The sequence below is a fragment of the Budorcas taxicolor genome, chromosome 7 (assembly GCF_023091745.1).
Source record: "Budorcas taxicolor isolate Tak-1 chromosome 7, Takin1.1, whole genome shotgun sequence".
Lineage (NCBI taxonomy): Eukaryota > Metazoa > Chordata > Mammalia > Artiodactyla > Bovidae > Budorcas > Budorcas taxicolor.
Window position 1 is genome coordinate 12228980 of NC_068916.1, and position 137163 is coordinate 12366142.

The 137163-nt window shown below is 53.8% G+C and overlaps 5 protein-coding genes and 1 long non-coding RNA gene across 7 annotated transcripts; 2 read left to right on the plus strand and 4 right to left on the minus strand.

The window, feature by feature from the left end:
* The first annotated feature begins 26524 nt into the window (after positions 1-26524).
* On the plus strand, positions 26525-31811 carry PODNL1 (podocan like 1). The gene is made up of 10 exons (XM_052644097.1): positions 26525-26582; positions 26721-26948; positions 27687-27780; positions 28067-28131; positions 28284-28393; positions 28979-29135; positions 29383-29498; positions 30156-30813; positions 31400-31548; positions 31661-31811. Exons 1-10 carry the CDS (start codon positions 26580-26582, stop codon positions 31809-31811), a joined length of 1731 nt encoding a protein of 576 aa, XP_052500057.1. The 5' UTR covers positions 26525-26579.
* An 873-nt stretch (positions 31812-32684) lies between these two features.
* On the minus strand, positions 32685-50491 carry CC2D1A (coiled-coil and C2 domain containing 1A). 2 transcript variants are annotated; one of them, XM_052642489.1, is made up of 29 exons: positions 50199-50491; positions 48709-48844; positions 47079-47194; positions 46921-46986; positions 46525-46659; positions 46194-46428; positions 41890-42014; positions 41367-41439; positions 41113-41184; positions 40890-41020; positions 40738-40810; positions 39354-39487; positions 38874-38985; positions 38619-38791; positions 37779-37901; positions 37640-37698; positions 37432-37548; positions 36064-36137; positions 35929-35987; positions 35756-35807; positions 35553-35652; positions 35374-35464; positions 34550-34687; positions 34394-34455; positions 33770-33833; positions 33554-33680; positions 33397-33473; positions 33276-33323; positions 32685-33194 (listed from the first exon to the last, which is right to left on the minus strand). In XM_052642489.1, the coding sequence occupies exons 1-29, from the start codon at positions 50256-50258 to the stop codon at positions 33174-33176; spliced, it is 2853 nt and encodes a 950-aa protein (XP_052498449.1). In that variant the 5' UTR covers positions 50259-50491; the 3' UTR covers positions 32685-33173. The 2 variants fall into 2 exon arrangements, with proteins under 2 accessions (XP_052498449.1, XP_052498447.1); XM_052642487.1 differs by having other exon boundaries at positions 34394-34458.
* Positions 50492-51516: 1025 nt separating this feature from the next.
* On the plus strand, positions 51517-70924 carry BRME1 (break repair meiotic recombinase recruitment factor 1). The gene is made up of 8 exons (XM_052644137.1): positions 51517-51554; positions 56696-56873; positions 60618-60699; positions 60914-61018; positions 62369-63649; positions 67597-67685; positions 70257-70349; positions 70696-70924. The coding sequence occupies exons 1-8, from the start codon at positions 51524-51526 to the stop codon at positions 70847-70849; spliced, it is 2013 nt and encodes a 670-aa protein (XP_052500097.1). The 5' UTR covers positions 51517-51523; the 3' UTR covers positions 70850-70924.
* Positions 70925-73527: 2603 nt separating this feature from the next.
* On the minus strand, positions 73528-75905 carry NANOS3 (nanos C2HC-type zinc finger 3). Its single transcript, XM_052644286.1, has 2 exons — positions 75431-75905; positions 73528-73595 (listed from the first exon to the last, which is right to left on the minus strand). Exons 1-2 carry the CDS (start codon positions 75903-75905, stop codon positions 73528-73530), a joined length of 543 nt encoding a protein of 180 aa, XP_052500246.1.
* Positions 75906-88575: 12670 nt separating this feature from the next.
* On the minus strand, positions 88576-91412 carry LOC128050254 (uncharacterized). Its single transcript, XR_008199669.1, has 3 exons — positions 91310-91412; positions 90504-90597; positions 88576-88869 (listed from the first exon to the last, which is right to left on the minus strand). It is a non-coding gene; the product is annotated as an uncharacterized LOC128050254 (long non-coding RNA).
* A 16660-nt stretch (positions 91413-108072) lies between these two features.
* ZSWIM4 (zinc finger SWIM-type containing 4) lies at positions 108073-130099 on the minus strand. The gene is made up of 14 exons (XM_052643352.1): positions 129947-130099; positions 127527-127728; positions 125519-125875; positions 124044-124192; positions 123811-123961; positions 122463-122630; positions 121307-121663; positions 119882-120019; positions 119294-119548; positions 118475-118610; positions 114405-114559; positions 112367-112530; positions 110648-110729; positions 108073-110091 (listed from the first exon to the last, which is right to left on the minus strand). Exons 1-14 carry the CDS (start codon positions 130097-130099, stop codon positions 109232-109234), a joined length of 3327 nt encoding a protein of 1108 aa, XP_052499312.1. The 3' UTR covers positions 108073-109231.
* Between the last annotated feature and the right edge of the window lie 7064 nt (positions 130100-137163).

The following is a 137163-nucleotide window of genomic DNA, read 5'->3' on the forward strand; positions in this document are numbered from 1 at the left end:
CACCAGGGAAGTCCCTAGGGACTCATTTTTAGAAAAAAGAATGGAAAGGGAAAATGTAGTCTGGCAGTGAAGAAACTTGGCAGATAACACCTCAACCAAGTGATCAAGTTTATCATTATAATGATAAGTTGTGTGCATGTCATGGGCACTTGATGTAACGTGAGGACACTTGCACTTGTATTCTCTCCAAAACCCATAACCTCCATCTAATGAGGAAACATCAGGTGATTGTCCGAAATGGAGGGACAGGACTTTCTACAAAAGTCCTAACCAGTATATTTCAAAAGTGACAAGGTCATGAGAAAGCATGACCAAGAAACTGGCACGGTTTAAAGGAGTCTAAGAAGATGACCTTTATCGAGCCCATCTTTGCATGAAATGTTCCCTTGGTATCTCTAATTTTCTTGAAGAGATCTCTAGTCTTTCTCATTCTTTTGTTTTCCTCTATTTCTTTGCATTGATCGCTGAGGAAGGCTTTCTTATCTCTTCTTGCTATTCTTTGGAACTCTGCATTCAGATACTTATATCTTTCCTTTTCTCCTTTGCTTTTCACTTCTCTTCTTTTCACAGCTATTTGTAAGGCCTCCCCAGACAGCCACTTTGATTTTTTGCATTTCTTTTCCATGGGGATGGTATTGATCCCTGTCTCCTGTACAATGTCACGAACCTCAGTCCATAGTTCATCAGGCACTCTATTTATCAGATCTAGTCCCTTAAATCTATTTCTCACTTCCACTGTATAATCATAAGGGATTTGATTTAGGTCATACCTGAATGGTCTAGTGGTTTTCCCTACTTTCTTCAATTTAAGTCTGAATTTGGCAATAAGGAGTTCATGATCTGAGCCACAGTCAGCTCCCGGTCTTGTTTTTGCTGACTGTATACAGCTTCTCCATCTTTGGCTGCAAAGAATATAATCAATCTGATTTTGGTGTTGACCATCTGCTGATGTCCGTGTGTAGAGTCTTCTCTTGTGTTGTTGGAAGAGGGTGTTTGCTATGACCAGTGCATTGTATTGGCAAAACTCTATTAGTCTTTGCCCTGCTTCATTCCGTATTCCAAGGCCAAATTTCTCTGTTACCCCAGGTGTTTCTTGACTTCCTACTTTTGCATTCCAGTCCCCTATAATGAGAAGGACATCTTTTTTGGGTGTTAGTTCTAAAAGGTCTTGTAGGTCTTCATAGAACTGTTCAACTTCAGCTTCTTCAGCATTACTGGTTGGGGCATAGACTTGGATTACTGTGATATTGAATGGTTTGCCTTGGAAATCATTCTGTCGTTTTTGAGACTGCATCCAAGTACTGCATTGCGGACTCTTGTTGACCATGATGGCTACTCCATTTCTTCTAAGGGATTCCTGCCCGCAGTATATTAGAGATACCGAGGGAACATTTCATGGAAAGATGGGCTCGATAGAGAACAGAAATGGTAGGGACCTAACAGAAGCAGAAGATATTAAGAAGAGGTGGCAAGAATACACAGAACTGTACAAAAAAGATCTTCATGATCCAGATAATCACAATGGTGTGATCAGTCACCCAGAGCCAGACATCCTGGAGTGTGAAGTCAAGTGGGCCTTAGAAAGCATCACTACGAACAAAGCTAGTGGAGGTGATGGAATTCCAGTTCATCTATTTCAAATCCTGAAAGATGATGCTGTGAAAGTGCTGCACTCAATATGCCAGCAAATTTGGAAAACTCAGCAGTGGACACAGGACTGGAAAAGGTCAGTTTTCATTCCAATTCCAAAGAAAGGCAATGCCAAAGAATGCTCAAACTATCACACAACTGCACTCATCTCACATGCTAGTAAAGGAATGCTCAAAATTCTCCAAGCCAGCCTTCAGCAGTACATGAACTGTGAAGTTCCTGATGTTCAAGCTGGTTTTAGAAAAGGCAGAGGAACCAGAGATCAAATTACCAACATCCGCTGGATCATGGAAAAAGCAAGAGAGTTCCAGAAAAACATCTATTTCTGCTTTATTGACTATGCCAAAGCCTTTGACTGTGTGGATCACAATAAACTGTGGAAAATTCTGAGAGAGATGGGAATACCAGACCACCTGACCTGCTTCTTGAGAAACCTGTATGCAGGTCAGGAAGCAACAGTTAGAATTGGACATGGAACAACAGACTGGTTCCAAATAGGAAAAGGAGTACGTCAAGGCTGTATATTGTTACCCTGCTTATTTAACTTCTATGCAGACTACATCATGAGAAACACTGGGCTGGAAGAAGCACAAGCTGGAATCAAGATTGCCGGGAGAAATATCAATCACCTCAGATATGCAGATGACACCACCCTTATGGCAGAAAGTGAAGAGGAGCTAAAAAGCCTCTTGATGAAAGTGAAAGTGGAGAGTGAAAAAGTTGGCTTAAAGCTCAACATTCAGAAAACGAAGATGATGGCATCTGGTCCCATCGCTTCATGGGAAATAGACGGGGAAAGAGTGGAAACAGTGTCAGACTTTATTTGGGGGGGCTCCAAAATCACTGCAGATGGTGACTGCAGCCATGAAATTTAAAAGTTACTTACTCCTTGGAAGTAAAGTTATGAACAACCTAGATAGCATATTCAAAAGCAGAGACGTTACTTTGCCAACAAAGGTCTGTCTAGTGAAGGCTATGGTTTTCTCAGTAGTCATGTATGGATGTGAGAGTTGGACTGTGAAAAAAGCCGAGCGCCGAAGAATTGATGCTTTTGAGTTGTGGTGTTGGAGAAGACTCTTGAGAGTCCCTTGGACTGCAGAGAGATCCAACCAGTCCATTCTAAAGGAGATCAGTCCTGGGTTTTCCTTGGAAGGAATAATGCTAGAGCTGAAACTCCAATACTTTAGCCACCTCATGCAAAGAATTGACTCATTGGAAAAGACTCTGATGCTGGGAGGGATTGGGGTCAGGAGGAGAAGGGGACGGCAGAGGATGAGATGGCTGGATGGCATCACCAACTCAATGGACGTGAGTTTGAGTGGACTCCGGGAGTTGGTGATGGACAGGGAGGCCTGGCGTGCTGCGATTCATGGGGTTGCAAAGAGTCGGACACGACTGAGCGATTGAACTGAACTGAACTGAACTGAAGAAGAAGAAGTGATAACCAAATGAAATGTTAGGTGTGATCCTGAACAGAAAAGGACATCAGAGTAAAACCTGGGGAAACTGACATTATGTCTGTAGTTTAGTAAGTAGTATTATATCAGTTCAGTTCAGTTCAGTTGCTCAGTCGTGTCTGACTCTTGGCAACCCCATGAATCGCAGCACGCCAGGCCTCCCTGTCCATCACCAACTCCCAGAGTTCACTCAGACTCACGTCCATCGAGTTGGTGATGCCATCCAGCCATCTCATCGTCTGTCGTCCCCTTCTCCTCCTGCCCCCAATCCTTCCCAGCATCAGAGTCTTTTCCAATGAGTCAACCCTTCGCATGAAGTGGCCAATGTACTGGAGTTTCAGCTTCAGCATCATTCCTTCCAAAGAAATCCCAGGGCTGATCTCCTTTAGGATGGACTGGTTGGATCTCCTTGCAGTCCAGGGGACTCTCAAGAGTCTTCTCCAACATCACAGTTCAAAAGCATCAATTCTTCGGCGCTCAGCTTTCTTCACAGTCCAACTCTCACATCCATACATGACCACAGGGAAAACCATAGCCTTGACTAGACGGACCTTAGTCGGCAAAGTAACGTCTCTGCTTTTGATATACTATCTAGGTTGGTCATAACTTTTCTTCCAAGGAGTAAGCGTCTTTTAATTTCATGGCTGCAGTCACCATCTGCAGTGATTTTGGAGCCCCCCCAAAAATAAAGTCTGACACTGTTTCCACTCTTTCCCCATCTATTTCCTATGAAGTGATGGGACCAGATGCCATCATCTTCGTTTTTCTGAATGTTGAGCTTTAGGCCAACTTTTTCACTCTCCTCTTTCACTTTCATCAAGAGGCTTTTTAGTAGTTCCTCTTCACTTTCTGCCATAAGGGTGGTATCATCTGCATATCTGAGGTTATTGATGTTTCTCCCGGCAATCTTGATTCCAGCTTGTGCTTCTTCCAGCCCAGTGTTTCTCATGATGTACTCTGCATAGAAGTTAAATAAGCAGGGTGACAATATACATCCTTGACGTACTCCTTTTCCTATTTGGAGCCAGTCTGTTGTTCCATGTCCAGTTCTAACTGCTGCTTCCTGACCTGCATACAGATTTCTCAAGAGGCAGGTCAGGTGGTCTGGTATTCCCATCTCTTTCAGAATTTTCCACAGTTTATTGTGATCCACACAGTCAAAGGCTTTGGCATAGTCAATAAAGCAGAAATAGATGTTTTTCTGGAACTCTCTTGCTTTTTCCATGATCCAGCGGATGTTGGTAATTTGATCTCTGGTTCCTCTGCCTTTTCTAAAACCAGCTTGAACATCAGGAAGTTCACAGTTCATGTATTGCTGAAGGCTGGCTTGGAGAATTTTGAGCATTACTTTACTAGCATGTGAGATGAATGCAGTTGTGTGATAGTTTGAGCATTCTTTGGCATTGCCTTTCTTTGGAATTGGAATGAAAACTGACCTTTTCCAGTCCTGTGGCCACTGCTGAGTTTTCCAAATTTGCTTAACATTAGTTAATCTCTTAGTTGTGACAAATATGCCTGGTTAGGCAGCATATTAACATTCAGGGCAGTTGGGCAGAGGGTAGACAAGAATTCTTTGTACCAACCACCTTTGCAAATTATAGTCTGGTCAAGCTGCTATAGCAAAAATACTACAGACTGGGTGGGTTTGCAACACTTATTTCTCACAGTCCTGGAGTCTGGGAAATCCAAGATCTAGGTTCTGGCAGATCTGGTATTTGGTGAGGGCCCACTTCCTTTATTGTGGACAGCATCTCCTTGCTGTACCCTCATATGGCAGAGAGAGAGACATAGAGATAGAAACAGAGATAGGAAGGAGGGAGGAAGAGAGAGAGGCAGAGAGCTCGAAAGTTCCCTTATAAGGGCACTATGTGCTGTGCAGTACTAAGTAGCTTCACTTGTGTGCGACTCTTTGCTACCCTATGAACTCTAGTCCGCCAGGCCCCTCTGTCCATGGGATTCTCCAGGGTAGAATACTGGAGGTGGTTGCCATGCCCTCCTCCAGAAAATTTTCCTGAACCAGGGATCAAACCTACATCTCTTAGGTCTCCTGTATTGTCAAGCAGGTTCTTTACCTATAAGGGCACTAATCCCATTCATAAAGGCTCCACCTGCCTGACCTAATTATTTCCCAAAGACCCCCATCTCCTAATACCATCAAACTGGGGTTTAGGGCTTCAACCTTTGAATTTCAGGGGGACCCAAGCACAGCCTATAGGACAAGTTGTCTGCAAATCAAAAAGGATTCCAAAATAAAATGTTTTTTAAGAGTTGGGGGGCAAGTCATTGCTGTGTGGAGGACAGTTTAGGGGATTAAGTGCAAGAATGGCCTCAGAGAGGCTAGAGAGGGAGGTGATAGTGCCTGGAATTCAGATAAGAGCAGTAGAAAGTGAAAAGTGATCATATACAAAGGTCATATTGGGATGGAGGCAAGAAAGGAAGACAGTGACCTCCTTCAGCAGGATGAAGGAAACCAGACAGGAGTCCCCCTCATCCCCTTTCCAGAGCCCCACTTACCCCAGTGGAAGAGATCTTGTATCAGTTATCCATTGTTGTATAATAAACACCACCAAACCCAGTGGTGTAAAATTACAATAATTGTTTAACCATTTTTTAAAATATATTTATGTATTTATTTGACTGGGTCAGGTCTTGGTTGTGGCACGCAGCCTCTTCATTGCTACATCATGCAGGGTCTTTCTTTGCAGCACACGGACTGTCTAGCTGTGGCATGTGAGCTCCAGAGCACGTGGGCTTCAGTAGTTGTGGCACGCAGCCTTAGTCGCTCCACAGCATGTGGGATCTTAGTTCCCTAACCAGGCATTGAAGTCGCGTCCCTTGCATTGCAAGGTGGACTCATATATACATATCTCTGTTCATGTGCAGGCTGTTCTCTAGTTGTGGCAAGTAGGAGCTGCTTTCTAGTTGCAATGCACGGGCTTCTCATCACGGTGGCTCCTCTTGTTGTTGAGCACAGGTTCTAAGGGGAGAGGGCTTCAGTAGTTGCGGCGCGAGAGCTTAGTAGTTGCAGTTCTTGGGATCGAGAGCACTGACTCAACAATAGTTGTGGTTGCACAAGCTTGGTTGCTCCAAGGCCCATGGAATCCTCCCAGGCCAGGGATGGAAGCCGTGTCTCCTGCATTACATGGCAGGTTCTTAACTACTAGACCACCAGGGAAGTCCCAGTCATTTAGCATTACTATCTCTTACAATCCTAAGAGCTGGCCTGATTCAGCTGGGCAGTTCTTACTTGAATTCTTTCGTGCTTTCCATTCAGATGATGTGCTGAGGTTGGCGTCAACTTAGCACATACATATGCCCTGTACAAAAATAAAAATATTGTCAATATCACTGACAATCCCATTCTGTTTATTCCCTGTCAAGGTAACAACATCCTAGAATTTTGTCCTACCATTCTCATTATGTTTTGTCCCTAAAGAACACAGTGTTTATTTTGCCTGCTTTGTACTTTTATACAAATGAATTCATAATGGTGGGCCTCTCTTATGATTTGCTTTTTTCACTCAGCGATATGCTCCTGTGATTCATCCATATTGTCTGTAGTTGGAGGTGTGTTTGTTTTCACTGTGCTAAGTTGCTTCTGTCATGTCTAACTCTTTGTGACCCTATAGACTATAGCCCACCAGGCTCTCTGTCTATGGGAGTATCCAGGCAAGAATACTGGAGTGGGGTGCCGTTTCCTTCTCCAGAGGATCTTCCCAACCCAGGGATTAAACTTGTGTCTCTTATGTGTCCTGCGTCGGCAGGCGGGTTCTTCACCATTAGCACCAGCCACTTGGGAAGCCCTTGTTTTCACTACCATGTAGCGAATGCACCATAGTTCTCCATTGTCCTGTCAGTAGAAAGTGCGGCTGTTTCCAGTTTGAGGAAACATGATCAATGATCAATGCTTGATCATCAAAGCATGATCAGTGCTTCCTTGAGCCCTCTTGTACATATCTCCCAGAGAACCTGTGCAAGAGTTTATCTGAGGTCATACATTGGAGTGGAATTGCTGGTATGTGTCAAATTGTTATTCCAAAGTGGTTGTATCCATCTACACCCGTAACAACAGTGTGTGAGCATTCCAGTTGCTCCACATCCTTACCAACACTTGACATTGTCAGACTGCTTCACATGTGTCCTTTACCAGGTAAGAAACACAGCAGTCTGGTGTCATTGATCCATGCTGGGAGCACCCCAGCCAAGAAAGGTATCCATATTCTAGTTGAAAAAAAAGATGTAACCTCCCCTGGGAAGCCTCCTGCCCAAAGCTTGGTACCCTCTCTGTGTCTCCTTCTCCCAACACGGCAGTGTTACAGCTTCCAGGGACTTGTGGTTGACACGTGCTTAAGATATGCAGATTCTACTGTATATGTAGACCCACAGAAAGATGTGGTAGGTTCTAAGTAGGGTCCATCTGTTGGGGCCGAGACAAGCATGGGATCGAAAGGATACAAGATGACCTTAGGAAGCCACTGTTGGGAATTCCCTGGAGGTCCAGTGGTTAAGAACCACCTTCTAATGCAGGGGACTCGGGTTCAACTCCTGATCAAGGAACTAACAGTCCACATGCCGCTGAGCAGCTAAGCCCTCATGCTACAACTGCTGAGCGTGCTCACTCTAGAGCCCGTGCTGCACAGTTAGAGAAGCCCCCTCACACTGCAACTAGAGAAAGCCTGTGTGCCACAATGAAGACCCAGTGCAGCCTCCCACCTTAAAAGAAGTCACTATAATTTACTGTGACCAAACCCGTATATGAACTGTTTATTTTTAATAAATATGAACAATTCATGTGCATATTGCATACAGTTCAGTTCAGTCACTCAGTCGTGTCCAGCTCTTCACGACACCATGGACCACAGCACGCCAGGCCTCCCTGCCCATCACCAACTCCCGGAGTTCACTCAAACTCAGTTCCATTGAGTCAGTGATCCCATCCAACCATCTCATCCTCTGTCGTCCCCTTCTCCTCCTGCCCTCAATCTTGCCCAGCATCAGGGTCTTTTCAAATGAGTCAGCTCTTTGCATCAGGTGGCCAAAGTACTGGAGTTTCAGCTTCAGCATCAGTCCTTCCAATGAACACTCAGGGTTGATCTCCTTTAGGATGGACTGGTTGGATCTCCTTACAGTCCAAGGAACTCTCAAGAGTCTTCTCCAACACCACCGTTCAAAGTATCAGTTCTTCAGTGCTCAGCTTTCTTTATGGTTCTACTCTCACATCCATACATGACCACTGGAAAAACCATAGCCTTGATGAGACAGACCTTTGTTGGCAAAGTAATGTCTCTGCTTTTTAATATTTTGTCCAGGTTGGTCATAACTTTCCTTCCAAGGAGTAAGCGTCTTTTAATTTCATGGCTGCAATCACCATCTGCAGTGGTTTTGGACCCCAGAAAAATAAAGTCTGACACTGTTTCCACTGTTTCCCCGTCTATTTGCCATGAAGTGATGGGACTGGATTCCATGATCTTAGTTTTTTGTATGTTGAGCTTTAAGCCAACTTTTTCACTCTCCTCTTTCAGTTTCATCAAGAGGCTTTTTAGTTCCTCTTCACTTTCTGCCATAAGGGTGGTGTCATCTGCATATCTGAGGTGATTGATATTTCTTCTGGCAATCTTGATTCCAGCTTGTGCTTCTTCCAGCCCAGCATTTTTCATGATGTACTCTGCATATAAATTGAATAAGCAGGGTGATGATATACATTCTTGACATACTCTTTTTCCTATTTGGAACCAGTCTGTTGTTCCATGTCCAGTTCTAACTGTTGCTTCCTGACCTGCATATAGGTTTCTCAAGAGACAGGTCAGGTGGTCTTGTATTCCCATCTCTTTCAGAATTTTCCACAGTTTATTGTGATCCACACAGTCAAAGGCTTTGGCATAGTCAATAAAGCAGAAATAGATGTTTTTCTGAAACTCTCTTGCTTTTTCCATGATCCAGCGGATGTTGGTAATTTGATCTCTGGTTCCTCTGCCTTTTCTAAAACCAGCTTGAACATCTGGAAGTTCATGGTTCATGTACTGCTGAAGGCTGGCTTGGAGAATTTTGAGCATTACTTTACTAGCGTGTGAGATGAGTGCAATTGTGCGGTAGTTTGAGGATTCTTTGGCATTGCCTTTCCTGGGGATTGGAATGAAAACTGACCTTTTCCAGTCCTGTGTCCACTGCTGAGTTTTCCAAATTTGCTGGCATATTGAGTGCAGCACTTTCACAGCATCATCTTTTAGGATTTGAAATAGCTTAACTGGAATTCCATCACCTCCACTAGCTTTGTTCGTAGTGATGCTTCCTAAGGCTTGCTTCTGTTAGGTCCATACATTTCCATCCTTTATTGTGCCCATCTTTGCATGAAGTGTTCCCTTGGTATTTCTAATTTTCTTGAAGAGATCTCTAGTGTTTTCCATTCTATTGTTTTCCTCTATTTCTTTGCACTGATCACTGAGGAAGGCTTTCTTATCTCTCATTGCTATTCTTTGGAACTCTGCATTCATATATGTATATCTTTCCTTTTTCTCCTTTGCCTTTAGCTTCTCTTCTTTCTCAGCTATTTGTAAGACATCCTCAGACAACCATTTTGCCTTTTTGCATTTCTTTTATCTTGGGGATAATCTTGATCCCTGTCTCCTCTAGAGTGTCATGACCCTCCGTCTAGTTCTTCAGGCACTCTCTCAGGTCTAACCCCTTGAATCTATTTGTCACTTCCGCTGTATAATCGTAAGGGATTTGATTTAGGTTACACCTGAATGATCTAGTGGTTTTCCCTACTTTCTTCAATTTAAGTCTGACTTTGACAATAAGGAGTTCATGATCTGAGCCACAGTCAGCTCCTGGTCTTGTTTTTGCTGACTGTATAGAGCTTCTCCATCTTTGGCTGCAAAGATAATCAGTCTGATTTCTGTATTGACCATCTGGTGATGTCCATGTGTAGAGTTTTGTGTTGTGGGAAGAGGGTGTTTGCTATGAGCAGGGTGTCCTATTGGCAAAACTCTGTTAGCCTTTGCCCTGCTTCATTTTGTACTCCAAGGCCAAATTTGTTACTCCAGGTGTCTCTTGACTTCCTACGTTTGCATTCCAGTCCCCTATCGTGAGAAGGACATCTTTTTGGGGTGTTAGTTCTAGAAGGTCTTATAGGTCTTCATAGAACCGTTCACTTAAAGCTTTTCCAGTCTCTTCTCCAGCATTCCTGATTGGGGGCATAGACTCGGATTACTGTGATATTGAATGGTCACATAGACCATTCTGTTTCATAGATATGTTTATTTGCATCATATTTTAGACTCCACATTTAAGTGATATCATATGCTATTTGTCTTTCTCTTTCTGGCATATTTCACTTAGTGTAATAATCTCCAGTTTCAGAAATGAGTTCTGATTCATATATGTTTGCCATATTTTCATTTTTATTATATGCGATACATACCTCAATCAAACTTTTAAGATGCACTGACTTTATTTGGAGAAGAAAATACTCCAGTATTCTTGCCTGAAGAATCCTATGGTCAGAGCAGCCTGGTGGACTACAGCCCATGGGTTCGCAAGGCGTCGGACATGACTAAAGCGACTCAGCATGACTTTATTATTTACTTTGGGCTGCGCTGGGTCTTCAGGCTGCACGGGCTTTTCTCCGGCTGTGGCAAGCAGAGCTGCTCTCTCGGTGCCGTGCAGGGGCTTCTCACTGCTGTGGCTTCTCTTGTGGAGCACAGGCTCTAGGCGCTTGGGCTTCAACAGTTGCAGCTCCCGGGCTCTAGAGCACAGGCCCAGTAGCTGTGTCACAGGGCTTAGTTGCTTAGCAGCCTGCGGGATCTTCCTGGACCAGGGACTGAACCCATGTCTCCTTCATTGGAAGGCAGATTCTTTATCACCGAGCCACCAGGGAAGCCTTCAGTCACATTTTTTATTCAACAGATATACGAGTATGTAACGTGGCAAGGCCCAGCTCTCCTCTCAGCCCCAGCCACCCAGTTCTCCCCTCTGAGACAACCAGCTCATGAAAATATTTCATTTATGAAAATGACTGTGATTGTTAGCCTCACTCGGCAACTTTTTTGTCTTCATGTTAGCTCTCCTCACTCTAATCCATGTAGTGGTTCGAATGGTGATCCACAGACAGATGTGCTGACATCCTAACCCCGGAACATGTGACCATGACTTTATTGTGGAAAAAAAAAAAAAGGAGAGAGAGAGATGTAATTAAATTAAGGATCTTGAGGTTATCCTGGATTAGCCCTAAATCCAGTGACCAGTGTCCTTAAAAGAGACAGAAGAGGAGACGCATAGACAGACACACACAAATAGAGAGGAAAAGGCCACGTGGAAACCAAGGCAGGGACTTGGGAGACAGAGCTAGAAACACTGGGAGTGGCAAAGATTGCCAGAAACCACTGGAGACTGGAAGAGAGACAAACAAATAGTTTCCAAAACGAACCAAGCCTGCCAACACCTTGACTTCGGACTTCTAGCCTCCCCAAGTCCAAATAAATAATTCGGACTTCTGAAATGAATCCATTGCTGCTGTTTAAAGCCATCCAGTTTGTGATCCTTGGTTACAACAGCCCCAGGGGGAAATGAATAACGTGTGTGTAGATAAAGCCTGCGGGAGATCCAAGATCTGTTTGCCTAGTATTTCAGTAGGAGACTTTTTATCTATTCCCCTCTCTTTTTCTATTTATGCATCTATGGCTGTGCTAGGTCTCTGATGCTATGAGTGGGCTTTCTCTGAGTGCGGCAAGTAGGGGGACCTCTCTCTAGTTGCGGGGCTCGGGCTTCACATGGTGCTGCGGTAAAGAATCTACCTACTAGTACAGGAGTCACTGGAGACACAGGTTTGATTCCTGGGTCAGGAAGACCCCCGGAGAAGGAAATGGCAACCCACTCCAGTATTCTTGCCTGGGAAATCTCATGCACAAAAGAGCCTGACAGGCTACAGTCCATGGGGTCGCAAAGAGCCGGACAAGACTGAGTGACTAAGCACACACATGCTCTTGTGGAGCGCAGGCTCTCGAGCTGGGCCTCCGTATTTGTGGCTCACCGACTTAGCTGCCCCTAGGCGTGTGAAGTCCTCCGGAACTTATATACCCTGCATTGGCAGGCAGACTCTCAACTACTGGACCGCAAGAAAGTCCTACTCTTCCCCTCTTCAGTTCAGTTCAGTTCAGTTCAGTCGCTCAGTCGTGTCCTACTCTTTGCGACCCCATGAATCGCAGCACGCCAGGCCTCCCTGTCCATCACCATCTCCCGGAGTTCACTCAGACTCACGTCCATCGAGTCCGTGATGCCATCCAGCCATCTCATCCCCAGTCGTCCCCTTCTCCTCCTGCCCCCAATCCCTCCCAGCATCACAGTCTTTTCCAATGAGTCAACTCTTTCCATGAGGTGGCCACAGTACTGGAGTTTCAGCTTTAGCATCATTCCTTCCAAAGAAATCCCAGGGTTGATCTCCTTCAGAATGGACTGGTTGGATCTCCTTGCAGTCCAAGGGACTCTCAAGAGTCTTCTCCAACACCACAACTCAAAAGCATCAATTCTTCGGCGCTCTGCCTTCTTCACAGTCAAACTCTCACAACCGTACATGACCACTGGAAAAACCATAGCCTTGACTAGACGGACCTTAGTCGGCAAAGTAATGTCTCTGCTTTTGAATATACTATCTAGGTTGGTCATAACTTTTCTTCCAAGGAGTAAGTGTCTTTTAATTTCATGGCTGCAGTCACCATCTGCAGTGATTTTGGAGCCCCCCAAAATAAAGTCTGACACTGTTTCCACTGTTTCCCCATCTATTTTCCATGAAGTGATGGGACCAGATGCCATGATCTTTGTTTTCTGAATGTTGAGCTTTAAGCCAACTTTTTCACTCTCCTCTTTCACTTTCATCAAGAGGCATTTTAGCTCCTCTTCACTTTCTGCCATAAGGGTGGTGTTATCTGCATATCTGAGGTTACTGATATTTCTCCTTTTTTCACTGACCACCTGATATGTAAGAGGCCCTGTTCTCGGTCTGGGGACACAGCAGTGACTATGGCCAAGTGCCCACCTCTGTAGAGCTGATACTCAGGTGGGGGAGATGGACAGTGGGCAAATATATAAATCAGGATGTGAGAAATGCCAGGAAGAAGAAACAGTGGAAGAAAAAAAAAAAAAAACCTGCTTCTGATCAGGGGATTTGGTGAGGGGGTTCCCTGAGGAAGTGATGTGAAATTGCTAGCTTTGTGGGATGGAGGGCGACAGAGAGTTTTTGCTGTTTAATGACTCTGCAGGGAACATATTTTGCGTGGACATGTCGAGGGCTATGTAAGAAGAGATGGCTGGTCCTCATGTATCACAGAGGGGATAATACTGCAAATATTCTACTTTTTCCTCTCCCTCCCCCCGATTACCCACCCACCCCCACCTCCTCACCCCATTCCTCCCTTCCTTGCATTCAGGCAGGACCAGGTGATGAATCCTCACCAGTGAGACGGGAGCGGGAGGGTAGATGGTCCCTCTGAGTGGAGGCGCTGAAAAAGTGACAGGGAGTCTCTTCAACTGCTCCAGCCGTGCACAGACTGCTGTTCGGGTCCGTGCAGCCTCTGTTGGACTGGATCCCAGAGTGACTCTGGCTCCGACACCCTGCTGCTGACCTGTTGAGACTGTGTTGTTCAGTCATCGATCTTTGCAGCCATTTGTGATGTAGCATGGTCTTGCCTGCCCCCACCTCTCTCTCTGTTTCTCTCTCTCTCTATATATGACCCTTGAATACTGTGGGGGTTGGAGGCCATACCTCTGCAGAGTCAAAAATCCGTGTGTAAGTTTACAGTTGACCCTTCAGATTTGAGGTTCTGGATCTGCAGATTTGGCCCATCGTGGTGTGACACTTGAAGAAATTCAGTGCAAAAAGATCCATATAAGTGGACCCATGTAGTTCAAGGAAATACATATATATGTATATACACACACAATATTTTATATAAACACACATAATATATATAGCGTGTGTGTGTGTATATATGTAAAGAAACCTGTATGCAGGTCAAGAAGCAACAGTTTAGAGTCTGTTCCAAATTGGGAAAGGAGTACATCAAGGCTGTATGCCATCACCCAGTTTATTTAACTTATATGCAGCGTACATCATGCAAAATGCTGGACTGGAGGAAGCACAAGCTGGAATCAAGATTGCCTGGAGAAATATCCATAACTTCAGATATTCAGATGACACCACCCTTATGGCAGAAACCGAAGAGGAACTAAAGAGTCTCTTGATGAAAGTGAAAGAGGAGAGTGAAAAAAACTGGCTTAAAACTCAATATTAACATAAACAAAGATCATGGCATCCAGTCCCATCACTTCATGGCAAATAGATGGGGAAACAATGGAAACAATGACAGACTATTTTCTTGGGCTCCCAAATCACTACTGATGGTGACTGCAGCCATGAAATTAAAAGATGCTTGCTCTTGGGAAGAAAAGCTATGACAAACCTAGACAGTGTATTAAAAAGCAAAGACATTACTTTGCTGACAAAGGTCTGTGAAAGCTAGTAGTCATGTGGATGTGAGAGTCGGACCATAAAGAAGGCTGAGTGCCAAAGAACTAATGCTTTCAAACTGTGGTGTTGGAGAAGACTGAGAGTCTCTTGGACTGCAAGGAGATCCAACCAGTCAATACTAAAGGAAATCAGTCCTGAATATTCATTGGGTTTCCCTGATAGCTCAGTTAGTAAAGAACCTGCTTGCAATGGAGATCCCGGTTCAATTCCTGAGTTGGGAAGATCTGCTGGAGAAGGGATAGGCTACCCACTCCAGTATTCTGGCCTGAAGAATTCCATGGACTGTATAGTCCATGGGGTTGCAAAGAGTTGGACACGATTCATTGGAAGGACTGATGCTGAAGCTGAATCTCAAATATTTTGGCCACCTGATGTGAACAGTGGACTCATTGGAAAAGACCCTGATGCTGGGAAAGATTGAAGGCAGGGGGAGAAGGGGTTGACAGAGGATGAGATGGTTGGATGGCATCACTGACTCAGTGGACATTGATTCTGAGCAAGCTCCGGGAGATGGTGAAGGACAGGGAAGCCTGGCGTGCTGCAGTCCATGGGGTCACAAAGAGTCGGACATGCCTGAGGGACGAAGCACAGCACGCGCGCGCGCGCACACACACAAACACACACACACACACGTATTGTGCATTGTGCTCAGTCGCTCAGTTGTGTCCAACCCTTTGTGACCTCCTAGACTGCAGCCCGCCAGGCTCCTTGGTCCATGGGGATTGTCCAGGCAAGAGTACTGGAGTGGGTTGGCATGCCCTTCTCCAGGGGATCTTCCCAACCCAGGGATTGAACCCAGGTCTCCCGCACAGCAGATGGATTCTTTACCAACTGAGCTACCAGGGAAGCCCAAGAATACTGGAGTGGGTAGCCTCTCCCTTCTCCAGGGGATCTTCCCAACCCAGGAACTGAACTGGGGTCTCCTGTATTGCAGGTAGATTCTTTACCAGCTGAGCTACCAGGGAAGCCCACATATATGTATATGTTTGTGTATATATATATATTATATATAATGTGTATGTATAATATTTTATGTATATAAAATATTGTATGTGTTCATATAATGTGTATATATAGTGCTTGTGTATATATAATACAGTTACTATATATATTTTTTCAAATATACATATCATTTTATGTATGTAAAATCTATATGAATAAGAGGAGATTTAGCATGCTGCTGCTGCTGCTAAGTCGCTTCAGTCGTGTCTGACTGTGTGACCCCAGAGATGGTAGCCCACCAGACTCCCCCATCCCTGGGATTCTCCAGGCAAGAACACTGGAGTGGGTTGCCATTTCCTTGAAGAGTTGACTTATGTGATTATGGAGGATGAGAAGCCCCCAAGCTGTGGTCTGGAGGCTGAGGACCCAGGAAAGCTGGTGGCGTTATTCCAGCTCCAGTCCTGAGGACTAGGGAAGCTGATGGCGCACCTCCCAGTCCTGGGGCAAGAGAAGACCAATGTCCTAGCTCAATCAGGCAGGATGAGAGAAAACCCATGGTTGTCTCCTTCCTCCATCTTTTGTTCTGCTCCGGGATGATGTAGAATGAATGATGCCCAGGCACAGTGGGGAGGGTCATCAGGTTTACTGAGTCCACTGATTCCAACACTAAGCTCCTCTGGAAACACCCTCACAGATGTGCACAGCAAGAATATTTAATCTGGGTGTCCCATGACCCAATAAAATGTTATCATGTGATTTTATATTTGACACCTACAATGAACCATCACCAACCAGTACATGGCAGGCACATCTTCAGGTGTTTTTTTTAAATTAATTAATTACATTATTTATCTTTATCTGTGCTGGGTCTTCATTGGTACACTCAGGCTTTCTCTAGTTACATTTCATGGGCTTCTCACTGTGGGGGCTTCTCTTGTTGGAGAGCATGGGCTAGGGTGCACAGGCTTCAGTAGTTGTGGCACGTGGGTGCAATAACTGTGGCTCTCAGGCTCTAGAGCACAGGCTTAGCAGTCGTGGCGGCACAGGCTTAATTACCCCACAGCAAGTGGGATCTTCCTGGACCAGGGATTGAACCCATGTCCCCTGCATTGGCAGGCAGATTCTTTTATCACTGGACCATCAGGGAAGTCCAATATCTTCCGTTTTACCAGATACTTTCAGGTTCCTTTCTGACCCTCCTTCTCCATGGCCGTCGAGGGCTTCTCTTTCACCCACACCTCAGACCTAAGCATCCTTCAAGGTCCTCCCTTTGACTCCCTTCTCTTCTCCTTCTACGTGTTTTTCTTGACGAACAGCATCCATGCTATGTCTCCAATTGTCACCTCTGTGGATATCTCCTGTGTCCACTAGGATTCGGTTCAGTTATTAAAAGTGTGTGTGTGTGTGGGGGGGGACTTCCCTGGCAGTCCAGCGGTTAGGATGCTATACTTCCAATGCAGGGGTGCAAGTTCAAGCCCCGGTCAGGAATTAAGATTCCACATGCTGTGCAGCCAAATAAATAAATAATTTTTTTTAAAAAAAGGATGGGTGGGTGGGTAGGGGACACAATTCTAAGTCATCTGTGAAACCAAATATATATATATATATATATATATATATATACACACACACACATATATATGGAATTTCAAGAACACAAAACTAAATGATAATAAAAACATTACATATAAAAACTTGTGAAATGCAACCAACATAGAACCTCGGAGGAAATGTTAGACCCTGGTGGTCCAGTGGTTAGGACTCTGCCCTTCCACTGCAGGTAGTACAGACTCCATCCCTGGTCGGAGACCTAAGATGCCGCGAAAATGCAGCCTGTATCCCTTCCTCCCTGCCAAAAGGGGTGAGGGGTTGAGAGGGAGAAAAAATAAAAATAAGAAATATAAAGAAAGTTTAAAATCCAAAATAAAAATGGCTAACCAAGAGAGAGATCTATTTTTCTCTCCTGGTCAAGGTAACTGGTGTTGCTTATGTGTAAAGGCCTGAAATTCCATGGGCTGTTTTGACCTTCTTGACCCTCACAGGGCCCCCCTCTAAGACTTCAGTGTAAATTTCTCCACTTTTGTCAGATATGCACCCCCACCCCAACCACCTGACTCATTTCTCTATCAGCCAGAGCAGCCGTCCCCCATCTGGTCCTTGCCCTAATGCGTTTTACCTCTCCGGCAGTCAGGAATTATTCAAACAAGCCAATCACATCCTCGGAAGGGAACCAGAGGTTAGCCCACTCTTTTGTCACTACCAAGGTCGTCTCCTTGCAGCCCCTGCTTCTTGACTCTGCTCCTGAGTGCACCCCCACCTGGTGGCTCAGTGTCTTCCTCCACTTCCGGCCTGTGAGTATGTGTGACCAATTAACTGAGGATGATCTCATCTATCCTGTTGGGTACCATGTGTTGGGCTCTCATTTAGGGCATGTGATCCCTCTTTCTCCAACAGGGCCAACAGGAGGGGATTAAAACATTGGTCAGCTCATGGACAGCACAGTCTTCCATGGTATGTGAGATCCAGTCTCCTTCTATGACATCTTGTTGCTCCACCATTTGAGGCTTCTAGTCCCAAGGCAGTGTCATGGCCCAAGACAGCTGATGGCACATTTATGTTCCATCAGAAAATAAGAAGGCACCCTCCTTTCCTCAAAGTTGTACCTATCACTTCTGCTTACACAGCCATATGGCCATGTCTAGGCTTCCCAGGTGGTGGCAGTGGTAAATAATCCACCTGCCAATGCAGGAGACGCAAGAGACTCGGGTTCAGTCCCTGGTTGGGAAGATCCTGTGGAGGAGGAAATGGCAACCCACTCCAGTATTCTTGCCTGGAAACTCCCATGGGCAGAGGAGCCTGGCTGACTGCAGTCCACGGGGTCGCAAAGTCAGACACGACTGAGCACAGTACAGCAGCAAGGCCTTGTCTACCTGCAAGGGAACCTGGGAAATGTAGTATTTTATTCCAGGCAGCCATAAGGCCTGGCTAAGTACCAGTTAGTTTTATGGATTGGGTGCAGATCCTGAGGGGCTTATCAATCAGATGAAGGCTGATTGAGGAGTTTGGCCTTAGCCTGTGAGTCAAGACTGGATGCCATTCGAGGATGAGGAGGGGCAGGCGCAAGGTATGCCTTGGGATCATTAACTGGTACTGAGTTAAGACCCCTCCTTTCCTCTTCTCATTGGGAAACTACATTTTCCATCAGTTTCTTGCTCCCTCCCATATCAACCCTGCCCTTTCTTCCCCCCAACCCAAAATGACACCAGATCAAGACTTTCCTGGCGGTCCAGTGCCTAAGATTCTATGCTCCCAGGGCAGGGGGGCCAGGGTTCAATCCCTGGCTGGGGAACTTGATCCCACATGCCAAGACTAAAGGATCCTGTATGCTGCAACTAGAGATCTCGAGTACTGCCCCTGAGACCCGGCACAGCCAGATAATAAATAAATAATGTTTTAATTTTAAAAAAGTGTTGAAAAACAAAATGAGATCAGATTGCTGCCCTAACTCCCTCGGTGTTCCTGCAACTATCTTTTGTCCCCCTGATCCCACAGTCCTTCTTACTCTGAGATCACAGCCCCAGGAAAACCAAGAGACACCAACACCCCCTCCTCATGCAAACATCCCCACACATACAGACACAATCCTACATGCATTTTGATTCTGCCAGGCTCCACGTTGGTAGACCATACTCCTTTATCACCCCTGTAGAACTCCCTCTTGGGCAGGGCAGAGCTGGGATGGGCTGAACCGGGCTGGGCACAGCACAGTACAGAGAAGGGGGTTTGTTGCAGGAAGATAAGGCCTGTGGGTCATTTACAAGAGTGGTGGTTATATTCCCCACCAATCATCACATTCCATCTGTCTAGCCACAGGGACTGATTCCAGATGGACATGTGACCAATGCTAGGCCAATGACGTGTAACCTTGGGGCTTTCAGCTGGTCTAAAGCTGGGGATATCTTGGCACCACACAGAGGAGCCTGCTGGTAGAGCTGAGAGGTACAGAGAGTTTCCATACTGAAGATGTCATTTGAGCCCCTGTGTTGTAGGAAGGGGGAGGCCCCCTACAGGGCCCCAAGAGCGGGCTCTTGTCTAACACTCGGAAAATAATTGTCCGAGGAGACACGTGCTGACAAAGCAAGAGACTTTATTGGAAAGGGCACCTGGGTGGAGAGCAGTAGGGTAAGGGAACCCAGGAGAACAGCTCTTAGATCCTGGACAAATTGATAAGATCCATCTGGTTTTTTAACAGGCAAGATTGGAGTATTGCAGGGAGACTCACAGGTGATTAGAATTCCAGGATCTCAGTATTTGTTAACTAATGGTCTAAGACCCTCAAGAGCTTTTGGGTTTAAGGGATATTGTCTTTTCCAGGGGTAGGAGCATTTGGCCTCAGAAGAATCTTTACGGGTGGAACGTTTATGGCTAGACCAGGGCTGGAGACATCCCACACCTGGGGATTGACCTCATCTAAGAAAGGGACAGACTCCTTTTCTACATCTGACTGTAAATGTTCAGACACTACGCAAAGGAAATTATCGGCTTCTAGCTTTCCCCAAGTCACTCTGGTCTGGAGGCGGCAAAGAAGTTCTCTCCACAGTAGGGGAGCAGGGCAACTAGGGATGTATAAGAAGGGGTGGGTTCCTTGCCAATTGCCCACCTTACAATGGAGGGGCTTAGTAAAATTTTGGCCTTGGGGTTCTCTATCTACCCCTATCACCATTTTAGTCTGGGAGTCTAAAGGTCCTAATCGGACAGGAAGAACAGAGAAGGCAGCCCCCATGTCTAAAAGAAAGCTCACATCCTTACCTTCTGTTTGTAGTCACCCGGCGGGGCGGTCGAGAGGAGTGATCTGGACCTCACCATCTGCGGGAGTTTCTCAAGCCACTGGGCACCGTCAGTCCGGTAGCCCAGGACGAACACGGACAGTGAAAGTGAAGTCGCTCAGTCGTGTCCGACTCTTTGGGACCCCGTGGACTGTAGCCCACCAGGCTCCTCTGTCCATGAGATTCTCCAGGCAAGAGTACTAAGGGAGCAGCGATATGGGCGCTCCTTTCCCAATGCCCATCCTCTTTGCAACAGGCACACTAGGTGCGTCTCAGCCGCAGTGGATTGTTAAGATCCCTTTTTCTTCTTTGCTTTCCCCTGGACTCTCGCATAGTGGCAGGATGAATCAAGGCCAGGATTGTAGCCTGTTGTTGGGCCAAGGCCTGGGTCTGCCTATTCTCCTATTTTTTCGGGCTTCCTTTGGCTCCCTTTTTGCTTCCTCCTCCCGGTCCCTGTTCAAAAACACCCTATTTGCCTCCTCCACCAAACCGGAAATTGGGGTCTCTGGTCCTTTTCCTAATTTTTGTAATTTTCTCCTTATGTCTGCGGCTGCCTGGGTTATGAAGGAATGGGCCAACGAAACTCTTCCTTCCATACTCTTTAGATCTGTCTCGGTAACGTTTTTAGAGGCTTCTGTGAGTCTGCCCCAAAAAAGAGCTGGATTTTCATTTTCTTCCTGTGTAACCTCTTTTATTATAATTAACAACCTTTCGGACACCCTGGGTCATTTCCTGTAGTAGGCAAGTGATGAGGTGTCTTAAGGATTCCTTTCCTGCCCTTGTATTAGGATCCCAGTCTGGCTCTGGAATTGCCTCTTCGGCAGGGGCCAGACTGACATCTACCCGCTGTCTCTCATCAGCCACTTTTGTAGCCTGATCTAGGTTTCGAGCTTTTTCCTCATCATTACAACACCAGGTGAGGATGACCATTATATCCCTCCAGGTGAGGAAGAAGTTAAGGCTAAGACGCTCAAATTTATCCTTAAATTTTGGGGGGGTTCTCAGAATATGAGCCCAGTTGTTCCCTGCATTGGGTAATGTCTTGCATAGAGAATGGAACATGAACGTGCGTAGCTCCCCCCTCCCTGTCTGGTACCTCTCTTAGGGGGCAGATTTTTGTCTGAGGATGACCTTTCCTTCTGTGGAGGACAACGCTTACTTCCTGATGGTAACCCCATGGGGGAGGGGACATATGGAGGAGGAGCGGAGGCGATTGTGAGTGACTTCCCTTCAGATCTCATAACTTCCGGGCCCAGCCTCGTGACTTCTGGGCCTAGCCTCCTGACTTCCGGGTCCAGGCTCGTGACCTCCGGGCGTGTCTGACCCTCCTTTCCCCTTGACCTCGAGGTCAAGACAGTCAAGGGGATCTGTTTCAGACCTTGCTAAAAGGATTTTGGAAGAGCATTTATCAAAGTCCTCAAGCTTATATTTTCCCTTTTTTCGGAATCCTGGTAGAGGGCCATAAAGGCCTGGGCATAGGGAACCTCCTTGTATTTACCCTTGCGATTGCAATATAGACTGGGCTGTAAAATGGTGTTGTATCCAAGTGATCCCGACTGGGGCCATTTTTCCCCTCCTCCCAGGGAGTAAGTAGGCCAGTATTGAGTACAGTATTTGATAAGTTTTTTCTTTTTTAGCCCTACCAGTTGGTATCCCTCACAGTGGCCCAAAAGACAACCCAGCGGGGTGTCTAAAAGGAAGCTAGGCTTATTTCCCATTTTAGCGATGGTATAGTTTATATCTGGTTCCCAGGAGACCAGTATTGGGGTGGATGCCCCTATATCTGACTCTAGAGAGATTGTAAGCTCTTTCCTGGTCCCAAATTGCCTGATTGTATATGCACCAAAGGAAATGTTCAGTAGTAAGCACAATCAATGGGGCTGTAGGGCTGGTCCCGAAAGGTGAATTAACCCCTAAGGATGTGTCCTAGGGTGTTGATTTTCACCCAAGACCAGAGGCGACTATACTGAACCCCGTCAATCACTTCCACGTGGAAGCACTCAGCCAAATGCTCAATTAAACAGCTGAATTTATAGAAACAGGGCACCTGATGGAGGGCTTCTAATGCCCGATTGTCTCCCCAAGAACAAAAACACAGTTAATGGGAAGCAGAGAGCATAGCCTCTCAGAAAATCTCTTGCAAAGACCCAGCACTTCAGGTCCCAGTATTGACAGACTGAGTAAATGGAAATAACTTGGATCTTCAAAGAGAGGAAAGGAGGCCAGGCTGAGAGAGGAGTGGGAAGAGACAAAGGTCTAAGAGTGGGGGAGAGAAAGAAGAAAAAACGTCTCCTGCCGCCTGCAGATACCCAGGCATTATGGGACTTTTCCCTTGGCCTCCAGAGAAGGGAGGAATGGAACTCAGCCCTACCAGAACCGAAATTCGAGTTCTCTGCCAAGAGGAGGTGATCAGTCTCCAATCCTCAGCTCAGGCTGAGGCCCTTCGACCAGATTCCTGCATCCAGGACGGGGAGACAGGAAAAATAGGATAGGCTAGGATAGGTTAAAGGAGCGGTGAGATAAAAGGGGTCAACAAAATCTGTTGTTCCTTACCCATTTGGGGTACCCTGGCCAGTTGTCTGTGTCAAGAGACCAGGGACAAACGAGTCCAATTTGCGGCCGCTGGGTCAGATCCATTGGCAGGCGAGCTGGTCCTGGAGTACCCCGAGCAGTCTGGATGTCAGCCCCAGTAAAACTGGGGGTGTCCCTTCATAGTCGCCAGTTGTTGTAGGAAGGGGAAGGCCCCCCCTACAGGGCCCCAAGAGCAGGCTCTTGTCTAACACTCGGAAAAGAATTGTCCGAGGAGACACGTGCTGACAAAGCAAGAGATTTTATTGGGAAGGGCACCTGGGTGGAGAGCAGTAGGGTAAGGAAACCCAGGAGAACTGCTCTGCCGCGTGGCTCACAGTCTCGGGTTTTATGGTGATGGGATTAGTTTCCGGGTGGTCTTTGGCCAATCATTCTAATTCAGGGTCTTTCCTGGTGGCGCATGCATTGCTCAGCCAAGATGGATGCTAGTGAGAGGGATTCTGGGAAGTGGACAGACACACGGTGTCTCCTTTCGACCTTTCCCGAACTCTTCCAGTTGGTGGTGGCTTATTAGTTCCGTATTCCTTATCAGGATCTCCTGTTATAAAACAACTCATGCAAATGGTTACTATGATGCCTGGCCAGGGTGGGCGGTTTCAATCAGTGTGCTTCCCCTAACACCTGGACCCAGCTATGCCTGAAGGACACTCCTTCAACATTTCTATTCATGAGTTAATAAATACCTTGGTTTGTATTCGTTAGTTTGGCTTGATTCTCTATTCCTGTGCCTCTTAAAGAGTTTCCTGCCAGAAGCTCACATATTAATAGTCTGGTCCTCATTGTTACGTCCCTGTGGCTAGGATCAGTTCAGTAGTTCTGGCCAGTTGCGTTCAGTAGCGTTTTATTTACGCTATTCCCCTCTAATTACTCTGTTACGGAGACTAAGAAGCTGCTACACAAGGTCCAAGCTAGTGCTTGTCAGTCCCACATGGAGAACTCGGAGCCCTGTGTTCTCTTCTGGTTGAAGCTAAACCTTGTCTTCTAGCCCTGAGCGTCCCATTTCCGGAGGCCACGCAGTTCTAGCAAACATGGTAAATGACTACCTCTTTGGGTCCAAGTTTCTTCTGTAAAAGAGGGATTAATAATACAGACACCCTCTCTGTGTCCATCATTCTTCCACATCATGGTCCTTTCTTCCCACTGACCTGATGCACTTCACTTCCATCACCCCATGACCTGACGAAAATCCTCTGTAGCTGGTTCTGTCTGGGGCTTACCATGCCCTCCTCGGGCCACACCAGCAAACATCTCATATCTCTTTATTAAAAAAAATATTTATTTGTATTTGGCTGCTCTGGATCTTGTTGCCCCACAAGGGAGTTTCAGTGTCATGTGGGATCTCTCCTCATGGCCCTAGAGTGCTGGTGCTCAGTAGTTCTGGCTCATTGGCTTTGCTGCCCTGTGGCATGTGGGATCTTAGTACCCTGACCAGGGATTGAACCTGTGTCCCCTGCATTGCAAGGCGGATTCTTAACCACCAGATCACCAGGGAAGTCCCTAATATCTCTTTAGGGGTGGAACCTGCTCTACCCAAACCGCCAGGGAATTCAGGTCCCTTGGGGGTAGCCCTCAACCAGCGACCAATGGAGGGAGTTGGAGGATCAATACCTCAGCTCTCTCACCTCTGCTGTGGGGTGACTCTGATCTCCCAGGGCTCCCTTGCAGGACTGAGCTCCAGCTGCCTGTAGTGAGAATTTGTTTGATTATGAGAATGACCAACCATCCCAGTGTGCCCAGGACTGAATGTTCCTGGGATGCAGGATTTTGAGAGCTGAAGTTGACAAGTTCCAGGGCAAGTTGCTTACTCCAGTGATATCTCATCAATTACTGACTGCTTCCTTCCTTCCCTCTGCCACACCCCTGCTCCCTTACAGCTGCTGTTTCTGAGGTGATGGCACTAAATCTTTATCTCCGTCTGTTTTGGAGAGACCCCAACCTCCATCAGGCCCTTTAAGCAGCCCATCAGCCACTCCCACCCAAGCTGAGCATTTTTGGGTCAGTTGCTTAGTTTTTTCCTTCCCACTATCTGGTTTTCGTCTTGTGACAGCCTCTTTTCTTAAAAATAAATAAATAAATAAATACATTTTATTTATTTGGCTGCTCTAGGTCTTAGTTGTGGCATGTGAACTCTCAGTTGCGGCACATGGGACCCAGTTTCCCTATCAGAAAGCAAATGAGGGCCCGGCACATTGGGAGCTCAGAGTCTCAGACACTGGACCGCTAGGGAAGTCCCTGTCTGGTGACAGTCTTTTGAAAAAGGATCTTCTGTCATCTTCATGTTATGTGTGGGAAAGCAGAGGTTTGGGCAGGGAGATGCCTTGTCTGAAGTCTTGCCGTTAAGTGGCACGTCTCGGAGGATGGGACCTGGGGCAGAGTTGGGCTTCCTCACCCCTCGGCACACACTGCCACTCTGCTGTTGAGGGCCTGGTATGTGCTAGGTGCTATCTTACCTTTGTCTTTTTTTTTTAAATTCATGCATTTGGATTTCCCTGGTGGCTCAGTGGCAAAGAACCCGCCTGCCAATGCAGGAGATGCAGGTTCGATCCCTGGGTTGGGAAGATCCCCAGTATTCTTGCCTGGAGAATCCCATGGACAGAGGAGCCTGGCAGGCTCCAGTTCGTAGAGTCACAAAGAGTCGGACATGCCCGAGCGACCAAGCACGTGAACACATTCAAGCATTTGTTTGGCTGCGCTGGGTCTCAGTTGCGGCACATGGGATCTAGCTCCTTGACTGGTAATCGAGCCCGGCCCCTGCGTTGACAGCACAGAGTCTTAGCCACTGGACCACCAGGGAAGTCACCTCTCTCATCTCCTTCTTATGCATTATCTTATTGAATGCTTACCCCACTCAGGAGGGCTAGACAACCACTCTCCCACTTTACAGAGTGGGAAACCAAGGCCCGGAGAGGCGGCAGAGCCCAGGTTCAAGCCCAGGCAGGCTGCCACTGAACACACATCCTTAACCACACGGCTGGTGCCTCAATACTTGTAATTTCCTCTTGGCCGCAGCAGCTGTGGCCATTTGGGTACAGGGGGAGTCTAGCTGCCAGTGAGTCCAGCTGGCAGAGGGGAGGAGGGGCCCAGATAGCAGGCCTGACTGGGAGCACCCCAGGCTGGTGTCTGGACCGGCAGGCTGAGCCCGGGCCTGCCCTGGCCCTTGCTCCTTGGGGACCCTCCTGTGCCCTGAAGTGTCCTCCACTCCTCTGCCCCCACCCCTACTCCTGCGGTCGGCCCAAATACCAGACAGGGCGAATCTCAGCTTTCCCCCAAGCATTCCTCGCTCCTGTGGCCCGGCCCAGGCTGGCCGAGGTTACGCAAGCAGAGCTGGGGTGGTTGGGGGAGGCGGGTGGGACCAAGGGGATGGGCTGGCCGGTCCTCACCACCCCATCCGGTGCCTGCCCGCCCTCCGCAGGGCGGGGAAAGGGTGGGCCAGCTCCCCCGAGCCCCTGAGGGAACAGGCTGGGGGGGAGGAGGGGGGTTTGTGTGAGATGGGGGGCGGTGGCGGCCACAGCACAACCTCCAGAGGTGACCGCCTGGTTCCCATTAAGGAACCCTGGTCAGCAGTTGGGGCGAGACGGCAGAGCGGGGCTGGCTATGGTAAGGTGGGGCGGGGGTGGGGCGGAGGGTGGGGCCTGCCTGTCTGCTGCACACCCCCCACCAGGCGGGGATGCTTCCGTTGCCATGGTGACCCGGTGCCCAGTCTGGGGACACCCTGACCTGTCCCTCAACTCCCAGCGACTGAGCCTATTGCTGCTGCTCCTGCTGCTGCCTGGCCCCCCACCCGCCCTTGGCATAGAGGATGACGCCTCCTTCCCCCACCTGGGGGAGAGCTCCCAGCCCCCACCCCGGGCCTGCCCCCCACGCTGCTCCTGCCCCCGGCCCGACACGGTGGACTGCGACGGCCTGGACCTCCAGGTGTTCCCGGACAACATCACCAGGGCTGCTCAGCACCTCTCCCTGCAGGTGGGGCCGGCGTGTGGGTGCAGGGCGGCTCCCAGGGTGGACGGGGAGTCTGCGGAGTGCCGGGGTTGGGGGTGTGGGGTCCCTGTGCAGGGGTGAGGAGCTGAGCCTGTGGGTCGTGACACAGATGGGAGTTGATCTTGATGAGCACATAGGGGTCTGTGCAGGATTCAGGTGAGAGGAGGTGGGGGGCACAGATGCCATAAGTGGGAGGGGCTAAGGGGTGTCTGAGGGGTCAATGTCTGCTGATTAAGGGGCTGCTTGAGGTCAAGTGTAATGAGGCATCCCGGGTCACTTGTAGGGGTGGATGGGGCGTTGGGGGTCAGTGTCTTTTTGTTACGGGGTTGTTACAAAGTAATGCCTTTGGGATCAAGTACAGGGTGAAGGTTCAGTGGTAAAGAACCCTCCTGCCAAGCAGGTGATGGGAGACAGGAGTTCAATCCCTGGGTCAGGAAGATCCCCTAGAGGAGGGCATGGCAACCCACTCCAGTATTCTTGCCTGGAGAAACCCATGGACAGAGGGACAGAGGGACTTGGTGGGGTAGTCCACGGGGTCAGAAAAAAGTCGGATATGACTGAGCGACTCAACAACAACAAACAACAGGGTGAAAGGGTGTGGAGGCTTCCTGCTTAGGCTGACGGGAAGCTGAGAAGCAGGGCTTGCAAGGGCCATCTGTTGAGGGCTCAGAGTCACAGGGGTCAGGGTGTGAATGTCGCCCCCCACCCCGGCCTGCCCTGCAGAACAATCAGCTCCAGGAGCTCCCCTACAACGAGCTGTCACGTCTCAGCAGGCTGCGGACCCTCAACCTCCACAACAACCTCATCTCCTCTGAGGGTGAGTTGGGGGGACAATGGGAGGAGGCCCCTCTACAGCCTGGTCCCCGCTGCCCTCTCCCTCCCCAGCTAGGTCTGTGGGCAGCTCTGTGGCAGTTCCCAGAACTGCCCTTTGCTGAGCAGGATGGAAACTCAGAGAATAGGGGGCGGGGGCTGTGGCTTTTGAGGACACAGCGTGGGCGGGGCCTGGAGGAGCCTCTGCCAGCCTCCAGGCTGGATGGGAACACAGGCTGCCCCCGCCCTCGCCACCGCCAGGAGGGTCCCCTCACTGCCCACCTCACGCACAGGCCTGCCCGACGAGGCCTTCGAGTCGCTCACACAGCTGCAGCACATCTACGTGGCCCACAACAAGGTGAGCACCCTGCCACGCCCCCACCCGCCCCAGGCAGGGCCCAGCAGGGGCGCAGCCAGCTGGGGTCCCACAGCGCTGAGTGGAGGTGGGCGGCAGGCGGGGAGGGGCAGGACGGGCGTGCCACTGGGACCACTGCGGCTGTGCTCCCGCAGCTCTCTGTGGCCCCCCAGTTTCTGCCCCGCTCCCTCCGGGTTGCTGATCTGGCTGCCAACGAAGTGACTGAGATCTTCCCGCTCACATTTGGGGAGAAGCCGGCGCTCAGGTATAGCCCCTGGCCCAGCCCAGGCCCCGCTGGGACTTGTGTAGGCCTGGGGTCACTCTGTACCTTGGGGTCTGACGGGTCATGAGCCAACCCTGGGGAGGCTCTGGGTGGCAGGGGAGACGGGGCCCCGGATGCCCTGTCTGGAGAATTTCAGACTGGAGCAGAGTGCACACACTCACACACTCCACACACACACACTCGCATACACCCACACATTCACACAGGCATTCACACACTCATTCACACACATTCACTCAACCCACCCACCCACTCACACACACCATACACTCAACACACACACACACTCACATACTCAAACTCACACACACTCAACACACACACACACCACTCCCACACACATACACACACACATACATACACACATTCACACATACACTCAAACTCACATGTACACTCAACATTCACTCACTCACAGTCACACCCATCCACACAAATCACACCCATACCACTCCCACACACACAGACACTCGCGCACACACACATTCTGAAGCCTGCCCTGAGCTGGGGCACAGGGTGGCGGGGAGGCCGGGGCCGGGCTGGTGGCAGGAGCCTGGCTCCCCTCAGGTCCGTGTACCTCCACAACAACCAGCTGAGCAACGCCGGCCTGCCCCCTGACGCCTTCCGCGGCTCTGAGGCGGTGGCCACCCTCAGTCTCTCCAGCAACCAACTCAGCTACGTGCCGCCCAGCCTGCCACCCTCGCTGGAGCGGCTCCATCTACAGGTGCCCCCTCTGCGCGACCACCCCCACGTCCCCACTCCCCTCAGGGCCCCGCACCTCTGTCCTGGGGGACCCCTTGTCATCCCAGCAGTCAAAAGTGTCTTTGGGTCCTTTCCTCTGGCATGGGTGCTCACGGGCTCTCTCTGAGCAGCCTTGCTCAAAAGAACACCTTGTGCCTTGCTCAGGAGCCCCCGTGGCTCCCTACTGCCCTCAGCCCTGGACCCTGTCTCATTCTCTCCTCCCTTCCCAGAACAACCTCATCTCCAAGGTGCCCCGAGGAGCCCTGAGCCGCCAGACCCACCTCCGTGAGCTTTACCTTCAGCACAACCAGCTGACAGACAGTGGCCTGGATGCTACCACATTCAGGTGGGGCCTGGAACAGGGGTTTGGGGGGTGTAGGCTCGTGCTGGCAGTAGGGTCTGAGGACTTAGAATCTGGGAGCCCCAGCCCTCCATTTCACCACCCCCCTCTTATGGCCAATTCAAGGCCTCATTTGGTGTGTGCCTACCGTGTACCGGGCTTGGCCAAGCACCTGGCCTCCAACCAGCTGGTGCCTTGGTCTTATTACCCAACATCACAGCTGCCACATGAAGATCTCAGACCCAGAACTCTGACCTAGTCACCCCAGACTTACTTCCTGCCCAGATCTCTCAGCTCGTCACCCCCAAATTGAAATCTCCACCTTACATCTCTCAGGTGTGTGCTTGCATGCTCGGTCATGTCTGACTCTTTGCAACCTTGTGGAGTGTAGCTCACCAGGCTCCTCTGTCCATGGGCTCTCCCAGACAAGAATGCTAGAGTAGGTTGCCATTTCCGTCTCCAGGGGATCTTCCTGACCCAGAGATTGAACCTGCATCTCCTCCTCCCCTGGCAGGCAGGGTCTGACCACTGAGCTACCCGGAAAGCCCAGACATCTCTCAGGACAGCTCCTCAGCTCTCCCCACCCCAACCTGCCCTGCAGTATCCATCTGGGGCCTCCACTCTGGATGCCCAGCCTGACGCCACCTTTCTCTCTCCTGTCAGCAAGCTGCACCGCCTGGAGTACCTGGACCTGTCCCACAACCAGCTGGCTGCGGTGCCCGCTGGCCTGCCCCGCACCCTGGCCGTGCTGCATCTGGGCCGCAATCGCATCCGCTGGGTGGAGGCAGCCCGGCTGGGTGGCCTGCGGGGCCTGCGCTACCTGCTACTGCAGCACAACCAACTGGGGGCCACGGGGCTACCAGCCGGAGCGCTGCGGCCACTGCGGGGCCTACACACGCTGCACCTCTATGGCAACAGGCTGGACCGAGTGCCCCAGGCGCTGCCCCGCCGCCTGCGGGCCCTGGTGCTGCCCCACAACCGTGTGGCCGCGCTGGGCGCCCGTGACCTGGCCTCCACGCCCCGACTGGCCGAGCTCAACCTGGCCTACAACTGCCTGGCCAGCGCCCGCGTGCACCTCCGGGCTTTCCGCCGGCTGCGGGCCCTGCGCAGCCTCGACCTGGCTGGCAACCAGCTGACCCAGCTGCCCTCCGGCCTGCCCGCTGGCCTGCACACACTTCGGCTGGAGCGCAACCAGCTGCGGGTCCTCGAGCCGGAGCCGCTGACTGGCCTGCACCAGCTTCAGGAGCTCAGTTTGGCACATAACCGACTGCGTGTGGGTGGCATTGGGCCTGGCACCTGGCATGAGCTGCAAGCCCTGCAGGTCAGGGGCAGGCTGGTTGGCCATACTATCCACAGGGCAGCTCCTTCACCCCTCTGCCTGCTTGGCCAGCTCCTCCCCTGGAAAGCCTTGAGATGCTAGAAAGAGAGCCCCCACTGTATGTAGGCCAGCCCTGGGATGCCACGCCCTCCTCCAGGAGATCTTCCTGGCCCAGGGATGGAACCCAGGTCTCCTGCACTGCAGGCAGATTCTTACCGTCTGAGCCACCAGGGAAGAATGGGGTTGGCCCCAAAGTTCATTAGGCTTTTCCGTAAGATGTTATGGCAAAACCTGAAAGAACTTCTGGGTCAACCCAACACTGTCTGTGAGTGATCGGCTGCATCAGTGGCCCCCACGGCAGGGACCCTGTCTGGGCCCCCGTCACCTAGAATGACGCCTGCCCCAGAAGGGACTCAGTTTACCTCTGTGGAGGGCAGGACTTGGCAGCCACAAAGCAGGTGGGGGGAGGGGGCAGAAGAACCAGGCTGGGTGTACATGAGGGCCCGGGAAGGGAGCAGGTTGGGGCTTGGCTGAACAGGTGGCCCAGGGCCTGGGGCCACCACGGCGCCATCTCTGCTTGCCTGCCCAGGTGCTGGACCTCAGCCACAATGAGCTGTCATTCGTGCCCCCTGACCTACCCGAGGCCCTGGAGGAGCTGCACCTGCAGGGCAACCGCATCGGCCACGTGGGCCCTGAAGCCTTTCTCAGTACACCACGCCTGCGTGCCCTCTTCCTCAGGTACCCTGGGGGTGGCCGGGTTAGGCAACTCCAGGTACACAGGGCAGGGCTGTGGGCGGGCCCAGGGGGCCTCTCCCCAGGAACATGCCCTCACACCCATCTCGCGGTCCAGGTCCAACAGGCTTCACATGACCAGCATCGCGCCTGAGGCCTTCCTGGGCCTCCTGCACCTGCGCGTAGTGGACACGACAGGGAACCCCGAGCCTGTCTTGGTCCACCTGCCGCCCACAGCCCCACGCCGGCCACGGGCAGCAGGCCCCTGAGCCTCGAGGAGCCCGGTAGAATGGCCCAGATCCCTGAGGCTCTGCTGGGCTATGGACTAAGGAGACAGCGCCCACCTGGGGCCTCGACCTGGCTCTCCTGGGCCTGCCCATCCTGTGCTGGCGGGGACACTGGGAGGGGCCACCACCCAGGCACCCAGGGAGCCCAGGAGACTGGAGCAGACCACGCGCTCACTGGGCGTACAGGCAGCTCGGGCCCTGCTGGACGCTCCCCCACTGCCTGTGCAGATGGAAGCAACAATAAAGCCTAGCTCCGGCCTTCCCTGGTGGTCCAGTGGTCAAGAGTCCCCGCTTCCCCTGCAGGAGGTGTGGGTTCAATCCTTGGTCGGGGAACTAAGATCCTGCATGCCTTGGAGCGTGACCAAAAAACAAACAGAAAAACACCTCTAGCCCTTGCAAGTGCTCACCGCAGACCAGGTGCCCTTCCGCTTGTGGCAGGGACTCTCATCGTGCCATATCCAGCAGCGGAAGCTGAAGCTCTGGGATGCTAAGTGCACCCGGCAGTCTAGTCCAGGTCCTGGGGCCCATGAGCGGCAGGGCTGCCTTGCAAGGCCCTGAGATGCACGTGGGTCACCAAGCACCACCACATATGACCTGACCTTGTGTGTAAACCCAGATACACCCAAGGCCACCAGCTGGAGAGACACACGCAGATGCCCTCAGGTGCACTACAGATCCCAAGGACACATGCATGGGCCTTCACACGCATCTCTGCAAAGAGTGTGTGCATAGACCATGTCCTTCATGGGCACGCTCCCTGCTCCTCTCGCAGGCACCTCTTCATCAGCCCCCGGGGGTGGGGCAGCCCAGCCCAGGCACTGGGGCCAGGAACAAGAAACAAGGGCAGGACAGAGTGAGCCAGGTGTGGCCCTGGCTGTTTATTCCATGTGTCTGCCCTGGGGGCCCAGCTGGGCCAGGGCAACCCTCTGGGGAGCCTGGCTGACCCTGGCTCGCCTCAGTGGCTTCTTTGGGGTGTGGGTGGGCATCAGGGTTAAGGCTGGGGAGGGACAGGAAGTAAAGTGCTTGCAAGGGCCCTGGGGGCTTGGTCCCAGCCATCCTCCTGCTTTGGAGGCCGGCAAGGGGCTGTGCACCCCTGGGCTGTGCAAACGGACTTTCTGGGGCCCACCCAGCTGGGCCTGGGTGAGGGGCACACACAGGCTGGCAGACTCTGCCGATGGCCCCTGCTGGGGGAGGCTCCATCCGGGCCAGGTGGGCCCAGTGGGGGATGTGTCCGTCCAGAGTTGACTGTCCACTGATTGTCTGCTTGTCTGGTCCGAGGTTGTGGCAGTATAGGGGCCGCAGGCCCGCTCCCAGCTCTCTGGGGGCTGCCTGTCCCTTTGCCCCTCACCGGCGGAGCCGCTGCAGCTGCGGGGAGAAGTGGCCCGGGTCAGGATGGGGGACATGACCACACTTGCCCGCCTGGCTCTCAATGCCCAAGCTGCTCACCTCACTCTCGACCAGGTTCCGTCTATACAGTGCCTCCTTGGCGGCCTCCTAGGGGGTGAAGAAGGAGTCAGCGGGCAGCCCCTGGTGGCCCTGGCCATGCCCCCACGCCTGCCCAGCTCACCCTGCTGCCATCATTGCCCAGACGCCGGGCGGCCTCCGTGTAGAACTGTAGCTGGCGCTCCAGCTGGGCCATGTACTCTGAGGGATGGAGGTGGGGGGGCCATCAGGATGGGGCCCGCGCCACCCACCCTTCCCCCCACCCATCCCTGAGCTCCTACCCCGCCGCATGCCCGGGCCTCCCTGCTCCAGCTGCGCCCGCTGCCACTGGCTGCGCTGCATGATGTCCTGGTACTGCTGCGCCACCTCAGGGGGCACCGGCCGCCGCGCCTGCCTGAGGGCCAGGATCTGGGGTCGGGAGAGAGGATGCAGAGGGAGCTGTGAGGGACCTGCGGACCCCCAGCCCTGCCCCATGAGCCTCGTAGGGTGGCACCCACCTTCCGCTCCAGACGCTCTTGGTCGAAGGCCAGCACACTGAGACTATGCAGGGGCCGTGCTGATCTATGGGGTTGGGGAAGGGGAGGGGCTGCAGGGAACTCCCATCCCCAACCCTGTTAATTCAACAAACATACTGGGCCCCGGGGGACAGTGGGAGACAAGCCAGGCCCACCCCTGTGTTGCTGAATCCACAACCTGACAGGGACAAAGGGTGTACACCCAGGCAACTGTGATGCCAGGTGTCAGGGAGGGCTTCCTGGAGGAGGTGACAGCCAAGCTGGGAATCAAAGGAGTCAGAGTTGGGCAGAGGAGCAAGGAGCAAGTGTGGAGATAGGGGTGCTCAGGGTATTGTAACACAGAGTAGCCAAGAGGCTCATGAAAACTAAATGTAGCCATGAACCAACAGGAAGAAGGCTGGACTATTGACAGTGGTCTGATCACAAAAGGTCTTAAAGATCAAGCTGAGGAGTTTAAACTAGATGCTCCAGGAGAAGAGGAGCCAGGAAAGGTTTTGAAGCAGGGGAGAGACATGCTTTAATCTGTGCCTGATGGTAAGTTGTCCAGGAGAGGCTGAGATCAGAAGAGGGGCATTCTCTCCAGCACAGCTGGGCCCAGTCACCTACCTGTTCCCTGGCTCCCTCGTAGGAGCAGGCATGGGAGGAGCCTTCCCTTTGGGGCCAGCAACCTGCTTCAGAGGACAGAACTAGTCTTGTGAGTCTCGGCCACCTTGAACCAAGCCCTCCCTTCCCCCCAGGGCTGCTGACGGGCAGGGGTCTCACTGTGGGCATGGACGCTGGCACGGGGTCAATGACCAGCCACCTCTCAGTCGTGGTCTCCAATTGCTGGGCTGTCAGTGGCTCGCGAATCCGAACCATCACCTCCAGCCGGCCCCCTGTGGGCCTGCGGCCATCCAGGACCTGGGGGCAGTGAGGGGGGGCTGTTCAGAAGCAGGCAGTGGGACTTCCCTGGTGGCTCAGTGGTAAAGAATCCGCCTGCCAGTGCAGGAGATGTGGGTTCGATCCCTGGTGCGGGAAGATCCCACATGCTGCTGAGCAACTGAGCCCGTGTGCCCCAACTATAGAGCCTGCGCTCTAGAGCCCGGGAGCTGCAACTGCTGAGCCCCCGTGCCGAAACCACCGAAGCCTGCGTGCCCTAGAGCCGCACTCACAACAAAAGAAGCTATCGCGACGGGAAACCTGCGTACCACAACTAGAGAGCGGCCCCCGTTTGCCACAGCTAGAGGAAAGCCTGCGCAGCAACGAAGACCCAGCACAGCCAAAATAAATAAATAAATAAAATTCCCCCAAAAATAAATAAATAAAAGAAGAGGCAGGCTGTGGCTGGAGACTCAGGGCTGGGCTCCAGGACAACCAGAGAAATTTCCAAAATATGAGCCCCTGGGTATGGCTGAGACACCAGCTGCTCTTAATGGAGCAGGGTGCAGAGGATACTTAGGGCTGGGTAGTGCGGAAGCCTGGGATTTCCGCTGAGGGGCTGTGTCAGCAGAGAGGACCTTTGGGAGGCTCAGGGCAGGGAGCATCTGGTTGATGTTCATGAGTGGCACGGCTATACCCAAGTGTTCAGACCAATGTCCACCTCTCACCTCAAGGACCTCTCGGACCTCACATGCCGTCTCCAGGGCGTCCAGTTTCAGCTGAGCTGTGCCCAGGACCCGGTCAGTCTTAAAGAGCCCCCTGTGTGTGTGAGAGGGGACAGAATGATTGGCCCTGGGCAGCTCCCCCTCCTCTGGAGGCCCAGAAAGCACCTGTGGCCCCAGCTCACCCCTTGTGGACCACTTCGAACTTGATGCCTTTGGTCTGGATGGCCCTTCGGAAGCCACGGTGGCTGCGGTTGATGCAAAGCTTGAACTGCTCCTTGAACTCTGCCAGGAGAAGGAGGGAGAGAGGAGGGGCAGGGTCAGCTTATGGTCTCATGGGCTTTCTGTGGGGATGGGAGGTGGGGGACTGCTTCCTGCCAGGGCTCACCAGGGGAGTCTGTGTTTTTGATCACGCTGGTCTTGTCTTTCTGAGCTTCTTCCTGTGACCAGACAGGAGGTGAAAAAGCTCAGGGGCTGGGGCCTGCCCTTGAACCCCCGCCAGACCCACACCCTCCAGGCCTGAAGGGGCTGGAACCCATCCCCCCTCAGCTCCCCATGTACCACGTTGGGATAGGGGAAGTCGAACCGAACAAAGACATCCAGGTCACCAGGAGACAGCCCTGCGGGAAGACAAGGGTCAGAGTTGGGCAGATGGGTGGACCCCATAGCCCTGCCCCCTGCCTGGTGCCCCCTCACCTGGTGGTGTGGGCAAGCTGATGCCCTTCACGATGAATAGGAGCATGTCGTTGCTGCTGAGGTCAGGGAAGATCCTTCCGGGAGGGACGGTGGGAGACAGGCCCTCAGTGCCACCATCCTGCCTGCCTTCTTGGCCCTCCCCTCAGTCTCTTGAGGGTGTCTCAGGCCCTAGGCTTGAGTTTTAGAACCAGACAGACTACAATTCTCATTCGAGGTCTGCCACTGGCTACTTGTTTAGTCCTTTCATAAATTTGCACATATTTATTTGGAACCAGCTCTGCACCAGTCAGTGGCCTCACCTCTGTGGGACTGCTTTCCTTGCATAAGATTTCTGGAACCTTCTAGAATTTTCTGGAATCTTCTAGAATTCACCAAGTGCCCTAGCTGCTGCGGGACCTTCTCTTTTTCTGACAAGGTTTTTTGGGCATCTACTATATGCCAGCCAGTGTCCTCACTGCTGAAAGTACAGAGGTAAATGAGGCAGACTGCGCCTGTGTTCAGGGAGCCCTAGCTAGCTGAGTGACTGATGACCCCGAATATATAAACAAACAAAACAAAAACGTGTGCTTGGGAGGTGCTGCTCTAGACAGGGCCATCAAGGAGAGCTTCTCAGGAGAAGTGACATCATAGGTGACTCTGAATGTCAAGAAGAGGCTGCTACAGGGACTTCCCTAACAGAGCAGTGGCTAAGACTTCGAGTCTCCACTGCAGGGGGCATGGGTTTGACCCCTGGTCACGGAATTAGGATCCTACAGGCCATGCAGTGCAGCCAAAAAAAACTTTTAAGAAAAAGAAGAGGCTGCTACATGGTAATCTGCATAAGAGGCTCTAAGCAGAGGAGACAGCCGGTGCAAAGGTCCTGAGTGGGAACACGGCTGGTGTGTCTGACTGACCAAAAAGAAGTCTGTGTGGCTGGAGGTGACAGAAGTGGGGTCAGTGAGAGGAGATGAGGGGGTGACAGGGAGCCAGGCTCTGCAGATGTGGGGGAGCCAGGGTGAGGGGTGCAGGTTCCTAAGTGGTGATGTTAGGTTACCCCAGTGGCCACCTCTAACCTCGTGTACAAGTGGGAAAAATGATCCCAGCTCCCTGGAGTGTGAGATGCTGTAACAGGAGCAGGACCCACCTCACCACTCCATGAGCTTGCCCAGGCCTCTGCATTCACTAGACTGTCCCCATTTCCAAACATGTCACTGTCAACACTCCACTGCCATCCTTTACTTACACGGCACGTCTGCCTCAGGACACTTGCACCTGCTCTGCTCCCACCAGACCACCCGAACTCTCCTCCAGAAGCAAGACCTCCGCTGGCTTCTGGGGAGTGTGAACCCCTCTCCAAAAGGGCCAGTGGCAGGGTATAGGGGGCCTTACTTGATGACGCTGAAGGTTCTCTGTTCAAAGCGAGCAGTGGGCGTGGGGAGACCCCGGGCGAAGGCCTGCTTCAGAATCTCCATGCTCCGCTTACAGTCCTCCGCCAGCTTCTCAAATCTGCCAGCGAGAAGGCCCTGCTCAGGTCCCTGGTCCCAGGGGCAGGCTGTGGGGTGCAGAAGTTGGTGGGGCCTGGGGCTGGGCTTCTTACTTGCTGGTTTCAGCGATGTTGCCGAGCTGAGTGAACTGGTTAGAGTGGTTCAGGCACATCTGCGGGAGCAGAAGACAGTGAGGGGCGGGCGGGAGGGGCGCCGGGTGCCTGGTGACCTGGGCAGGGAAGCCCCCTTCACCTCATGCTGCTGCCTTATGAGCTTGGTGAGCTCGCCGTAGCGTCGGGCAGACTCCTGAGACAGACCTGGGCCAGGGCGCTGGACCAGGGCAAAGTCATCCTTGTTGACGGGGGCAGGTGGCACCTGGGGAGGATGAGGCTTGTGAGGGAGGGGCCTGCTGGACAACCATGAGCAGACCCACCCAGGGCTCTGCGGAAACATCACACCTCCTTCAAGAGGCCTTCCCTGACTACAGCTTCATCCGCAGGCCCTGTTCTTCTTTCCCAGGGAGAAAAGTAATCCTCAAAGAGAAGTGGATGGTCTGTCCCACATGGCACAATTTGTTACCCTGATCTCCAACCCCTCTTCCCTAGTAATGGAGCTCTGGCTGGACACACAGCAGCCCAGCAAGAGACTACATTCCCAGCCTCCCCTGCAGCTAAGTGTGGCCACATGACTCAATTCTGGCCAAAGGGAGGCAAGTAGAAGTGATGGCAACTCCACATCACTGCCCATAGCCCAGATGCAGATAAGGCATTCTCCTTATCTGATCAAAGGTCAATCCACTTTGACCACAAGGACAAGAATGACCTCCTAGGGTGTCACAAAGTAGCCAGATGGAAAGAATCTGGGCCCTGAAGGGCTTTTTTAGAGGTCTCTTTTAGAGACCAGAATGCCCTCAGTGTTACATACAGGAAACATAAATATCTGTCTTATTTCAGCCACTGTCTTGGGAAGGGGGGTTTGTTACAGCAGTTTAACCTGGACCCTGATGAATACATTCCAAGTCATGTGACTGCTAAGTGGCAGAAGTCTGAAGGGTGAGTGCCTGGGAAAGTCCAGAAGGCCTAGAGGGTTCACCTTGGTGATGTCCACAGGCAGCCCATTGCGTGAGGCCTCCAGCATGGGCTCCAGCCCCTTGGCCTGGCGCAGGTGCATCTTGGCGCCTTCCACGTCGTTCTTCTGCTTGGCTCGCAGCGCAGCCTGCAGGAGCTGCTTCTTGCGGCCCTCCAGGAAAGCCAGCTGCTGCTGGGCTGTGGGTACAGGGGTGTTTGCGGGTGCTGCCCCACCCACAGCCAGGCAATTGGCTGCCCAGGTGGGGAGGGGCGTACCTACCTCTGGTGGATGTGCCTTTGGGGGCTGCTTTGGCTATGGGGGCGGATCCTGATGGGGGTGCCTTTGAAGGTGGGGCTTTGGGCTGGGCTGTGGGGGCTGCAGGGCTGCTGAGCTGCAGAGGGTTGGAAAGCAAGTCAGAGCTTTCACAGCACCTGTGATGAGTCTGCTGCCCACAGGGTTGAGGCCTGACAGCGACAACACTGACCATCTCAGTTTCTGTTTCTTCAGCACTGAACACAACATACGATCTTGTTCACACTAAACCTTGGCAACAGCCCCAAGAGGTAGGGACTAGTACTGTGCTCACTGTACGAGGAGCCTGAAGTTCAGAGGGCAAGAGGACTTGCCCGTGGCCTCACAGCCAGGAAGTAGCAGGCCCAGATGTGCAGCTGGTTCTTCCTGGCTCAAGGCCAGGACTACTGGGGCTTTGCTTTGCTGCCATGCCACTCCCCTGCACCCCAAGGCCCTGGCCCCTCACACCTTCTTAGGCTCCTCGTCCTCTTCGTCCTCAGGGCCTTCATCCTGGTTGGCCAGCTTCATGGCGGTCTCCAGGACCCCCACCAGGCTCTGCTGGGTGGGCTCGGTGGCCTCCAGGCCCTGGATCGGGGGAAAGCCTAGGTGGCCAGTTGGGACCCAGTCAGGAGGGTGAGGCCCACACTATAATGGTTGAGACACAGGTTCTTCCCCTGCTAAGGAGCTTCAGGCCTTTGAATCTATGTGGGTTGGCCGAAAAGTCTGTTCTGGTTTTTAAACCCTGAACGAACTTTTTGGCCAACACAATACGTTTGCGTTTTCTTGGTTCTTTCTTTCCTTTGTGGAAGGGCTGGGTGGGCTGCACCACGAGGCATGTGGGATCTTACTTCCCTAACCAGGGATCGAACCCACGCCCCCTGCAGGGGAAGCGCGGAGCCTTAACCAACGGACTGCCAAGGAAGTCCCTGAATCTATTTTGAATGCAAGGAAGGAGCTGCTGCTGGTTTGGTGGAGATGTCAGACCATTCTAACCTCCCTCTTTGCTCTTGGCTCCTCTTGCCTGACCCTGGCTGGGTCTTGACCAGACTCCAACAAGCAAGCACCATGTGAGGTGGCATGCTGGGCATAAGAGGCGGCCCTGGGCCTGGAGGGACTCCCGGGGGACCAACGTGCAGAGCTGTAATTGCTCTCATGGTGGACACACAGGCAGCTCTGAGATCCCAGAAGACGTCTCCAACCCACCGGCAGGGGCGATGGGAGGCTGGGGAGATCTCTGTAAAACTGAGAGCCGATGACTAGGAAGGAGTGAGTCACAGAAGAAATGACCAGGGGCTTCCCTGGTGACTCAGTGGTAAAGAATCTGTCTGCCAAAGCAAAAGACACGGGTTTGATCCCTGATCCGGGAAGATGCCACGTGCTGCGAAGAAAGCCCCAATGCCACAGTGTCTGAGCCTGGGTTCTAGAGCTCAAGCCGCAACTACTGAAGCCCACGTGCCTTAGGGTCTGTGCTCTGCAACAGGAGAAGTGACCGCAGTGAGGCCCATGTACCACAACTAGAGGGTAGCCCCTGCTCGCTGCAACTAGAGAAAAGCCTGTGCGGCAATAAAGACCCAGCACAGTCAAAAAAAATATATAATGTTTTAAAATAAATAAATGACCAGACAGTGGTGGGCTGGTGAACAGACTCTTCAGATAAAAACCTCCTAATTTGTAGTGTTTGCCAATTTCTGTGGTGTAAACATTCCCATGGTAAATGATTTTAAGGTACCCATTGTCCAACAAGCTTGCAGAATTTCTGAAGGTGCAGCCATCAGCTCCCTGGGCCTGGAGAGCGGGAGGGAACAGCACCTGCAAAGGCTCAGAGGGTGGTGGGGTGGGGCTGCGGGCCTACCTGGAGGCACAGGCAGCTCCGCCACGTCCACCGCTCGGCCAGCCTTGTGGGCTCGAATGGCGTCTTGGTATTGCTGCAGGGAACACAGGTGTCAGGCTTCCTGGGCAAGGTCTCTAGGGGTGGCCGACCCGCCTCCTTGGGTCTCCACGCACCTTGACGATGCGCTCATGCATGCGAGCCTTCCGCTGGTCCCCCTTGGTCTTGGCTTGAGCTGCAGCCACGTGGTAGCGCTCCATCCGCTGCTCTAGTGCCTCCAGGAGAGTCTTCGGGGGTGGAGGAGCCTCTGGGTCAGACCAGACGGTAGAGTTAAGGGTCTCGGTGGGAGGAGACTGTCTTGCTCCGGCTGGCCCACCCCACAGGGTCCCAGGAGCCTACCTGGCGTGGAGGGCACCACAGCAGGAGTTGGAGGCTGCACAGGTGGTGATGGTGGGCCCTGGGGTAGCTGGTCTAGGGGTAGAGAGGTCCAGTCCAGTGGGGGGCTTACTTGTGGCCACCCTTCCCCCGACCAGGCTAGTCTGGCCTGAGGCTGGGGTCCCTGGGGTCCCCCTGACCAAAGGGGCGGCAGCATCAGCAAGAACGTCCTGGAGACCTCCAGCAGTCCTGGAGGATGGGCAGGGTGGGGTCCTCACCAGGTGGAGGGGGCAGGCGTGACAGGTCCACAGGCTCCCCCCGGCTCAGGGCCTCCAAGACAGCATCAAAGCTCTGGGAGAAGGAAGATCAGGGGAGGAGGCTGCAGCTGGGGGCTAGGACCCCATGGGGAGCCTCCACGACCTGCCACATGGCAGATGACTCCCCACTCTGTCACTTCCTTTGCAGCAAGCATCTTTTTAAAATTTTTATTTCTGGCTGTTCTGCGACCAGGGATTGAACCTGCTCCCCTTGCAGTGGAAGTGCAGGCTGACCTGGTGGCCAGTCTCTGGACCACCAGGGAAGTCCTTTTGTGGTGTTTTGCTCAAGCCTCCTCCATATATTTACGCCCATTTCACAGAGAGGGTAAACTGAAGCTTCAGGAGGTGCAGCAAACTACAGTCACGGAGTGACTGGGATTCAAATCTGGGTCTGTCTTGACTCCAGAGCCCCTGTTCTTTGCTATCACACAATGTTAGAAGCATCCTGTCCTCTACCCTCCAACCCTGACCCCTCCGTACGCACCTTGGCCACACGGAAGTGTTTGGCGGCAGTGGCAGTGTCTCCCTGCTGCTTGGCGTGGAGGGCAGCCAGCTTGTACTCACGCTGGCGGCTCTGCAACTGAGCCAGGGGGCCAGGGCTGCAAGGACCTGGGAGAGGGGACAGTGCACAAACTATTTCTACTTAATTCTCACAACAAAGGACCACCTTAGAGATTTGAGAACTGAGGCTTAGAGAGGGGATGCTGTTTCCCCAAATCACACAGCCTGAAGAAGGCATAGTGAGGACTCAACCCTGTGACTGTCAGTCTCTAGAGCCAATGCTATTTTGCCCCTAAGAGAATCCTGGAAAACTTTCTGTACTCTTACACATTTTTAAGTCGACATCTAAAACTTTTCATTTTGAGTTGAGAAAGTGGCAATGGCTGTTGTTCCTAGTGTCTTCAAATACTGACATTTGACAAAGAAAATCATCACACTACTCTTTTAAATCAAATATATCCTAACTACCATAGTGATCTGAAACTCACCGATATTTCCCTTTTTATTTTTTCAGATTGTGGTAAAATACAAGATAAAATTTACCATCTTAACCCTTTATAAGTATACAGTTCAGTGGCATCAAGGACATTCTCATTGTTGCGCAACCATCACCACCATCCAACTCCAGCACTCTTTCCATCTTTCCCAACTGAAACTCTGTCCTCATTAAACACTAACTCCCCATCCCCCTCCCCCAGCCCCCAGCACCCACTGGTCTACTTTTTGTCTCTGGGAATCTGACTCCGCTAGGGACCCCCTATAAGTGAAATCATACAGTATCTGTCCCTTTGTTGCTGGCTTATTTCGCGCAGCATAATGGCTTCAAGGTTCATCCGTGCTGTAGCGTGTGTCAGAATCTCCTTCCCTTTTCAGGGTGAATAATATTCCATTATATGGATGGAGCACATTTGTCTATCCATTTTCAGGCATACCTCTGAGTATAGGTCTGGTTCCAGATCGCCTCAATAAAGCAAATATTGTAATGAAGTGAGTCACTCAGGTTTTTTGGTGTCCCAGTACATGTAAAAGTTACTCTACTATACTGTAGGCGATGAAGCATGCAATAGCATTATGACTAAAAAAACAATGTACATACTTTAACATAAGAGAATTTCACTGTTCCACAGGGTAACTAAGCCCATGTACTGCAACTGCTGAGCCTGAACACCCTACAGCCCGTGCTCTGCCACACTAGTCGCCACTGCAAGGGGAAACCTGCTCACCGCAACTAGGGAAAGCCCACGTGCAACAAAGAAGCCAGCCAAAGAGAAACACTCATTAGATTAAGATAAACGGATTGTTAAAAAATGCTAACTACCACCTGAGCCTTCAGCACACTGTAGCAGTAACACCGAAAACCACTGATCGCAGATGCCCATAACAAGTATAACAATACCGAAAACCCTTGAAATCCTTTAAGAGTTGCCAAAATGTGACAGACAGACTCAAAGTGAGCAAACGCTGTTGGAAAAATGGTGCCAACAGACTTGCTCAGAGTACAGTTACCACAAACTGATTTGTAAAAAAAAAAAAAAAAAATCACACTAATCTGTGAATTGTAATAAAGCAAAGCTGAAGAAATCCAGGTATGCTTTATCTGTCAACAGAAACTGGACACGTGGAAGCTTCTGGGATCGACCAGGGATTGAACACGTGTCCTCTGCATTGGCCAACAGATTTCCAACCACAGGACCATGAAGTCCTACTTTTTAAATATACACCAGGGTTCACAGTGAGCAATTAGGAACTTCAGATCTTCCCTTATTTACATACACGTTTCTGGCAGAACTGTATCCTAACATGATGTATCTGGGTACTCGAGAGTCTTTTTTAACACCTTATTGTACATATAAATGTACCTTTCTGCACTCTATCAGCAAAGTTGGGAAACAGGATTAAATGGCTTTTAAAACACTATATTAGATACAGCTTCAAATAATATGCCTAATATGTTCTTAGGAGAAGTATTCTTAAATTGACATCAATAAGTACAATTGTTGGTATTAAAAATAAAATACAGTAAATACACCACTCACCACCCAGATATACATCCTAGAAATACCTGGAAAACAGTACAAAGTACCTGTTGTACTTTTTCAGACTGATAACTGGACTCACTGCTTTGTTTTGGTGGACTTGCCTGAGAAGGTGTCCAACTTGAAACAAAACAACTTGACTTTTTTTTTAAATTGAGGATAATTAATTTACAATGTTGTGTTAATTTCAGGTGTATAGAAACCTGATTCATTTATGTATATATATAAATAAATGTTCTTTTCTACCATATAGCATAAGTTCCCTGGGCTATACAGTAGATCCTTGGTTTTTTTTGGAACTATTTAATATATAGTAAGGTGTATCTGTTAATCCCAAACTCCTAATTTATCTCCCCTGCCCAATATCTTGACATTTCTTAATGCGAACCATTTTTAAAGTCTTTATTGAATTTGTTACAATATTGCTTCTGTTTTATGTTTTAGTTTTTGGTCCTGAGGTACGTGGGACCTTAGATCCCCGAGCTGAGATTGAACCTGCACCCCCTGCATTGGAAGGCAAAATCTTAACCGCTGGACCGCCAGGGAAGTCTTGTAACATCCTGACATTTCATTGGCTTTATCTCCTGCCACTGAAAGTCCCTCTCAGTGTTAAAATTTATTTGGGGGCAGAATTACTGTTGGAATTATTTTTTGCACAAAACTGAGCAAAGCTTCTATATCGAGCTTTTCTGATAAATAATTTTGATATACTAAGAGTAAAATTGTATCGGCGAGGCAGCTCTTGTTGACAAGGTGGGGGCCGGGTCCACCCACTAGCGCTTAGCTCCTGCTTCCTTGTTCATTCTTTTCCTACTTTCCTTTTTTGTTTTTAATGTGCAAAGAAACCTGCTTCACATCATCAAATAGATGGGAGGAGACAGAGTCTTACAGATGTCACGTGATTTTCAGGGTCCCCGCACAGCTATATACAGAAAACCCCATTATGAAAAACTGTTGGTGATTTCAGCTGAGAATCTCAGGTCACGATTTCCAAAAGTTATCCTTGAGCTTTACTAAAAACAAAAGCTTAGAAACCAGCTTGGCTGAAGCACTCAGAGACTAGGGGTTCACTTTCTGAACCTCAGGCCAGCATTTGGAGTATCTCCTTTGGTTGCCCCATTTTCTTTTCTTAAGGCGGGGGAAGGGGAGGTTAAGGGAAAGAAAACTTCTTGGGAGGTGTGTTCTCCAGCAAGTGAGTTTTAGGAACGATGGACAAGCTGAGGGCTTGGGAACTACTCACTTAACACTCTATGGGTGGGGGCCTTCCCTGGTCGTCCAGTGGTTAAGAATCTGCCTGCCTGTGCAGGAGACATGGGGTCAAACCCTGGTCATGGGAAGACTCCACAAGCCATGGAGCAACTACGCCTGTGAGCCACAACCACGGAGCCTGTGTTTGAGAGTCCTCGAGGTGCAACTACTGAGCCTGTGCACTCAGAGCCCATCCTCTGGAACAAAAGAAGCCACCACGATAAGAAGTCTGTGCACCACAATGAAGAGGAGCCCTCGTCGCAACTAGAGAAAGCCTGCGAGCAGCAATGAAGCCCCAACGCAGCCATAAATAAATAAAAATAAATCTTAAAAAAAAGAAAAAACTCTATTGGGAATTCCCTGGCGGTCCAGTGGTTGGGACTTTGCACTTTCACTGCCGGGACCTGGGTTCAGTCTCCGGTCAGGAAACTAAGATTCTGCAAGCCACATGGCACACCCAAACCAGAACAAAACCAAAAAACCATAATGCTGTTCAGTTCTAAAAAGGAATGGCGTTCTGACACATGCTGCAGCATTTTGCTAAGTGAAGGAAGCCAGACACAGGAGGACAAATAGTGGATGATTCTATTTACATGAAATATCTGTAAGAGGCAAATCCAGAGACAGAAAGCAGAACAGAGGTTCCTAGGGACTGGGCAAGGGCGAACAGGGAGTTAATGCTGAATAGAGGGGGACGAAAAAGTTTTGGAAACTGATAGAGGTGGTGGTTGCACAATATTGTGAAAGTGATAAATATCACTCAACTGCATGTTGAAAAATAGTTAAATGGCAAATGTTTTGTAAAATATATTTTACAGCTACCACAGACAGAAAACCTCTCCTGGGAGCCTGTGTGCCCCTTGGAAAGTAGGATCTGGGGAGGGAAAGGTGGTAAAAAATATCTAAAAATCAGTGCAGGCCCTGTACCCCCACACCAAAGGGCCAGCCACTAAATGGATACCCCCTCATCAGCCCACATCAGCCAGCCCTGCGTGTGGCCTACCTGGGGGCGGCTGGGGCTTAGCTGAGGCCAGGGACGAGGATGGAGCAGCAGAAGGAGGACTCTCCACGACAACCCGGGGATCTGGGGCCAGCGGGTTGAGAGGGGCCGGCTGGGTGGGTGCAGGCATGTGGCTGGGCGTGGCCACTGGACCCTTCCCCACAGCCACAGGCGGCGGGATGTCCCCTTCATCGATGGCTTTGCCCTTCCGGACGGAGGCCAGCAGGTTTTCAAGTGTCTGGGAGAAGGTGTGAACGTAGGTTTGGGAGGAGCCTGGAGCTGGGTGCAGGGGGCAGTGGTGAGGACCTGGTCACCCTCTTGTCTGCCCACTCACCTTAAGTCCCCGGTCGTAGCGCCGCATCTTGGCGCTGTCTCCAGCTTGCCTAGCGCTTTCGATCGCAGTCTGGTAGAGGGCCAGCCTCTCCTGCAAGGTGGCCTCCAACCCTGGGCTGGGGGTTGTGGCCTTTGGCTGCGGGAGGGGCCAGGTGCACAGTCTGGGTGGTGACCCCTCTCTCAGTTCCACCCTGACAGCTTCCTGGGTTGAGTACCTACTGTATACCAGGTGTGTTGCCCCCTCTAACCCTGAAGGGGCAGAAATCATCACCCATCTCCCAGGGTGGAGAACTGGGGATCAGAGGCACCCCACCACCTGTGCGAGGTTCCGCGGTTGAGAGGGAGGAGGGAGCCCTTGAACCCTGGGCTACACAGACCAGTGTTGTCAGGGGTATACCTGCGCCACAGGAGGGTGGGACTCTGAAGCCTTCTGCTCCTCCCCAAGGACCTCATTCAGTTCCGCCTGCAGGGACACACGGCCGGGGGCCAGTCGTGAGGGCCTGCTGGGTGGACAACAACGGGAGGGAGGTCTCCCGCTCCGCCCCGGGTGCTCACCAGCAGGTCATCATCAGCCTCCACGTCCTCCTCATCTGTTCCCTCCTCTTCATCCTCATCCGGGTCTCTCATGCATAAGCTGGCCATCTTCTCAATGGCTTCCATGGGCAGGGGACCTGGAGGCAACGGGAGGCCCCAGTTGAACCAGGATCCTTCAAGAGTCCCCCGTCTCCTGTCCCATTCACCCATGGCCATGAAAATTCGGGTAGCAGGCAGTGGGCAGTATGTTTCCCTCTCCTGGCTCTTCCACGGCACCCCATTGTCCTTGGGCCAACAGGCATGATCCTACTCCCTGTCGATCTCCCTGGCCTCATCTCTTCCTTGACAAGCCTGAGTTGGAACCCCAGATCTGCAACTCTCTCACTGTGGGACCTTGGGCAAGTCGCTTCCCCTCCCTGGGCCTTAGTCTTCCCATCTGTTAGATGGGGACAATAAGTTTCTCCCTCACCATAGACTGCAGGGACTACAGGTAAATGCAGCTCTTAGAACAGCACACTGTCAGCATTTTGTTGTTCCTGTAACTCTTGTTATTCATGGCACCCATGTTCTATAAAGTTGGAATTAGTGAATAATGAACCAACTGGCCCTGAAAGAAATACAGCATTAGGTTCCCATGAGCCTCTGGGCACAACACTGTTGTCAAACAGGAATATATATATATCCTTGTTTTATGTGTGTTTCTACTTAAAGACACCTTCTTTAATATATATTGTTGATTCATTAACACGGAACTTGACGCCAACAGCACTATAACTGATGCCTGAATGGAGCTTATCTACAAGGTACATCCTAGTCTTCTCATGCTAAGGAACAGGAGACAGCACTCTGGCACTATGCTTGGGGCCGTGCGGATCCGTAAAATCAACAAAAAGCACAAACATGAGAAAAGCGTGACGTTCAACAGACCAAGAAAAGGACACTATTTATGCACTGAGACAAGAAGGCAGAGTGTCGCCTCAGCAGGGAACAGGCACACTGGGTGACTCAAACTTTTGGCAGCTCCGTGCATGTCTGTGAATGACTGCAAAAGTGCAACAAGCAACTAATTTGGAGGTTACAAATAAATTTAAACCAATAGATGAATTTACAAATTTGGAATCTGTAGCTAACAAGGATCAACTGCATTAGCTATAAAGTGTAAAGGTTCCATGTGCCCAAGCTCCAGCCCCACTTGACCCCTGCAGAGTCCCCTGCCCCCTGCCACCTCTTCCAGGGCCTGTGCACAAACTGTGACTCACCCCCTCCCCCACTCTTCACCTGGCCCTCCCCATTGCAGGTGCCTCCTCCTGGAATCCCAGTCCAGCCCACAGGTCTCCCCCGATCCCAGCCCTGATCACAGAACCATGGGTTCGAGGACATGCCACATCCATTATTGGTGATTATTCCCATTTTACAGACAGGGAAACTGAGCCCCATATAGTTGCTGAAACTCAGCAAGTCACACAGCCAGTTAGTTGCAGAAGTGGGACTTGAATCCTCATTTTGGGGCCAGAGCCGATCGCTTAACTCTTCCCCAGAATTAGGTTGCCAGGCGGACAGGGACCTTCTCTGTCTGCATATTCTCATCGCCTCAGTGCCCAGCTCCAAACAGGAGCTCAGAAAATGGTCAGGGGTGTACTGAGAGTCTCACCTTTGCCTTTAAGCTTCTCCAAGGCTTGGGGCTGGCCTCCCACCAAGGCCAAGAACTCAGCCTCCAGTTCCTCATGGTTAACTCCATCTTCAGGGATCATCAGGCCGTCTGGGGAGAGGTCAACTAGCAGGCCCAGCTGTGGAAACAATGGGGCTTCTGTCATACCATGGGATGCACCCCGGCTAGCTAGAGGCAGCTGTGATGGACCTGGAGTCCCTTGGGGAGGAACTCAGGGCTCCTGGGGAAAGTCAGTCAGCTGGAACAGGCCCCAGACACAACAGGTGTCCAAGATGGGCCAAGTCACTCCTCTGGCACAGATCAACATGGGGCAAAGGGCAGGTAGAGAGAGACCCAACTGCCTGCTCTGAGCCCACACCCATGATGGGTTGCCAGCCAAGTTCAGTGGTGAAATAAGGCCCTACACCCTGCCCCAAAGCAAAGTCACTCTGCACAACTGGGTTTTTCCATTCCAGCATCTTCAGCAGAGGGAGCTGTGCAGGAAGGCTGGAGGTGTCAAGAGTAAAAGGAAGCACAGACAGCGCTGAAGTTGGAAGTGAGGTCTTGGCTGTGTGAAACACCTGTCTTCCTATTCTATCCTTGTTAATAACCAACCATGATATGATAATATTAGGCTGAAGTACACAAATTACCCCCTTTTCTTTGGGTCAAAAATGGCCAAGTATCAGCAATCATACAACGGCTCCATCTAATAGTAACGATGATGACACCATTTATTGAGCGCTATGTTCTAGCACTCTCTGTAAACCATCACAGATAGTCGTGAATTTTCACAGCTATCCTGTGACATACACTCTTAAGGCCTCCATTGTACAGATGAGAAGACTGAGGCTTAGAGGTGTGAAGCCAAGTATCCAATATGGAGAAGCCCGGAGGGAACTTCAGGTCAGCCAGACTAATACCTGGGCACTAAGTTTTGGCCTGAGCTCCTTCCATCAAAGCTGAGAAAAATCAAACTCTCCCAGTGCCTAGGAAAAAGGTAATAAGGGAGGGAGACGGGGCCCAACCACAATTCTGTGGGCTCACGGCAAACAGACTGGATTTGCCCTTAGGTCTGGCCAAGCAGTTGATCCCTATGACCTTGGACAGTTATCTTCACCTCTCTGGGCCTCAGTGTCCTCATCTGTACAATGGGGATAAAAAAGTATGACCTGGCCACGCTGATGCCAGGGTTCCACAGCGCTCAGTCCAGGAAAGCCGTAACTGTCTTTCTTATCCCAGGTTCGAGGCCTTCTCCTCCCCGACTGGAGCTGCTACTGCAACAGGTGGCCCTGAGCCCTGGGCGGGGCGCCAGGAGCTGGGGAGCCCGGGCCAACAGACCTTACTGTGGGGGCCAAACCTAACCTAGGGGGCGGGGACGTGGGCTCACCTGGGAGTGGAGAGCCGGTTCCCCTGGGGGGTGGGGCCCTCCCTTGAACGTGTGATAAGGGTGGGATGGGATACCTCGGTGGGGCCATGGGATACAGACTCACCTGGCGGGCGGTGGCGGCGCCTCGGCCCGGGGGTCCCGGGGGTCCCTTCCTCTTGTGCATCTTCCAGGTTGGCTACTCGGACCACTGGACCCCTGGCCTGGCCTTGCCCTGCCTCCTCCCCCGGGGCCTATGGCAGCGCACGCGCCCTTCCTGAGTCCCACGCCCCTTGTCGGCGCCCCGAGACCGCCGACTCCACGCCCTCGGCCCCCAGGTGGCTGCCCCACTTCCGCCTCGGCCCTCGGGCGCCGCGGCACCGGAGCTCAGCCACCGGACTTGCCGGGCCCCACAACACAGAAACTACAGTTCCCGGCAGGCAGTGCGCGAATGCGCAGGCGCGTTGCCGGCGATGGGCGGTGCCGCAGGTTGCGCGGGAAAGAGGCGGAGCGTGCGCAAGTGGAGAAGGGAGGTTCCGGCATAGCGCGTGCGCGGCAGGGCCTTGTAGTGCGCGGGGCGGAGCGATTGCAGGTGTGAGGGCTGGTAGCGGCCCCTGGGTTCACGGTGTGGCCGGTTCACCTGGGAGCTCTGGTCTTTACTGGTTTAGGCAGTTCTCACTTTCGGCGCCCAGGGTAGGGTTAGGATGGGCCTGGTCACCAGAAGCAAGGTCCGCAGCACTCGGGCCTCAGACCTCGAGCTGCCCGGCCTCCGTGAGGGACATCTTTGCCTTTGTTTAAAAAAAACCTTACGGAAATAACCGAATTATCCCCCAGCAGATCCAGGTAGACCTTCCTAGTTCCTGGTAACGACAGAGGGACCTCAACAACTTCTCTGACCCAGGTCAGATTGGGCTTGTCTGGCTCCTAGGCTGGAAGGAATGGACCTGTGGTAGCGACTCTGGCCTCCCCCAAGGCCCCAGGTGTCCTCCAAAGGGCCTCCCCATCCCTTGAAAGGTCCCCAGGTCTCCACTCTAAAGCCCTCAGATGACCCTGCAGGGCCCCATGTGTCACCTCGAAAATCCTGGGGTGTCCCTGGAAGGGTCCCAAGTACCCTAGCCTGGAGGAAGGGAGCTTCACATAGGCTGCCCCATCTTAGAGACTAGAGGGGCCATACCCCGGCCCAGGTGCTCTCAGATCCTGGGCAGAAAATAGGCAGTTCCCTCTCTGCAGCGTGGAGGAGTTTAAATTCTCATGCCGAGATAGCCCAAGGTAGATATGATTCCCATCCTCTGCCCTACTGGGGCTCTGTTGACCCCTGGGGCAGCCAGATAGGTCTAGGTGGCGGAGGGGTGGCCTCAGCCAAGGCCACTGGGTCTTGTAACCGAGAGCTAGGAACTGCTTGTAATGATGAGATTTGCTCCTTGTTTTCAAATTTCTCTAGGGAGAGAGAAAATGAGTAAGAGGAAGAAGCTTCGGACTTCAGGTATTTGGACGATCAAGTTGACACATCTTTATTGCTGCTTCTGCTTTTAGGAGGAATGTGGGCTTATTGCAGAAATGCTAAGGTGACCACACCAAGCTCCTTAAAATAACAAGAATGATTTAATACACACGATGACTTAGTGCAAGTGTAAGTTATGGAGAAGTGCTTATAGTAAAAAGTGAAAGCTTTGTGAAGCTTCCTCCAGCCTGTAGTGGGATCCCACAGCCTAGGGGAGGCCTGCAGGCTTCAGGGAGGGGTGCAGCTTCTACGCAGGTCCACTCTCAGAGATGACCCGTGAATAGAGCTTGATGTGCTGGTATGTGGCTTAAGCAAAAGACCTAGGTTAATCTCCCTGTGTGATGGCAGATAACTTACTCTGTCTCACTTTCCTCCTGCAAGTAGGAGATAATAAAGAGCACATACCATTTCCTTTATTTTCTTTTAAAAATGTTAAAAAATTTATCTTTAATTGGAGGATAATTGCTTTACAATATTGTGTTAGTTTCTGCCACATATCAACATGAGTCAGCCATAAGTATGTCTCCTCCCTCTTGAACTTCCCTCCCACCTCCCCACCCTGTCCTTTAGAACAGTGATTCTCAACCTGTTGCCGGGAGCAGTTTGATTCCAGAGGACATTTGGCAATATCTAGAGACATTTTTTTTAAAGTATTTATTCATTTATTTGGCTGTGGCAAGTCCTAAGTGTGGCATGTGGAATCTTTCAGTTGTGGCCCCTGGAATCTAGTTCTCTGACCAGAGATTGAACCTCCTGCATTGGGAGCAGGAGTCTTAACCACTGGACCACCAGAGAAATCCCTAGAGACACTGTGGGGTTTTACAACTGGTGTGTTTGTTTGGGTGGGTGGGAGGTACTGGCATTTCATGGGTCAAGAGCAGAGATGGCTGCTCAAAATCATAGCACGCAGAGGACAGCCCCCACAGCCCAGAATGGCCTGGCCCCAAATGTCAGTAGTACCCCAAATGTCAATAGTGCCAAAGTTGAGAACTTTGCCCTAGAGCTCACATGTGAATTAGCATTTGTGAAGCACTGAGAGTAGACGCACGGCAGGACACAGATACATGCTGCTGTTATGATTGTCCTTTCAGATTATTATTTTTTTTCATTTTGAAACAATTTTGAGCTTACAGAAAAGTTGTAAAAATATTTCAGAGTTCAGTCTACCCTTTCCTCACCTTCCGCTAATGTTAAAACCACCCACAACCATAGAATGATGGTCAGCCATGTTGTTTTTTAGTCACTCAGTTGTGTCCGACTCTTTTGCAACCCCGTGGACTGTAGCCCCGCAGGTTCCTCTGTCCATGGGATTTCTCAGGCAAGAATGCTGGAGTGGGTTGCTGTTTCCTCCTCCAGGGGACCTTCCTGATCCAGGGATCAAACTCGTGTCTTGTGCATTGGCACTTGGATTCTTTACCACTTGAGCCACTAGGGAAGCCTGGATCAACCGCATCGTGTAGCATAAAAAACAAGAAATAAATCTCAGTACCCTACTTCTTCCAGACTTTTTCTTTATATACACAAATACAGTGTTTTTATTGGATAAATATAATCATCAACATACTGATATGCAACCTCTGATTTTCAACTTCATGGGTTTTCCAGATCATCTTTACCTCTCAATATACATAGAGAATTGCCTCGTTCAGAAGGAAAACATCCAGTATTATGTGGTATAGCTCCATTCCCCTGTCATTGGCTAAGGAATTTAAATTTCTTAAAAATTTAAGAATGACCCCTTCACCTAGTGGCTAATGAACTTCAAGAGAAGGATGTAGGGCAGGAAAGAAATCAACAGATCAAAGATATTTGGTGTAAGGGCTTCCCTGGTGGCTCAGTGGTAAAGAATCCGTCTGTCAGTGCAAGAGATGGGTTCGAGCCCTGGTCTGGGAAGATCCCACATGCCGTGGAGCAAGTAAGCCCCTGCACCAGAACTATTGAACCTGCACTCTAGAGCCTCGGAGCCAAAACTACTGAAGCCTGTGTGCCCTAGAGCTTGTGCTTTGCGAAAAGGGAAGCCACTGCAGTGAGAAGCTTTCATACCACAGCTAGAGAAGAGCTTGAGCTGGGACAAAGACCCAGCACAGCCAAAAATAAATAAATAGAATTATTAACAACAAAAAAAAGATGTTTGTGCAGAGATGATTAACAAGCTGCTTGGAGGCACAGGAATTTCTGTGACCTTGGAGGGGGAAGCTGGGGCCAGCCAGGCCCACCCACAGCAGGTCATTCGGGGCCTCTCTTGGCAGTGGACTCCTCAGCTCAGTGGACCCTGGGCTGGCCCAGGAAAGTTCTTTCTGTGTGTCCTGGATGGGTGGGGAAAAAGAAAAACGATTCTGGCAGGTGGTGAAAGAACCCTTTCCCTCCTGATGTCTTTGGCCTTTAGTGTTGAACACAAGGTTCTGCTTTCATTTTTCTTAAATTAATCCTGTGGGGATGGATCACAGGAAGAAAATGGGAGCCTCTTCACTCCTGTTGGTATTTTTGCTTTTTATTTGGTACTAATAAGTGTCCATTGGATGAGCAAAGCAAGCTAGTGGGGTTTCTTAAGAAACTAAACAAATGAAGCCGCTATATTTTTGCATTTCCTGGTAGACCACAAAGTGGAAATGTGTTTGTATAAGAAATATTCATTGGAGCTTTGCTCTGGGTGCAGTGCCAGGGTGGGTCCATAAAGTGGGCGGGGGGCGGGAAGCACGGTGAAGATGAGATCAAGATGAGATTTGGATCCTGCAGTTGATACCTTCAAAGTCAAATCAGGGGGAAAGGAAAAATGCTTCTCACCAAGGGCGTACACAGCAATGGAGTAAGGTTCTAAATGGGCCCATGTGAACTGTAACTGACAGAATTAGGAGAAATTACAGGAAAGTCAGTGTGGTCTAGTGGAACCCAAAAAGCCGAATGGACGCTGAGGAGGACTGTAGCATTCAGTGTTGGAGGAAGGGAGCTCATTCAATGGATTTGTTGTCGTTTTAGTTGTGTCTGACTCTTTGCAACCTCATGGACTGTAGCCCTCCAGGCTCTTCTGTCCATGAGATTTCCCAGGCAAGAAATACTTGAGTGGGTTGCCATTTCCTTCTCTAGGGGATCTTCCTGACCCAGGGATCAAACCAGTGTCTCCTGCATTGGCAGGCGGATGCTTTACCCCTGAGCTACCTGGGAAACTCTCAGTGGGTTTACTTCAAGAGGGGACAACAGAGGACATGATGGTTGGATGGCATGACTGACTCAATGGACATGGGTTTGTGCAAGCTCCTGGAGATGGTGAAGGACAAGGAAACCTGGCATGCTCCAGTCCATGGGGTCACAAAGAGTTGGACACAACTGAACAACAATATAAGGAGCTGAGTTTGGAAAGGTCTTTGTGACAACCTCCAGAAAAATCAGACCTGGGTTTGGTTTATCTGTTTGTTCTCACTCCCTGGTCAGAGATGCAGTATATGTAGGTGTTCAGTAAGTGTTCAGGTACACTTAAGTGTGAAAGCTCTGGAGCTGGACTGCCTGAATCCCATTTCAGAGTCTGATCTCTCCAGGCCTCAGCTTGCTCATCCGTAACATGGCATAACATGAAGACTCTACCTCGAAGTTTTATCATAACATACCTGAGTCCTCAAGACAGTGTCTGGCATGGAACTGAACAAGAGTCAACCCTTATTATTTGTTCATTGAATAAATGGTTCATTTGGGGCCAGAGCATTCTGACAAGTCAGCCACTATTGGCAATTTCTATATAAGGGAATTCCCTTCATTAAACAAATAGAAGTTAATAAGCACCTTTAGGGTCTGAATTGCTTTCAGTGATGGGAAAGGTATTTTTAGGAATGTAGCAGGGACCAAGAGGCAACCGAGCTGAGAAGTCACCTCCTTACTGCTCGATGACTCTGGGTCCCAGTTTTCCCAGGTTGGATATTCTACAAGTGTCATGGAAAACCAGAGCGATACGTAAAATTTAATGTCATCTGCATTTTCTGGGAGGTGATCTGGATTTTCTCATGCATTTATTCAGTCATCTTCCAAGTATTTATTGAGCAGTTCTCGACCCAGAAATGAAACCAAGGTCTCCTGTATTGCAGGCGGGTTCTTTACCAACTGATCTGTCAGGGAAGCCCCATTTATTGAGCACCAACGGTTTATTAGATGCTCATCTAGCCACTTGAGACCCAGCAGAGAGTGAGATAACTGAGGCCCCTCCTTGCATGGACACGTTGTAGTGGAGGAGACAGTAAACGACCCTGTTCATCGGACGCTTGCAGAAAAGATGTAAAGTGAATACAACAGAGCATGGGTCTGAGAGGAGTTGCTGTATAGAAAAGGCAAGAACGGCTCCTCTAGTAGGGACTCCTCTGGTGGTCCAGTAGCTAAGACTGTTTCCACAGGAGGCACAGGTTTGATCCCTGGTTGGGGAACTAAGATCCCGCACGCTCTCTCACCAAAAAAAAAAGGCCCTTCGGTAGGGACAATTTGAGCTGAGATCCAAGGGAACCAGCACACACCTCTCACCACTTCCCCAGAGAAACAGTCAGCTGGACAGGTTGTCTCGTGATTCTGAGCCAGGCCAGGTCACCTCAGGATCCAGCGTCCGTCATGACCAGACCACAAGTTAAAAGCCTTTGAATCCCATGGCCCCATAAGTTCGTGGGTCCCACCTGGATGACAGTCCATCCCATCTCTCACTCTCCAAGCAAGCGTCAGAGCAGGAATTTCCTGCCCTTTGCACAAGCCTCCTCAGGTCGCATCAGTGACCCAGATGTATTTGGCTGTGGGTCACGGCAGTGTGTTCTCCGACTGTCCCCTACCCCTTCAATTCTCTTTTTTCTTTTCATTTATTTTCGGCTGTGCTGGGGCTTCGATGCTGCGTGAGGGCTTTGTCCAGTTGCAGCAAGCGGCATCTGTTCTTCATTGCGGTGCACAGGCTTGTCATTGTGGTGGCTTCTCTTCTTGGGTTCCACTAGACCACACTGACTTTCCTGTAATTTATCCTAATTCTGTCAGTAGTGGCCACGAGACATGTAGGATCTCCCCAAAGCAGGAATTGAACCTGTGTCCCCTTCATTAGCAGGCGGATTCTTAACCACTGGACCACCATGAAGGCAAGCCTCCTTAATCTTTTGTCTCCAAACCAGGAAGGGAAGGACTCCATCTTCGGAAACTTCCAAAGAACCCAAGGATAGAAGACTCTGACGGGGCCACCAGCCAGAGCTCCCTGTTAGACTGTTTGCATCACCCTGAAGAATCAGAAGGTGGATCAGGACTCACTCCTGCAGAGCAGAGTGGGGAGGAACCAGGACAGGCAGCCTCCAGGTAGGTGGCTCAGAACATCCAGCAAGCCTCTCCTCTGACAGTGGGCACAGCACAGTGACCTAGTGGACAGGATGCAAAGGACAGGGGACCAGCCAACATGACCCTGCCAGTGCTGTGCCTCCCCAACAGGGGTCAAGGCCCTTGGATTGAGGTTCTTGAAGTTTTGCTCTAGAGACTTGTCTCTAGTGAGAAAAGTCAATATATATATAATTTTAATTAAACTGTATTTATTTCTTGTTTACTTACTTATTTTTGGCTGAATTGAGTCTTTGTTGCTGCGTATGGGCTTTCTCCAGTTGCAGACAGCGGAAGCTACACTTCGTTGCAGTACATAGGCGTTTCAGTGCAGCGCCTTTTCTTGTTGTGGAGCACAGGCTCTGGGCATGTGGGCATAAGTAGTTGTAGCACACAGGCTCAGTAGTTGTGGTGCACAAGCTTAGTTGCCCCATGGCATGTGAAATCTTCGTGGACTAGAGGTTGAACCTGTGTCCCCTGCGCTGGCAGGCAAATTCTTATCCAGTGTGCCACCAGGGAAGTCCTCCCACATTCCTTCTTAATGAAGAGGGGACTGAAGGAGTTGTGGGTCTGTGAAATAATAACCCATAAGAGAGGATTAAGCATCTTTATGTTCCAGGCAGTGTGCTAATAATAAATACTTTACACACATCTACTTATTTAATCCTCATGGCACTGTGACACAGGTTTTTAACCCCATTTGACTGATGAGGACTCTGAGGATTCGAGCAATCAAATGACTTACCCAGGGCCACTAAGCTCATACAGGGTGGGCTGCAGTTCTGGCTTCATCTGGTTCCTGTGCTCTTCACTACTATGGCTTCCCAGTTCCCATATATTTTCAAGAAATATGTAATTAAACACAGTGGGAAGAAAGGAACTCTCTGGAGAACCATTTAGTCTCCATGAGGGTAAGCCATATGTAACTGCACCAAAGTAGAAAGGGTCATTAGGAGTCGGGAGAAGGATAGTTCCTGCTGTCCGAAGTCTTCAGAGAAAGCACCGTGGATTGGTGTAGCACATTTTCTGCATGAAAAAGTAAGGCATGTGGCCCGGCCGACAGGCCTATTTTCCGGGGTGTGTGTCTGATCTCAGGTCTTGGCAGTCTTAGGGCTAAGCTGCATGTGTGGTAGGAAGAGAGGGGCCACGTGTCACAGCTAAGCCACCCTCCCAGACACACGCGACGATGTCACCATGTCCCTCACCCCAGAGAGCCCATCAGGTCTGATGGGGTCGTGGCCGCTGCCCACCCTGCTGTCTGAGTCCACAAGAATAATCAGAACCCGAAGGAGTGGGTTCCCACCCCTTTGTTTCTGTTTTTTTAATGTTTTATTAAGAAATACCGCCTGTGCGGAAATGTAGCAGAAAAAAAGCAACATAAATCAATCAGCCTAGCACATTTACGTTGAGAAATGAAATCTTGCCAGTACCCCAGAAGCCGCCCAAACAACCCATCCCAATTAAAAAATTTCGAGCAGACGGTTGCCATCAGTATCTAGACTTATTCTGTCTCCATAACCTCCCTTGGCACGATCCAAGCCCATTAGTGTAGCTTCATGCTTTATCCTGCTCCACTTCTAAAGTTGAAATCATGAAGTTTCAGTTCCAGGTTCTGTTTTTTTTTTTTTAACAATATATATATCCACATTTGTTTGGTATAACCTTAAGTCTCACCAGTTTTTAAAAAAGACTTTATTTTTTTAGAGCAGTTTTAGGTTTACAATAAAATTGAGATGAAGGTACAGTGATTTCTGATATACCCTCCGCCCTCCCACATCCCTCGTGACCGCCATCCCTCACCAGAATGGTACATTTTTTTTTTTTAATCAAGGATGAAGCTACATTAATGTGGACAGGGAAGCCTGGCACGTTGCAGTCCCTGGGGTCACAAAGAGTCAGACACGACTGAATGACTGAACTGAACTGAACCTACCCTGACACATGTTAATCACCCACAGTCCATTGTTTACTTCAGATTTTTGTGTTTTATTGTTTAATTTTGGTTGTGCTGGGTCTTTGCTGCTGCCCAGGCTTTTTGCTGGTTGTGGCAAGTAGAGGCTCCTCTCGTTGCGGTGCATGGGCTTCTCGTTGCAGTGGCTTCTCTTGTTGCAGAGCGTGTTCTCTAAGGCGTGCGGGCTCCTGTGGTTGCAGCTCCCCGGCTCTAGAGCACGGGCTCAGAAGCTGCGGCACACAGACTTAGTTGCCACGCAGCATGTGGGATCTTCCTGGACCAGGGATTGATCCCGGGTCTCCTGCATTGACAGGTGGATTCTTATCCTCTGGACCAGCAGAGAAGCCCCAAAGTTTACATTCTGTGTGTCGTACACTCTCGTGGGTTTGACTAGAGGAATAATAACATGTATCAGTACAGCATCATGCAGAGTTCTTTCACAACCATAGAAGTCCCAGTCTATTCATTTTCCCTTACACCCTGGGTAACCACTGACCTTTTTCACTGTCTTCATAGTTTGCCCTTTCCAGAATATCATATAATTTGAATCATACAATACATAGCCTTTTCATATCGGCTTCTTTCACATGGTAACATGCATTTAAGGTGTCTCCACATGTCTTCATGGCTTGAGAGCTCTTTTTTTTTTAAACTTTATTTTATAAAGCAGATGGCATAATTTTGTTTATTTATTTTTAAAAAGTCTGGACTTGTCTGGTGGTCCAGTGGTTAAGACTCCACCCTTCCAGTGCAGGCGATACCGGTTCGATCCTTAGTTTAGGAAGTTCTGCATTCCTTGAGGTGTGGTCAAAAATTAATTCAGATTTTTTTATTGGAGTCTAATTGATTTACAGTGTTGTGTGAGTTTCCGGTGTACAGCAAGGTGAACCAGTTGTGCACACGTCCTCTCTTTCTTGGGTTCTTTTCCCATAGAGGCCATCACAGAGCACTGAGTAGAGGAGCACTTGTTTCCTCTCACCCTGCATGCTGTCCCACTTCATGTACCAGAGTTTATCTTGAAAATTATTTTATTTATTTATCTATCTTTGGCCGTGCTGGGTTGGGTCTTCGTTACTGTGCGTGGGCTTTCTCTGGTTGTGGAGAGCAGGGCCCCCTCTCTAGTCGTGGTGCGGGCTTCTCATTGCAGTGGCTTGTTGCAGAGCACAGGCTCTGGGACCCATGGGCTCAGTAATCACGGCTTTCAATCAGGGGCTCAGTAGCTATGGCACAGGGGCTTCTTGTCCCCTTCGGTATGTGGGATCTTCCCAGACCAGAACTCGAACCGGTATCCCCTGCATTGGCAGGCAGATTCTTTACCACTGGACCATCAGGAAAGGCCTACCACAACTTAGTTATCCACTCACCTGCTGAGGGCCTCTTAATTTCTTCCACATTTTGGCAATTATGAATACACTCGTGTTTTTAGACAGTGCGTTTTTTTTGTATCTGCAACTTTTTAGCATTTGTAGAATTGGGGGCTGCGATGTCTGTCCAAATGAGAATCCCTGTTCTTATTCCAGGAGCCAGTTACTGGGATTATAAGAGTAAAGTGCTGCCAGAGAAGGCAGCTTGGCTTCTAGGCATGGGACTCGGAATGCTTCTTGGCAGTCCCACGTCCCCTTCTCCATCCTGCCCTTTCTCAGCAGGTGCTCCAGGGACGCCCTCTTCAGAGACTCTGAGCACTCCTCTGCCTTTGGATTCCATTGTTTGTCTCACTACACAAGTTAACAGTGTAGGAGGACTTGAGAACCTCCCCTATTTTGTCTTTCTCCTTCCAGCTCTCCTGATAATGAAGCAGACGCTCCCTCCAGGCTCCTTGGGCAGCCAGAGAAGGAGCCAGTTCCCCTTCCTCCTTCCCAGGTGAGCCTGCTCTGTAGCCTCACATAGGCACAGAAGATGCTGGGGAGCTTGTCTGTATCCAGCAGCAGCAGCCGCTGGTGGGAGTGTGTGCTGGGGCTGAAAGGCACAGACTGCAAGACAGAAACCGGTTTTGGGGTTTTCGCAATTGATTTCTAAGAACTCACTCTTCCTTCATCTTTACTGCTGTTTTGTCCTTGTTGTATCTGGTTCACAGAACTCAGTGGGGAAGTTCGTCCCTCAGTTTGCAAAACCCAGGAAGACAGTGATGAGACAAGCAGAGAGGAGGGAAGAAGGCCTCGGGATGGGGGTGTTCAGCTCGGTGAGGTCCTACCATCAGCCAGGCTGGGCTCTGTAGGTGTACCACCTCTTGGCCCCACCTCAGCAGCCAAGTTCAACCTTGGTTTCCTTTGACAATGACTAGGCTACCCAGGTGGCTCAGTGGTAAAGAACCTGCCTGCCAGTGCAGGAGATGCAGGAGACGCATGTTTGATTCTGGGTCAGGAAGATCTCCTGGAGAAGGAAATAGCAACCCCCTCCAGTATTCTTGCCTGGGAAATCCTACGGCCAGAGGAGCCTGGCGGGCTACAGTCCATGGGGTCGCAAAGAGTCAGATACAATTGAGTGTGCACGCAGCTCTGCCCCTCTCCACACCCGCCCCCCCCACCACCATATTTAGCCCTAAAGGCATCTGTGGACAGCAGGGGCTGTGTCAGCAGCCTCCAGGCCTGTGAGAGGCGCTCGGGGCAGCGCGCGCTGAGGCTGCAGAGGCCAGAGCTCTGTGCCCCAAACTGAGTGAAAGTCACGAAACTCAGAGAGGCAGCCCGAGCTCAGCACAGGGAGCTCACCCTGGCGTTCCATGATGACCCAGAGGGCTCCAGTGGGCACGAGGTAGGAGGGAGGGGACATGTATGTATACTTACAGCCGATTCACATTGTTGTACGGCGGAAACCACCATGATATTATAAAGTAATTGTCCTCCAGTTAAAAGTGAATTAAGAAAGGCAGCCCGCATTTCTGTCCCTTAACCCCTTTGCTTCTCAGAAGCTGTTGCATGAGCCGAGGGGGCTCCTACAGCATGCTGGCTTGTCCTTACTCCTGTCAGCTCCAGGGGTCACGATTGCTGCCTCTGGAACACACTCCCCTAAAAAGTGATCGGTGGGCGTTCCCAGCAGCTGTGTTTGTAATTTCCCCAGACCAGAAACACCCCATGTATCTTTCAGCGGGTGAATGGTTGAACAAATCGTGGTCCATCCACACCACAGAACACAATTTCAAAAAGAGCAAACTAGTGAGATACACATAACCACTTGGATGGATCTCCAGGGCATTAAGTAGACTCCGAGGAAGTTGTAAAAACCGTATGGCCACAAGTTTCTGTCGATGGATGAATGAATTAAACAAAACATGGGTAACATCCATAAACAGAACAGATGCTTGTGTATCCATGTTCATTGCAGCATTATTTGCCTTGAACTCACTCCATTGGCAGGCAGATTCTTCACCGCTGAGCCGCTGGGGAAACCCACCCAGGATCCGCACAGATCCCTGTTTGGGTGCACTGTCATCCTCGTGGCTTCTGAGGCTTCATATAGGGGCAGTGATGACTAGAAAAGTCTTCAGAGCAGTTGATTACTGAGGGCCCAAGGCGGAGTCTTTCTCTCTCCACAGGGAACACTGCCAGAACCCAGTGCACAGCAGACCAGGAGCCAGCCTCACAAAGAGTCCCCAGGACTTGCCCCTAAGGAGGCCAGGGACCTAGGACACCAGACCCAGGCAGATGGCACCTGCACCAAGCCCAGTGTCCTAAGCCCCATGACCCCTGGGCCCAGTGATGCGGATCCTCAGCCCTCTGTCTCCACCAACACCTCCCCAGAGTCGGGGACGGTGCCCTCGGCCTCAGAGAGGGCTGACCAGGACTACCTGTCAGAGCCTGGGACCAATGTGCCCAAGGGTGGAAGCACGGAGGAGGGTTGGGCTCCAGGCAATCACAGCCAAAAAGGGCCCCTGCCAGGCAGTGACACTGGAGAGACGGAGCCAGAGCAAGGAGCCCCCCAGCAGGGAGGTGCCCGAGCACTAGCAGGTGCTGACCTACTTGAGGGGCTCCGGGAAGAAGGAGGTAGCCTCCTGGGCCCAGAGCCCCCATCTGCAGCCCTGGGCCCTCCTTGCTCCCTGCAAACCCTTGGCAGGGAAGCAGAGTGGAGCTGGAGCTGCCCTCGGTGCCCGCCACTTGGGGCTATTGTTATCGCAGATGTGAACACAGACCCCGCTGAGCCAGAACACAAGGCTCTGAGGGTGGCCGTGCCAGACAGGGAGGTCAGCGCCAGGGTGCCTGCCTCTCCCAGTGGGAAGGCTCCCGACGCAGGCCGCAGCAGGGCCCTGCTCAGCTGTGCACCTCTCACTGGGGTGACCAGTGGAGGCAGAGGGGAGGCACAGTGGGAAGATGAGCCCCCTGGTGACATCCTGGGGTGCTTTGCAGCCTCCCTGCCTCTGCCCCATGAGACCCAAGAACCCACACTAGTAGCTGGGGATCCCAGCCTTTCAGCCTTGGAAATGGGCCCAGATGTTGGACAGACCCAGGTGCCAGGCCCGGATCAGGAAGGGTTGGGAGGTGTGTGCTCGCAGCCTCGGCTGTCACAACCTGCAGGTGAAAAGGCAGCTGAGCTAGGGAGCCCGAGCCTCAAGCAAGACCTCCAGGGGCTCAGTTTGTCCCTCAGAGCCTCTGCTGCACCGATGTACCAAGAAGCAGCGGGCGGCCCTCCCCAGGATGCTGGGGCAGGCCGGGGCAGTCCAGATACCCCCACAGGCCCCGTAGGCCAGCCTTGGCGCTCCGCTGACTCTTCCAAGCAGGCCATCTGGGAGGGGTCACCAGCCATGGAACTCGACTTCCTGCCAGACAGCCAAATACAGGATGCCCTGGAAGCCCCTGGCTTTGAAGCCCCACCTGAGCAGGTAAGAACTTCCCCAAGTTACAGCCACATGCCCCAGACGGCCACGAACCCTCCCAAACCGTCCAGTAGTCGGGGGAAGAGGGGCACGTGGTGACCTGTTTATTCAGCATGAGTCCTAGGGTCTGAGTCACAGCTTCAGTGGGTGTGGAGCCACTGATGTCCTGGGAAGGTTGGACCTGCCTTTCTCTGAGGGGCCTGTCCGTCTGGGAGCTGAGGAGCCCTGGGGCGTGATACACACATTTTGTCGGCCCAGGCAGAGCCCCCGGTGTACCTGCGTCCTGCACACCTTAGTGCCCGGCTCTGCCTGGAGATTGCTTAGGGGTGTCTAGAGGGCGCCAGACCAAAAGGGGCTACCTGGACAAGCAAGGGACCTCAGAACTGGGCCCATGGGGCGGGACCTCACTCCCCTGCTGGAAAGAACCTCTGTCCATCTTTAGGGTCACCTGATACCATTCTTTTTCAAACATATACATGGACTTTCATTTGTCTGCTGGAGTTTTTGTTTGTTTTTCACTTTACTGTGCCTTGCAGTTGGTTTTTCGTTTTTTCTTTTACAAATTGAAGATTTGGGGCAACTCTGCTGTCAGATGATGATTAGCATATTTTTATTTATATATTTTGCTGCGCTGGGTCTTTTCTGCTTTTGCGCGGCCTTTCTCTAGTTCTCAGTGAGTGGGAGCTACTTTTTTGCTGCTGCAGTGTGAGGGCTTCTCACTGCAGTAATTTCTCTTGTTGCAGAGCATGGGCTCTAGGGCTTGAGGGCTTCAGTAGTTGTGGAGCAGGGGCTCAGCTGCCCCGGGGCATGTGGGATCTTCCTGGACCAGGGATCGAACCCATGTCCCCTGCATTGGCAGGCAGAGTCTTATCCACCAGGGAAGTCCTGTCTGCTGGCATTTGCAAGGGCTTTCCTTCGGGGATCTGCCCGCTGAGCTTGTGCTGGCCGTGGGTGGTCACTTGTCTGGGCAGGTGGCAACCCCACTTTGGCCCCACCCCCCAGTAGGCACCACATCGCTGGCAGCAGCCTGCCCACCTGAGCCTAAGTGCCTTCTGGCCTCACGCTCAGAGGTGGGCGGTTCTCTTTCCACACACTGGGTGCGGCTGAGAGGCCGAGGAAGGTTGAGCACCTGCCCGCGATGAGGCAGCCGGGAGGGAATCACGCCCAGGTGGCCTGATTCTGCGGCTGTGCCTCAACCGTCCTGACCTGGAACCAACACAGAGCCCATGTCACTTCACAAACGTGGCCTCTGTCTCTTTGGCCATCCCTGTTTTAAAACTTTATTTGGGGGGTGTTTGAAAAGGTTTTTTTCAACTTTTATTAATTTATTCTTTATTTTGGTTTCTCTGGGTCTTTGTTGTGGCGTTCGGGCTCTCTAGTTGGGGTGCTCGGGTTTAGTTGCATCATGTGGGATCTTAGTTCCCCGGCCAGGGATTGAACTTGGGCCCCCTGCATTGGGAGCGTGGAGTCTTATCCTCCAGACCACCAGGGAAGTCCCCTGTTTGAAAATGTTTTTGAGGTTTGAGAGTTTGCTCTGTGGCAGGAGTGAACAGATCTGGATGGCTAACAGATCTCTGCCCCCAGAGGTTTTCAGTAGTGCCATTCCATCTGCCTCTCCCAGAGTGAGCACTTTGTACCCTGTCATTTCTGCCCTTAAAGAGTCTCTTCCTAAGACACAGCCCCCAAACAAGCAAAGGACGTCATCTGGTGCCCAGCTGGAGGAAGCCAGCTCTTCCAGCCGTGGAGGGAAACCATGTCTGGGTTGAGGAAATGTGGGTCTCAGGTGCTGCCTTCCCAAGGGATGGCCAGGGGTCATTTGTGACACGGGCCTCCCTGCCCTGGCTCCAGTTCTTTGTACTATGCATCACACGTTGCTGTGATCACCAGACAAGCAAGATTACAGAAAGCGAGTCACAGTGTGGCTAGATCGTGGCCTTTAAACGCAGACGCCCGGCCCGGGAAAAGGAAGGCACTCAGGTTCTGGACAGAGCTGAAACGTTGTAATTAAAGCCCCAGCCCTTAAAAATGCACACCCCTCTCTTGGAAAGAAGAGCTTGGTCGTCCCCAGTCTCTGGCATCTTGGGCCATGGTCGAGGGAGAGGGCTGAGGAAGCAGCTGGAACCTTGGGCGGCATCTAGCCGGCCAAGGAGAGCCCTGCTGGACGTGCCGCCAGCAAGCACACTCAAATCACCACCGAGCCGGGAGCACCAGGAACCCAGCAGCGCCCAGGGTGGACGGGCCCACTGCAGGAGGCACTGCCCTGGCAGGGCCGTGGACGCCCAGGCACGCTCTGTTTTGACACCGGGCCTTCCTGAACAAGTCGGGGCAACCCGAGCACAGGTTCCCATGGGGAGGTTCCAGAAGGCAGGACCCCTCCCTGGCAGGAAAGCCCTGTGGGAACAGAGTGCTGGTGGATGGTGTCTCGGCCCGCGGCCTCAGCGGGCTCAGCTGTGAGCTCCACTGCTGAAGGGGCCCCTGGGGACTCGCAGCAGTGACAGGCTGGCTGCAAACCCAGCTGCCCTCTTATCGTGGCTCCCTAGGGACCTGATGCTCACCCCAGGGCCGGTGGAGCCCCCTCCACTCGTAAAGAGGGCCTCATTTAAAATCCTGACTCCCAGGTCCCTCTCGTGGGCCCCGTGGGTAGCCTCCGAAGGGGGAAGGTGCACTGCTGTGCCTTCAGGATAAGCACTACCTTTGTTATGGCAAACTTTTACACAGCCCTGGTGGGAGCCGTGGTCCTTGTTGGGAAGGAGAACATTCCTTATGACCAAACTTAGCTGAATCTGTGGCATCGAATTTTTTGTTTTTTAGTTTGGCTGTGCCTGATCTTGGTTGTGCCATGCAGAATCTAGTTCCCTGACCAGGGATCGAACCCGGGACCCCCTGCATTGGGAGCAAAAAGTCTTTACCTCTGGACCACCAGGGAAGTCCCTGAATTGTATTTTAAGTCACAGAGTTGCCTCCGTGAGAGTCGGCCGGGCACATGGGAGAAACCACTGCCTAGAACAGTCATGCCAACCTTGGCACTGCTGGCTTTGGGGGCCTGGCCGCCGTCCTGTACATGGAAGGGGGCTGAACAGCATCCCTGGCCTCCAGCCTCCACCCTCTGAACACAAGGAGCACCCTCTTCCAAAGGCGTGACTACTCAAAACGTTTGCAGACACTTATGATGTGTCTTGGGGATGGAGTCATCCCTGAGTGAAAGCCACTGAGCTGCAGACAGTTCTTCATGTCCATTCCTTTGTATCCCGGGACCCTTGGCAGGTTGAGCTCAAACCCTTCACCGCATCCCCCACCCAGGACTTGGGTCTCCTCAGAATAGACAGCCCTGGGCCAGCCGCTCCAAAGAGGCAAAGAGCCGTTACCTGCACCACTGAGCCTGACATTTTCCATGAAAATTAAACCACCGTTGACCTTTAGAAATTTAAGCTTCTCAGGGTTATCTGGCTCTCCCTCCCCCATTAATTATGAATGTTCCCTTCAAAATATATTTGCAAAATCTTTTCCTTGACATGAAACTTGGGGCTTATCTGGCCGACCTCTGCCCCTCCATGCCAGCCACCCACCTCACCACAGTCAGCACCCCCAGGGTCTTCTCTGACCCCTCCTAGATACCGCAGGACAGGCCTGAGACCACACCCGGCCTCAGCTGTCAGGGACAGAGAATATGGAATGGAACCACCCGCCAGTGGATCAGATCAGCTTGTCCGAAGGCTGGGGCCCAGGAGAGGACCCCAGGGTCAGGCCCAGTATTGAGGGGGCGGTGAGAGCAGCCGGACTGGTGGCCTGCAGGTCTGGCTGTTACGGCGTCTGTCCCTCACACCACTTTTCCTCTGCAGGAGGAAAGCACGCCTCAGCCTTCAGAGTGTGGCGGAGGAGAAGCCAGACCTGCGTGGCCCCTCTCCCTTCTCCCAACCGGGTCACTCACATGTGCGTGCACTCTCCTTTTCCAGTTGTTTCCTGCAGGAGGCGAGCTGGACCCCTGCCGGCCTGGCACCAGCCCGCGTGCAGACAGAGGCCCCTGTGCTGAGGCCCAGCCGAGGTAGGCGGAGTGGGAGGCACCGTGGGACCTTGCCTTGGCAGGAGTCCTCCTCTGGTCTCTGGAAGCGGGGAGCGTGGCTGCTTTCCTGGGACTGGAGCCCCCACCTCTCCCCCACCCCAGCCTTTTGAGCTCCCACTTTGTGAATGAGGGTGATGGAGGTGACCCTGGCTCTCCGAGGGGCCTCACTTTTCTCTGTCCAATAAGGTTGCTAAGCCCTGAATTTCTTACTTGTTTACGTGGCTGCGCTGGGTTGTAGTCGCAGCATGCTGGATCTAGCTCCTTGAGCAGGGATCAAATCCAGGCCCCCTGCACTGGGAGCACGGGGTCTTCACCACTGGGCCACTAGGGAAGTCCCCAAATTTTTCATTTTCGTTTTTCGGCCATGCCACTTGGTGTGGGATCCTAGTCCCCACCAGGGATCGAAGCCAGGCCCCCTGCATTGCAGTGCAAAGTCTTAATCACTGGACCGCCAGGAAGGCTCCCACTCCCACTTGCAAACTTCCCATGCCCCCTGCTCCCTGGGAGTGGAGAACTCCCAGTCAGCACCCTGTACCCAAGCTAGCATCTCTCCCTAGGTCCCTTGGGATGGTGCCCCCAGCTCTGTGGTGGTTTGAATGCACGTTGTGTTTTCTTGGAGAGATGGTCCAGAGCTTTCCTTGAATCTCCATGGAGGCAGCGGGGACCCAGTCAGAGCTCGGAGCCACTGGCCTGCGCGACCTTGGGGCCACCCCTGCTCTGGCACCCTCGGGCCCTCCAGAGTCCCCAGTCTGTCCCATCTTCTTTCCTGCTTGGTTCTGTTCCCCAAGGCAGCCAGCTTCTCTCCCTCCTACAGGCACCGGGTGTGTTCCTCCAGCCATGGAGGTGTGTGCTGCAAGGGTCCTCTCCCCGCACCCCAGAGCTTCCCTCTCAGAGTCCATCACCTCCTTTCCTGTCCTTTCTCCCAGCCTTGCTGACTGCCAGCACTGGGCGACAGTCCTCTCCTGTTACCTTGTACTTAAACTGCAGAGCGGTGGCCAATTGATTATTCCTGGCCAAGTTTCTGTGTCTGTCTGGCAGGTGTGGAGGAGAGATGAGGGATGCAGCCCTTGGCAGAATCTGTCTCCTTTCTCTTCCTCCTGCTCCTCCTCAGGGAAGAGGGAGGCCTCCCACCCCCTGCCCTTGCACACATCTGTGTATAGTACCTGGGGTACCACACGTTGCTTCCCTTGACGGACACACACACCAGCTCCCTGCATGGGGACCAAAGGCAGTTTAATCAGCGTGGCCCCACTATTGGTTTTTTAAGCATTTGTTTTCGTTGTGCTGGGTCCTTGCTGCTGCTCACAGACTTTCTCTAGTTGCAGAGAGCGGGGGCTCCTTTTTGTTGCAGCGCACAGGCTTCTCACCCTGGCAGCTTCCCTGATTGCAGGGCGCAGGCTCTAAAGCACAGGCTCTAAAGCCCGGGCTTAGTGGCCACGCAGCATGTAGAGTCTTCCCAGACCAGGGATCAAACCCATGTCCCCTGCACTGGCAGGTGGATTCTTAGCCTCTGAACCACCAGAGAAGGCCCCTGCTGTTGTTTAAGCAAAGAGGAGGCAGATTCGTCTGTGAATCTCGATGCAACCCCACATGGATTGCTGAAAGCCCCCAGGTGGGTCCTGGGGCCTGCTTCTATGGCCCTTGGCCGAGAGAGAAAAGGCAGGAAACTGAGGCCCAGGCTGACCAGCCATCTCAGGGTGAGTAAGGCAGGTGGAGCAGAGCCACAGTCCTCTAGTGGCAGCCCAGGAGACCGGCTGCGCTGCATGACCCTCGGCACCCCCCCCACAGCCTATACCTGTTAGAGACGGCAGTGCCCCCCATGTCTACCCCTGCTATAGGCACTGATGCCCTCCAGTGCCAGGTCTTCCTGGGCCTGCTCTGGGCACTGGGGAGAAACACAGAGCTTCTCCCTAGTTGGGTGGGAGCTGGGGGGTGGTGGTGAGCAACAGGCAAATTATTAGCTGGTCAGTGGTGGGGAGAAACAGATAGCAGGGAAGGGGTTAAGATTTTAACGTGTGGTGGATGGGGAGCGAGAGGGAGGGTCCCCCTCCCATCTTCTCCCTCCCCCACCCCCACGGAGGAGACATTCTGGAAAGAACATTCCAGAGCCCTAAGAAGTGCTACGGGAATGGCCAGGAATTTGGTGTGGCTGGAACAGGGGGAAGAGGGACAAGAGGGAGTGGGTGGGTCTGGAGGCACGGTGGATGGTGTAGGGCTGCGGGGAGAGATTTGGGCTGGGTTTCATTTCCACAGCCCCTCCCAAGTCACTTGAGGGAACAGGATATAAGGGCAGGAGGTGGGGGCTAAGTGGGTGTGGCAACTGCCCCACAGGAGCCACCTGGTGGGGGAAGGGGCTGGATTCTGGGTGTGCTTTCAGCAGTAGAGCCATGGGGTTGGCCATCAGGGCCCTGCCTGGGCGGGGGGAGCGTCATAGCTGTCAAGGGCGTTCATCTCTGGAGAAGACGACTCAAGGCCCAGCAGAACACCCCCAGTGGATGCTGGTGGGGCTCTCCAGTGAGCTCAGGCCTCTCCTCCTGCCTCCCTTCCCGCCAGGACACGAGTGGGGATCAAGACATGCGAGGCCACCAGCATAGAGGACGCGACAGACACCGTGCGGGGCCTGGTCATGGAGCTCTCCAACCTGAAGTAAGGGCTGGGCTGGGCCCCGTGGACCCACAGTCCCTGGGACGGGCAGGGGGATGGGGCCGGGGGTGGGTGATGGAGGGCCCGGTGCACCAGTGATCTGGGGGCGCCAGGCTGGGCCTGGCCTCCCAGTGAGGGGCCTCTGGGAAGCTTCTCCTTCACAGAGTTGTCAGGCTCTGAGGAGGAGCTAGAAGGGTCACAGCCTGCCTGCAGCAGGCTGATGCGGACTGTGCACACACCTGTGCTTATGTGGGTGTGACCTGAGTACCCATAAGTGAGTGAGCTGATGTGAGCAGGCCAGGGTGCCGAAGTGTGAGGTGGGGCACAGCCCAGGCCTGTTTCCACCCAGCCGGCTGATTATGAGCACCCACCGGGACCTGGAGACCTTCAAGCGCCTCAACTACTACCGGAAAGCGAAGCCAGCCGGGAAGGCCCCCACACCCTACACAGCAAAGGGGGCGGGGACCCTCCCCCGAGGGGAGCAGTCCTGGAGGGATCTGTAGCTGGTTCCAAACTGCCTAGGGTTGTGGTGTGTGTTCCTGTAAGCTCACTGGCCCCCAGAAATGTCCTGCCGAACAGTGGGGAACAATCCCTCTGCAGACCCTGCGTGCTCGCCCCACCCTGCTATCTTGACCTTCTGACATGCCGGTCCTGGGGGCCCCAGAAACCTTCCCTCAGCTGACCCGGAAGTCGGCTTCCCACGGGAAATACAGCAGGCCCTGCTTCTGTCACTGGCCTCCCCAGGGAGCTTCGTGGGGCGGGGACCTGCTCCTGCCTGCGGCAGGCCTTCTGGGGCCCCAGGAAGCCAGCTGCTTCTGAGCCAGGGGCCCAGGGCTGCCCAGATGTTTATCTGAGTTTGCAAATTTCAGCTCCTTAGCTAGGGTTACTGAAGGTTCAGAATTTGTTTCTTTCCTGGAGGAGAAAAGGGCTCGCTTTGTTGGTCATACCCTTGTTTTTCACCGGATTTCCATTTTATTTCTTCTGGGAAGCCCATTAATAAATGATGCCTTAGCCAGACCTCAGACCGTGTGACCTGTTGTTTGCGGTTGGAGGCGTTTTCAGTTCCTTGATGGCCTGCCCACAAACCTCCCTAACCACCTCTTTCTCCTTCTGCTTCTCATGTTCCTTGCGAAGATAAGTTGGTGTACTGCCGGGGGCCCCCACTCCCAGATGGAGTCCAGGGGTCCCCACGCGTTAGCACATGTCAGACTCTCCTGGAGCAGGTGGATACGTGCAGAGATGTGCATGTGTACAAATTCCAGCACACAAGTATCTGTGGACCAGTCAGCCCACTGAGACATCTGGACTGTCCAAGCTGGAGTTCAGTGCTGAGTCAGCCTTGCCTCTCCTCTGGGGGACAAGCTGCCGAGAAGCCCTGGTCTAGGAGGCAACCCTGGGTGGGAATTATTACTGATGCAGACACAGCTAATGCCTGGAGGGTGCTGAGGGCAAGCGCGTGCACACCCTGCCCCACCAAGCCTCACCACAGCCCCAGTGAGGTCACATTGCCACTAGCAGTCCCAAGTGCTGCTGTCGAACCCGTTTTGCAGAAGACATTGCTTCTGTTAAATAGGTCACCACCAGGTGGACCAGACCAAGACTAATTTGTTGCTCTGCTGGTGGGTCCTGCACCCTAATTCCTAGGGCCAAGGCAGAGAGGGCCCTCCTGCCACCACCTTCTTATACCTGGGACATCCCATTCAGGTGGCTCAGAGTCCCCCAGCCTTTTCACCCTGCATAATGGACAGCCCCTTCCTTGAACCCACCAAATGTGCCGTCACCCCGTTCCCTGGGTCTCAAGCCCCAGTGGCTCTGGCTTATACAATTAGCATTTGCAGGTAGCTGAGAGTGGCTGGGGTACTGTGTCCCCTGACTCCATGGTGAAACCCTTGGCACTGCTAAGGAGGCCTCCTTCATGCCTTCTTTCTCCTCCTTCCCTTTTCTCTCCAAGCCTGGGGAGTAGGCTGTCTTCAAGGGCGTTCTCTGATCCTTGGCTCACCGCGGCCCTCCTCAGGTGGCCTCAGGTCCTGGATCAAGTGGCAAAGCCAAGGGCAAATTCTGGGAAGTCCAAATTCTGCCCTGACTCAACCCTAGGAGACCTGTAGGCTGGGGGTGGAGACCAGGCTCAGGCCATCCCTCAGATTGGGGAAGGACTGTGGACTGGCACTTCTCACCTGCTGCCCCCTCGAGGCTGGTGGAACAGATCTTGGCGTGGAGGAGGCAGACACGGGGTGGGGATCCCCCCAAGCCAAGCCCCCCAGGAGAACCAGATCACATTCCCTGGGTGGGGATGGACCTCTGTCCCCTCCCACTCCTGAACACGTACAGCCTCCACAGTGCCCCTTGCCCAAGGCATTGTCTGACACAGCCGACCAGGACATATTCCCATTCCTTATGACCCCCAACCCTCACCCTGCCCCAACCCAGAAGTCCTTCCCTTGCTCTGAAGGGCCTGGCATGTGACTCTGGTCCCCAGTTTCTGGGGCATTGATGGTAACATAAACATTCACTGAGGGTTTCTGAGGTGAAGACAACGATGGGGGACCTCTTAATTGTTTCTCCATTGCCCCCTCAAATCAGGCCCCCAGCTCCAGTGTGGTGGATTCTACCCATCTGACATATCAATATGCAAGAGGTGGCCAGAAAAGTTTGCAAACACAGAAGTCACAGGAACGAGATCCATGGCACTAACTCCGCTGCAAGTGTCTGCTCAGAAGTGCCGGGCTGGGGCGACCCCCCAGAACCCCACAGCTGCCATTTCTCGGACCAAAGCACCTCAGCCCAGCTCCCCAGGGCGAAAAGAAATCCAAGTAGCAGTTGGGGAAACCGGAGATCAGAGTAAGATGTGGAGGCTGAGGGACGCGACAGCCCCAGCGGCGCAGTTCACGATACCTTGTCCCAAGACCGGGCTTCGTATGACGCTGATCCATTCATAAACATTTATTGCGCGCTGACTGGGTGCCCAGCGCTGGGGAAGAAGGGCAGGGGTGCCTGAGGACCACCCCCTTCAGTGACGGGGTCGGGCGCGCTTTGGGCGGTGGTCCCAGACCCGGCTCCTTTGCCAAGTCCCCGGGCTGAAGGCACCGTCTAGGGACGGATCCTCGGAGGGTGGGTCTTCCCTGAAACCCCGGCTGGGTCCCCATCCCCAGGTGAAGGCGTCATCCTGCCCGCGCCAGTTTCCTTAGGCAGAAGTAGAGGGGCAGCAGGAAGAGGGAGGAGTTCCAGAAGACTTCCTGGCACCTTTGGAACCTAGATTTTAAAAGCAGAGTTGGGGGGGCAGGAGAAAAGCATTTAGTAATAGGGATGATTCGATGATCCGGAAGTTCCGACTCAACCTGCAGAGCTGCCGGGGCTCTGGCGCCACCTGCAGGCACCTTCTGGACTAGCACCCCTGTGCTATTCCCAGCCCCGGGCAGTCCCAGGTGCGACCCAGAGCCAGACACAAAGCAACGGAAACTCCCAACTCCGTCCTGCCGTGCTGCCCCCTCGAGGCCGCAGGGCTCCGGGAACCCCGGATTTGTTACACTCAGAAAGTTTCCTGGGAGGACAGCCTCAGGCAGCCTTTCCGTGCCAATATCGTGGTGAGGGCTCCCCGATCCCATTCCACCCCCACGGAATCAAGTTTTCCTGTTCCCTAGGGCTTAAGGGGGAAAAGGAAGATTCTAAGACCATCGTCTCTGTGTCCCTTCCACTTACTCCCTCTCCCAGTTGTACCTTGTCAGACCTCGCAGGAATACTGTCCTCTCCCGCGGGCAGTCTCACAACCCTTCTAACATGTGTTCCCCGCACAGCCGCCGGGATGGGAGGAGGTCCTCCCTTCTGGTGACTTTCCGAGGGGCCCCCAGTCTGATGAGACGGGCAGTACTGGGGTACCGCCCGGTCAAACCGGTCCCTCTGTTGGCTGACTTCCCCAAGGTTGCTAAAACGGATTTCTCTCTTAAGAACCTGCAGAAGCGGAGGTCTTTCGAGTCTGTAATAGTAACTGCTGATATGTAAGCCTAGCTACTCAAACCCTGCCGGCTACGGAGGTCAAGGGGATCTAGTTAGAAGTACAGATGCTCTGGCCTCATGCAGACCTGCATAACTGGAATCCGAATTTGATGAGCAAGATGGAGGGAACGCTCTGTGGCTGTGCAGACCTTAGGGAGCCTCCAGCCACCCTTCTGGGGGTGATCCCCACACAGCAAACTCATGGTTCTTTCCTTCCAAACTGATGCCAACTCGGATACCTCTGCCTGGAGGACCAACTTCTTTCAACCCCCTCGAATTCACCCCCACAGCCCAACCCATTAGCCACGGTCTAACACAGGCACAGTCTAACACACAGACCTGCTCTTGTCTCTTTCTCAGCTCCCCAGTACCCAAGTCCAGACTCTTCAAGGCGATCAGCAAGGAGCCCTTCCCCGAAATTTCTGACACCTTCCCCTCCACCCTACGTGCACTCATACTCCCATCCCAGACGCACAGAATTTGACCAAGTTCCCTAATGAGCCCCAGTGCCCAGACTCCCTTCAGTACTTCACCAAACTGAATGAGGTTTCCAGGAGTCACTTCCTCCAGGAAGCCCTCCTGGACCCCTTTGTCTAGCTCAGGTGCTCCCTTTAGACTCCCGTTTCTGTTATAACTCTCCTATCTACCACTGAGGGCCAAGCCCAGCCCAGTGCTTGGCACAGGACAAGCCTCACAAACCACCTGGCGAATGAGTGGACAAGTGAGGTTGTTTCCCTCTGGTCACATGGTGCCTACATTCCGCACAAGATTGCAGCCCCTGCTGTACCTGTTGCCAGACCCCATCACTAGTCCCCAGGGCCTCCCTGCTAAGATCACCCTGCACCTGAAAAAAACGTTCCCTCTATGGGCCCAGAGAAGGAGAGTGTCTTGCCCAAGGCCACACAGGGAACCCCAGCCCTAGCTTACCCACTGGGGCAACAGTTCTAGAACACAGTTCTAAGCTTTCTATTATGTATGGATTCTGTCCCCCACCCAACCGTCTGAGGTGGGTCAGCCCAGGGGTTAACCCACTTCTCAGAGGCTCTAAGTCAGCCCAGGGCAGAGCCCCCTGTGCAGCGAGTCCCCCCAGCCACCTGCACAGGCACCTCCTCCGCCGCCTCCTCCTCGGCGCGATCCGTGTCCAGTGTCCTGCGTCCTCGCCTTGTCCGAGCGGACCAGCTTCTTGCCAGCCGAATTCCGGGTAGTGTAGCTGTAGACCGAGGTGTAGCCCTGGCCGGTGAGCGGGCAGAAGCGGCGGGTGTGGGCGCGCTCGCGGGTGGCCCCGCACTGGGGGCACACGTAGTCGCGGAGGATGGGGCACAGCACCCGGCCCGCTTCATCCTTGAGCACGTGGGACTGGTAGATGGCCCGGGACTCGCCGTTGTGTTTGCAGAAAGAGCACAGGCGTTCGGGAGCTGGTGAGGATTCAGGGCTGGGTCGCTGACCCCCCGGTTCTGGCACTGCTTCTGGCTGGCGGTCCAGCCTGGTCTCCGGCTCGTCCTCCTCACGCTGAGCCCCCACCAGGCGTGCCAAACCCAAGTAGTCTGTCCACAGGTTGAAGGTCCCCATGGCTGGGCCCCGTGTGCCAGGCGGAGGGGCAGAAGAGAGGAGAAACCCAGCCGCCTCCAAGCTGGTCTCTCTACCCCTGCCTCCTCTCCCTTCCCTTCCCTCTCTGGAGCAGAGGAGTCTGGGCTGTCAGTTCCCTCCTTATACTCCAAGGGGGTGTGAAGAGGGAGGAGCAGGCTGTAGGAGGTTCCCTATCATCACAGGGGGCTTGCTGCAGCTCCCCCAGAAATGCACCTGCCACGGGGCTGCATGGCCTCTGGGTAGGCCAGGGGTGAGGGGGCGTGACAAGACACAGGCTGCAGGGGGCACCAGCAATAAGCAGCCACACACCCCACCCAGAGGGCATTGAGAGGGCTGCCCTTGTCTAAGCCTCCTAGAAAACCAGAGTGATGCAGGTGGGGGCATTGGAAGCCCCACCCCAAAGACTAGCATTGCTGTAGCCAGTAACTTAGTAACTTCTTTCTTCCTTCTCCTGGACCGGGGGAGGGGGAGGGGGAGCTGCTGATGTTCCAGCTGTCTTTGGAAGGAGGATGGGCCTGACTTATGGGGTGGGGGGGACAGGACCAAGGCCCCTAGCTCTGGTCACCCTCAGGGAGCTTTCACACCCCTTGTCAGTGGAACCTCCTTTTAACTGATGAACAAACTGGGGTTTGAAGCCATCTGCCCTGAGGTTATTCACAAAGACAAACACAAAGCCTGCCTCCCCCACCAGTTACAGGAGCCTTAGGTGTTGTGGGGTCAGTCTCTCCTGGTCCTGGGGTGGAAAAGGGTTTGAGACTGAGAATTATGGGGAAGAAGAGAGCACAGGCGCAGGTGGGGCTAACGGGGCAGAGGGGAGACCCCTAGCATTCGCCAGCACCTTGATCGCCCTCTCAAATGAGACCTGTGCTCCATCTCAGGAGGATGCAGTGTGCCCCTGAGTCACCCAGGTGGGACACAGACTGAAAGGTGATCAACAGGCATCAGGGGCTAGGTGGGCAACTGAAGGTAAAGGAGGGGTCTGCAGGTACCAGGTAAGGAGGGTGGGAAAGCAGGGCCCAAGACTGGAACTCAGAGAAGAGGTGACGTGCCACCTACACACCTCATTCACTCATTCATTCATTCATTCAAGAAAGCTTCACTGAGCCTTCTGGAAGCAGGGACCCCTAATCCCTTTCAGAAAGGTTTTTCAGCTGCCCAGTCCTAAACTTGTAATTCCTGTTCACAGCCCTCCAGGACTGATTCCCCCAAATCCAGCCTGTGTCTGTAAGGATTCCAGACACCAGTCCTCCTCGAGGGGTGAGAGGCCAGGGTCAGGGTCAGGTTCTGGCTGAGCAGTTTGGGGGGGGCGGGAGGAGGGGAGACCGGGGTGGGTTGTATCCTCCATCCCATTCCCCCGAGGCTGTGTCTGGCCCAGCCACAGTGACATTCATCCCTCGGTGGGTCTGGTCTCCGTCACAACCCACCGACAACAATGAATGTTGATTGTGACCTTCGCTGTGGCCTAAGGGAGGGGATGTGTTGGGGATCCCCTGCCGCTGCCCCAGATCTGAAAGTTGGGGGTCGTGATGGGTGGGTGGACGGCAGTTCCAGGCCTCGGGGTCCACTCAACGGTCGATGGTTTGCCTGAGCTGCCCAAACTCACCGACAGGTTGAATGTTCCCCCAAACCCTTGGCAACTCCTTGGGGGTGGGGAGTGGAGGTTGAGGGGGTCAAGGAACCGGGTAGGGTGAGGGAGGAGAGGGGAAGGCAATGAAAGACTGAGACCCTATTAAGCCAGAAAACAGCAGGAGCCAACTCCCTGCTCCAGGACACCGAAGAGAGATAAATCTAAGTGACAGTAACAGCAGACACTTCTGTCACCTTCGCTTTGCAAATATAGCAGCAGTGGGCGCTGGGCTTCTAACCCATTTAGTCAAAGCATTCTCAAAAGGGCCCTCAGAGGTGCATATTTCTTCCAATTGTCAGTTTGGGAAACAGGCCAGAGGGCACCCTTAGCAAGAGGCAGGGGAGGGATTCCGAGTGGCCCCAAGAGGTCTGGAGGCCAAGTGGTTCTGGCCCCGGGGGCATGGATGCAACGGAGAGATAAACAAGTCATTTTAATACAATGTAATACCTTCAGTGAGCTTCAGCGTGTTCCGGACACAATGGTTTATAATCACAACAACCCACGGTGGTGGGGGGGTTGGGTTGTCAGAGTCTGCACTTTGCAAATTCGAGCCCCGAGGTGGGGCCGCTGCCCAGCCCGCCTGTGGGTCCAACTGCCGGCTGGACAAGGGCGAAGCTAGAGGATCGCAGAGGGTCCCGGGCTTCCAAACTTAGGCCCTTGTCGGGATCAGACCCGGGCCCAAGCGCATAACCACGCGAGGGTTGCCCCGTTAATGCCCTTCCCCATTTCTTCACCCTCAAACCCGGTCCCCAGTCCCTCCCTCCAGGGACCGCTGTAGAGTTAGCCGCCCACCCCCTAGGGTGCCCCCACGCGCAGTCTCAGGGGAGGCTGCACCCCACCTCCCTGTGTCTGGGAGGTCTGGGACCCACCCCCTCGCCAGAGAACGGCCTGGACTTCAATTTTCCAGTCCCCTTCCATTTCACTGAGGGCGGTATCGAGCCCCAAAGGATGAACCGCTTGTCGTTAACACTTAAGGCAAACCAGACCCCCAGGTGTGCTGAGCTTGAGTGAACCCAAAAATGACCTTCCGCGGAGGCGGCCAGAGGCAGCGCGGCGCTCGGAGCCCCACCCTCGAGACCCCCACCCTCGAGACCCCCACCTAGAGCCAGCCTCCAGAGACCTGCCCCTCGCAAGCCACCGACTCCAGCCCCACCCCCAAGGCCCGCCCCCTCGGAGCCCACCCACAAATGGCACATCCCTAGGACCCTCCCTCTAGAGCCCGCCCAGATAGACTCCCATGTAGCCCGCCCCCAAAATCAATCTCCATAAAACACGCCTCCTAAGCCGGTCCTCCAAGAGCCCACCCAGCTTCTCTAAGGCCCGCCCCGGGGCCTCGCCCTCTGAGCCCACCCCCGCTGGCGTCCCATCTACAGCTGTCTCCGGGAGCCCCCGCCCTCTAGGGCCTCTCAAATCCTCCTTCCCAGACCCCCAGAGACCGCGTCCCTACGCGTCCCCAAGGTCGTTCCCAGGGATCTCAACTCCGCGAAGGTCCGCCGGGGACCCCCTCGGAGCCCGACTCCCGTAAGACCCGCCCCCCACCTGGATCGCGTTGCCCAGAGCCCGCCCTCTCGCCCACCCGGGACCAGTCCGGTTCCCACCCGTTTGGAGCTCCGCGCGGAGCCTCCTCTCCCAAGGACCATCCACCCGCCCTGCAGAGCCCTCCCCCATTCAGGCACAGGGTATCCAGGCCTTTCTCAGGGCGCGTGTTGGGAGAGGCGATCACCTGCAGGGAGGACAGTGGTCCTAACAAGCAGAACGCTGGGAGAGGAGGGTAGGTTAGGAGGCCAGGGTAGTAACAACAAGGACAGTAATTCTAATAATGATGCTTTACATAATCACCCTATTACTAGGATTCAATGAGGAAGGGGAGGTTTTATCAATGAGGAAGGTGAGGTTCTGAGAGTTTGGACCAGAACTCTGAGCGGTTCTTAACGACCAAGAGGTTAGAATGCCAGGTCATGGAAAGGCACCGTGGCCACAGTGCGCTGGGGGTGGGAGAGGGGGCCTCCCGGGACCCCGATGCTCCTTTCCCTGAGGGCTTTGACTTTGACCTACTTCAGGTAGGTCCTAGTAAGGGTCTCCCCAACTCAGGAAGGCAGGGCTGGGGCCAGAGGATGGGCCTTGGGATCAAAGAGAGGTGCCCCAGGCCCGCAGCCCCCAGCCCCACCCTATGGGGGAGGGGCTGTCCGGATATAACCTGGGGTCTGACTGTCTCCCTTCGTCTGTCCTGGTGGGTATAGGCTTCCCGCCTTTGCTGTCTGTCTGGGTCCTCCTGTCTGGGTCTGACTGTGCCCCTCGCAGGCTGGTATCAGTCTGGGTCCCCAGCCCTGCTGTGTGCGCCCATCCCTGGCTGTCTGGGGTCACCTGTGTCTGGCCCGTGCCACCTGATCTCCCCTATGTCCGTCCGCCTGTCCCCTCCACGTCTGGAGCTGCCCTTTGGTGAAAGGCGGCCTTGGGTCTGTCTCCTCCTCTCTGTCTGCACCTGGGGCCCTTCAGCAGGCGGCTGAGTGTTCCTCCCGACAAGTGTCCTGAGGCCTTCTCCAGGGCTGAAGGGGCCTCCAGTCTGACTTTGAAGCCCAGCAGGGTGGGAGGCAGGGAGCCGTCTCCTCCCACCCCCAACCCAGGGGCCCTGCCTCTTTCTCTTCCTTATCCCTGGGACCCCACACCGCAGCTGGGAGGGCCTGTCTGGGCTGGGAATGACTGGGTGGGGGGCAGCCTTTCAGCAGCCAGGCTGACCCAGAGCCTATCCCCACCCCAACCCTCATCCTAAGCTCAGGAAGGCAGAGCAGCTGGCATGGGGCCTGGGGGTCAGGGGTCGGAGGTGAGAGGTCCCAGTGGAGCCAGATGGGCAGGCAATGGGTGGAAGCAGCTCTGCTGTCAAGCTGAAGAACAAGGTGCTGGTGTGGAGGTGGGAGTGGGGAGGAGCACAAGGTTAGAGATGCAGGGCTACCAGGGGTATCTAGTGGCTTGTGTGCCCCTCCTGTGCCCCAGTGTACATATGTCCCTGTGTCTGTGCCCTTGTGTGTGTGTGCACAGGACCTGGGGGCGGGGAACACGCGGAGGAGGAGGTACTCAGAGCCTGGCAGACAAAGAGCCCATTATGGAATGTCCAGTGGCAGTGTGCATAGGAGTCCCCATGTGGGGTCTGGTTGACGGCCCAGGCTGTCTAGACTGGCAGGCAGGGGGCCCCTCATTTCCATGATACCTACCTACATGGCCTCTCAGGTTGCCACCCCGCCCTCCCCAGGCTTCCTCTCCATTTGCTGGCTGCTCAGGCTTTTGACTCCACGTCCTCAGACAAGAGGCTTGTCTGTCCTGCTCAGGACCCTGAGGGCAGCTAGTTTAGCCAGGAACCTGAGTTTCCTTCTCAAGCCCACCAGATGTGGGGCCAGGGCTGGGGGAGGCGAGAAGCCTCCCTGGAGTTGGGGTTGGGGGCTGTGGAGGGGCCTGGGACAGGCTAATGAGAAATTCAGACACTTCTACCAAGGCTTGTAGTGCAGAGTGACCCTGGGTCTGGGTCAGGATGGGCCCCATCTGCAAAAATGTAGGCAGCAACTGCCTGTGGGCCTGTTACTTGGGGGCTGTGATGGGCTTGAGGGTCCAAAAGCTACTTTGGTGGGCTATTTTAGGGGGTCTGTGGGTGTCCGTTAGTTCAGGCAGGCATGTGCCATAATGGGTGGCTGGCTGTCTCTACGCCAGTAGTGTGTTGGCACTCCCATGGGCTTGTTTGTGTGTGGATGTCACTGTGATTGTGGGTAACTGCAGGTCGATGTGTGAGCTGGTGCACATGGGTGTCTGGTTTCTGTCAATGTCATTGTAGGTGACTGTGGTCTGTGTCATCTGATGATGGTGCCCCCCGACCCCTCCTCACTAAAAATTCAGCTCCAGGAGGATAGGGATCTTCATCTCTTATAACTCCAGTAGAGAACAATCCCTGGTACATAACAGATGCTCAATAAACAAGTGCTGGATTTGTGGGCATTCAGGTGACTGTGGATTTCTACATGTCTCTATGTCCTTTTCCTGTATGTCATTTTCACCGCAAACGTGTTACTGTGTCTGTGGGTCAGTGGTTTTTTTTTGGCTGCGCCGGATCTTAGTTGTGACATGTGGGATTTTCAGTCTTTGTTGCGGGATCTTTCGTTTCAGCGTGTGGGATCTATCTCCCTGACCCGGGATTGAACCCAGGTCCCCCTGCATTGGAAGCTTGGATTCTTAGCCGCAGGAGCACCAGGGAAGTCCCAGGGGTGTCTAAGGGTATAATCAAGTGTCAGGGTGGGTGACTATGGGTGTAGGTACTATTGGACTGTTCATATCTGTCTGTGGGTGACAGTGTTACAACGGTTGTCTAGAAGGGTCAGTTTAACTGTATGTGTGTAGATTAAGATTACTGTAACCTGATGTCAAAATGTCCATCATCTGTGCAGGCCTTTACCTTCTGTGTGTGTGTGTGAGTTTGCCTGGGTGACTGGCTGTGTCCTTGCCTGGGCAGGCACACGGAGACCTATGTGTGCATGTCCGAGTACTTGAAAATAATGGTGTCCCCCTGTCCCTGTGTTGGGGCATTTACCTAGCTTCGGTTGTCAGATTACTCTGATGACAGCCTGTGGGTGCCCATGGGACAGTGAGCATAGGAGTGTCTGTGTGTGCAATAGAAAGCTGTGTGTGTGTGTCAGTGTTATGTGCAAGGATATGTCTGCCACGGTCGGTGGCAGCTTCGTTTCTCTGTGGCAACGTTTTCCCAGGTGTCAGCCCTGAGTGTTCCTGTCATTGTGGGTGATGTGTGCCCACGTGGCAGTGTTATGATGGGTGACTGTGTGTGTGCATCAGCGTTCTGGCAGGTGATGTGAGTAACAATGGGGATGATTTATGCGGGAGTATAGGGTGTAGATTTGGGGTCTTCATCTAATTGTGACTCTGAAAGTGTATCTGTGAGCAGTCCAGGGAGGTGGAGAATCGGTGGGAAAGGAGATGGAACTGAAATGTAGTGGGATGCGGGGTACATTTCAGATCCCATTAGCCAATGAGGGGTCTTCTCCGTCCCCTCCCCCCGCCCCCAATGCATGTCCTCCAGGGCGAGGTCCCTGTGAAAGGCGCCTTGTCGCTTTAAAAGGGTTCCCCAGCAGTGGGATTCCCGGCCAATTTTTCCTTTTTACGGCCACTTTTTGAGGGCGTGTTCCTGTTAGCAAACCTTGGCCCCGGTAAATACTTTGCAGCCGGCGGTAATGACAACCGGGGGCAGCGGCGGGGGGGTGGCTGCGGAGGGCCCCGGGGCTCCGGCAGGCGGCGCCGCTGTCGCCCCTGGCCCGCCACCGCAGCCAGGCCCGAGCGGGAAGCCCCCGCCGGGATCCGTCTCCGCAGGGCCCGCACAGGCCTGCACGCCCGTGAACTTGGCCGGGAGCGCCTTCTCGAACGCGCGCGCCGGCTCGGAGCCTCTCCCGGTCCGGGATATCCGAGGCCCCATCAGTCCTGCTCCCCCAAGAACAAAGCTGGCCGCCGCCCGGCCCCAGGGCCTCCTACGGTCAGGTGTCAGGAGGCCCGGCACCCATGCCCCTCCGACCCTCAGCCTGCGTCCCCGCCCCGCAGGGGCATCTCGGCCCGCCCTCCCCTCGGCGGCCCCCGGCTGGCCTGGGACTTCTGGGTCCGTCCCCTGTGGAGGGGGGGGTCTGGTCCTCCGGGGGCCCCTCTCGGGGAAGGCGAGACACAGAAGCCGCCAGGGCCTCCCCGCCCCCCTTCCCCAGCCGCCGCAACAATGGAGGGCCGGGCTGCAGAGGCCGGGGCGCCCGCCCCCCGGCCGCGAGCAGGTGCGCGAGGGGGCTGCGGCGGGTCCCGCTGCCGCCCCGCCCCGCCGCGCCCCCTCCCCGCGGGCGGCCCCCGCCCCGCTCGCGCCCCGGGCCCGCCCGGCGCCCGCGCTCACCTCGTTTTGGGGCCGCCGCCTTGTTTCCCCCTCTTCTGTCCAAAACCCGCCCGGAAAAGCCCCCCGAGCCGCGAGGCGCCGGCACGGGAAATTGCATTTTGGCGGCTCCGGGGCTGGGCGGGGGCTCCCCAGGCCGCGGGCAGGGGGAGGGGACCGCGGGGCTCCGGCGCCGGCTCGAACCCGCGGCCACCGCCTCCCACCCGCTCGCCCGCCTGTCTGTCTCGGTGACGTGCCCGCGCTCCCCGCCGCCACCGCCCCCTCCCACCTCCCCGCTCCTGCCAGGCGGTGGGTCCAGCCGCGGCCGTGTGCGCCCCGAGGCCTCCCGCCAGGCGCACCAGGATGCAAGCGGGGATGCCCACGGGACTCCAGGACGCAGCTCCCAGGCTCCGCGCAGGGGACACGGGGACACGGGGGCGCGAGCGGGCACACGCTGGAGCCCAGATGCACGCAGACCTCAAAGGCGCACGGGGAGCAGACGCGCACAAAGGCACGCGGACCACAAACACAGGGAAGGGTGTGCAAGGGACTTACAGACACAAACCCACCGGAGGGAATGGTAGGATGCAGGGGCACCTGCCTCACCTTGTTCATAAAACCCACTACACACGTAGGGACACCTGGGGCCACACAGAGACATGCAGGATAGGACTCGCACCACATCCAAGGGGCAAGAAGAATGTTTTCAGAACCGAAGTAGAGCACACAGAGAATCCCAGGGGCATACACAGACAGCATAGGCACAGAAATAGACAGACTCGCAGGAATGGCCCCAAAACACACACATACACACGCCCAGGGGCTCACACAAGGTACACAGACATACCAGTGTAAACAGAACCCACACACCTCCCCACTCATCAAGTGCACAGCCATGGGAACACCCTGACACACAACAGTTCAGCACCCGTGGATGTATACACAGAACAGAAATACACCCATAAGACACGTCAGGTACACAATCTCAGGGGTACACACAGACACACAAAGTTCACAGAGAAACAAATATATGCACAATCCCTCTTGTACAAACTGGGCATAAATATATGCACAATTCCTGCCACACAGGAATTCACAGAACCAACACACATACCCACAAAGTCCCCCCTTCCCCGGGCAGGTCCTAGGGTTACAGGGTCCACGCGTGTGTGCTGAGTCACTTCAGTCGTGTCTGTCTGAAGCGTGACCCTATGGACCATAGCCTGCCAGTCTCCTCTGTCCTTGGGATTCTCCAGACAAGAATACTGGAGTGGGTTGCCGTGCCCTCCTCCAGAGGATCTTCCCAACCATGGGATCACACCTGCATCTCTTCTGTCTCTGCATTGGCAGGCGAGTTCTTCACCACTGGTGCCACCCGGGAAGCCCACAGGATCCATAAAGACACACAAAATACAGGGATGCTTGGGGCCATGTGTACCTGGGACCATCCAGTGTAAATACACAGACAGGCCAGGTACAGAGGCCACATACAGGAGATGGACTCAGAAGTTGTGCATGGGGTGGGGCTCCCCTGATTCCCCTGAGATGCTTACACGGAGCCCCCATGGTTACACACACACACCAGGTACATGGGCACACACAGCAGCAACAGTACACTGATGGAGGATCCCTCCAGGAATTTGCACACAGGTCCCCTTTTATACTTCCCATCAATACACACAATGCTGGCCTGCCGTGGCCTCCTCGACTGGCAGAAAGAGGTCACCTCAGGGCAGTCTGTGGTGCCAGCTGGACTTCATGGGCCAGGACTGAGCTGACCAATTTCTCATTCTGTGTATTTCTTCCCTGCTCCAGTCTAAGATGGGGTAAAGGAAACCTTCGAGCCCCTCACCTCCCCAAAACACAGGCCTTAACCCTTGTGGGGCCAGGGCCCTGCTCCACCAGGCAATGGCCCTCCCCTTCAGCCCCCTCAATGTCCTGCCTCAGTTTCTCCTTGATAAGTCTCCTTTTCCCACACCTGCCTTCTTTCCTCAGGTCTCAGCCCAGAAAGCCAAGCTCCAGCAGGCCCAGGAGGGTGGATATTCCCTTGGGAGTCCCCCAGAGGCCTTTGGGGTTCAGCCCTACTCTGTACCTGACTTCCCTGCAAATAGGGACTAATTCCCTGGAGGAGAAGGAAGAGAATGTGAGTAAACAGTAATTGGGCCTCAGTAGGTAGAGACAGCTTTGTGGATGTCCCATATGTACCCTCCCCATTCTAACGGAAAAAGGTTGCATTGAAATAATATTTTCATTCAATCCCAGTTATCGCAGACTCTTCCCAGAAAGCCCATGAAGTGAATATTGTGATTTTTACATACGGGCAACTGAGGACCAGAGAGGGACTGCTGTTTGCCCAGTGAGGCACAGTCTGTAGGCTGCAGAGCTCGGATTCCGTGCAAGGTCTTTCCCCATCTCCCAGGATCCTTTTGAAGAAGCACTCAGCCCGCTGAACTTCCCACAGCCAGCAGCAGGGGGCAGCAGACTCCAGCGCCCTCTGGCTGCGGGAGCTCGCTGGCTCTCAATTCCCTCTGAGCCCTAGCCGCGGAGGACTCTGCATCGACCGCCTCCCCCGCCCCCACCCCCTCGCCGAGGCTGGAATCGCTACTGCCAAAATGCAGGGGCCCCGGCAGAAACAAACTTTTCTTAAATAAAGCCTTCTAGAACCGATGTCCCAAGCAGTGTCTTACTGGCACGGGGTCCCTCTTAAGGTCTAGCTCTGCTCCTTCTTGCTGCAACACAAACTGGGTGGGCAGCCTCGGCATTCCTGAGCTGGGTCAGATCAGGAGAGAGGACTCCTGGATCCTGGCCGAGTGGTTAGTCCCACCCCCTACCCCAAAGAATATCCCTCGGAGCCCATTGCAGGATGGGAGGGGCAGAGGGGGAAGCCCCAGTGCCCAAGCCGCCTGGTTCCTTCTGGCGTGGGAACTGCCTGCCCCACCCCAGACCCTAGTTCTGGGGCCCCTGCCAGTGCTGACTCATAGGGGACCCACGGCTGTGACTCAGCCAGCGGTCCTTCCTGAACCTCTCCCTGAGAGATTTTCCACCCCATGTCACCTCCTGTCCCCTGGGGGGGGGGGGGGTCGCCTCAGGGACCCAGATGTAGCCCTGGTGGGTGTGTCAACCAGAAGGGTCTTCTCAACTCCATCAGTCCCTGAGCCCCAGTCCGCAAGGACCCCCCTGCAAGGTTGTGTCCATGACTGGGTCTGCCGGGCTATGGGGGTCTTGGGCGGTGTCCGTGTGTGCCCAGATGTCTGCCTACGCAAGGCTCAGGCTGTGAACACACCTTCCGCATCCCACCGGAGTCCGGGCAGCAACTTTCCAGGTCCATGCGAGGCCTGGGCTGGGAGCTAGTTCACTCAACCACAAACCGGCTTCTCCAGCCATGTTCCCTGTCTCCGGAAATGGCAGCTCCATTCTTCCAGCTGCTCCGGCCAAAACCCTTCTTAACAAATGCAATCCATTAACAAGTTCAGTTACTGTCTCTTCTAAAGGCATCCTACCCTCTCCAGAGCTCCCACCCAGGACCACCCCACCGTAATCTCTCCCCTGGACCTACGCAGTTGCTACCTCCTCCTCCCGGTGCTCCAACCTCACACAGTCTGTCCTACCATGACCCAACGGCACCAGTGAGCGCCTTAGTCCCTTCTCTGCTCAAAACTTTCCATGGCTCCCATTTCATTCATACCAAAAGCCCAAGTCCTCCCCACAGCCCTGCACACTATATCTTTCTTGTCCCCTCCCTGCCTCACCTCCTCTCCTCCTTCCCTCATTCCCTCTGCTCCAGCCACATGGGCCTCCTCACTGTTGCACAAACACACAGGGTATTGTCCAGCCTCAGGACCTTTGCACTGGCCATTCCCTCTGCTCAGGACTCTCTTCCCCCAGGTACCCACAAGGCTGCCGCCCTCATTTCCTTCCGGACTCTACTTAAATATCATGACCTCAGTGAGACCTTCCCAGATGCCCCTCGTTAAAATCCCACCCCCTTGCTTTATCTTGTTCTTTTTTTCATCACTTCATTTTTTATTTTTTGGTTGCGCTGTGTCTTCATTGCTATGCGCAGGCTTTCACTAGCTGCGGCAAGCAGGGCTACTCTTTGTGGTGGGCGGTGTGCGGGCCTCTCATTGTAGTGGCTTCTCTTGTTGGCGAGCACAGGCTCTAGGTGCACAGGCTTCAGTACTTGCAGCATGTGGTCTCAGTAGTTGTGGCTCAAGGGCTACTGGAGCTCAAGCTCATTTGTTGTGGCACGTGGGCTTAGTTGCCCCATAGCATGTGGAATCTTCCAGGGATCGAACCCATGTCTCTTGCATTGCAAAGTGGATTCTTAGCCACTGTACTACCAGGGAAGTCCACCCTATCGCCTTTGAACATTATATGTTGGAGCACTCAGAGGAGAGTCTCAGACTGTTGTCTGGACATATTGATGATCACTACATTTCTGACATGTTGGAGAACAAAATGACGTGGCACGCACCTGCCTGCCACTGTGAGGTGGGGCAGACAGTCACGTAGCTAGCCAACTGCAATGAAGAGTTTTCAGTGCTGAAAGCCAGAAGGATAAGGGAGTGTTGGGGAGGTGTGGGGCCAGTCTGGAGGATGAGGTGCAATCAGGGAAGGCTTCTGGAGGGGGTGAGGTCATTCTAGGCCTTGGTGGTCAATGAGGGGTTTGGATATAAGTATAGGGTGGGAATTTGGAAGGTTTTTTTAAATTTTATTTTTTATGGCTGTGCTGGGTCTCCATTGCTGTGCGCGGGCTTTCTGCAGCTGTGGTGAGTGGGGGCTGCTCTCCAGCTGCAGTGCTGGAGCTTCTCATTGCAGTGACTTCTCTTGTTACAGAGCCCGGGTTCTGGGGCACATGGTCTTTAGTGGTTTCGGCAGACGGGCTTAGTTGCCCTGCAGCATGTGGAATACTCCCTGATCAGGGACTGAACTCGTGTCCCCTGCATTTGCAGGCAGATTCTTTATCTTTGGATCACCAGGGAAGTCTGGGTTTCTATTTTTAGTTAAATATATTGAGGTATTATTTACATAGAGTAAAATTCTGCCTTTACATGGTTCTCTGAGTTTTGACATACGCATACAAGTTGTGTAACCATTGTCTGAAATCATGATATAGCAGATTTAGTGGGAGGTGATCAGCAGGTCCACCAGGGCAAGCACACAGCAACAAGGACATGAGTGGAAGCAGAGGGCCAACGGGGAGACCCGTGTGGCTGGCTGTCCATCGGCTTGAAATAGGACGGAGGCCCCGGGGAACAGGTGGAAACAGGCAGCTTCAGGAGGCAGACAGGTCTCAGGGGTGGACCAAGTGTGGGGGCCGAGGAACCACGGAGGAAGGATGAGCAGACGGAGTCAGAGACCTGAGGGCCCCCTCGAGGAGATGATTGGAGAGGAAGGTCATCGACACTTGGTGACCAAAGCTATGCCTGGGGAAGAGAGCGTTTGAGAGGCATTTCAAAAGACCGAGGAGGAGGAGGAGAAAGGCCACCAGGAAAATGTAGTGTCCTGCGGCCAAGGAGGAAGTAGGCAAAGGTAACAGATTCTTTTGTGTGTTTTTTTTTTTGCCACACCGTGCGTCATGTGGGATATTAGTGCCCTGACCTGGGAGCCAACCCGTGCCCCCTGCAGTGGAAACATGGAGTCCTAACCACTGGGCTGCAAGGGAGCTCCCCAAAGGTGACAGATTCTGTACAGAGGTCGAGGACAGAGGTGACTGGGAGCATTGGGCTGACTCACCACTTAGTGTGATTGGGCACCCCCTTGAGAAGTAAGGAAGAGAAAGAAACAGGCAACAAGCCCAGCACTCTCCAACAAAAGTGCTTATACTTTCATTTATTTATTTTTTTAAATTTTTTTTTTTTTTTAGTGCTTATACTTTTAAAGCCACGAATGGGCTTCCCTGGTGGTTCAGCAGTAAAGACTCCACCTGCCAATGCAGAAGATTTGGGTTTGATCCCTGGGTCAAACCTTGGGAAGATCCCCTGGAGGAGGAAATGGCAAACCACTCTTGAGCCTGGGAAATCCCAGTGACAGAAGAGCCTGGTGGGCTACTGTCTATGGGGTTGCAAAGGAGTCAGACACGACTTAGCGACTAAACAGTGAAACAACAGAGCCACATGCGTGAGCTGCCGCGTGTGTAATAAAGCAATTTTTCAGTAGCCCCATTACAGGTTTGCTTGTTTTTGCTTTGCGGGGTGGGGGGGGGGGGGGAGTCTTATGGCCACAGTGAGTGGCATGTGACATCTTAGTTCACCGACCTGGTATCGAACCAGCATCCCGTGCAGTGGAAGCTCAGAATCTTGGCTGCTAGACCACCAGAAAAGTCCCCTAGTAGCCTCATTTCAAAAAGTAAAAAGAAACAGGTGAAACGAATGTTGATAATATATGCGATTTAACCTGACATATCCAAAATAGCATGGTTTCAACACGTAATCAAGATTTTTCAAAAATTCTTGAGATATTTCACATTCTTGAAAACAAGCTTTATATTGACAACATGTCTCAGTCTGGAATAGCCAGGTTTCAGCTGCCCAGTAGCCAAGGGACAAGTGGCAACCTCACTGGTAAAGCACAAATCTAGACAGGACTCAATTTTGCCCTCTGATGACTCACCTCACTCACATTTCCCTAATCCCCACCCTATCAAACCCTGTCTATTATTTGATTTCCCACACAAAAGTGTGTACACAAATGTTCATAGCAACATTATTCTTGTTTTTGCTAAAAAGCGAAAAACACCCAAATGTCCATTAACTGATGAATGGATTTTTAAAAATGTGGTGTATCTATACCACATATGATTTGGCAATCAATAGGAATGAAGTTGCAATACATGCCACAACTTGAACACATCTTGAAAAGTGAATGAAGCTAGTGATTAAGTCACATTGTATGAGTCCATTCATATATAGACAGAAAGGAGTATAGGGGTACAGGGGGTGGGGGAGATGGGGGCATCTGGGGGGTGATCGCGTATGGGTACTGAGTTTCTTTGGGGGGTTAATGAAAATGTGAAGCTTACACAATTCTATGAATATACTAAAAACATTGAATTACTTACTTTAAATAGACTCATTGGGGGCTGCTCTGGCAGATCAGTGGTTTGAGGCTCCATGCTTCCACTGGGTTCAATCTCTGATTGGGGAACAAAGATCCTGCAAACCAAGCATTGTGGCCAAAAAAATAATAAAAATTGTACATAAAAAAGGTCAGTTGCATGGTACATGAATTTTAGCTCAACAAAGTTGTTATAAAAAATATTTAATCTTGATGTTTTAGTAAGTAGGTGGCACTACTGGTAAAGAACCTGCTTGCCAGTGCAGGAGACATAAGAGACGTGTGTTCAATCCCTGGGTTGGGAAGACCCTCTGGAGGAGGGCATAGCAACCCACTCCAGTATTCTTGCCTGGAGAATCCCCATGGACAGAGGAGCCTGCCAGACTACAGTCCACGGGGTCGCAAAGAGTCGGACACAACTGAGCAACTGAGCACCCACACGCTGAGTGTTTTGGTGTCCCCATAAATTTTGCCCTCAGTGGATCTCTGCTCTCAGCCTAGTCCAGGCCCTGCTGTCCTTCCCACACCAAGCTTAAGAAGGACAACTGGGACTTCCCTGGCCATTCAGTGGTTAAGACTTCGCACTTCTTCTGCAGGAGGGGCAGGTTCGATCCCTGGTCCGGGAACTAAGACCCTGGATGCCACACTATGTGGCCAAACCCCACCCTCCTATCCCCCCCTACCCCACCCCACCCCACCCCAACCCCCCCCAAAAAAACAGAGGGACAGCAAGGAGAGGCTGCCTAGGTGGAGGGCTAGCAAAGTCAGGGAGATATGCCGAGATGTTTCGCCAGAACCCTTGTTTCCTACCAGAAGTCATGGGCTTTCCTGAGTTGCAGGCTCTCCCGGGGTGGGAAGAATGATGCCTTCAAAGCCTGATTGCAAGGGCCCTGGCCCACACGCCCAACCAGACAGCCTGACTCAACTTTACCCACTGTATGCGTGTGACCCTTCACTGTCCCCCTAGTGACTCAGGCAACCTAAAAGCCCCCTCTCTGGGGACGCTCTGCTGCCCACGGTGACTCTTCACAGACATTGCAGAAGCAGGCTGGCGCCTTCCCGGCCCAGGCGGGGGTCCTGGGGGCAGCCCACTAGGGCCTTGGCCCCACAGCACAATCTCCCCCAGAGGGCCCAGCGTCTGGGGGAGGGGGGTGGGGAACTTTCTCAAAGGGCCTTTGTGGGAGCGGCTGGGACGCTGGGGTGGGGGGGCTGCCGGGGGACCACGCCCTGCGTGACTCACTCCTCATTGCTGGGCAGTGACTCACGCTCAGGCCTCCCTCCTGCCCCCTTGCAGCAGGTGCTGCCAGCGCCAACTTCAGGATTGGGGCCGCAAGCAGCCAGGTTCACGCCACCGTACCCTGGGCCTGTGATTCACACTCACTGATTTCCAGGGGCGCCTACACTCCCCACCCTACATGGTTCAGGCCACGAAGAAAACTTCCCACAGTCCCTCTGGTCCTTGATGGGGCGGAGGGCAGACCCCTGAGGCATGCCAGCTGTTGTCTCACTACTGATTCGTGGAATCTCCAAACCACCGGAGAGGTGAGACGTCCTTGCTACTTTAACAGATGGGGTAACTGAGTCGCGGTGAGATTATGAAGTTTGCTCAAAGATACAAGATCAAACCGAGTCAGAGCACAAAGTGATGCCCGACAGTCTAAATATGTAATGACCCCAGCTGCTCTGTAGCCCAGTAATGGGTTACTGCAGCTTGTAATGTCGCGTCCATTTTACTGATGACCAAACTGAGGCAAGGAGAGCCTAAGTCACACCCGAGAGTGAGAGGCTGGGCAGAAAATCGAACCGATGTCGGCAGCCGGGGCTTGTTCTGCCACTTCCCAACCCGCCTTGGGCGCCCACTTGGAGGCTGGGGCGCCCCCGCCGCCCGGCCCCTCCAGCCGCCTGGGCCAGCCTGGGCCGGGCCGCCCTCCAGGCTGCCGGGCGCCGCGCCCGCCAGCATCACGCCGCTGTGAGTCACCGTGCGCGCCGGCCCCGCCCCCCGCGCCAACAAACAGCGCGTTGCCCGGCAACTGCCGCTGGTTCCCCGCCGGGTCTGCGCTCGAGGACACGGGTTCGAGGCTCCAGCCGGGTGGGAGCGGTGAGAGGCTCCGGGACCCGGTGGCTTTACTCAGACTAGGGATTCAGATCAGGTCTACAGTCCTGGTTGACATAGAGATGAGGGCGAAGGAGATGGTGGTTCACTGGCAGCGGAATTGGGGATGGGGGAGAACAGAGGGTCCTCAAGGCAGACCTGTCTCTGGTTCTCAGAAGGCCGATGCCAGAGCCAGGGGATGGCACTAGGGACTCTCTGTGGGGTGAGACAAACCCTGAGAAGTTAGGTTAGAGCTACTGTCAGGAGGTCGAAACCATTTTCCTATAGGGATTTGGGGAGCCGACCTGGGGGTGGGGGTCAGGAGGACTGTGATCAGGGCTTCTGACTTTTCACCATCCCCCAGAGTAGCTAACAGTGAGCACGTTCTATGTTCCAAGCTGTGTTCTACACGCGTGCTCAGTCGTTCAGTGGTGTCTGACTTTTTGTGATTCCATGGACTATAGCCCTCCAGGCTCCTCTGTCCATGGAATTTTCCAAGCAAGAATACTGGAGTAGATTGCCATTTCTTCCTCCAGGGTATCTTCCTGACCCAGGGATGGAACTGGTGTCTCTTGCATCTCCTGCATTGGCAGGTAGATTCTTTACCACTATGGACATTACCTAATGTTCACAATAGCCCTCTGACAGTCCACTGGTATTCCCATTTGACACATGGGGAAACTGAGTCACAGAGAGGCACAATCCTTCGCCAGAGGAGGCAGGGCACCGAGCTTGAAGCCAGGCAGGGTGACATAGGCTTCTATGCTCCTCTCAGGGGGGTGCATGCCTCCTCTTGGGAGTGGTCATATCTGTGGGAGTTTCCAGCGAGGCTATGAGTCCACACTGGAGCTTAGATGGGCCAGGTTGGCTCCTTGGGGGCTGTTGATGCAAGGCTGTTCCAGGTGCCCTTCTAGGCTTCCAGGCTACTTGAGGGCAGGAGACAGTCCCCCAAGAGCCAGCATCACTTAACTCTAGGCTCCTAGGACCCATACTAGCCGCCATCCAGCTGCCCACAGGACCCCTAAGGGAGCTGCTTGAGGGGATTCCTAGGGCCCAGATCCCATGGGGTGGGGAAAAGAGTAGGTAACAACACTGAGGCCGGGTGGACAGGTACATTCCCCACCCCCAACCCCAGTCACCTGGGCATCATTTAAGAAACGTTTGTTTTCTTGACTATATCATTCAAATGGTTGAGTGGGGAGACAGAAGTGTTTAGAGTCAGAGTAAGTCAGAGGGTCATGGCAGGAGGTGAGGAAGGGTTCCTGGAGGGGGTGGTGGCCTAGGATCTCAACAAGTTGGCCGTTGACAAGTGGGTGTGAAAGGCAGGTTGGAAAGAAGGTGGGAACCTGACAAGCAAGGTCTTGTAGGTGACAAGGGGGACCACAGAGGAACTTTTCGCAGTGGACGGTAGGGAAATGTGATTGGGTTTAATTGGCTCTCTCTGGAGAATGGATGGAGTAAGGCTGGAAGCAAGGAGACAAGGGAGACCAGAGTTGGAGTGTTTTCATGCCAGAGATGATGATGGCTCAGAAATACAGTTGCCAGATTTAGCAAATAAAAATACAGGAGATCCAGTTAGATTTGATTTTCAGTTATAGAGCAAGTAAAAAAAAAATTTTTTTTCATAGAAAGATGGCCCAACTATTGCATGGGACATACTGATATGAAATGATTCAAAGAAAATCAGATTTACTGGGTGTCCTATATTTTATCTGGCAAGAGTACTTGAGGGTCTTAGGGGACTCTGGGCATGGGGAAATGATAATATAACAAAGATGGAGCAAATACCCTTCGAAGTAGGTACTACTATCATCCCTGTTCTACAGACAGGTAAACCGAGGCCTAGAGGTTTTTATTTTTTTTCTCTCTCTATGGTTGGGTTGGAGGAGGAAACGGCAACCCACTCCAGTACTCTTGCCTGGAAAATTCCATGGACAGAGGAGCCTGATAGGCTACAGTCCATGGGGTCGCAAAGAGTCAGACACGACTGAGCAACTGGACTGAACTGAACTGAACATATCTATACAGTTAATAAGTGGGAGACCCCCAGTTGGAACCTAAGCATGTTGCTTACAGTTCTGCGGGGGAATAGAGGTGACTTGTAATGGGGTAGGGGATGGGACTCAGAAGCCAGGGTTTCCTCGGTTTCTTGGTGGCCCAGGTGAGGGCCTTCTTAAGGCAATAGACTCCTCAGCCCTCTTTTGCAGCCTGGGATCTGTGCCACCTCCTTTGCGCCCCTCCTCCCAGGACACCGAGGCAGTGGGAGGGACGGGAGTCGGCCTCAGGGGGGCTCCTCTCCCCCGCTGCGGCTCGGCCTCGGCCTCCTCCAAGCCAGGAGGATCCGCCGTCTGCGCCCGCCGGCAGGGGGAGGGGGAGGGTTATTTTTACCTCCCTCCAGGCAGCCAGGGCGACAGGAAGTGAGCGCGGAGCCCGCCAGATGTGGGGAGCCAGGCAGCTGGGAGCAGCCACAGCTGGACTGGCGGCCGGCTGGGGGTTGGGGGGGGGGGCAGGCAGGGTGTGCAGAGGGCGGAGCCCAGGCCTCAGGTCCCTCCTTTGTTCCCCGCCGCCCCAGCCTCCCTTCTGAGGTCCCCCTTGCTTATCTCGGCGGTGGCCCCGCTGTCCCCCGTCTGTGCGCCAGTGCCCCGGGTGCTCGTGGGCTCTCGGGACCCGGTCGGGGAGGGGACCCTCCTCCTCGCCCTGGGGACCGCCCCCCCTTGTCCCAGCAGAATGAGGAGTGGGAGGGGGAGACAGCCCCTCGCCGGCCCCGCCTGCCACCGCCATTGTTTACCCGTCTGCTGCCTCCTAGGAAACTTAACCCGCCCGCGGTAATTTTATTTGGGAACTTCGGCCAGTTGCCATAGCAACCCCCAGTGACGTCAGAGGGGCTGGGGCCCGAAATCCCCGGGAAAAGGGGGGGTGGATGGGGGGAGACCCCCAGGAGGGCCCCTCTTTAACCCTGCGCCTGCCAGGCCCCAGTCAGAGGGGAGAAGGCAGCCTTCTGTGACACCTCTGGGGCACCCCCATTTTGGCCTGGTTCCAAGTGAGGGTGGCCCGCCAGACCCTGATGTCATCTGGTGCTGGGTAGGTGGTGAATCAGTTCCCGGGTGGGGGCTGGGCTAGCCCTGGGGGGCTATTCCTATGTGACTCACCCCTCCCCTGCCCCAGGAGCTGGCAGTTACCCTGATGGACCCTGCCCTAGGGATTTCAGGCCCCGGCTGGGGGACCCCATAGGTCCCTGGGGCCTCTCTGGCCCTCTGAACTGTAGGTGGATTGACCAGAGCTTTCCTGCTGCTCCCAATGCCAATTTGGGGCGGTTGAATGAAAGGGTTAGTGGCAGTGAACTGGGGCCACTGCATAATGTCCTCCGGATGTGGGGAGTGACTAGCGCCCTAGTGAGGGGGCAGGTGGTGGGATCCCAGCTCAGTCCATAACACAGCCTGTCACCAGGGTGACAGGAGGTAGGGGCCCTGACTGGCAAGGAGGAGCGCAGCGCCAGCCGGGGGCTGGGCTGGGAGGAGCCACCCTAACCACAGTGACGTGGGACTTCCTCGGCAGGGCCTGTTTGATGTCTCTGTGTGCCGCGTTGCCATGGGGCCCGGCAGGCGGCCCTGCATATGAGCCAGGGTGACCTACAGGGCGACTGAGTCCGTCAGGGTCCCTTGACCCATCCTCCCCATCCCAGGTCTGAATGGCTACGTAAAGTGGTATACCTATGTCCTTAACGCTTGTCCAGCCGATACCCTGCCTCAAGCCCGGGGCTGGGACAAAGCGCAGCTCATCTCAATCTCCTAACCCTAAAAATGTTCAGGTCCATTCCATGAATGAAGAAACTGAAGCTCAGAGGTGTGACCACTTAGCAAAAGTTATTCAGCTAGGAATTTGGGAGCAAGAATTGGAAACTCCGTTCTGCCTCTCTGCTCCCCTCCCCACTCTATCACACTGGTTCCTTGCTGTTTCTCAAATACGCCAGGAACTTCCTGCCTCAGGGCCTTTGTACTGGCTGTTCCCTCTCTACTGAAACTCTTCCTTTAGCTGTCTGTGTGGCTTCTCCCCACCTCTTATAATCTTTGTTCAAATGTCACATCCTCCTCCTCAGAGTAGCCTTTCTTGACGTGGCCCCCAACCCCTCACTCATCTGCCTGCATACTAAGTCGTTTCAATTGTGTCAGACTCTTTGCGACCCTATGGACTGTAGCCCACCAGCCTCCTCTGTTCATGGGATTCTCCAGGCAAGAATAGTGGAATGGGTTGCCATTTTCTCCTCTAGGGGATCTTTGCAACCCACGGATCCAACCTGCGTCTCTTATATCTCCTGCATTGGCAGGCAGGTTCTTCACTACCAGTGCACCTGCGAAGCCCCCTCCCCTCATCTTCTTAGCCCCCTTCTAGTCTCCCCTAATACATACCACCCAACACATTCTATATCTTTATACTTGTTTACTGCCTGTATTTCCCCCATTGATGTGGACTCCATGAGGGCAGGGTTTTTTTTTCTGGCTTGTTCTCTGCTATGTCCCCAGTGCCCAGAACAGCACCTGGCACCCAGCAGGCACTCAATGAATGTTTGAAGAATGAACAAATGGGTGTGTGTGTATGCCCTGTGCCACTTGACCGCTTGGCCTGGTCTCACCCTGGCCCTGTCCTCTCACCCGTCCCCATCATTACAAAGAATCAGTTGGCCGGTTTGGAGAGCTCTGATCCCTCTTGGCTGCTGTCCCTGGGTAAATTGGCCAGCTTAGGACCAGGGTGGAGGGGGTTGGTGGGGGCAAATGTTCAGAATCCAGATGGAGGGCTGAGGACACTGGGAGGACCCTCCCAAGTTTGGGCTGAGGGATGCTGAGCTGCTGTGGCCCAAACCACATGCAGGGTAACGGCAGAAGGCGCAGTTGGCATAGTTATCCCTGGAGGCCAGCCTGGAGGAGGCATTTCCCCCACATATATGCCTGATTGGACTAATAAGAACAGGAGGATGGTTCTCGATGGAGAACTTGTCCCAGGGCATAAAGGGAGTGTTCTGGAGAGGTGGCATGGAGGAAGTGCCCTATTGTAATTTGGTCACTTTATACTTCTAGAATGGGTTGTGTGTGTGTGTATGCAAGCACGCCTGTGCACGAATGTGTCCACAGTAAGACCCTGGACCCTGGGAACTCCATTCCCCTGTTTGTAGCTGCTCAGGAGGTCCTGTGGTGAGTGCCCCACCCCCTCAGGGCCCCACCCTGAGTCGGGGAATTCTGTGCCACCCCAAATCTTCCCCTGGGGCCCCACAGGCGGCTCTGCCCCCTCCTGCCCCAACCTGCCAGATCCTGCAGCCTGGGCCAGCCTGCCCCTTGGGCCCCACAGAGAAGAAAGACCCGGGAGCCCCCAGGGCTGGGCCCCATGGGATAGCAGCTAGGTGTGGCTTCTGCCCCTCTCTTCCCAGTCCCACCGAGATCCAAAGTGAGGAACCTGTTGAGCAGAACTGGGGAAATGAGGGATCCTGGAAGAATTCTGGGGGAGCAAGGTGACCCACAGGCATCCAACCAGCCCCTCCAGTCTTCTGCCTGGGCCCTCCCGCTGGGTACCCCCCATCCCAGCTTTAGTCTTATTGCCCAGGAGGTGGGTTATGAAGAATCTGCCCCCCGCCCGGCCCCAATTATATGGCTTTGGAAATATTGCAGGTGGGTGGGAGGAAATCTGTCTCCCAAAGCAGTGCCCACACAGGTCTGGGAAGAGTCCTCAGGCTGTAGAACCTTGCTTCAGCATCATGGTGGTGGTGATGGTGTTCTGCGGGCCACTGGCTCCCATCCCATCTTGGAGAGGGCAAAGTGGCATCCGGGCCTGCCCAAGGAGGCTGACTTGGCGGCACAGGGCACCCCGCCCCTCCTTCGCTGAGTTTTGTTCCCGGCCCCCCACCTGGGCACGGGGCCAGGCCCCAAGGCAGGGCCCCGTCCTGGTGAACAATGCCTCGGTGTTCCTCCTCCCGGTTGAGGGGAGGTCCACGGAGGATGAGGTGGGACAGACCGGCTCGCAGGGAAGGCGGGAGGGATGCAGGGAGGGGCTCTCTCCCAGGGATACTCCAGGAGCTGGGAGTTTCCCAGAGGCCCTGGGTAGATGGGGGGTGGGGATGCCGGGAAGCCTGGCAGGGAGGGGTGGGGGGAGGGGACCCAGACCAGGGACCACCTGGACTGGGGTCAGCAAGTCTTCAATGGCAGCAGGAGAGGATTGGGTGGGATAAAAGAAGAGACTTCCTGAGGCTAAAGAACGCACTGTGTAAATGCATAGAGTGGGGATTCGTAATTGGCCGGACCCCAGAATTCCCCGGGCCCATGCCCCCCAGGGCAGGGAGGGGTCTACAGTGGCAGTGTGGCACTGTGCCCCACCATCTACCCTCTCCTTGTCCATGGCCTCCTGGGGTTCTCTCCCTGCGCAGGGGAGCAGAACTTAGGCCAAGAGGGGTTTAGGGTGCAGTATGGATTAGGAAACCGCCCCCCATCCCAGCAGGAAGGGCGTTCGTTGAAGAACTGGGGTTGGATCCCCGAGCCCAGGACCCAGAGGGGGAACCTGAGCTAAGTCTCAGGCTCAGGAAGAGTTGGGACAAGGGAGGAAAAAGTTAGGGCTGAGTTGGGGACGGGACCGAGTTGGGGGACCGGAGAGAGAAAGTGGGGGCGGACCGGCTCTGGGGGCACATGACGGCGGCGCCCGCCCCGCCCCGCGCCCGCCCCCGCCCCCTGCCCGGCCCGGGAAGGGAGGAGACGAGGAGGTGTTAAAAGCGATTCGGCCCGGCCGCGGCCGGCCAGTGAGTGGGATGGAGCGCGGCCGGCGACCGCCCCCGGCCCCTCTCGGGCCCGCCGCCCGCCCGCCCGGCCGGGTGTCGGTCGGCCGGGCCGGGGCGGCGGCCGGAGCCCCGAGTGCCGGCTCCCCTCCCCCGCGGGTGAGTCGGGGAAGCAACCGGGAGGGAGACTGCGGCGCCGTGGTGGCGGCGACAACTTTTCCGCGCTGGACTCGTGGGCGGAGTGGGGGGTGCGCCTGGCGTGTCCCCCAGCCCTGGGCGAAGGGGAGGGCGCCGCTCCGCCGCCGGTGCTTGGGGGGACGGCGGGGCCGGTCTGATGGTGGCGGCCGCGGAGTCCCGCGGCGCCCCCTGCGGAGCGGGGGAAGGGCGGCCCACCTCTGCCCCGTCCCCAAGGGCCCACCGCGACCCCCCAGCCACTCCCCCGACCCAGGAGATTCGAGAGAGCGTGCCGGGGAGGGCGGGTCCCAACGCGAATCGGGGCAGGTCGAGGTGGGTTGGAGTTGGGCGCAGGGTGGGAGGGTATGCGCCCCCCTCGTGGTGGAGGGAATGGACATGGTGTCTCGGCCCCGGGAGTGGGAAGGTAGGTGCCTGTCTGGGCTGTGTTAGTGAGGGTCTCCCAGAGTTCTGTGGATGCGGGTGGAGGACAGTGCTTCAAGTTCTTGACATGTCAGCCAGTGTGGGGGTGGGGAGGCCCTCCAGAGGAGAGAAGTGGGGACCCAGCAGTCCAGCCTGGGTTTAAAAGAGAACTAGGGGGACTCCTCTCCTCCCTTCTCACTCCTTCTGGCCCAACTAAGAAGGCTCATTCATAGAAAGGGGGCCCACATCTGGGAGATTCCTGGAGGGCTGACTCCTCTGCCCTGTGTAGCTTGGGGTTCCCGTGCCCTTGGGGTGCAAGAAGAGGGTGAAAGGGCTCAGACTGAACCCAGACCCCCTTCATCCTAGCGCCAGACTGACCTCTGCCCCCAGTGCTGGGCTCCACGGCTACCAAAGCCCCTCAGCCCTGCGCTGCCTGTCCGGTGCACGCCAGCCAGGCCCAGACCCAGTGGCTTCCTGAATGGAGGTACGGTTGGCTCTGTGTCACCTATCCTTTCTGCCCCAGCGCCAACCAACTGCCTGCTCCTGGTGGGTGGTCTTTGAGGGGGAAGCTGGGACCCTTGGCATAAGGGTGTCCTTTGGCAGCCCTGCCGATGCCAGCCTGAGCCGGAGGGCAGTCCCCAACAGGTGCCCGAGCTTAGAGGCGAGGTGATGGAGGGCACACCCTGTCCGCTCACCCACGCACCGTGCCTGGGCCAGTCCATGTGCATGTGTTCACATGCCGCCGTCCTGGGAAGGCACGGGTCCTAGGGCTCCGTGCCAGCTCTCTTCTAGCACCCCAAGGGCAGCCACTGCCCTCTGTCCTTGCAGGATGTCCTCTGGGAGCTCCCTCAAGACCCCAGTGGGCGAGCCTTGTCTCTGTGGGTCAGGAGGGGGCCCCCGAAGTAGCTGCTGGCCTGGCTCTGGGCTGGCACGCGGAGCACATGCGTGACAGGGCGTGTCCAGGGGGGGTCGGGCCTGTCTGTGCCGGCCCGGCCTCTGACTCTGCGCAGACCCTGGCTCAGTGGAAAGAAACAACAGGGACAGATGCTCCAAGGGTCCTCCGCAGGAGCCCCCGCAACCAACCCCTACCTGTTGCAAGTGAAGGCCAGATGTTGTGTGCGGTGGGCCGCAGCTGCGGGGCAGACCCCTGTTCCCTGGAAGTCTGAGGGACACTGGCCCAAAGGGTACAGTGGGAGGACCTGCTCACCAAGGGCCTAGGTGATTCTTTGATATACCGTAAGATTTTTCAGCGCTTGCCCTTTACCTTGGGAGGCTGGGTGGGGGAGTCAGTTCGAAGCGAAGGACGCCCGCCGCCAGGAACCCTGGGCGGTCCGGAGAAAATTCCTTCCGGCCCCTCTTTGGGCTGGCTGGCCAGCCCTTTCCCGCTCTGCATGCACTTGAAGCCAGGATCAGGATAATTTTTGCTTTTCCTTAGACTTCTCGCATGACCTTGAGCCTGGCTCTGAATCCTCTGGGTCTCAGCTTCTCCATCTGTATATGGGAAGCATTGGGAAAGCGAGCGGAGAGATGTGTCTGCTTCCGCTCCCTGTCCAAGGCACTTGCCTTCAGATCCCTTTGGGGGGTGGCCCTCTGACCACCTTCCCTCCTGCCATCGGGTGTCCTGGGTGATCATGGAGGTGTGTCTGGGGAAGACTGGTCCTTTGGGAAGGACGTACTCGGAAGCCAGTGGGTGTGGGCGTGTGAGAATCCTTGGGCAGAGAAGGACGCCGCCATACTGGGCACGGCTGAGTCATGCTCTAGCGGCGCCTTGCCCCAGGGTGCTGGAGCTGGCGCCACCCTGGGTGTGGTCACCAAGCTGTGGCCCTGGGCAGAGCAGGCCTGGGTGGTCTGGGCTGGGGTCCTGGGTTGAGCCAGGGAACCGACTTGGGCGACGCTAAGCCCCTCAGCCTCCTTCTGTCCTTGGTCTGCTGTTAGCGTCCAGGACCGTGGTCACCCACACCTTGGGAATGGCTTGGGGAGCCCAGGAACCTAGAGCTTTGGGCCTGGGAATTGTCAGGGTGCCGTAGGAGGGGGACAGGGCCTGGAAGCCAGCGACTATCCTCGAGGCCAGCGGCCCCCAAAATGCAGGCCAGATGGCCGGGACAGGGACCTGTTTGGGGATAAGGCAGAGGTGAATGTGGTCTAGCATGTACCCCTCAGTGAAGGGCTCACTGTGTGGACGTTAGGGGTTCCCTGGGAATTCTGTGATCTGTCTGAGGGTCATCAGAGTTGAAGGCAGGGGCAGGAGTGTGGTGTGGCTGGGCACCATGGGGGCTGAGATGTGACTTGCACGGTTCCCCTATTTATAACAAGTGATTCACTCCTCACTTACTCACCCCTTCCTGAGCCTTCCCCCCACCCCTCAGCCCTGGGTGGGCAGTGGGGGTCCACCCACTTGCCAGTGGCCTGCCTTCCTTCAGCTGGGTGCCGACCTCTGAGGGCTGCCCCGTCGGTTGGGCTGGTGGTGATGGTGGCCTCGTTGGGATGGGGGTGACGGGTGAGGGGGCGGGTGGCCCTGGTGGTCAGGCGGCACTTGGCTGGAAGGCCCAGGTTAGCGGCTGGCTCAGGGCCTGGCCCAGGGAGCCTCTGCGGAGAGTCTGGGCCCATTAGGCAAAGCGTTAGTGACAGGCTGGGAGGGCGGGGCCAGCGGCCCTTGGTATTTTCCGATCCCAGCTGCTCTGAGAGGGTGGAAAGTATTTGGGGACCAGGCTTGGGGGCGGCGGCGGCGGTGGCGCCCCCGGCGGAAGCTGCCCCTGATTCATTCTTGGAGCATGGGGTTTGGCGGGGGGTGGGGGGAGTGGGGGGGGTGGGGGGTGGGTAGGCTTACAGAGCATGTCTCTCAAGTCCACGCCCTGTCTGCAGAGCAGACTTAAATACCCATCCATCCATCCATCCATCCATCCATCCATGGTGTGACCTGGGGCCTGCCCTACTCCCCTGGCCCAAGGGCCCTCCGCCCGCCCCCCGCCCCCCAAATGCCTCCAGCTGCCAGGAGCTTGGCCCTCCCTGGACACCGTCTCCCCTGAGGCTGAGGGGCACGCCTGTGGTAATGGGGGTCATCCTGCTCCTGGGCACCTGCCTGGTAGTGCCCCCTCCACTGGAGACCCAGGCCTTTTGTGCCTGCGGGGATCGGGGAGTGGCCTTGGCCCCGGCCCGAGGCTCTGTGCAGGGGAAACCCCACAGGAAACGGGCCCGGCCAAATGGCCGCCCTTCCCGTTTCGTCCCTGGGACACGAATGTGCTGTCTCACTTCCGGAGGCGGCCCAGGGAGGCCGGCCGCCCTTCGGGGCCTCGTCTGCTCCCGGTTGGTGCCCCTAGACCTTGAAGAGTCAGGGCTGGGCTGGGGCCCTGCCGTAAAGTGGGTGGCCAGCGTATGTAATGTGTGTATGGCAGGGTCCGTGCAGAGCGGACACCTCCCTCCACCTGTCTCCCGGGGGTGGCCACCCCCTATCATATCTGGATGCCGAGGTCCTACCCGTGTGCAGTTCCTGAATGCCATCCTCCTTCCTGTTTCTGCCTGAGGAATGATGACAGCGTAGCCCCGTCCCAAGTATACACCGCACTCACGAGTTCCTCACCACAGCATTGCCCCTGCTTTGCCGATAGGGAAACGGAGGCTCAGAGAGGTTGAGTCCCCTGCCCAGGGTCGCCCAGCTGGTGCGCTGCATAGCCAGGGTTCAGATGCAGCTGGGCTGGCTCCAGAGGTAGGGCGCCTAGCCACAGGGCTCTCATCCTCCGGGAGGTCTCTGTTCACTGAACACAGGGCTGGCTTCACCGGCTGGTGGCCTGTGCGGTTCACAGGGTGTTTCCCCACTGAGAAGGACCCCAAGTATTCATTTTTCCTCCACCTGAGTATTCATTTTGCACTGAGTCCCATAAATTCTGTAGGGGGCTCCTGGTGCTGGGTAGTTGCTATGTACTGTTGGTGAAACCTCACTGTGTTACGCGGTAGAGGCTCTTGGTTCCACTGTACAGATGGAGAGATTGAGGCTTGGATGGTATTTAGGAAACCGTGGAGCTGGGATTTGCACCCGGAGCCTGGGTCTGGTGCTCTGGGTGGGTGCGTGCCTGGGGGGAGAGCGGGGCGCCCGCTGTCAGCATCCGCTCTGGTGGGGCGCGGGCTGAGGCCTGGCCACTGAGGAGACGGGACCATGGGGGGAGGCCCTAGTGGTTTCCTCCTGCCCTTCAGGCTTCTAGGAAGTGGCGCCAGCTGGGGTGAGATCACTTCCTCAGCCGCCTGCCCGCCACCCCCTCAGCTTCCTCTCCCCATGGCCCCATTTAGCCTGCCCAGGGCTCCGTGCTGCGGGCGGGGCGGGGGTGGGGGTGGGGGCTCGGCCAAGGAATGGAGGGGGTGCTGGCTCTGGGAGTTCCTACAGCCTCCTTGGCCGAAAGTGACCCTGTGGGTATCTCTGCCTCTCTGGGTCTGGGAAGCCTGGTGGTATCTTTAGCTGCTGCCACACCCAGGGACGGGGGAGCCTGGTGGGCTGCCGTCTATGGGGTCGCACAGAGTCAGACACGACTGAAGCGACTTAGCAGCAGCAGCACATGAGGAAGGCCTTCCCAGGTGGCGCTAGTGGTAAAGAGCCCGCCTGCCAATGCAGGAGACGAGACGAGGGTTCGATCCCTGGGTGGCGAAGATCCCCTGGAGGAGGGCATGGCAACCCACTCCAGTATTCTTGCCTGGAGAATCCCATGGACAGGGGAGCCTTGATGGGCTATAGTCCGTGGGGTCGCAAGAGTCACACACGACTGAAGCGACGGCATGGACGCACATGGGGAAAACGGCTTCTCTGCGAGACCTCAAAGGATGGTGGCAAGGCGGGACATGGAGGGCAGGTGTCCTCAAATCTCACGACCTCCTTTCGTCTCTCCTAGGTGCCAGCTGCTGGCCCTGCCCGGTGCCCTGCCCCTCGACCCTGGTGCCATGGCCGGCTGGGGTTCCTGGGGATGGGATTTGCTGCCTGTCACAAATCACATTGCCAGGGATTTCCAACCGACCCTGAGCCCTGCCTCCGGGGCCGCCACTGCCACTGCCGCTGCTGAGGACGCTGACCCTGGGGATGGGGATGGGGTGGCAGAGAGGCCCCCACCGCTCACATCTGGCCTGGGGAGCAGGGCTTAGCTGCTTGTGAGCAGGTCCACATCAAGTCGTGTTCACAGTGGCTAAGTTCCGCCCCCCCGGGGCCCTGCCGCTGCCTCTGGCCCTGCCACCTCTCCCCCTCTGCTGCCTGGCCAACCTCGGGGCCTCCCTGGGCTCTGCCTCCCGTGCCTACTGAGCTGAAACACAGTTGATTTGTGCACACTGGCTCAGTTCAGCAGGAACAGGAGTCAAGCCCCCTTGGAGTCTGCTGTGGCCCCTGCCCTCCTTGGGTGAGCCAGTCGCTGCCTGGGGGAAGAAATGAGGACCCTGCCGGCCTGGGACCTGGGTCCAGAGGAGGAACCTGGGGATGGGTGGAGCCTGGGATGGGGTTGGTGAATCCAGCTGTCTGCTGCAGGCCCCCTACTCCAATTTCTGCACTTGGGGACTGCCCCCGCACCCCCCCAGTCCCAACTCAAGACTGGGCTGTGTTCCCAGGGAGGATGAGCAGACAGGCGGTTGGCTGGCTGGCTGGCCCTTCCGTGAAGAAAGGAAGCCAGATGTGTCCTTGCCTGGCTGACCCTCGGCCCCTCCTCGTCCAAGCCTGGTGGTGGCCTGGCTGGCCTGCACCTTCCCAGCAGCCAGTTACCCAAGAGGAAGCTGCCTTGGGCCCCCCAGACCGTTAAATGCCAACTCCGGGCTTCCGGAACCAGGCTGGCCTGACCTGAACCTGCCTGGCCCCTTCTCCCTGGGCTCTGTGGCTTCCTAACTTGGGAGGAGGGGCCATGGCACCCTCCTGGCACATGGGGTGGGGAATGAGGTCCCTGTGGGCCCAGAGGACGCAAGGAGGCCTGCTCAGTCCTTGGGTGGGTCCAGGGCATGGAAGAGTTAAGACTGTATCCATCATCAGATGGAATAGGGCTCTTCTAGGGGTAGAACTAGGGATGTAGAGTGAAGCCCCTCAAGCTGTCAAGAGTTGGCTCAGTGTACCCCTCCTCCAGCGAAGCTTGGGGAAGTCTCTGCTGTGTCTTGAGCCTGCTGTCCAGTTAAATAAAAGCTGGCCCCTGGCTTATGCCTGGTCTGGTGGTTTGTGATGTATTCTAGTCTGCAACCCTGGAGTCCTGGCTTTTTGTCTGGGGAGGGTGGATGGGTCTGAATTTATTGTCCTGGCCTCCTGCGCTCCTGACCTCAGGATCCCCAGCCCTACCCTGCCCACTCTGGAGAAGATGACAGTTTAGTCATTTGGGGTGGAAAGGGTGCCCTTATCATGGAAAGGTGAACTTGAGGAGTGTCCTGGGGTTCAGGGGTGGGCTGGAGGGACAGACATTCAGGGTCGGTGTGGTGACAAGAACTGGAGCCTAGACGGGAGGGTGATAAGGAATGCTCCATGTTCAGGGGTCAGGTGGAAGGGAATGGGACCCAATCTAAGCTGGTGGTTGAGGGTGACCCGGAAGAAAACACTGGACATTTAAAGATAACTGGTACCGGATGGTGTTGATCTAGTGACAATTAGGGGTGACTTAGACATAAATAGGGACAGCTTGGATTGGGGGTAAGGTTTGAGGTGTCTGCTATCTGAGAACGGTGGTGGGGAAATTGTGTATGTGGGCCCAAGGGGGACGTTTGGCTGTAACTGGGACCTGAGTGGCACCCTAGGTCTGTGGGGATATCTGCAGATGACTTGGAGAGCCGAGGGGCACAGTAAGGGGTGCCCCAAAGTCTGAGAACATTTGAAGGCAGCCGGGAACCCCAAGGGCCAAGGCTGAGATAGAGCCCTCAGGACTACCGCCTCTACCCTGCCAGGCCTCCAGGCGGCGCTAAGGAGCTTGTGGGTCCGCTGGGGTCTCCCCTCAAATACCTGCGGGAATGTGTGAGGCGGGGCAGAAGGTGGGGTCACCTCCAACTGGTTCCCTCCAGCGCAGGGCGGTGCCAAGAGCCAATCACCTTGCCCAGCGCCAGGGAAGGCCCGCCCACGCCTGCGCGCAGGACCTTGGTGTCCTCCAGCTGCTGGCCCCGCCCAGCCTCGCTCTGAACCCCGCCCGTCCCGGAAGCCTCTGTCCTCGCCTGCCCCGGCCCTGACGCTGACCCAGTCAGTCCGTCCCTCTGTCCGTCAGTCTCTAAAGGCAGGAAACCTTTAGAGGAAACTAAAGGCCTTCCCGCCACCCCTCAGGTCCCGCATCCGCGGGGTAGGAGTCCAGACACGCCCTAGGCGCGCCCAGTATTGACCATGCCCACGTCATCTCGGCAAGAACCTCGCCCACCAAGGCCTAGTCTAAACCGCGTTCCCGCTTTTGGGGGCTGTGTCTTCCCCACCCAGCTGCACCCAGCACCTGACAGGAACCCTCCCACCCCTGCCACGTGCTTAGAAGCTTACAAATAACCCCGATAGCGAGGCTTCCCTGGTGGTAAAGAATCCACCTGCCAATGCAGGAGACGCAGGAGACTTGGGTTCGATCCTAGTTGAGGAAAAATCCTCTAGAGTAAGAACTGGCAACCCACTCCAGTATTCTTGCCAGGAAGTCTCATGGACAGAGGAGCCCTGACGGCTACAGTCCATGGGGTCGCAGAGTCAGACAGGACTGAGCAACCGAGAACGCACACAGGGAACCTCAACAGCGAGTGTCTGGAGCCAGGGCACCCTCTAGTGGCCATTCTCAGCACTGCATGGACCAAGCGGCTTGGGGTGAGCAGTGTCCCGGGCCCAGCAAGGTACTAAATCTAGAGCTGTCACTTTCTAAAATTCCACGCCCTTTCCTTAAACTTTGGAGCCTCGGCTTTCTCCTCAGATAGGTGTCGTAACAGATGACAGGTATAAAGCACAGATATAAACACTAGGCTTGCTCACAGTGAGCTCTCCATCCCTGTCTACTATCATCCATATTCTTAGCACTGGATGCAGCCGACAGTGGCTCCCATTGCACCCGTCGCTTGAAGCTATTCCCAGAGAAGAGGCTGGAGATTTTCTACGGGGGGAAAAGGGTGCCCGGGCAGGGGCCGCACTGGGGGAGAAGCACACACTTTAGTCTCAAACTAAAATTTAAAAGAACAAGCTGTGTTCAATCTTAAAAAAAAAAAAGTAAATACAATATGTGGTTCAATAAATAGAAAAAAAAGTTACAAAATTCGGTGATCTTTGTCCTTAATTACAAGAGGAGAAAAGACAGAGGCAGGTGATTGGGAGTGGGACACTTTCTTCTCCCTAGGCCAAGCTGGGGGGAGGGAGGCCAAACAGACACCAACTGGGAATGCAAATAGAAAGACAGGCTAGATGGAAATATGGGAAGACGGAATAAGATGAAGGACAGATCAGGCAGAGGAGGAGAAAAGGAGAGACACACAGCCAGCCAGAAAATGCTAAGATGTTGGCCCCTTTCTAGACTGGGGGTGTCTCTGGCTTGCCTGTGCTTGTCTTCCCCCACACCAGGTTTGGAGGACAGTGTGAGTCTGGCTCGGTTCCTGAGTTTAAGTCCAGTGACTAGTAGGTAGGGGGAGGGGCAATAATGATTCCCCCAGCCTACCCTGGGACCCTGGCACCCAAGAGAGTCCTGGCAGGATGAGGGGGTGAGGTATGTGGCCGAGGCCTGAAGCCTCTTCAAATCCTTCAGTGGGGGCGAACCATTGGTTCCCGCTGGGCAGCCTGGAGAGGGTATAGGGCTGCCAGTGGGGCCCCTGAGGAGGGGGTGGAGGGTGAGGGGGTATTACAAAAGTTTAGATGCCCTAACACAAGCCCTCCATCCACCTAGAGTTGGGCACAGGGAGGGTCTGTCTGCTACTTTGACTTCGAAAACCAGTGTCTGGAGAGTCTTGCTTCCCAGCACTCCCCGCTGCCCCTACAGCTCCAGACAGAGCTGTAGCTTTGGGAAGGGAGAGCTTGACTATTGCTTCTGGGTGCTCACAATGGGGTCATACCAGCTGCACAAGCACACACCCCCTTCCAGGCCTCTGGGTGCTGGTATGGCTTCTGATCCTTGTGTCTTGCACACTCGCTTGCATGCTCCTAGGCACGCACGTGGCAGGATGCCACCTCCTGCCTCCCACCTCCTTTTGGGCTTGGGGGGTGGGGGAGGGCAGGCAAGACCACCCAGCTTCAGCTAGGCTCCTTCCCTGACTTAATACTGAAACGCCACACGGGCCTTCAGCGGCGACGCCCCTGATAGAGAGCGGGTGCCACAGGGGCAGGGGCGAAGGGAGGATGCCCCCACCGTCTGCATCTTGACCCTCAGCCGAAACGCTCCCGTACCAGGAGCATGAGCTTCTTCTTGCCCTTGTAGGTCTGTTTGAGGTTCTCCAGGAACTGCGCGAATTGCAGGTGTCCATCGGGCGCCAGCAGGAAAGTCTCACGAGCTTTGCCCAAGAACTCGATGAAGTCGCTGTAGTGACGCGGGCTGATGTGCGTCAGGCGCGAGTGGCTGGTGGTGATGTAGGCTGCCACGGCCGCGTCCAGCAGCTGGCACAGCGGTGCCCGGTCGGCACCCAGAGGCTTGGCAGCCCGGCGAGCCCCAAGGGGCCCCAGGCCAGGCGCCGAGAGGGTCCAGCGGCGCAGGATGTCGGAGAGCATGGGGGCGCAGTGGATGCTGCGGATGATGAGGGGGACGATGGCCGAGAGCTCGTGCCGGCCCAGCGAGTGGCTGAGCGAGCAGGCCCAGAGCACATCATTGACTGCCGGGTGGCTGTCCTGGTTGAAGGCGATGCTGAGCTGCGCCAGGGCCAGCGTTGCCAGCTTGTAGGCCCGCAGCGGCAGGCCGCGGTGCTCCATGTAGCGCGCCACGGTGAACAGGTGGGCGTGGCCCAGGCCGCCTGCGGCTGCATCCAGCACAATCTGGTAGGCCGCCTCGAAGGCCGCCTGGTTCTTCTCGCACAGGGTGAGGGCGGGCAGGGCGCAGTTCTGCGGGTCTTTCATGGCGCACTGCAAGGCCAGGGTGCGTGCACAGGCCCAGAGCTCCTCCCGCTGGGCTGCATCCAGCTGCAGCCGCAACAGCGTGGCATGGGTGGTGCCCGTTACGGCCACGATGGTGGCCGCCTCCACCGGGGTGAATAAGGAGTACCAGTTCTGCATGATGTTCATCAGGGCTTGCGGGCCTACGGGAAACGAGAGGGTGACACCGGCTGGGCACGGGGCAGGGATTCACCTGTGCATGGGTTTACCCTGCGTGCATGGGTTTACCGTGCGTGCATGGATTTACCGTGCATGCATGGGTTTACCCTGCGTGAATGGGTTTACCCTGTGTGCATGGCTTTTCTAGGGATTTATCTGTGCATGGGTGTACCTATGTGTACAAGTTTACCCTGACCTACAGTTCCCACCAGGCAAGAATAAAGCTGTATCCCCTCTACCTCCACTCCAGGCTTGACAGAAACTTCACTTTACTTTTCTAAGGGAGCAGAGGGCAGTTGGGCTGGGTAGGAACTGGGAAGGTGGGTGCTAAGCATTGGAGGGATTGTCCGTTCTCCAAGCCTCTTTAGCCTGGCCAGCCTCCAGGCTCAGCTAGACACACCCTGCCCTCCCCCATGCCCATCATTTCCTCCTGGCCCAGCCCAGAGCAGGGGCTGGGGTCCAGGAAATGGCTCTGCTTCTCCCTCCTGCCTTCCTGGTTCTGCATGGAGGTGAGTTGTGAGTCCCCTTGGGGGCTCTCACCGATTTCTGTGGCACAGCTGACCAGCCAGCGCACCATCTCCCTCCGACGCCAGGTCATGGTATTCAGGGTCATCCGCATCACCTGCAGCACGGGACATAGGGAGAGAAGGGGGTCACCCAAGGGAGGCCTACGAGAGGGGTGGAAGATTCTGAGGGGCCCCAGGAAACTCAGAAGTTAAGGACTGAATCAAAGCCATACAGTGTGGGCGAGGGGCTTCACCTGTCTGGACCTCAGCTTCCTCATCTGTAAAATGGAGATAAAAATAGTATCTACCTCACCTAGTTGTGAGAATCAAGCTAAAGTGTGTAGTAAGTAAAGCTTTTTGTACAGTGCCTACTGTTTCAACGTGCTCAGCTGACACCAGCCATTACTGTTAGTGTTATTCTAAGGTCCCGTGGATCCTATCTGGGACAACTAACCAACCTGACACTTTTCTCTGGAAACTTCTGTGCTTCCTGTCAGATTTCCTCCTGAGGCCCCATACAAAGCACCTGCCATTACAGCTCCCACCTTCTTCAGGTCCCACCCCCAATAAGCACCATCCTTGCTGGCCTTTCTCCTGAGGCCCCAAGCCCAGGTCCTGCCTGGAAGCTCCTAATTAGTAGGGTCACCACCCTGAAGCACCACCCTTGGGGACTTCCCTGATGGTCCAGTGGCTAAGACTCCATGCTCCCAATGCACAGGGCCCAGGTTCGATCCCTGGTCCGGAAACTAGATCTCACATGCTGCAACTAAAAAAAAAAAAAAAAATCCTGCCTGCTGCAACTAAAGATCCTGCATGGAGCAACAAAGATCGAAGATCCTGTGTCCTATGACTAAGACCTGACACAGCCAAAAAACCCCCCCAAAACACCGCCCTTATCTCAACCCCCACATTCCCCCACAAGAGCTCCACCCCCTTCATGGCGTTGTTCAGAGGCCAATTCTGCCACTTGTCTGCCCTTTGCTGGCCAGTTCTACACTTGGGAAGATGTCACCTGAATCTGTACCTTATTCTCTTATTTTACTTTTGCCACTGAGACCTTGCCCCCATGAGCCCCATACTTGTCTATGCCCTCAAGCTGCGCCCTTGCCTCTGCCTTGCCATTATAGCGCTGTCCCTCGTCCGGGTCCCTGAGGGAGGACCTGGACACTCACCTGCAGGTCCTACCTCCACGATTTTCAACCACAGACCCCACCCCCAGAGGTGGCTCTTCACTCGCAGAACCTTCCCTAAGCACCGTCCCTCAGTAGTGAGGCCTCCTTCTCGCTGCAGTCCCCTGCAGGCCCTTTCCCAAAGAAAGCTTCTAGTAGGGAGGCTCGTCCGTTTCAGCCCCGCCCACTCATGGTCCTTATGGCACATCAACCCCAGGCCAACACATGTAGGTTCTGCTCCCTCTTGTGGCCACCTGCATGCTCCGTGATCCCCTTCCGTGTCCTCAGCCACACCTCCAGAAGTAGATTCTCATCTTCAGGGTCTGCAACTGAGTATTCATAGGCCCCACCCTCACTGGTGACTTCAGGCCCTCACTCTCAGGACTCCTCTCCCAGGCCGTTCCTCTGTAGCCCCGCCCAGAGATGCCATTCACACCCAGGCCCCGCCCCTAAAGGATGGGAAGCTTACCCTCAGGTCCTGCCTCCAGAAAAACCTTGCCCTCAGGCCCCACCCCCAAGTGGGCCCTTGCCCCACCCTCAGGCCCACCTGGCCTCGCCCCCATGCTCGCTCCCGTGGCTCTCACCTGAAGGCCCAGCTCCAGCGCAATGCCCAACAGCGTGGTGTCCGGCGGGGCGCTGGCCGGGGTGGCAGTCTTGCAGGCATCCTGCGCCAGCTTGAAAAGCAAGGCTGGAGAGTGGATGTTCTGCTGGATGGAGCCCAATACTGCGTGCAGCCACTTGGGGTCTCCTAGAGTTGGGAGAGGGACAGAAGATATTATGGGCATACCCCGCACCAGCCAGATGCTGCCGGACCTGCTCACACAACTTCTTCCACACACGTCCAAACGTGTGAATGTGGATGGTGATCACCTGGCGATGGTTCTATGAAGACCTAGACCACTCTTGGCACTCCCCTTTATCTCTCCTCTGCCCCTTCCCTTTCTGTGGGAGGAAGCCGCTGGACCCCTAACTGTCAAGGGCACCAATTCTGGACCCAGCAGATGCCAGATGCCAGGGTTCAACTCACACAAGCTGTGTGCTCTTGAGCAACTCACTTCACCTCTCCATGCCTTGGCTGCCCCATTTGTACAATGGATAATACTAATATCTTGGTACATGTCACACAGGGCTGCGGTGAGCCCATACTTGTAAAGGCCTTAATATGGCAAGGCCTTAATATGCGACTGGCTTCCAGGTGGCTCAGTGGTAAAGAATCCACCCGCCAATGCTGGAGCTGCAGGGGACACGGGTTCAGTCCACGGGTCAGGAAAATCCCTTGGAGGAGGAAATGGCAACCCACTCCAGTATTGTTGCTGGGATAATCCCATGGACAGAGGAGCCTGGAGGGCTAGTCCATGGGGTCACAAAGAGTCTAACATGATTGATCAACTGAGCATGCAAACACATGCACATATGTCAACTTTTATTACTGTTTATTGTCCACCTAAATCCTACGATTCTGTTACTCAGCTCCAGCCACACCAGCTTCCTCTCTGCTTCTTAAATATAACCAGGCACTCTGTGCTGGCTGTTCCTTCTGCCTGGAATACTCTTCCCAGATGCTGTGGACTGAACTGTGCCTCCCCAAATTCATACAGTGAAGCCCTAACTCTCTAGAGTGATTGTATTTAGAGGCAGACCTTTGGGAGGTAATTTGGTTTAGATGAAGTCATGAGGCTAGTGCCCCCTGGATGAGATCAGAGTCCTTATACGGACAGGAGAAACCAGAGATCTCTCTTTCTCTGTCATGTGAGGACAGTGAGAAGGCAGTCGTCTGTAGGCCAGGAAGAGAGCCCTCACCAGGAGCTGACTGTCCTGGCTCCCTGATCTTGAACTTCCAGCCTCCAGAACTGTAAGAAAATAACTTTCTGTTGTTTAAACCACCGCATCTGTGGTAGTTTGTTACGGCAGCTGAGCTAAGACACCAGGTACTGGCATTCCTCCACCTTCACCTTGACATTGTGGCTTAAATGTCAACTTGCTCTATGCCTCTTCATAGCACTTATTACCTCCCACAGCATAACTGTCTTCTTTACCTTATTTATTGTCTGTCTGCCCTCCCTAGGAATAACACCACAGAGCATGGGATTTGGGACAGTTTTGTTTGCTACTGGGGCTCAGCATCTGGGACAGTGCCTGGTATATACAAAAGGTGCTCAAGAAGGGACTTCCCTGTTGGTCCAGTGATTAAGAATCCACACTTCCTCGGCAGGGGGTGTGGGTTTGATCCCTGGTCGGGGAACTAAGATCCCACAGGTCAAAAGAAAAAAATAATGTGCTCAAGGAAAACTGCGGAGGTGCACGCTAAGTCGCGTTCGACTCTTTGTAACCATGGACTGTAGCTCTCCAGGCTGCTCCGTCCATGGGATTCTCCAGGCAAGAGTACTAGAGTGGGTTGCCATGCTCTCCTCCAGGGGATCTTCCCAACCCAGGGGTTGAACCCACATCTCTTATGTCTCCGGCACTGGCAGACAGGTTCTTTATCACTAGCAACATCTGGGAAGCCCCAAGGAAAACTGTGGGATAAGTAAAAGTAAGCGAGAGGAATGGAATGAGGCTAAGGAGGGAGGGGAGTAATGTAAAGGGCAGGGGGACAGGGGTGGGGGCAGCCATGGTCCTCACCTTTGGCAGCGGTCAGCATGGCAGAGGCCAGCTCACACTGGCGGGTCTCCAGGTGGCCGAGGATGAACCAGCGGGGAAAGCGGTTGCTCATGATGGAGTCCAGCGGGTTGCTGGGAGGTTCTCCAGCTGGAAACGCTGTCTCCAGGACGGGCAGCCTGGGGTGAGAAGAGAAGCAAGCCTGCTGTGAGACAAGGCTGGACTCTCCATCCTCTCTAGGAGACGCCTCTTGCCTCAGCCAGAACCTACCCTCCAGAGTTAGCAAAACCCTGGGCACCCAGGAAGACAGAAGATGTGTGTTGAAGATGTTTACTGCATGTACAAAATACATGGGGCTTCCCACGTGGGGCTAGTGATAAAGAACCTGCCTGCCAATGCAGGAGACACGAGACCTGGGTTCAATCCCTGGGTCGGGAAGATCCCTTGGAGGAAGGCATGGCAACCCACTCCAGTATTCTTGCCTGGAGAATCCCATGGACAGAGGAGCCTAGCAGGCTACAGTCCATGGGGTCACAGAGTCAGACACGACTGACGTGACTTAACACACAGACACATAGGTATGCTGCTCTTGCTGCTAAGTTGCTTCAGTCACCTCCAACTCTTTGCAACCCCAATGACTGTACCCCTCCAGGCTCCTCTGGTCTGTAGGATTCTCCAGGCAAGAATACTGGAGTGGTTTGCCATGCTCTCCTCCAGGGGATCTTCCTGACCCAGGGATTGAAACATGTCTCTTATGTCTCCTGCACTGGCAGGTGGGCGTCCACCACTAGTGGCACCTGGGAAGCCCCACACATAGGTATATGTATAATTAATTCACTTTGCTGTACACCTGAAAGTAACACAACATTGTACATCAACTATACTCCAGTAAAAATTAAGAAGACAAAGATGTTCACTGCAGTTGAAACTGAGCAGGGCCCTGTGGGAATCCCAGGCACAGAGGCCTTTCTGTCTGGCATTTCTTGAAGTAAAGACTCCAGTCTCCAGGAACTTCCTTGTGTTCCAAAGGATGGATTCCAACAGTTGCTAATCAAGGGAGGAACAGCCAAGACACCACCTGAGGCAAGATTAAAGGGGCTGGAGAAACTCACCAAGATTAGGAGACCCGACCACCTGAGATGAAGGGTCTGCAACCCCTGCTCATATTCTGATCTTGTCAGAGACCATAGTTTTGACCCACTGTTAAAAACACTCTCACAAAAAAAAGAAAACCACTCTCATCAGGGCTTCCCTGGTGGTGCAGTGGATAAGAATCCACCTGCCAACGAAGGGAACATGGGCTCGATTTCTGGTCAAGGAAGATTCCACATGGTGCAGAGCAACTAAGCTCGTGTGCTGTTACCACTGCGCCTGTGTTCTAGAGTCTGCGAGCGGCAACTACTGAGCTTTCGTGCCACCACTACTGAAGCCAGCGTGCCTAACGCCTGTGCTCTACAACAAGAGAAGCTGCTGCAACGAGAGGCCCACATACAGCAACTAGAGAAAAGCCTGTGCAGCAATGAAGACCCAGCACAGCCAAAAATAAATCAATAAATACAATTATTTTAAAAATACTTTCAGTGAGCTCTTTCCTGACATGCCCAACACATGGGAGAGTGCAACTTCCCCTCCCAACCCCTTCTACCCCTTTCTTGCAAGTCACCATCTGCCATACAACATAGTTTATCTATAAATGTGCTTACTGTCTTTCCCTCACTACAATGTCAGCTCCATGAGGGCAGGAATTTTTGACCATTTGGGTCACCACTGCATCTCCAGCACCAGAACAATGCCTGCCATATACAACAGGCATACAACACATGTTTGCTGAATGACTCAATGGGGGGCCCCCGTAAGATATTTTGATCCTCAGCTCACTGTTTACATGCATTTTGTGTTAAGAAAGTTCTACAAAGCTGTTAAATGTAATCAAAGCATGCAAAAGGAGTCAAGACTATTCTGGTTCCAAATATCTAAAATGACTTTGCTGACTTCCCTGGTGGTCTAGTGGCTAATAATCCACCTGCCAATGCAGGAGACACGGGTTCAATCCCTGGCCCGTGAAGATCCCACATGTGCCACCAAGTAGCTAAGCCCACAGCTACCGAAGCCTGAGCACTAGAGAGCCCCTGCTCCGTGAAAAAGAAGTCACTGCAGTGAGAAGTCTGAGCAGCGCCACAAAGAGTAGGCCCCACTCTCTGCAACTAGAGAAAGCCCGTGGGAAGCGATGAAGACCTAGCACCGCCAAAAATTAAATAAATAAATAAAAATTTAAAAAATAAATTAATGACTTTGCTACATGACTTGGGGCACACCTTCAGCCTGTCTATGTGTAAAATGGGTGTAAATATACTTATTTCGCTGGGGTGTTTAGAAGATTATATGGGATAATATGAGTCAGATTTAGATCAGAAGTTGGCACCTTTTCTTCTGCACTGGGTTGGACAGCCAGTATTTTCAGCTTTGTAGGCCATTTGGTCTCTGTCACAACCGTCACTGTTGTGTAAAAGCGGACACAGACAATACACAAACGAGTGAGTGGTGCTCTGGGCCAATAAAACTTTATTTCTAGAAACTGAAATTTGGGTTTCACGTATTTTTCATGTGTCACAGAATTTTTTTTTTGATTTCTTCCCAACCGTCTAAAAATACACAAACCATTCTCAGGGGCTGCACAAAAGCAGGCAGCTGGCCAAAGGTGGCCCGTGGGTTGTAATTTGCTAGCACTGGTTTAGAAAAAAAGTCTAACACATAAAAGAGTGTTCTCTAAATCATGGCTCTTAACAGATTATTCTTTTCAAATATTCTGGAAAATGCACCTCAAACTTTTTTTTTTTTTTTTTGCCAGGCCATGTGGCATATAGGATCCTAGTTCCCCAACCAGGGATTGAACTCGATCCCCCTGTATTAGAAGCCAGGGAAGCTCTCAGATGGTTAATAGGTATCTCTGGAGGACAGGATCAGAGAGTGGGAGGCGGATTTCACTTAATTGGCTGGGCATGGTTTACTGTGGACGGGCCCTTTTACTATTCTGCTTCTATGATCTGCTGGTGCGCATGGGAAATGGGTGACCTGGTCATTCACTGCAACATCTAAATATCTATCAGTTTCACACTGGGTTTTTCATGGTACCACCCTACAGTGGTTCATGTGTTATGTGACAGGATAGAGCCTTTAAGATGCAAAAGTTCAGTGAAAACAAGGTGCAAAGAATAGGTACAGGAGACTTCTTCGGTGATCCAGTGGCTAAGACTTTGTGCTCCCAATGCAGGGGGCCTGGGTTCCATCCCTGGTCAGGGAACTAGATCCCACCTGCTGCAACTAAGAATTCACACGCCGCAGCTAAAAGATCCTGCATGTTGCAACTAAGGAACCCTCGTGCCTCAACTAAAGATCCTGAGGACGGCAACTAAGATTGAGTGCAGCTAAATAAATATTAAAAAAAGATTAACCATCGTAAGAAACCAATAGGTTATTAACATTAAAAAAAAAAAAGAATAGGTACTGGAGGTATGGGGCTTCCCTGGTGGCTCAGTGGTAAAGAATCTGCCTGCCAATGCATGAGACTGAGATTTGATCCCTGGGTCAGGAGGATCCCCTGGAGAAGGAAATGGCAACCCACTCCAGTATTCTTGCCTGGGAAATCCCATGGACAGAGGAGCCTGGTGGGCTACAGTCCATGGGGTCACAAAAAGAGTCGGACATGACTTAGCGACTAAACAACAGGATGTATCATGGGTGTAAAGGAGAACCAAGTTTTAATTTTCAGATTACAAGTTTGTAGAAATCTGGACTCTTGTAGTATAGATAAGAAAGTGGTAACACTGCTTGCCTCCAGAGAGCTTTGGGTAGGTTGGGATAAACTTACCTAGAAAAGGACTCTGAATTCTGTGTCATGTGGAGATTTCTCAAATTCAAAATAATATGACATATTTATATTTAATCATCAAGAGCACAGAGCGGCCTGGAATGCCAGCATGAAGGAGACTGCATGAACGAAGTGGTGCGTGCAGGCGGAAGGATAGGGCTCCCGGTAGCCTCCCATCCCCTAATCCCTCCCGCCCCTGGGGAAGTCCCCCGCTGCATTTTCTCACCTCATGGCTCGCAATGCCAGGCGGTAGGCCAGGTCTGGGTCGTGAGGCAGCAGTGCGGTAAACAGGTAGCGGGCACAGGTGTGCATGGGTACGCTCTCCCGGAACAGCACTTCTCCAAAGCCACTGAAAGGACCCCCTGCAGGGGCAACCCAAGCTCAACCCCCAGGTGTGGGCGTGAATCGCCTCTCCCCAGGGGTCCTCACATTCCAGTGGGGTATGGGCCGCCCCAAGATAACAGTGGTTGAGGCTAGAGAGGTCCTGGGGTGTGGAAGCAGGGCTGAAACTAAGGCAAGTACTGGAAAATCCAAAGGAAAGAGACCCTTGGGACCCCTGGGTAGGGGTAGGACTCAACCGCAGGGTGTTGCCAGAGTGAAGGCGGGGCTGCACTTGTTCTGCGGGCGCGGCCAAACCAGCTTCCCTAAGTGGTAGGGGCGGGGCCTCACAAGGATAGGGTTGGGGGGGGGGGCCTCATCAATAGCAGCCGTTATTGGCTGGCAGGCTTTCTGGGGCGGGGCCAAAATTAGGACCTCCCGTTTAGGGAACTGCCAAGGTATGTAATGATGGGATGGTTATCACTGACTCAATGGACATGAGTTTGAGCAAACTCAGGGAGATAGTGAAGAACCAGGAAGCCCGGCGTGCTGCAGTCATGAGGTCGCAAAGAGTAGGACGCAACTTAGCGACCGACCAATAAGGTAAGACAATAAGTACCGGAGGTGGAGGTAGAGGCTGGGTCTCCCAACCCAGCAGCAACCAGACCACTGCAGTGGACTGGACCCTACGTTTCAGGAACAACCTGGCTTAGGAGTGTGGCCTTACCTTCCAGCAGCTGTCCCGCCTGCTTGCGCAGGACCTGCACCAACCGCTCATCCAGCTCCACTTCCTCCAGCAGGGCCAGCAGCTGCTCCTCATTGCGCACCACCTTGTCCTGGGCATACAACCCGTCGGGCAGGGCCCGCTGCTGTCCCAGGCCCAGCAGGGCCACCTCTAGCGCCATCGCCAAATAGGACTCCCCAGGGCTCCCCGGCACAGGGACGTGCTGGTAGGCCACCTTCCGCTTCTCAGGGCCCGAGTCTGTGGGAGAAGGGCACCGAGGCTACTGGGGAGGAACCCGTTTTCCTGGGACTCTAGTGGTCCCTGACCTTAAACATGGATACTGTAGTGGTGGGGGAGATTTATGGAGAGCCAGCTGTTTCTGCACACAGCAGGAGGTAGCGCCCACCTTCCAACAGCAGGTAGGCCTATGGTGGCCTCACTTACAGAAGCTAAGCCTCTTGGCACCTGGTACTGGCCAAAGGGCAGGCCAAGTGTAGGGGCATGGCCAAGTAATAGGAATACTAGGCAAAGGAGCACGGCCAAGGGGTGGGTGATTCTCCCACCTCCTCCAGGGGTCCCCAGTGTGGATACCTGGGTAAATGGTGAGGGTCTCCTCCTCTAGACGACAGGCCTCCAAGAGTGCCCTGCAGAGGCAGCCAATGGGGTCCAGGGGATGGCCCACCCATCCTTCCATGTTGGTGATGCAGGTGGAACCTTTCTGCAGTAGCTCTGAAGGTAGAAAAAAAGGTTCAAAGCCCACCCTTCTACCAACCCTCCAGGAGGGCTTCCTCTTCCCAAACCCCGAGCCCAGCCTCCAGACGCCCATCCAGCACCTTCGTCTCTGCCCCCTTGAGCTCTGCAGTAGCGCTCACCTCCCTGGCCTCCTGTCCCACACCCAGGCTGAGGCGTGGCTAAACTGGGTGCTTTTAAAACATCCAACCAGTCTCATTCCTCTCCATATAACCCTTAATCCTCACTTCTCTCAGGTTCAACCAGCTTTCAGCACTCTCAAGGACGGATATGAACGCTTCCCCGTGACTGTCACGCACCCACCCCATCTGGAAGCACATCCTCTCATCTCACACAAGCTGAGCTCTCCCTTGCCTCTGGGTTCCAGCCCATGCTGTTTCTTCTGCCTGGAATATAGTTGCTCCCTCTCTTTTTCCTGGGAACCTCATGTACACCCTTAGGATCTAAGCTTAGCTCTCACCTCCTCTGGTCCAGGGAAAGGGTGGGGGCTTTCCCTATGCTTCCAGGCTAGTTTAGAGTTCTGCTCAGATACCAAAGCCCCATTTTCCTTCATTAAACCCTGTGTTCAACTTCCTGGTAACTAACCCATCAACCCAACCTCATCACCCAGAGTATGCAACTGGTGGCTCCCTCCTGCTCCCCATATCTAGTCTGTGAACATGTTTTTTTTTTGGGTCAAACAACATGGAATACAATTTTGAATTTGTTGCCCATATTGGGGGAAAAAAACAAAACAGGAAATTACACATCAAAGAATCCAGATTTCTGGCCTCTCTTGGAAAAATCTGATCTGGCATGCTGGGTCCATGTTCTTGAAAGGCATGTGGGTGGATGCATAGAAACTACATTTCCCAGACCCCTTTGTGTAAGGTGTGAAAGGTGGGAGAAAATGAGCCCATTACTCTTCTGCAGCAGCTGTGAGTAGGTGTGTGGGTGGCTGTCTGGGGCAGAGATGTAAGCTTTGCCAGCAGGTTCTGGGCTGTCTCTTGGGAACTTTCCCCCCAGTGAGGGCTACAGGCAGCTGAACTCTGTGCTTCTGAAGTTCAAGTTTGTGGACCCAGGCAGTGGCTTCCCTGACTTTCAATCTGGCAGCCCTTTCACTGGTTCTGTGAGCCCTCAGTCCCCTGTATTAAATTCCTTTCTGCTCAACACACCTTGAGTGGTCTGTTTTCCTGTTGTACCCACAGACCCTCCAGGTTGCCACAGCCCCCAGCAGTTGGCATTTGTGTCTTCACCCCAGGACACGATGATAAGATTGGTGCCCACCTTTTTTCTGCTGCTTGTAAATCTGTAGCTGATGTCGCTGCTGCAGCCGGAGGGTGTTGACTATGGCACTCGCCAGCCGCAGGGCCTGGCGGGGGTATCCATGGGCCCTCAGGGTGTCCACACGAGCACAGGTAGTGGGGAAGGGCTCGCCCAGCCAAAGCGGGCGGCCCTGGGGGTCGAAGCTTGGTTTGTCACTGCCCCCGTTGCCTGTGAGGTTGGGGCTGTAGGAGTCACTGGCCAGGATCCTCTGCAGATGGTCATCACTCCAATGCAGTGACCCAGCCTGCAGGGCGCGGCCAAACACGGTGTGGCGGGAACCTGCAGCCATCGCCATCACCTCCTCCTCCTCCTCTGGGCCTGTGGGAGAGGTGCCCAAATGTGGTCCCATGAGGGGGGCCCTAGCAGTTAGGCAGTGGACAGTTCTATCCCACCAAGTGCCAGCTTGGCCTAGATACAGTGACAAGTGTGCCATCATTGCCCCCAATTTTTTCAGAAGACTTAGAGTTGTGTGTGTGTCAGGGGAGCTACCACAGTCCTTCATGAAAGTGCAAGTGTCCGACATGAAAAAGTCGTGTCTGATTCTTTGCCACCCCATGGACTGTAGCCCGCCAGGCTCCTCTGTCCATGGAATTCTCCAGGCAGGAATACTGGAGTGGGTAGCCATTCCCTTCTCCAGGGGATCTTTCTGACCCAGGGATTGAACCTAGGTCTCTGCTTTGCAGTGGATTCTTTACTATTTGAGCCACCACAAATGAACAGCTGGGTCTGTCCGTCTTTCTCCCTCCATACTCAATTTCCTTCTCTCTCTTCTATTTCTCTCCCTCCCTCCCTGCCTGTCTTTACTTGTCTTTCTCTTCTCAATACCTGTTTCCTTTTCTTTCTGTTTCCCCTTCCCCCCACCCGATTTCTGCCTCCATGGCCAGGAGGAGACTGAGTCAGCCCAGAACTACAGGTATCTTAAGTATTTCACATCACTGTCCCTCAGGCTGCCTGCTGCCCCTGCCCTGGACATTCACTGTCTCCTGGCTAGGAGGCAGGTAAGGGCTCGTCCCCTCCGCCCTGCCTCCATTTTCCCCCAGAGCGCTATGATGGGGAGGCTAGGCTACAGGCAATAGGGATGATTTGTTGGGGGGAATGGCAGGGACCCCACTCCTACCTGCGATGAGGGCTGCAGTGGGCTGCAGGCTGGGCCCATCAAAAGAGTAATTGCCCTCCTCCAGCGGGCACACATCCAGCTTGTCCCACTTGCTAAGCAGCTGGAGCCAGCTCGTCCGCTCCTCTGGTTTGCAGTGGGGACTCAAGATGACGCACACCCACAGGGACCCTGGGGAGGGAGGGTAGCCAATGTGGGCATGGAGGAGGCTCAGCACTCATGCCAGCAGGGGCAGCACACACTTACGGAGTGCCTGCTGTGTGCTGGGCACTGGTCTCTGCCTAACTCTCACCTTGGGCCTCTGAGGTTGCAATTCATCCTCTCTTCACTTTATGGCTCAGAGAGGTAAAGTCACTTGCTCAAAGTCACACAGCTGGGAAGACAGAAGTCAGGACTCCAACCCTGGCTGCCAGACTCCTCTTGCAATTTTTTTTTCTCTATAGCACTTATCACTCTCAATCACAGGGGTCAGCAAACTACCACCCGTGGAGAAAATAAAACCTGCCTTTTTTTTTTTTTTTGGAGCTGCACTGCATGTGGGATCTTAGTTCCCCAACCAGGGATCAAACCTGTACTCTTGCCTTGGAAGTGCAAAGTCTTAACCACTGGACCACCAGGAAAGTCCCCCACCACCTGTTTTGAATGGCCTTTGAGCTAAGATTCATTTTTACATTTTTAAATGGTGGAGGGGGTGGGGAATAAATAAAAATATTTTGTGATTTGTGAAAATGATATGAAATTCAAATAAATAAATAGTGTCCATAAATACAGTTTATTGGAATGCTACCATGCCTACTTTGTTATGTGTTTGTGGTTGCTTTTTTGCTACAACAGATAAAATCAAATAGTTGGGACAAAACCCAAATAGCCTGAAAAAGCCAAAACTAGTAACTATCTGGCCCTATGGAAAACGTGTGTTGACCCCTGGCCTAATGGGCTTGTGGGATTTTCTCTCTCTGTCTGCCCTACTAGGTGTCAGCTCTCTGAGAAGAAGAAATGAAAGTCGCTCAGTCGTTCAGAGTCCAGCTCTTTGTGACCTCATGGACTGAGGACTATACAGTCCATGGAATTCTCCAGGCCAGAATACTGGAGTGGGTAGCCTATCCTTTCTCCAGCGGCTCTTGCAGACCCAGGAATCAAACCGGGGTCTCCTGCATTGCAGGCGGATTCTTTACCAACTGAGCTGTCAGGGAAGCCCTGAAGGCAGGTATTTAATCTCTTTTGTTGCCTGTGGTAGCCCCAGCGCTCGGTACAGCCCTTGTATATTGGCAGTGGTACTGAATGAGGGCGGATTCAGGGTGGTCGAGCCCAGGTGCTCGCTGTGCTTCCGCTTTTGGGGTCTGGCACTCACCCAGCTCGTCCCACAGCTGGCGGCACTTGTCCGTCATGCCGGCGCCCTGCTGCCGCCACAGGGCCAGGCGCGGGTCCTGCAGGAACTGCTCAGTCATGAGGATCAGCATGCGCGCCCCATTGGAGTCACGCATCCGCAGCATCTCTCGCACCTGTGCCAAGACCTGGTGGTGAGAATGGGCGGGGCTCTGACTCGGAGCCTAGCCCCGCCCCCCGTGCTTGCCTACGCAGCACCTTGCAGAACATGGAGCGCAGCTGCTGGCTGGCGCCGTAGTAGCCGCCATTGGACAGCAGCTGTTTCACCTGCTCCTGGATCTGCTCCTCGTCCAGGTGCCAGCAGTTGGCATCCTCGATGCCTGCGCCTGCCGTGGGGTCTGGGGCACCTGCGGGAAGGGAGGGAAAACAGGTGTGGGCTGGGGAAAGGAGTATGTCAACCAGTCCTCCAAATCACCCAACCCATCCCCAAATTCCATCCATCCCACCTGAAAACCCACTCACCCACCCATCCATCCTCATCCTACCCAAAGCATCACCTACCCATCCATTCAAACCACTCACCAGTCTATCCACACCCCCATGTCATGCCATGCATCTTTCCATCCACACATCATAACCCTTAGCACACCTACCTACCCCATTAGTCCATCATCCCCCCTACCCATAACTCCCGTCTGTTCACTGATCTACATACCCATCCCATCAGTCCGTCCATCCATCCATCCACCTACCCAACCCTATTTGTCTTTCCAACTCATCCGTACCAACCACTCAAAACACTACTGACCTATTCATCTACTGACTCACACAACCATGCTATCCATCCATCCAGTTAACCCTAACTTTCCATCTATCTTTTTCCCCACCAACCATCCATTCGTTTGTAACTCTCCAAACACCCACCAATACATTAGTCCATCCATCCATCCTATATACTTGATCCATCCACCAGGTCAGTCTATATATAACAACATTCATGCACCCAACAACTCACCCCCAATCCATGTACCCCTTGGTCCTTCCAAGCTTCCACCAACCCCATCTGTCCACTACCTCAAACTCCCCAATCAAAGCACATCCCATCCAACTCCACTGCCAAGTACCACCAACTCCCCATTCACCTACTGTCCCAGTAAATCACCCATCCACTCATTCCATTCATTTTCCCACACCATCAGTTCATGCCAGCACTCCATCATGAACAACTTCCGGCCATCCATCACTACCCTCAAATATCCATTCATGCCTCCACCTGTTACTCATCCATCTATTCACTCTCCATCTTACTCCATCCTCCCACCATTATAGTTAAGCAACACTCGTAGCTCCAAACCACCCCAGAATTCATAACACCTCCGGGTCTGTCTCCTAACCATAGCCCACCTCTGACACCCACTAAAGTCCACACATACTCCTCATGACCTCCACCCATCCATGATCCCAGACCTGCTCCTGCGATCTTGGGACACCCCTCCCCTGGGGCTGGATCTTCCCATTGGCTGATTTCCGACCATTCATCTACCCAGCGCCAGATCAAATCCAGGTTCTGCCACCTCCTAGGTGTGTGAGCTTGGTCTCAGGTGGTGGTGCTCCACCCTCATTCCCAGATCAAGGCTGTCTCTGGATGCTGTGACACACGCCTGCCACACAGCAAGCAAGGTGGCTTTGAGCTGGGGCCTCACCTCTCCCATCAGGCCTTGGGGCACCCTTACCATGCACCAGGTTGATCTCAGAGCCCAGGAGGAGGATCTCGTCTGCCAAGCGCTGGGCGGTGGGCAGCACCTCGGTGTGGTGGGCACTGATGAGGTACTGCACGAACTTCTGCAGCTGGTCCCGGTTCATCTGGGAGAGTGTCTCAGAGATGGGCAGTCTCAACTCCACCTGGTGGGCGTGCCGAATGCGGTGCAGCGACAGGGCCACCACGTGGGCACAGTAGAAGAGATCACGGTTGTCGCAGCCGCAGCTCACAGATGTGATCTTGCAGCGGTCAAAGCTGATGGAGACGTGGTAAAGCCGCTCGGGCTCCCCGGGGCCCCCTGGCTCCCGGACGTTTCCACTCAAGTGGAACCCTAAGACCAAAACCAAGCTGTCACTGCTGTGTCACCCCAGAGATGGGTCGTGCTTGACAACGACGTACAGCAAGACCAGGTGCAAATTCCAGCTGAGTAACCTAGCACAAGTAACCTAACTTTGCTGGGCCTCAGTGTCTGCATCTGTGAAATGGGAATATTAATGAATAAATGTGGAGGTGGCATCCTCCTCATGCGTTTGTAATGAGGATGAAATAGGTTAATGTAGAATACTGTTTGCAGATGGTAAGTGCTAAATAAATGCTTATTCTTATTCTAATTCTGAATAATATTATTACAAGCCCTTGAATGATTATGGATACTGCCCAGGCTCCAGGCACCCTGGAACTTCCTGAGAAGATACCAAAGAATCTTGGGGGTGAGGGGTTGAATTCTGGGGGCCAGCTAAGGGCCAGGCCACTCCATTACCCCCTGCCCCTCCCTGGCCCCTGGGGAGCCCAGATGCCAGGCTCATCCGACTGGTTGGGCAGCTCAGGCTCCAGCCGGCCCCGTCTGTGTCACGCAGGGACACAGCAGCTTCCTCATACCAGTTGGAGGTGGCCGAGCCTGTGGCTGGCTGGGTCATGTCCAGGCAAGGGGGCCCCCAGGCTGACATGGTTCAGAGAGGGTCATCTTGGCTGAGTCCCTGCCTCCAGCCGGGAGATGACGTGACCTGCCCCCATGTGAAGTGTGGCATTCCAAGGCTCATCTGCCTTCTGGCTCAGTCTCCACCGGTTCCCATCTGAGCCCTGCTCCCTGAGGTCTAGATTCATCCTTCATCTCTAGCTACACTTCCACCCCTCCCTTCACCTGGACCCTGCTGTCTGGGGTTTAAGAGTACTCCTTACCGATGATCCTCAACTTTCACCCTTTGTTCAGTTGCTCAGTCGTGTCCAACTCTTTGCAACCCCACGGACAGCAGCACGCCAGGCTTCCCTATCCTTCATCATCTCCCTGAGCTGGTGAACTTTCACCCCAGACCCCACCAAATCCTCGTTGCCTTAGGTCCAACACCATCCCTAAACCTATGAACCCAACCTCCACCTGAATCTCTCTGCCTGAGGTCTAAGTCTGTCTCTCACCACTGGCTCTAAAACTTCGCCAGTTCCCTGGTCCAGTGGTTAGAAATCCTCCTTCCAGTCAGTGTATGGGACATGGGTTCGATCTCTGGTGTCGACGAACTAAGATCCCGCCTGCCTCGAGGCAATTAAGCTCGTGTGCCACCGCCAGAGAGAAGTCCACATGCCCCAACAAAAGATAAATAAATATTTAAAAAAAAAAAAAAAACTTCGCCTCCAACTCTTACCAAGGACCCCGCTGCCTGAGGTCTAGGATCATTCTTATCTCTGGCTCTAAATCCTGGTCCCAGAGGACTCCTGGGTCCCACTGCCTGAGGTCTGGAACCTCCCCTCACTTCCGGTTTATAATCGCTCCTCAAAACCACTGCCTCCTCCCTGTCTCATACTTCTACCTTCACCCCTCCACTAAGCTGACTCAGGTCGAGCAGATCCCTGATCCTGAGCACAGAATATTCTGTACAACCCTCTCTGGGCATCAAAGCCTGCCTTTTGGAATCTTCCAGCTCTCTGCTCCTCCACACATGCTCTGGACCCTTGGCCTCCCTGGCAGGGCTGGAGGGACAGGCACTCACCTACTTGCAGCACACGATCTACGGCCCCACTCTGCAGCAGGTGCAGCCCGCGGGTGAAGGGCACCCGGGCGTCGTGCTCGCCCTCTGGGGGCTGGTACCCCAGTGATGAGTACATACATATCTCCCGCTCGCTGCGTGGAAATGACCAGAACACGATGCGCTTCTGGACTGGCTCCGGCACACGGGAGAATCGCTCCTCAACCTGTGGGAAGGGCTGCTGTGTTAGAGACCCGGGTGCTGGAACCCCGACTTTGCTGCTTACAAGTACCACGACCCTGGGGACTTCCCTGGCAGCCCAGTGGCTGGGAATCTGCCTTCCAATGCAGGGGATGTGGGTTCAAGGTCTGGTCCAGGAACTAGGATCCCACACGCTGTGGGGCAACTAAGCCCACCCACCACAACAAAAGATGCCACAGTGAAGATCCTACTTGCCACAGTTAAGACCTGACATAAGCCCAAAATAACGACACAAACAAGTAGCATGACCTTGGACAAGTCACTTTGCTTCTCTGAGCTTCAGTTTTTCTCAAGTGTAAGAAGAAGATGTTAAGAGCACCCACCTTCTGGGTGTCATGAGTATTACATATGTGTTAATATGTATAGTACTTATAATAACACCTGGCCCATTGTTAGTATTCTAGAACTTTCTGTCACTTCCCTCTTGAATGTCAGGTCCCAGGATCCTAATGGAAGGTAGTCTCACCCCTCAGGCTTGCGGGGTTGGGGTAGGGCAGGAGGAAAGAAAAGTGATCAGAAGACAAGTGATCAGGCCTACACAGTCTTAGCCTACATTGTGCTAAATGTTTTATGTATATTAAATACCCTTAATTCTACCAGCAACAACCCAATACTTTGGCCGCCTGGGGATTCTAAGCTCAGAAGTAAGGTGAATTCATTTGTTCAGGATCCCACAGCTGATGAGCTCCAGGTTCCAAGACAGGCTCTCTGTTCCAGCTTCTAAGGGTCCCCAGGAAAGAACGAATGTCCTGCCTACCCCTGGGGGCTCTGGGCAATGAATTGAGCTGGTTGAGCCTACATTCCAGTCCAGGCTTGCTACTCACTGGCTGGGTGTCCTTGGGCAAGTTTCTCAACCTCTCTGTGCCCTTGTTTCCTTAAAGTAAGAAGGAGACCAACTGCCAAAGAGCTGCTTCTGTGGGGTAAGACCTTTACTAGGACCAGACTTGCCCGAGGCAGGTACATGGGAGCCCTGGAAAAGGTTTTAAGATTGTCCTGGGGGTCTCACACACAATGAAGGAGCAGGGACCCTTCAGAGTCCCCAGTCCTGGATTTCAAAGGGAAGTGGGAGGACCAGTGATTCGCCCGGGGCCTCGGGGACAGTTGGCAGATGACTAAGGAGGGATTTTCCAGGCCATGAATCAGAGCCCGCCCCATCCACACTTGGCCCAGACCCATTGGTCGAGGCAGACTCCCTAATTCTTTTGAGGCCAGGGAGCAAAGAAAGCCACCCAAAGCCAAAGAGAGGACAGAACCTGTCGGGGCTGAGGAAGGCTTGGTCAGGTCCTAGCCACAACTCCACTGAGGCTGGGAAAGTTGACTCTAATAGCTTCTGCCCTGGGGCCATCCTGGCAGGGCCCCCAGAGACCATAGGGGCACGATTCCAGGTGCACCTGTCCAGGTAGCAAGACACTGGCCCCGCACTTGCTGCCAAACTCTGGAAGGACTGAGATGGTTGAGAGTGAGGGGTGGGGAAAAGGGGAGGGTAGGCATGAAGTAATGGGAGGGAGGACTCTGACAATGGAGTAATCTCTGCAGCCAGTCAGGAGGGGCAGCCCCAGGTGGGAGGTGGTCCCAGAATGACAGGGGCTTGTGTATTAGGGCCAGAGTGAAGGATTGACAAGGGAAGAAGGTGTCCCCATGGGATAAGTGGGTTGTGGAGGCCGGAGGCAGGGATCGGAGACAGAAAAGGGTGTCTTGGGCCTGGGATCTATATATATGGGAGAGTCCTCTAAGGGGGTGTAGGTCAGAAATGTTAGGTCTCTAGGTCCTGAGATCTGGTCTGTTCCCAAGTGGAGGCGGTCGTAAGAGTTGGAGAGAGGATTGAGGATTGAATGGGGTGCTCTAACGGGGGATGAGGATAAGGTGGGACAAGAGAGGTATGCGGTGTTGTAAGAGGACCACGGGGCAGGAGGAGAAAAAGGGTCCCGAATTGGATCTGGGGCACTCAGGTATTCCTGGGTCTTGTGGGCTGAAGAGCAGAGTTGTCCCAGGAAGGGATGGGGGTGGAAGGAGTGAAATGGGAGGATGAGGGGATGTCTTGGGCAGAATTAAGGATTTTGGAGATCTCTGGAGGTGTCTTCGATGGGGACAGGTCCGGAGGCTGGGGTCTGGGCAGGGGGAGGAAAAGATATGTCTAGGAAGAGGCTAGGAGTGGGTTCCTCCCCAACCCGCCTCTCGCTCACCTGCTCAAAGGCCCAGCTCTCGGCTACTCGCTTGGCGCTGAGATCCAGCAGAGCTTCGGGCCGGCCTCGGCAGCGCACGGCCCCGGCCCCGGCGTCGCGCTCCTCCGGTCCTGCGGGGCAGCCCCGGCTCCGCTTGGCCGCTGGGGGGTCCATCCGGCCCGGCCGGGGCCGGGGCCGGGGCGGGGCCTGTTGAGGGGGTTCTGCCCGAAGCCCGCTCCTCCTCGCCGGCTCCCACGACTCCTGCCCACCTTCCTGACCTTGGTCTGTGCTCGGTCGCCCCGGGACTTGCGCCGCACCCACCCCCGGGCCAGCAGGGTGATGCGGCCCCTTTAAGAAGCTTCACAACAATGAAGCTGCCTCGGCCGCCGCTTTATCCTACACCGTTGTCCCGCCCCCGCCGCCCGTCCCCATTGGCCCCCCTTTCGGCCTCCGAGGCTCTCCTCCGCCGTTGGCTGCACCGCCAGATCCGTGTCCAACTCGCCTCTGTTCATTCGTTACATGCACTGCCCGTCTTTTCGGGACTACTCAATCAGGACGCTCAGCGAGCTGGGCTGTCAATCACGAAGAGCCAAAGACCAATCACAGTGGGAGGAGACCCCGCAGCGCCGGCCTTAAGCGGAGTTTCGGGGCGGGTCTTGGGTTCATTCACAACATTCCTCCCCCGCCCCCCTCGGGCTGGACAGCGCTCCCAGGGCTGCTGGGGCTGCGCCCACACACGGCTTTGTTTACTGAGGGTCGCTTCCGGGCGCCGCGAGGGGACAATCAACACTGCTCGGCCCGGGAGCGAGACAGAGCGGCGGGATCCCCGGGCAACCTCTCAGCCCATCCTCCCTCTGGGCTGTGTGGCGTGAGAAACAGCCTCTGTGGGCGCCAGGTCAAGTTTTGATGCTTTGCGGGATGGAGGGATCACAGGTCGCTTGGTAGAGCTTATGGGGGCTGCGGACACCCTCTCTAGAAATAGAGCCAAATTCAAATCCATCCTTGAGCCCCAAGATAAGTACCCCCAATCCATTCTCTGCTTCATATATTGTTGTTGTTGTTTAGTTACTAAGTCGTGTCCGACTCTTTGTGACCCCATGGACTGTAGCCCGCCAGGCTCTTCTGTCCATGGGATTTCTCAGACAGGAATACTGGAGTGGGTTGTCATTTCCTTCTCCATATATTATGTTGAATCATATGAAATTATTGATTTTCAATCATTTCTGATACACTAAATGACAGTCTCGTAAAGTTCAAAGTAATAGATGTTAAATCTGACCACTTCTGATTATTTTTTCTGATTCAACTTGTCAGGGCCACATCTCTGACCTTGAAGCAGTCGGTGGTGCTCATTGCAGTTCCCCAGCCCAACCCGCGCCCATGGTCTCCGCCCACCGTGGCCCCTGCCAGCTCCATGTCCTCAGAGAACCCTGCATTTCCCGTTTGCCACACTTCTCTCCATCATCATTACGTTTCTTTACCATTTCAGCAGTTGTTTAACTTCTGTCTCTCCCTGCTCCATGGCGAGCTCCAAGAGGCAGTAGTTTGTCCAGCTGATGCTCTGCTTTAAGGCCAGCCCTGAACACCTCAGGACACACAGCAGTGGCTCAATCTATATACAACTTGTTGACTAAACCAACTCATGCCTGTTCCCATTCCACTGAAATGATGTACAGAGCAGGAAACGCTCAAGCTGGCTCTTAATTGGTCTAATTGTTGCCCCCTGCCCCTCCCCATATGGAAACTCTAGGTTTTTCCTTCCAGGAATTTCTAGTTTCCCAGCTGTACATTCTGGCCCGTCCCCAGCCCACCATTCAGCAAACTCTCTCTGACCTGCACTGTCCAATATGGTCACGACTGGCCACAAGTGGGCTTTTGAGTCCTTGAAATGGGGTCAGCCTGAATTAGGCTGTGCTGTGGACTTCCCTGGTGGCTCAGACAGTAAAGAATCTGCCTACAATGCAGGAGACACAGGCTTGATTGTTGAGTCAAGAAGATGCCCTGGAGAAGAGAATGGCTACCCACTCCAGTATTCTTGCCTGCAGAATCCCATGGACAGAGGAGCCTGGTGGACTACCGTCCATGGGGCTGCAAAGAGTTGGACACAACCGAGTGACTAAGCACGTCAATGTAAACACATTGGATTTCAGAGACTTAGTAAGAAAAAAGAAGGCAAAATAAGAACTTTTTTATATTGATTACATGTTGAAATGATGCTATCTTAGATAAGTTTGTGTTAAGTAAAATACCTTATTAAAATTAACTCCCCCGGTTTCATTGTGTATTCATTTTATTCTATGGGGTCTCAGGGCATGTCAAGTTACGTATGCAACTTGCGTGGTCATTTCTATGGGACAGCACTGCACTGTAATTTCTGTGGGTCTTGAGAAACCACAGCTGACCACAATGACAACAAAAGAAATAATAATAATAGTACTGTACTGATTGTTTATGGTGTGCTGTAGATGTTCAGACACATGATCAAGTTTAAGCTTTCTGACAGTGCTGCAAAATGGGGATGTCATCTCCATTTCTCAGATGGGGAAACTGAGGCTTAGAGGGGTGGAGTCTTTGCCTGCCTGGGAAGCCTAGACTTATTAAAGTGTGTCTTTCTTGCAAGGATTTGAGGCAGAGATAGACGTATGGGGAAGGGGTAATGGGTGAGCAGAGAAGCAGGCCGAACTTTAGCAAAACAAGTCTTTTAGCTACTCTCCTGGCAAACAGGACCCACAGTCTGGCTATTCCAAGCGGCTACCTTCAGCATCTAGTATGGCTGGTCCTTGTCCTGACGATGCTTCAGTGGGTGCCCCAAGATGTTGAACCAGAGGAGACACTCCAGGCCAGTGGAACAGGATGTATAGAGGAATAGAGAATGGGCTATCACAAGGTGAGGAGGTTTATTTTATTCTCTAACAAAAGATACTAATAGTGCTATCATCCCCATCTCATGGATGAGAAAACTGAGGCACAGACAGGACAGGTGACTTAATCAAGATCCATAGCAGGAAAGGGTAAGGCCAGCATTCAAGCCCTACCTTGATGAATGGGCTGGTCTTATCACAGTGGATGGGGATCAAATGCACAGTTTGGGACACATCAGCATTCCATTATGATCCCTGATGAGGGGAATGAGGCCCAGAAAGGGTAAGAAAGTTGTCCAAGGCCACATAGCAATCCCAGGAGAATGTGAGAAATCAGAAAGACACCTAGGAAATGTGTCACACCTCCGGGATGCAGTCTCCAAGCCTATTTCAAACCCAGCAACGCTTTTAGAAAAGGAGAAGTTTGGGGGGTTGGTTTCCAGCCACAGGCAAGTCCTCTCAGTGTAGACAGTGAGTTTGAGCTTCAGGGAATGGAAGCACATTTATCCTGCCCGCCCTGCTGTGAGCTCACTGTCTAGGCGTCCACAACTCCAGACCCCAAACCCACATGTCCTTGAGACCCATGAGAAATGGGGAGACCCCGCAGTCTCAGATGAGGGGGGCTGTGCCCTACAACTCTGTGACCACACCATTCTAACTTTCTGAGGGTCCCTACCTCTGCCAGCAGTGCCCCCCCCATGGCCCGCCCCTCTCCCCACACCACCCCTCCTCCCCCGCCGGCCCCACCCAGGCACTCCGAGGCTCCTGAAGACTCAGGCAGGAAACCAACCAGGGCAGTTTTGCTTCCTGGTCTGGATGCAGCCCCTCTGGCCTGCCCAGCTGGCAAGATCTGCTTCTTACATTTCTTTTCTTCCCTTTTGGAACACAAACTCATGGGCAGGGAGTCAGGGCCCTGCCAGGAAAAATGGGCATTCCAGGCAGAGGGGGAAGGTGGAGGCAAGAGAGGAAAAGGGTCGTGCAGGAATAATTGTCTGAAAAAGCCACATTTAATGACTGCGGGGAGGGGTGGGGGGCGGGCAGAGGGGTGAGGGTGGGGGAAGCAGGGAAAGAAGACAGGACGAGTGGCTGGAACTGGGCTTCCCACCCCACCCAGGACACAAAGGCAGCTGTCACAGCCTTAAGGTTCAGCGAATTCTCCACACTCAGGAAGAAGTGTTAGGGTCTCCATTTAACAGATGCAGAAACCGAGGCTCAGAGAGGGACTGAAGAGAACAAGAGGTATGGGGATTTGCCAAAGTTTGGGGCTCTCGGCTGCAACACTAAAAGGGGTTTGTGGGCACGACCCATGTGCTAGGAAGGAGAGGAGTCACTCGGGGCAGTGACAGGGTGGAGGGTGGGGGCAGCTGGGGGGAAATGAGGCTGTTTCAGGAGGCTGAGGGAATGGGGTGAAGAGGAAACAGATGGGTTGACAGTCCAGATCCCATACCTGTCACACCTGCATGCCTTTCCTCACCCCTGGGGTCCCCCTCAAAGGGGATGGGGTCAGAGGGACAAAGGGAGCCAGTTTACTAGAGTCCTAGGCCTGCCCTGCGTCATGGGCTTGGCCCAGGGTTGAAGGCACTCCCTGGTGGCCGAGGGACGTGCCAGATGGCACCCAGAGCCCAGACAGTCCCAGCCCTCGCCCTTTCGAGATTCCACATAGAAAGGTTAAAAGATAATTTTCAAAAGCGGGTGTAATCATGGCTCTCACCGACAAATAAAGGACATGTATTAAGATTTTTTTTTTTCTATTGAACTCCTATGGGAACCAGGCAGATGTTCCACAAGGTTCAAAAGAGTCCAGAAAAACAGGCACTCTTAAGGACAGATCAGACTATTCAGACTATTCGAGTAAACAAATGTGTGAATGGAGGCAAATTGGTTTTTCCACAGGGGAGGAGCTTGGCAATGGGACCTCGGCTGGATGAGCCGGAAGGAGCAGGTAAGAGTGGTTTTCAATTGCCATCAGTTCAGTTCAGTGGCTCAGTCATGTCCGTCTCTTTGCGACCCCATGAATCGCAGCACGCCAGGCCTCCCTGTCCATCACCAACTCCTGGAGTTCACTCAGACTCATGTCCATCGAGTCAGTGATGCCATCCAGCCATCTCATCCTCTGTCGTCCCCTTCTCCTCCTGCCCCCAATCCCTCCCAGCATCAGAGTCTTTTCCAATGAGTCAACTCTTCGCATGAGGTGGCCAAAGTACTGGAGTTTCAGCTTTAGCATCATTCCTTCCAAAGAAATTCCAGGGTTGATCTCCTTCAGAATTGCTATCAATTGCTGACAATTCACGGAGCTGTGAAGTTCGAAGAGGCTGTTATGAATCAGCTCACCTGGAAGGGAAGCATGTGTTGTATGGAGATGGTGCTTGGAATGGTCAGAACTGATTCACTGAGACGCAAAATGTTCCTTGCAGAAAGATAAAACAATTCCTTCCTTCATTCATTCAACAAACACTTGTTCGTGGAGCAACTGCTGTCCACTGTCCCAGGTGCTCAAGACATAACAAAGATGCAAAACAGAAGACGGAGGAGAGTGGCACAGTGACCACCTCCTGGAGCGGGGGACAGAGGAAGTTCTCTGCAGGGATCCCTGGGAGCGGAGGAGCAACAGGGGCTGAAAAAGGCCAAGAGGCGGCTCAGGGAGGAGGTTGGGGTCCGGAGAAGGTGGCCTGGGACTTCCTGTTTCCTGTTCTCCCCACTAGAATGTCAGTTCTCAGTTCTACCTAGCCCAGAGGTTGGTATGCAGTAGGCGCACAATAAGTGCCCATCATGGACTTCGCTGGTGGTCCACTGGCTAAGAATCCACTTGCCAATGCAGGAGACACAGATTTGACCCCAGATCAGGGAAGATCCCACAAGCTGCAGAGCAACTGAGCTAGTGCGCCGCAACTACTGAGCCCGTTTGCCCTAGAACCTGTGAAGTCACCACACTGTAATAAACAGTAGGCCCCTGCTTGCTGCAGCTAGAGAAAGCCTGAGCACAGTAGGACTCAACGCAGCCATAAATAAATAGAGAAAAAATCCCCATTGTGCAAAGCAACTCCATTTCAAGGGCAGAAGTCACTTGTTACCTGCTTAGGGTAGAAAACTGCTGTGAGGTGGGCAGATGGCAGGAGGTCCAGGCCCCCAGGTGGGGTTCAAAGAAGGGTGTGCCCTGGGGGTGTCACAGAGCCCAGCAGCGGCCCTGCCCTCTAGTTAAGGGTCTGTGAGGCATTCACCAGCTCCACCCTCCCCAACAGAAATCCTGAGCCCTGGACTCCAGGTAACTCCAAACTGTCTCTATCAAATTAGGGCTCTGCTGCCACAATTCGTTTTTTTGAGATGTAAATTAGGATTTTTTGGGGGGTGTGTATGTGGAATTTCCCTTCCTGCCTTTTTTTCCGGTGGTTAAAACCCAGAAGGAACATCCATCATTTAGAACGGTGTAATTCAGAGGCATTTAGCACCTCGGCAGTGTTTGCAACCTCTATCAAGCTGCAAAATCTTATCACTGCCTTACCCCCAAAGATGGGCCCATACCCGTTAGCTGACACTCCCCATTTCCAGGCACCCCATAGTGAACCACAGTCTCTGTGATTTGCCTCTTCTGGACATTTCACATATACGGAATCCACATATTATGTGGCCCTTTGTGTCTGTCTTCTTTCAGAATGCTTTTGAGGTTCACCCATGGTGTAGCCTGTCTTATGGTGACGGACAGCTTAGTCACTTAGTCCTGTCCGACTCTGCAACCCCATGGACTGTAGCCCGCCAGGCTCCTTTGTCCACGGGGATTCTCCAGGCAAGAATACTGGACAGGGTTGCCATTTCCTCCTCCAGGGGATCTTCCTGACCCCAAGGATCAAACCCCAGTCTCCTGCATTACAGGTGGATTCTTTACCAATCAGCTACCAGAGGCCATTCTGTTTTATATGGTCAAATAATAAATATTCCATTGTGTGGATGATCTGTATTTTGTTTACCCAGTCATCTGCTGGGCATTTGGTTGCTGCCACCTTTGAGTGACTGTGACCAGTGCTGCTGTGAATGTAGTGTGTGAGATGCTGTCCGAGTTCAGTCCCTTAAGGTGTGTGCCTGGGAGAAGGGCCAGGTCACGTGGTGGCAACTCTGGGCTGAACTTAGTGAGGAGCCACTGACTGCTTGCCACAGCGGTTGTCCCCTGCTTTTGTTACTTGGCTGAGCCATGTGACATCTTCCAGACCTGGGATTGCCCTGCACTGGGAGTGTGGGGTCTTAGTCACTGGACTGCCAGGAAGTCCCTATTCCCTGCTTTTTAGAAAAATGTTGGGTGTTCAAAAAATGTTGACCACTACTATGTGGGACAAAGGAAACCCACGTGGGGTGGGTGAGACTGGCTGGGAAAGGCTGGGCCACCCG

Excerpts from the sequence above, each read along its gene's own strand:
- PODNL1 (XM_052644097.1), top strand. Across the intron at positions 27,781-28,066 it reads CAACCTCATCTCCTCTGAGG|GCCTGCCCGACGAGGCCTTC; the intron begins GTGAGTTGGGGG and ends CCTCACGCACAG. Across the intron at positions 29,136-29,382 it reads TGGAGCGGCTCCATCTACAG|AACAACCTCATCTCCAAGGT; the intron begins GTGCCCCCTCTG and ends CTCCCTTCCCAG.
- CC2D1A (XM_052642487.1), bottom strand. The coding sequence starts at position 50,258 with ATGCACAAGAGGAAGGGACCCCCGGGACCCCCGGGCCGAGGCGCCGCC. Across the intron at positions 42,015-46,193 it reads TAAGCCCCAGCCGCCCCCAG|GTCCTTGCAGCCCTGGCCCC; the intron begins GTAGGCCACACG and ends CCCCTCTCCCAG. Across the intron at positions 33,834-34,393 it reads ACGAGGGAGCCAGGGAACAG|ATCAGCACGGCCCCTGCATA; the intron begins GTAGGTGACTGG and ends CCAACCCCATAG.
- BRME1 (XM_052644137.1), top strand. The coding sequence starts at position 51,524 with ATGAGTAAGAGGAAGAAGCTTCGGACTTCAG. Across the intron at positions 60,700-60,913 it reads TTCCCCTTCCTCCTTCCCAG|AACTCAGTGGGGAAGTTCGT; the intron begins GTGAGCCTGCTC and ends TCTGGTTCACAG. Across the intron at positions 70,350-70,695 it reads ATGGAGCTCTCCAACCTGAA|CCGGCTGATTATGAGCACCC; the intron begins GTAAGGGCTGGG and ends GTTTCCACCCAG.
- NANOS3 (XM_052644286.1), bottom strand. The coding sequence starts at position 75,905 with ATGGGGACCTTCAACCTGTGGACAGACTACTTGGGTTTGGCACGCCTG. Across the intron at positions 73,596-75,430 it reads CGGAGGAGGTGCCTGTGCAG|GTTCCAAAGGTGCCAGGAAG; the intron begins GTGGCTGGGGGG and ends TTTAAAATCTAG.
- ZSWIM4 (XM_052643352.1), bottom strand. The coding sequence starts at position 130,099 with ATGGACCCCCCAGCGGCCAAGCGGAGCCGGGGCTGCCCCGCAGGACCG. Across the intron at positions 124,193-125,518 it reads TGAGATCAACCTGGTGCATG|GTGCCCCAGACCCCACGGCA; the intron begins GTAAGGGTGCCC and ends CCCTTCCCGCAG. Across the intron at positions 119,549-119,881 it reads GACCCTCACCATTTACCCAG|ACTCGGGCCCTGAGAAGCGG; the intron begins GTATCCACACTG and ends CTTCTCCCACAG.